This window comes from Schistocerca piceifrons, chromosome X (assembly GCF_021461385.2).
Source record: "Schistocerca piceifrons isolate TAMUIC-IGC-003096 chromosome X, iqSchPice1.1, whole genome shotgun sequence".
Lineage (NCBI taxonomy): Eukaryota > Metazoa > Arthropoda > Insecta > Orthoptera > Acrididae > Schistocerca > Schistocerca piceifrons.
Window position 1 is genome coordinate 27,051,062 of NC_060149.1, and position 144,179 is coordinate 27,195,240.

A 144,179-nucleotide genomic window follows, 5' to 3' on the forward strand; every position below is an offset into this window, starting at 1 on the left:
AACTCCTGAAAACGCTGCTGTCCCTCTTCAGGAACCACACTCTTTAAGAAAAGCTACATTAAAATCACCAGCAACCACTATTTATTTGATTTTTCTTTTTTCTGCAATTAAATAGGCCAATAGAGCTTCCAGGTTATTTACAAACAGATTAAAATTATCTGCGGGTGCTCGACATACACTTACCATTATGATATTTTCAGGAGTTGCAGGGGCAACAGTCTGGATGATTGACTGATCTGGCCTGGCACACGTTTGTCTGGCCTCTCAACAGATATCCCTCTGTTGTGGTTGCACCTACAGTACGGCCATCTGTATCGCTGAGACACGCAAGCCTCCCCACCAACGGCAAGGTGGAGCATTGGACTTGTTTTGCGATGAGATTGTGAATGATCGAACTGTGTCAAGTGGATATGCGCTCGAGTGTAATAGTAATTCTGATGTGGTTATCTTTTTCTTGTAACCCATTTGCTTTGATGCCCATATTATTATTTTTAATATTTTGGAGTATATATTGTAATGAGCTGTAACATCGTCGTCAGAGCTGTTTCTTGCTGACATAAACAGATTCCCTTTTGTCTTGCAAGATACCTTTACTGCGGAGTAGGCCATGGATTTGGTGTAGACTTTCATCTAATCTACATTAGTCTTGGGTGAAAACAGTTTTCAAACAAGGTAAGGACTTTTTAATAAAAGTATTGAATTTTTCATTCATGCAATGAGCACTACATACATCACTCTAGTTCATGTCTTTGTAGGATTTTCTAATAGAATTAATTTTCAGCTTACTGAGTACCCTCTTGAAGCTAGATTTAGTAGATTTTATATCCTGTTTAGTATTAATATTTAACAAAACGAACTGTATGTTATGGTCTGATGGGCTATTGACTAGTGGTTTTTTAATATAATATTGTTCCAAGGACGTTTCTATAAAGATATTATCAATGGCTGTATTTGAGCTATTAGCTATACTACTTGGGAAGTTTACAGTAAGAATTAAGTTGAATGATAGTGTAACTGACCGTAATAAATTCTTACTAGGAGATTTCTTTAAGAAAAGCTACATTAAAATCGCCAGCCACCACTATTTATTTGATTTTTCTTTTTTCTGCAATTAAATAGGCCAATAGAGCTTCCAGGTTATTTACAAACAGATTAAAATTATCTGCAGGTGCTCGACATACACTTACCATTATGATACATTCATTAGAAAATTCTGATTCTGTTGCATGTGCTTCCAAAAATCGCTCTAGGCAAATTTTATGAATGTATACGTTTTTAAATTTATGACAAATACTGATTAATGTGGCAAGTCCGTCCTTCTCCATTTCTGCTGCACAAAAATGAGATGCTAACCTACATCCTCAACACTTAACACATCTTTATGAGGGGTCACATGATGTTCAGAGAGGTAGATTATGCCAGCTAGGTTTGATGACTTTGATTCATCAATGCAGATAAGCAGTTCATTAATTTCTCTTCTTAGTCCTCGAATAGTTTGATGTAAAAACGAAATTTCACATTGACTGAGATAAAATTGGGTGAAATTAAAATTTCTGCTGATATCTGAAAATGTGTAACCAAGAGTTGTTTTTATTGGTGAAATACAGTAAAATTTCGTTGTTTACTTTTTCCTCAACCTGAAGCTTTGCTTCAGTTCTAATCTCTTTAAAACAATATATTTCTTTCTATCCTTCCTATTCTTAAATGTGTGCTACTCTGACACCTGTAACAACTGGTATTTTACCACTCATGACAGCGCCACCTCTGCCCTTAACTTTTCTGCCATCAGCCTAGCCAGATTACCCTTCTCTTTCTTGTTGAGGTGAAGGCCATCCTAGTATAATTCCATCTATTGACAGAATGAGTGTGAACTACAATAACATGTGATCCTGTACCCAACACAAACAGCCGTACCAGCTGCAAATTAATCCTTGTGACAGAAGGGCTCAAATGGGTCTCAGAATATATACAAACTCAACAATGGTATGTGTCGATGCTGATGCAGTCCTTACCAGGTAACACTATGTGGGACTCCCAGGATCTCTGTCAACACATCACTTACCACCTGGTTACAATACAGAGTGTGACCTGGTAAAGACTGCATCAGCTTCAACAAATGTGAGTGTTGGATTTGTATCTGTTCTCAGACACCATGACTGACCTCATGTTAGCTCTTCTATCACTAGGGTTAGATTAGAGTCGGAACAGCTGTTTACGTTTGTCCGATTTGGTGAACTTTTATGAGCTGGTGTCCTTACTGAATGGACATGGAAATTTCCTTTTTGTCTTATACCATGTTCGCAGACACTGCTTACAGACAGCGCAACATTACTAGCATATGGAGAAGGAAGGAAATGAGCGTTTTAATAGAGGTAATGTAGGAATTTTATCTGTAACCGTTTTCGTTAACAAGCTGTGGTGTTTGGCAGCCAGATAGAGCTCTATAGCTATCACTGGAGAGTGCTTCAGTCAGAAATCATTTTAACCAGTGGATCCGACATGATATGGGCACTGTGTCTCATGTAGTTGGACTTACTGTCTGCAACTTATTCCTGGTCCAGGATCAAATTTTAGTGAGGTTCTCATTGATTCTGTCAGTAAATGGGATTACACTGGGCATGACCTTCACCTTGGAATAAAAGGGAAGGGTTGAGTGACTTGGCTAATGACAGAAAACTTAAGGAGGGTTAGGGTGGGTATTGCCACAGGTAGCAATATAGAAAAGGTTGCAGGTCTCAAAGTAGCACCTTTTTCAAAATAGGAAGGACAGACAGATAAAAGTTTTAAGAGAAGTTAGGGTTGAAACAAATCTTCAGTCTGTGCCAAATCCATGTCAGGTGCCTCATTCAGTGTGAGGACAGTTAGCCAAGTACCAAATGGTTATGAGATACCACCTGTGAAACGAAAAGTCTGAATATAGTATGAGAATTAAGAAACTAGTAACAGTAGAGTTTATTAATGGCCACAGAAAACTTCATAATGGATGTTCTCGATCAATTTTATATGTTAAACTGTAGAGAAGTGAAACAACACTTCAAATCATCAACTTTTAGTTGCTAGCATAAAAATATATGTACAATCACATCAAACAAAATTTATAAGGAAATTCGAATGCCTGTTTATCTTGTCCATTCTGGTTTCTTTTCTATGTCGTGAATAACGTCAGAAAGACTGTGTTTTTTCCCTTCAGCAGTACTGATATTTCACTTAAAAAAGTTATTCAATGAAAATTTCTTCTCAAATTATCTTCTTATTTATACATAGTGTAGGGATCAGCTTTATTCAATTATTGTAGAACCTGAATCGTTGTTTGCTTTTAGATATCTGGCTTCTGTGGGAAGACGCTCAATGGAAATAGACATTCAAGTCATTAAGAGAAATTTAAAATGAGTCACAAAAAACGAAGGTGCCCAGTCGTAAACCATCTCGTAATCCTTTTCCATTGCTTGGTCGGTTTCCTTTAAATCCGTTCCGTGATCCGAGGCATGTTCCCTTTATTGTTTATTATTGTTATGGATGAAATCCTACAGCAAGTATCAGATGCAATTGGAGATCATAAAATGAAAGCAGTGCTTTTTGCCGATGACCTGATGTTATGGGGAAATTGCGAGAAGGAGGTGCAAGAGCAGTTAGATGTATGGGAGGCAACGGCAGCACAATATGGAATGCATTTCTCTGCAAAGAAAAGTGAAATAATTGTCACAACAAGGAAGAAGAATAGGCCAAATGTGGATATAACTTGTGGAGGGGAAAAACTACAAGTGGTAGAGAACTTCAAGTACCTGGGAAGCACGATTGAAAGTAAGGGGGGAAATGCAATGGAAATAAATGAAAGGTGCAGAAAAGCAGGGCAGTTCTACAAATGCATTAGGGGGCTTATTTGGAGCAAGGAGGTGCCACAGAAATCCAAGGGAATTATATACCGAACCTACTTTGTCCCCATATTGACATACGGAAGTGAGACATGGGTAATGCACAAAAGCGACAAAAGTAGAATACAGGCTAGAGAAATGAAGTTCCAGAGGAGCAGGTTGAGTGTAACAAGACGAGACAGATTGCGAAATGTGCATGTGAGGGAAAGACTAAAGGAGGAACCAGTACAGGACAGGATAGAAAAATCAAGACTGCAGTGGTATGGACACATGAAGAGAATGGATGAGAGAAGAATTCCAAAGAGGATGTTTGATCTGCAACTGGAGGGGAAGAGGCCCAGAGGAAGACCAGGAGATAGATGGGTGAAGGGAGTGAAGGAATGTGTGACGAGAAGAGGAGAGAACTGGACGAAGGTGGAAGAGGGGGAATGGTGGAAAGACAGAACACGATGGAGAGGCTTGTGTTCCCGACAGACCCAGCCAGTGGCTGGAAACTGTCCAAGATGATGATGATGATGATGACAAAAAACGAAGCAAAATAATAAAGACAAAAGGCATCCTAGGACAGGATGAGGCAGTTGCTTGAGACAAATTGCCCATGAATAACCTGATTTGCGATTGCAGAGATCTCCAGCAGCAGATGTCAGCTGCATCTAGCTTACACAGTTGTTTATGAAAAGAGTTACATATAAAATCCCTATATTTTCTCTATTGAAATTCATCTTTACTCCTCTGTCTTGACTAGCAGTCATGTTCTTCTACTGGTAGTCTATATAAATAAAACCTTAAATATCTGTGCACATGTTATAAGACAGAAAGGAAAGTTCCATGTCCAGTCAGTAAGGACATCAGCTTATAAAAGTTCACAAAATAAGACAAACTCACTCCTAAGAGAGAGTGCAGTTATATCTACATAACATTAAATATTACAAAAAATATTTCTATTAGATTAACAAGAATCATCCACAACCTTTTAGGAAATTTTAAGTTGAATTTAAAAAAAAGATACAGCAGGTCGGGAACCAACTACACAGTGCTTCAAAACCTGGCATCTCTACCCACTGTACTACGTTGTGTTTGTGTAACATACTATGTCTTATTATATATCACAATATTTTCAAAGCTTTAACTGCTGACATATTGTTAACTGACATTCAGCCAAATCAAATCATACCAACACGCTGCATTTTTGATGAATTTTCAATGCGTCATGGCCTTCAAATGCATTCCTTCATAACACACAAGTTATAATACAAAAATAACTAAATGAAAAAATTCTTTAACCACAAATATGACATTTGCATTATTTTATTACAATGCATCGTACCAATAACGACGCGTTTTCGACAGACCCTGAATGTGCTGGTGCTTCGAAGCAGCATACACTGAGGTGACAAAAGTTATGGGATACCTCCTAATACCGTGTCGGTCCTTCTTTTACCCCGTGTAGTGCAGCAGGTCGAAGTGGCACGGACTCAACAAGTCGCTAGAAGTTCCCTGCAGACATAATGAGCCATACTACCTCTGCAGTCATCTGTAACTGTGACAGTGTTGCTGGTGCAGGATTTTGTGCACGAATTGACCTCTGGATTATGTCCCATAAATGGTTAGTGGGGTTCATGTTGGGCAATCTGAGTGACCAAATCATAGCTCGAATTTCCAGAACGTTCGTCAAACCCATCTTTGTTTGAGAACATGAAATCCATACATGGCTTCAAATGGCCCCCAAGAAGCCGAACATAACTATTTCCTGTCTATAACCCAGTCAATTCCATGTGAACACAGTCCACACCATAATGGAGCCACCACCAGCTTGCAAAATCCCTTGTTTACAATCAGGTTCCATGGCATTTGGTGGCGTCTGCGTCGCACTCGAACACTACCATCAACTCATACTAACTGAAATCGGAACTCATCTGACCAGACCACGATTTTACAGTTATTTATGGTCCAACCGATGTGGTCATAAGCCCAGGAGAGGAGCCGCTGGCTCGCGTTGGTCGTCTACTGCCATAGCCTATTAATGCCAAATTTCGCCCCACTGTCCTAACGGGTACGTCGTCACATGTCCCACATTGATTTCTGCGGTTGTTTCACGCAGTTCAACTAGTCTGTTAGCACTGACAACTCTATGAAAACGCCGCTGCACTTGGTAGTTAAGTGGAGGCCGTCGGCCACAGCATTGTCTAAGTGCCTAATATTTGGTGTTCTCAGCACAGTCTTGACACTGTAGATCTCGGAATGTTAAATTCCCTAACTGTTTCCGAAATGTGCCATTGTGTTAGCTCCAGTTACCATTCCGCATTCAGAGTCTGTTAATTTGCGCTGTGGTGTCAGAATCATGTAGGAAACGACAGCTCCGCCAATGCTATATTGCGCCCTCTGTATGTGAGTGTATTCCTGTCCCATGACTTTTATCACCTTAGTGTATATTCGTAGGACGTAAGTTATAATGGAAAACCCCCAAAATATGGGCTTCAAGTGAAAAGACGAAATCCAGTATGGCATCTCCCTAATTCTGCTTGTGACATAGAAGGCATTCTTGCCTCTTATAGGTTCAACGTGTCTTAGCACTTCGCGGAAATATCGCCAGAACTTATTTTTTGTTCCACACATAGCAGTGCCTGCTCAACGTGAAATAATAGGAAGTGTCATCACAGAACTCGTCAGAAGAGGTATTACCTGAAAGTTCACTACGAATACGACGAGAAAAAGCCGATTAACAATTGACGGAAATGAACGTCATACCAAAAAATTTGCAGAATGCATATGAAGTGACAGCATTCGCATGGACGACATGGGGTGGTACATAACAGAATGGTACGTAACTGAGAAGGTTTCTCCAGAAGAAAGTTTTCACATCGATTTGTAAGTTTGGGGAGGGGGGGAATTTGTGTCGTTTGCTGTCATCGGAAGTTAATCTACACTCCTGGAAATTGAAATAAGAACACCGTGAATTCATTGTCCCAGGAAGGGGAAACTTTATTGACACATTCCTGGGGTCAGATACATCACATGATCACATTGACAGAACCACAGGCACATAGACACAGGCAACAGAGCATGCACAATGTCGGCACTAGTACAGTGTATATCCACCTTTCGCAGCAATGCAGGCTGCTATTCTCCCATGGAGACGATCGTAGAGATGCTGGATGTAGTCCTGTGGAACGGCTTGCCATGCCATTTCCACCTGGCGCCTCAGTTGGACCAGCGTTCGTGCTGGACGTGCAGACCGCGTGAGACGACGCTTCATCCGGTCCCAAACATGCTCAATGGGGGACAGATCCGGAGATCTTGCTGGCCAGGGTAGTTGACTTACACCTTCTAGAGCACGTTGGGTGGCACGGGATACATGCGGACGTGCATTGTCCTGTTGGAACAGCAAGTTCGCTTGCCGGTCTAGGAATGGTAGAACGATGGGTTCGATGACGGTTTGGATGTACCGTGCACTATTCAGTGTCCCCTCGACGATCACCAGTGGTGTACGGCCAGTGTAGGAGATCGCTCCCCACACCATGATGCCGGGTGTTGGCCCTGTGTGCCTCGGTCGTATGCAGTCCTGATTGTGGCGCTCACCTGCACGGCGCCAAACACGCATACGACCATCATTGGCACCAAGGCAGAAGCGACTCTCATCGCTGAAGACGACACGTCTCCATTCGTCCCTCCATTCTCGCCTGTCGCGACACCACTGGAGGCAGGCTGCACGATGTTGGGACGTGAGCAGAATACGGCCTAACGGTGTGCGGGACCGTAGCCCAGCTTCATGGAGACGGTTGCGAATGGTCCTCGCCGATACCCCAGGAGCAAGAGTGTCCCTAATTTGCTGGGAAGTGGCGGTGCGGTCCCCTACGGCACTGCGTAGGATCCTACGGTCTTGGCGTGCATCCGTGCGTCGCTGCGGTCCGGTCCCAGGTCGACGGGCACGTGCACCTTCCGCCGACCACTGGCGACAACATCGATGTACTGTGGAGACCTCACGCCCCACGTGTTGAGCAATTCGGCGGTACGTCCACTATACGCCCTCGCTCAAAGTCCGTCAACTGCACATACGGTTCACGTCCACGCTGTCGCGGCATGCTACCAGTGTTAAAGACCGCGATGGAGCTCCGTATGCCACGGCAAACTGGCTGACACTGACGGCGGCGGTGCACAAATGCTGCGCAGCTAGCGCCATTCGACGGCCAACACCGCGGTTCCTGGTGTGTCCGCTGTGCCGTGCGTGTGATCATTGCTTGTACAGCCCTCTCGCAGTGTCCGGAGCAAGTATGGTGGGTCTGACACACCGGTGTCAATGTGTTCTTTTTTTCCATTTCCAGGTGTGTATTTTCTTCACCTTTACAAATGTTACAGTTGTGGATTTTGCGGCCGGCCTGAGTGGACGAGCGGTTCTAGGCGCTACAGTCTAGAACCGCGCGACCGCTACGGTCGCAGGTTGGAATCCTGCCTCAGGCATGGATGTGTGTGATGTCCTTAGGTTAGTTAGGTTTAAGTAGTTCTAAGTTCTAGGGGACTGATGATCTCAGAAGTTAAGTCCCATAGTGCTCAGAGCCATTTGAACCATTTTTTGGATTTTGCGCTTTTGCGTCTTATTAGTGTTTATTTCGTAATTTTGCCTTGTTTTACGACAAACTGCAGATGTTCCACGTCGACTTGGATTTTTTTTCCATTGAGTGTTCTTATATAAGAGAAGCCAGACAGCCAAAAGTGAAACTGGTTTAGGTTTTACAATAACTGCATAGAGCTGATGCCTATTTTGTGTGTACAGTAAATAAGAGCATAAATTGATGACACACTTTTCATTACATAACATATTATTAACTGAAAAAGTCAGCTTTATTGAACAAGAAAAATACAGTTAATTATTATGTTATTTACTACATAGGGAAAAATACAGTTGATAAGATAATAATAATGTTTTACAGCTTATGACCTGTCACAAAAGATTACTTATAAATATTGTTTGATGTATTTATGAGTATATATTTTTGTTAGCAATGTCAGTGTTCTGAATTACTGTTTCTCTTCTTATCAATTCGCTAAACAAAATTGACTGAGAGCATCCATTGTGAAGTTTGCTTTGGCCATTAACCTTACAGTTACCAGTTCCTTAATTCCGATGCTATACTCGTACTTTTTATATCACAGATGGTGTCTCAAAACTTCACTTTCCCCATCTGGTATTGAATTAAGAGAATTGACATCGTGTTGACGTTCCTTCTAGTCTGGACACCCACCAACACCCACCACTTAATGCTGACATTATGTACCATTCCACTGATATCTAGTATGAATGCAAGTGCCGAAATAACATGAGGTTTGGAAATATCCCCATCACACCGTATCAGCTCTAACCAAGCGACCATTGAAAAGGCAGAATGGAAGACTAATCGAAAAGCATTGTGTTTCACATGCATGCAAGTTTATGTTCGTTTACTTACTAATGTTTTTTTTGTCACATTGAAGAATTATCACAAACATGTCACCTTTGGTAAGATTTCTTAAAATTAAATATCAGTTAACGACACATCAGCTGTAACAGTCTCTCAGAGGTCCTAACATGAAAGATAATGGTGGCCTTAGATGGTGGCCTTAGACCAGATGGCTGTGTGTGTGTGTTATGATGTTGAAGGATTAGGTTTGCGTCCTACTATAAGCTTTTTTTTTCGTCTTCGTGTTTGTAACAGATTCTGAGACCGGGAATGATATTTTTATTCATACTTGTTACAAATATTTGACCGCTTTTTTGCGACTGTGTCGCGATTTCGTAAACATAAACGTTTCTGTTCGCACTTGTGATCGACACTTCTTGGAGAAGGCATGCTACAAAATGTAAACTGAAGAGGTTCTGGATTATTCCTGACATGTACCACTTTCCTCATCAACATCAAGTTCTGTTTTACAAATTTTGATTATATGCATATGATGACAAGTTTGATGGGCTTCTCTCATTGATTTTGGTAAAACAAATTTTGTTACTGATTGACAATACATTGTGGATAATTAGTACCAACGTCTAGTAAATGCTCAATCATTACAAATGCTAGAAATTATCAGATTTGAAGAAAAATTATCGCTGCTGAGTAGTAAGGAGTGGCTGTAATGTGCCCAGTGGTTATGAATCTGCTATGCCGTTTAATTTCACTAATATATGTGTATCAGTATAGCATACATATTTCTATCTATGCCACCTTTTCCCTGGAGTGAGCCAAGTTAATGTGTGCTTGTCATTACAACAATGCATATAGTATGTAACCCACAATTATCAGCTCTTGTGATCCACTCCTTGTATGGAAGACAGAAAATTAATTTATTTGGAAGTGAAGGTAACAAAGGATAGTGAAATTCGAGTGATTTTTGTATCTCAGGATTAATACATGCGTATCCCTCAAGTAAATAAAATTACAATAAAGAAGGCTACAAGACTGAAGAAATAGTTATTCTGAATCTGATCTGTCTGAAACATGGTTATTAAACGCTTTGGATTCAGAAGAAATTCCTCTGGTCAGTAGAAACCAGTAGCAACCGTTCAGTTTGTCGCAACTCGAACAGCTTTCGCCCAGTCATAAACTATGGGAACATGAGAATGGCTGCGTCGACTGCATTTGTGTGGTTCAAACGGTTGCAACCGGATCTCGAAAGAACCTAGGCTGTTTAGACTTGATCTCACAACAGTTCAGGAAAATGCCGACCCAAGACACCAGGGGGTCTGCTTTTGGGGACAAATCCATTTTGGGGCAGCTTCCTCTATTCCTCGCTTGTCATAAATATTTACTGTTTATTTCAGAATATATTGCGATTTCAGAGAGTCTAGTTAGGCAGCAACCTATGACTACAGCTTAAATGACATTTATACTCTTCGTTGTCCTAAATATTTACCTGTTTTTTTGTGCGAATATATTGCGATTTCGAAGATCAACTCACTTAACTTATTTCAATCTTTTGTTCGTCCCCAATATTACCGCTGAAACTAATCATGCTGAATTTGCTGCGATCACAAAGTTGCAAAAACAAAGCGGCAATACATAGCTCGTGGAACTCAGTTTAAAATGTAAACCCACACCAGAATGAAACAGTGCTTTTCGATTCGTCTTCTAGTTCTGATTTTTCATTGATCGCTTGGTTTGAGCTCAAATGGCATGGTGGGAATGTTGTTAGACTTCGTGTTATTTTCATTCATGCGGTGTGAATGGGCCTTAGTTATAGTAAACAAAATTTTCATCTTGTTGTTTGCTCATTTTGTATTGCCATGAAGTGTCGTCATTAGGGAAATTAAATCAGAAAAATGAAAGCAAAAAAAAAAAAAAAAAATCTATTGCACAGAAATAAGATTTTTGAGAACTATCATTTGGGGCCCCATACTGAGCAGCGATACGAAAATTACAACTGTTAACAGCAGAGTAACTGCGAAATTGATCTTACAAGGAAGAACTGTATCAAGAAATCAATATTAACAGCGAACTACAAAACTAACCCTAGACAGCGTCGCATTGTATCCATTAATGGGTACCTGAATTTTTTAGTATAGCAGGTCATGCCCTGGGTTAATGTGGCGACTGTAACGTCTCGCGTCACGGCTGTACATCAAGTAGCAGACCAAAGATAATTTATTATTAATGGTCTGTGCCTCATATAGCATTCTCTCTAATGTAGTATTGAGTGCACAGGTGTGAAGTCTCCACTTCATAGTGACGTTGCCTAATGTTTCGTTCCGCTCCGCACCGTTGACTGTAGTGTGAACTGTCCATTATCCAACTTTTTTTTGTTTAAACGTTGTAACAAAATTTTCGTGTACTATGTAATGTATGACATATTACCATTAAAATTATAAAAATGTTTTCCAGCCCCTATTTTTATAATGCAGAAAAAGTTACAGACAAAATCATTCTTGCATAATGGGACTTATTTGAGGAAGTCGTGGAAGTTCGCTCGCGATTCGTTATTCTCATGTTATTCGTTGTTTTACTTGTTTGTAGTATAACTCTGGAAATACGATTTGCCGGTAGCATGGATGGATTACGTGTTCGAATTGTAGCAGACGACTGACGGTAAGTATGGAAATACAGTTTTATTTGTAGTGCGGGCAACGTATAGAGCTGATGACAGCCAAGAATTTGGGGTTAAATATTTTTTTGGTGATTCTATGTTATGCGATATCTATGCTTCTCGTAAATTCACAAAACAATCGTTTCACACGCGCAAAATAATAATAAACAAAATATTTTCCTCGCGATGTTCATATTAGCAAGATTACAAGTAGTTTAACAATTACTCGAAGTAATGGGCTTCAAGCAATTTTCAAGTGGGCGTTTATGTGATTTACAGATACGTCAGATATTTATAAGACGAACTTTCTTATTCCATTCATACACAAAATAGTATCATTTATAAACATATGGGCGTCCACTTGCACATTGGTGAAATAAAAACTTAAAGACTCTGGTAAAAGAAGTTTTGATAACACATTATTGGGGGGTAATTAGTTTACAAAAATGTTTGTGGGGGGGGGGGGGAAGTTCATCGTTGATGCTGCACCAGTGATACAAAAAGTGTAAATTTTCTTGCTACTAACTTGCAAATTGTATCCTAATTAATACAGTGCCAAATTGAAAGAGACTTCGTCAAAGCAAGAAAATAACTAACATAGAAACAATTTCTCTTTCTGATTATGACATAAAGTTAGGATAAATAACATTGTCCCTTATAGTATGGACACTCGTCACTGGAAATTGAAGTAGTTGACTCCAGAGCAAATGGTTTTTACGAATAGTTTACAAGGGATAGCGGGGAGTGAAATTTATAGTGAACCAAATGTTAACATGAAATGTACTCTGTTCAGCGACAGTTTCATATCAGTATTTGAAAATATCTTTCTACATAAGCTCATGAGAAACGACACTAAACACCCATGTAAAATAATTATAATCATATGAATCACTACAGGGATCAACATTTCTTGTGAAAGGAAAAGGGAAATATATCTGTTGGCAAGAAAGAGTAGAGGTCTTGCAACAGTTGCACTCTAGAAAGCCTAATCAAAATTAACGAGAAAGGTTATTAAAAAAATCAAGGAATATGCACATAATATCAGAAATATTTCCAACAACAGACTTTAGGCTATATGCAACGTAATGAAATGAGACAGGATAAACAGCCGCAGAACAGGAACTGAATGGAAAGCCTATAAATGAGTCAAAGATACTGATTTATTTAAAAATCATTTCTTAAATATAGCAGAAACTATAGGGACAAGCACTTGTACAGGGAAAGTACTGCAGTATATTAAAAAAGTAACTTCCAAGTTCCATCATATGAATTTGTCAGACTTCTCCATCTGAAATTAAGAGAATTATATATTCTGTCAAGAACAGAAGCTCACCAGGTTTTGATGGTTTTTACAATAGAGTGCTAAAGATTTGTTCCCATACAATAAGCACGGTATTATCTTAAATATGTAATGCTCGGAGGTGGTGGTGTTATGGTGTGGTTGTGTTTTTCATGGAGGCGGCTTGCATGCCTTGTTGTTTCACGTGGCACTATCACAGCACAGGCCTACACTGGTGTTTTAAGCACCTTACTGCTTCCCACTGTTGAAGAGCAATTTGGGTATGGCGATTGCATGTTTCAACACCATCGAACACACTATCACAAAGAAAAACAAACTATTGGAAAGAGTAACAAGGGGCATTTCACAAACTTGACAATACTCCATCAAAACATGCAATCAATAAAAACATAAAATACAACTGTTAGAAATTTAACTCCAATCTTTGAACTGCTGAACTGCACAGTAGTTTGTATTACTGAGCACTGGTGTAGAGACACACAAATCCAACATGTAGTATTATCATTGTATGAAAGGGCAAACTCGTACTGCAGAACTACAAGAGGTGGAGGATCATGCATTTATATCAGAAAAGGAAAACAGTTCAAATCAAGACATGACCTCAGTACACTAAGTGAAGAGAAACACTTTGAAATATCAGTTATTGAATTAAGAGGGCTTGATATCACCAAGAAGTTAATCATTTTGTTTGTGTTTGTGTTTGTGTGTGTGTGTGTGTGTGTGTGTGTGTGTGTGTGTGTGTGTGTGTGTGTGTGTGTGTGTGTGTGTGTGTGTGTGTGTGTAGATATCCCAGTGGTAGTGTGGACACTTTTTTCAATAAGTTAACAGAAGTTCTAGATAAAGTCTCAAGTACTAATATCAACATAATTATCTGTGGGGACACTAACATCATAAATGAATCCAGCAGCACCTTCATAAACATCCTTCAAAGTTTTGGCATCTCTCTATTGGTCAATAGTGCAACAAGGGTTACCATGAGGACTTCATCAGTAATTGACCATGTGGCCCCAAATACGGACAGGGAAAAACGTGATGTAGCTGTAAAAGATCTCAGACTATCAGACCATCTCTGTCAAATAACAACAGTAAAGTCAGGCATCGAATAATTCCCTAAACTACAAGCCTACAAAATACATCTATCAGAAACCAAAACAAAAGATTTTTATCAGTACTAGAAAAACATAACTGGGATGAAGTGTATAGGGAAACCAATGTGAATATGAAATTCTCTAAATTCTCAATATTGTTTAAATTGAACTTTGAAAAAGCATTCCCAAAAGTATGCATGTCTGTATCAACATCTCGCAAAAACAGATGGATAACAGCAAGTATTATAAAGTCCTCCCAAACACTTAAGCACCTCAGTTCCATGAAAAATATTTGCAATGATCCAGAATTCTTAAATTTCTGTCATAGATACTAAAAGATCTATAGAAAGGTGCTGGTTGGTGCAAAAAAGTCATTTAATGACAAATTAATATGCGGTATAATGCAGAGAATAAAAGCAAAGCAGTCTGGGATGTTATAAAAAAGGAAACGGGGAGAGGCAAACAAACGCAGACTAACATACTGCTAAGGGAGGGGGATAAAGTAATAAATGATCCACAGCACATAGCAAACTATGTACATGAGCATTTTTCATGTATTGCAGAGAAGTTACAGCAAAAATTCCCCCAAACAAATTTAACACCTGTAAATAATGTTGCACTAAATACAATGATGTTACTGCCAACCACAGAGAATGAACAATTCAAAAACTAAAAAATAAAAAGTCAGTAGGCTTAGATGAAGTTCCAATGTGTTTACTGAAACAATGCATAGGGATTATACAAGGCCCCTTAACAAATGTAATAAATGAATCCTTCGCGTCACAGACATTTCCAGAGCAGTTAAAACAGGCAAGAGTTGTACCTTTGCTTAAGAAAGGTAATGCAGAAGACATAGAAAATTACTGGCCCATTTCCCTGCTGTCAGCCTTCTCAAAAATAATAGAAGCAATTATGAAAGACAGATTAATGAATTACCTAAATAAGTACAATCTTTGAAGCGAATCACAGTTTGGTTTCCGAAGTACCAAAGATACGGAGTCAGCCATAGTAGAATTCACAAAAGTTGTACGTGATGATCTTGATAAAGATGAGTGTGTCACAGGCATATTTTTGGATCTATCTAAGGCGTTTGATACAGTTGACCAAAAGATTCTATTAAATAAATTAGAAGCATTAGGAATAAGAGGGGTAGCTAACGACTGGTTTCGATCATACCTAGCAGATTGGGTACAAAGAGTAGAGATAACACGTACTTCAAATAGATCCAAACATTTAGTGAAACACTTATCAGAACCAAAATACATTAATATAGGGATTCCGCGAGGTAGCATATTAGGACCAATGCTGTTCCTGATATACATCAATGACTTCCCCAGTAGTGTTACTCATGGTGAAAAATTCCTCTTTGCTGATGACAGCAATATTATAGTCACTGAGAAAACAAGAGGAGAACTTGCCGAGAAAGCAAAATGAAACTCTCAAGGAAGCTTTTGTTTGGTCAATAAGTAATAAAGTGACATTGAACATAAAGAAAACTAATGCCATGAATTTCAGTTTGAAGTGGAAAAATGGCAATATTAAATTGAATGTAGATGGCACCTGTATAGACTGTGTAACAAATGCAAAATTTCTAGGAATGAATATTGATTTTCAGTTGAAGTGGTGTGAACACACAAGGGTACTTGCAAACAGAATGTAATCAGCATGTTATGCCCTTAGAATCCTATCATCAGTGTGTAACATACAGTGTCTTTTAGTTACATATTATTCATATGTGCACTCAATTCGTAGGTATGGAATTCTTTTTTGGGGAACAAATGCACAAAATATGAACACAATTTTCAAACTCCACTAAATAGCCATAAGAATAATAACCAAAAATACTAGCCGAGCTCATTGTAAAGACCTGTTCAGAACACTGGGGATTTTAACTGCTCCATGTGAATACATTTACCTGTCAGTCGTACACATCAAAAATAACGTTGGTAATTACTGCACAACAGCTCTGTCCATAACCATGCAACAAGAGATAGACTCATCTTACATTTACCAAGAAAAAATTAACAAAAAACTCAAAACAGCATTTTCTACCAAGGAATAAAACTGTGTAATAAATTACCAAAAGAGATTAAAGAAATTGCAAAAATACACTTATTTAAAAAGGCAGCTAAAAAGTACCTGTTATGCAATACATTTTATACATTGAAGGGTTACTTAGTTAAAACAGAGTAGGGGGTTTGTTAAAAAATGTTATACAAATAATAAAATAATAATAATAAACCCCATGGAGGCCCTGGAAAAGAATAGGCCTCTGATATGTTCTGCCAGTTGTAAAAGGCGACGAAAAGAACAAACCACTAATAGGGCTAACCCCCCTTTTAGTGTGATTAGTTGGTTTAGGACAGAACTAATGAAGCCTCGGACAAGCGTTGTCATGGTCGGGGACGATGCTTGAACCCTATGCCCATCCACAATGGTAACAACACTGCTAGACACACAGAAAATGGTTTAAATCCGAATAGAGATGTTTTGCAGGATATGAATCCTGCAACCACTCTAGAAGGAAAACAAAGACAGAGGATGAGATGCTCAGATGAAGTTAGCTGACACCTCATGTTCTGTTATTACCAAGCAACAAATTTAGGAACCAACACAACTGGATACTGATCACAAGTATGCACAACATTGAAACTTCCTGGCAGATTAAAACTGTGTGCCGGACCGAGACTCGAACTTGGGACCTTTGCCTACCGCGGGCAAGCGCTCTACCGACTGAGCTACCCAAACACCACTCACGCCCCGTCCTCACAGCTTTAATTCCGCCAGTACCTCGTCTCCTACCTTCCAAACTTCACAGAAGCTCTCCTGCGAACCTTACAGAACTAGCACTCCTGGAAGAAAGGATATAGCGGAGACATGGCTTAGCCACAGCCTGGGGGATGTTTCTAGAATGAAATTTCTCTACAGCGGTGTGTGCGCTGATATGAAACTTCCTGGCAGATTAAAACTGTGTGCTGGACTGAGACTCGAACTCGGGACCTTTGCAACATGAAGTCACCCGAGCAATTAATTCTACGCACAATTGGAAAGCCCCTGGAAAAGATAAAATAGCAAATTTCTGTTCACCTGAACAAATTCACATCGAACTACATTATTTAACAGTTACATTGCAGACCCATACACAGTTCCTGATACACTTGCACAAGGAATAACTACCCAGCAAAATATCGCCCCATAACATGCCTACCACCAATATACAAAATTATAACTTCAGTCATTACACACAAATTAATGACACATACAACACAGAACAAAATTATAAATGAAGAACAAAAAGGCTGCTGTAAAGGGGCACGAGGATGTAAAGAGCAACTGATAATAGATGCAGAGGTGACATATCAAGCTAAAACTAAACGAAGGTCGCTACACTACGCATACATTGATTAACAAAAAGCTTTTGATAGTGTACCCCACTCATGATTACTACAAATATTGGAAATATACAAAGTAGATCCTAAATTGATACAGTTTCTAAACATAGTAATGAAAAATTGGAAAACCACACTTAATATCCAAACGAATTCAAATAATATCACATTACAGCCAATACAGATTAAGCGTGGAATATACCAAGGAGACTCATTAAGTCCTTTCTGGTTCTGCCTTGCTCTGAACCCACCATCCAACATGCCAAATAATACAAATTATGGATATAATATTACTGGAACATACCAACACAAAATCACACATTTGCTATACATGGATGATCTAAAACTACTGGCAGCAACAAATCAAGAACTCAGCCAATTACTAAAGATAAGAGAAGTATTCAGCAATGATATGAATATGGCTTTTGGAACAGACAAATGTAAGAAAAACAGCATAGTTAAGGGAAAACACACTAAACAAGAAGATTACATATTGGATAACCACAGCGACTGCATAGAAGCGATGGGAAAAACAGATGCCTATAAATATCTAGGATACAGACAAAAAATAGGAATAGATAATACAAATATTAGAGAAGAACTAAAAGAAAAATATAGACAAAGACTAACAGAAATACTGAAAACGGAATTGACAGCAAGAAACAAGACAAAAGCTATAAATACTTATGCTATACCAATATTTACCTTCTCATTTGGAGTAGTGAAATGGAGTAACACAGACCTAGAAGCACTCAATACACTTACACGATCACAATGCCACAAATGTAGAATACATCACATACATTCAGCAACAGAAAGATTCACATTAAGCAGAAAGGAAGGAGGAAGGGGATTTATCAACATAAAAAAACATACATTATGGACAGGTAGACAATTTAAGAAAATTCTTTATAGAACAAGAAGAAACTAGCAAAATACACAAGGGAGTCACTCATATAAATACATCGGCTACACCATTGCAATTTCATAACCACTTCTACAACCCTTTAGATCAAATAACATCAACAGATATGAAGAAAGTAAATTGGAAAAAGAAAACACTACATGGCAAGCACTCGTATCATCTAACACAGCCACACATCGATCAAGACGCATCCAACACATGGCTAAGAAAAGGCAATATAGACAGTGAGATGGAAGGATTCATGATTGCATTACAGGATCAAACAATAAACACCAGATATTACAGCAAGTATATTATTAAAGATCCCAATACCACAACAGATAAATGCAGACTTTGCAAACAACAAATAGAAACAGTAGATCACATCACAAGCGGATGTACAATACTAGCAAATACAGAATACACCAGAAGACATGACAATGTAGCAAAAATAATACATCAACAACTTGCCATACAACATAAACTAATAAAACAACACGTTCCCACATACAAGTATGCACCACAAAATGTACTGGAGAATGATGAATACAAATTATACTGGAACAGAAGCATTATAACAGATAAAACACCACCACATAACAAACCTGACATCATACTCACCAATAAAAAGAAGAAATTAACACAACTAATCGAAATATCCATAACCAATACAACAAACATACAGAAGATAACAGGAGAAGAAAATTGAAAAAATACATCCAACTGGCTGAGGAAGTCAAGGACATGTGGCATCAGGATAAAGTTTACATTATACCAATGATACTATCAACTACAGGAGTCATACCACACGATATCCACCAGTACATCAACGCAATACAGCTACAGCCAGACATATATATACAACTACAGAAATCTCTAATTATTGATACATATTCAATTACCTGAAAGTTCCTAAATGCAATGTAACATATACCGTACAGTTAAAAGGAAGTCACTCTTGCTCAAGGTCCGCGTCACTTTCCGTTTTTAACCGGACATAATGTCTGAGAAAGGAAAGAAATAATAATAATAATAATGATTATAAAATATCCAACATTCCACATAACACGTTCACTGTTTTTACCTTCTTTTTTTTCTTTTCTAGAAATACTTACCCCCAAGCTATGCATAGCACAATACTAACACCTCTTCCTCGTTCTGAGCTCAATATCTCACTCATTATGGAGGTATGCAGACTCAGTTTTTCAGGATAGCAAATGGAAAGTGGTGGTACAGAAAATGGCCCAGAGATCACATTCTCTCTCTCTCTCTCTCTCTCTCTCTCTCTCTCTCTCTCTCTCCTCTCTCTCTCTCTCTCGCTCAGAAGTCAGAACTGCTGTGTTAATGCATTGTAGTTGCCTGCCCTTGACCAAATACTCAGTGCTTAAATACTAGATGGCTTTACTATACGCGCAGCTGCTCACGCTAACCACAGGACCACGGAGGTCCTGAGCTCAGACTATCCTTGATGTTGCCTATCTTGCCCGTGGACTATTCAGTTTGTATATTTTGCTTATTTTTTTCATAGTTCCACACAACTTCTTCCTGTTTTCTTGATTGATCTGTGTTCAGTTTTTCAAGGCCTATCCACTGTGCCAACTTATAACTAAATCTGAGGGGGGTGCGATGGGGAGGTTCCCTTGTAAGTACCTGGTTTGCTTCTCTGCTGCTGCTACTACTTGGCTAATACAGATATGGCCTAAGAATAGAGACCTGTTTACAGTGAACACTGTTACTTTTCATGCTGCCAACAGGACTTTTAAGTCCTTGAAAATATTTGAACCTTGACATGTTTTTTGTGTATATAATATACAGCTCCAAGTTGGTCAGTAAATAGTCATTACCAAGAAGCAACATGCAAGGTGGATATGCTTGATGTTGAAATCATGAGGAGAGTGCTCAGCATTTCACACATTAGCAGGCATAGAAAGTGCGAAACTTAAAATTGTCAGTGACTGGAAAATTTGCAGTACATTAGTTTTGTTACACAACCAAGTCTTCAAAATGGGTCGTTAATTAGCAGTTAGAAGTTTTAGCAGAGAGATTTTGTACTCAGCCTTTTTTTATTCTGTGTCTTTATTTACTTTCTTGCAGTGAAGACTTAAATTGTGAACACGATAACAAGCTTTCTGAACATGCAGTGGAATAAAAAATTGTTTCCACATTAGTAAATTGTGATGTCAGGACAGTAGTTATATCCACAGTAGTAAATGTGAATATCATTGCTGTAGTTATTAAGGAAAGTGAAATTTAGGGCCTGTAATACAGATATTGTAGAAACAATGAGATTTCAGATGCAGGTGTAATAAATTGAGTATACTGTAACAGAAGAGGCATTGTTTACTGTATTTTTCTCGTTTCAGGTCAAGCAGAAATGTATCGCAAGGCAGTTTTATTAATGTTGGTAACCCACTTGTTGTATGCAGTATCAGATGACAAAGTTGACAAATTACATTCTCTAAAACTACCTCCATGCCAAGCATGCCGAGGTCTTGTTGCATCATTCAAGAAGGTAAATAGTGTAACACTACTTTGAAATAATTACATTATTTGTGTGCTTAATCTTCTGTTAGCTGTGAAGGTAATTTTATTTGCTTGGACTAGTTTTGAGATCTTGGTTTCTCCTCAGTCCACTATATTGAGACCTTAGATACTCTAAAAGTTGTGAAACTAAATTATGACAGCCACTAAATTAGGACACAGGCTCATAAGTAACTGGGTACAAGGTACTCTTTCTTAAAATACACAGTAATTTGCAATTTCTGTGTCATTTCATCCAGGGAAAGTTGACATGTGGAAATTCCCTCCATGCAACAAAATTTGAGGTTGGGAGAGTTATATTATTTCTCTATCTTGTGCTGCTATCAATTCACACACAGTGTCATGTGTTCAGTGTAGGCAAGGTGGTTAAGTAGCAGTAGGTTGCTGCATATGACACAGTTTAATGTGGAAAACTGTACCAAACTGAAGAGTGCTAAGCAAACAGCTCACAAATGACAGATGTGTTATAATACCCTTGTTCCATGGAAAATAAAATGAACTTAACTTAATTCTGATATTGAAGGGCAAGAAAATATTTTTGTGGCTTGTCTAAGAGGTGGCACCAATCCAGATTCCAAATGATTTTTTAGGTTTTCTGTTATATCAATTCTACAATATGCACTTTTGTGCACTACAGTGCTACTGTGGATGAGGTACAGGACCAGTAACTCACACAGAAGTTTAAAAGCTGGGGTGGAAGTCAGTGCCTCACCACCAGAGGAGGTGAGTTGATGTCATTTACCAGAAAGGTTATGGCCAGTCTTCACCAGGGTACTGGGTGAAAATATATGAGAGGAGGGATGAGTTGACCATCAAAGAAAAAAAAAGAATTGTCAGAACAAAGTATAGTCTTTATCATAGAGCCTATTTGCTGGCCGGGTGCCGCAGTGACTAAGTTGGAGTTGTTTGCTCAAGGCCTCAATAACTGACTGCCCCCAGAATTCTAAGTCCAGCCATATGTAAGATGTATCAACATTGTAGGGTGCTGAAGTTTCTGGAGGAACTATTGTCTTCAACCCAAGGTGTAGTAGTATTGTCTCTGCTCGTAGTCTAGTGATAAACATTGTGCACTGTAGAGGAAAGTCAAGAGCTAGAGTCAATGCCTTAGTTTTTTTTTTTTAAACTGCATGTAGTTTGTATGCTAAAAGCATCAGTCTGATGGAACCTAAAAGATAATTTGCTTCCCTTTCTAATTCATCAGTAATAGCAAACTGTTCCAGAAACATTACCACAAAAGACCTTATGGCTGACTCAAGATAGAACAATTTATGCCAGCGAGTTTCCTAGGCATGCAGTAGCCTCTGATCGGGGGCCTTCTAGCACTAGCCACAGGACACCACTGCTCGGATGATGAACGCGATGCAATGTGACACTTATGTGACGCACCTTGGCAATATTTCTGCTCATGCATTGGTAAGCATAAAACGGTTTAATTTCCGTGTGAAAGAACTTTGATAAACTGAGTAAACACTGTGTGGTAACACAGCAGGGGAGAGGGGAGGGGGGGGGGGCAGCAATGCTCACTCAGCTTATGATGTGAGGAATACTGATATGTACTCATCAGTTGTCATTTTTGACTTGAAGTTCTAGTATTTGCCTTACAGTTACATATTGGATTTTGCACACTTGATATTCTAAATGTTAATAGAATAAAATATCTGCTCCAGTTACCAATAATTTCTTATTTATTACACAACAGGTTTTGAAGCATAAAGCTTCATCTTCAAGTGCCACCAACTGTGAATAAGAGGAGGAGCTACTAGCATACAAGGAAGTATGGGTTTACATACCAAAATGAAAGAAGTAAAGTGGTGAGAAGAGGTGTACTCACATAATTACGGACACACAAATGTGTGGCGGTTGTTCCAGTCAGTTGTGTGGGGGTGGGCGGGGGGTCCACACCCACGTCTTATGCCCAGTATTGGGACAAATATGCTGACATAAATGGAGGGATCTGGAAAAAAATGAACTCGATAATAAATAAATAGCTGCACTCGCGCACAGGACCAGCAAGTGCAGGCATATGCCTCGATGGGACTTTGCACAAGTGACTAGTTCAGCTGGCCAGGGAGCTGGCTGACCGTTGTGGTGGAAACAACTGTTGTGGGAGCCAATGAAATGGGCTATCAAAATAGAGAGCCAAAGAAATGCAGGCAACGATGGCTGACTTGTCTGTCCGGTTACATAAGTGTCGTTTACAAGATTGATACAAAATAGAACTACAAATATAAGAATGAATGTAATTACAAAAGTAAGTGCATCACTCTGTTTTAGATACTTACATTGCAATTCCTGTTGTGTATATCAGTTCAATCGTGACTAAGTTTTTTATACTAAGACTGTTTTGGCTCTTTTAAAGACGAGTGTATACACGGTTACCAATCTTAATGGCTTGCACCATTCTCCTCGACACTTTGCCTGTCGTCTTATCGCTCAGTTATTGGATATATTTCTGTATGCTATATGTGCCTCATTTTAGTTGCATGTTTGTCTTTTATCTTATTATTCTGATGTACTCTGTCCAAGTTGACTTGTAGGCATTTTTTATGAACAATTTTGTTTATATGTTGTTATAATTATCCTCATATTTGTAGTTCTATTTTGTATGAATCTTGTGAATCACACTTATGTAAGCAGATGAACTGGTCAGCCTGTTCGTTGCACTTTTTTACGTTTCTATTTCATTTCCCCACCTCATTGACTCCTATGGCAGTCATTTCTGCTGTCACAGTCAGCCGGCACCCTGAACAGCTGCACTAATCACTTCTGTGGAGTGCTGTGGAGGCAGTTGCTGTGGTTGCTAGTCCTATGCATGAGTGCAGTTATTTATTTATTTAGTTATTATTGAGTTCGTTTTTGTCGATGCCCCTCCCTCTATGTTAGTCTTTTTCTCAGTCCAATGCATTGGTTTGATATGGGTGTGAGGACCCTCCTCTCATGACTGACTGGCCTGACCACCACACATTTCGGTTTCCATAATTATGAGCATGTCTTCTTTCACTGCTTTACCTTTGATTCTTGTATGTCAGTCCCATATTTCTTGTATGCTAGTGGCTTTTTCTCTTATTTACAGTTGGTGGCAACTAAAGATTAAACTTTAGGCTTTGAAACTGGTTGTGCAATAAATGAGAAATTACTGGAAACTGTTTTTGTTATTGATGTGTTAATTAGTTGTAGATGTTCCCCTGACCAAATATTTTAACTCCTAAAAGTTATTCAAGCATTACAGAATAGTCTCAACTGGGAGGTGGTCTAACATTTGTGAAATATTTGTTCGCTTTGTGTTCAATACAGGGGTGATGGCAGTGGTGGCCTTTCGAAATATTCGTGTTATGTGTGAGGGAATTTTTTTGGTTCAAGAAAGATTGTTATGGCATGACTGATTTTCCAGATTCATAAATTCTCACTAATCAACAAATGTGATGAGCACCTATAATTTAAAATAAGTGTGACATTTTCATTCAGTGGGCAAGGTCCAAAAGTAAGATGTAGGAATATTGCATGATCCAACTCAAAGAAACAAAATGCATAGGGGTGATTGAATCTGCACTTTTGGTTGAGCATCCTCAGTTCTCTTACACAGCATTCCTATGCAGTATTGTTAGCAGTAATGAGTTATAGCGCCTTTATGTTAACTTCACCAGAAGAAATTAATGCCTCCAAAACATTACTGCAATGAAATAATAGTGTGACATAATATTTTGTATCTGTTGGGGGGGGGGGGGGGGGGAAGAATGTTAAGTATTATGAAATGCTCCTCAGGGGTTGTCTATTGCATCTAGTATTTGGTGCCAACAACAGATGTGTTTTGGTCAGTATAAGAAAAGTAACAAAGTGAATTGCATCGAGTGATGCTACTGCACGACACCCCCTGTATTTCACTGATTTCACAAAACAAGCCAGCAAGACAATTCCTTTCAGCATGAAAATGCACTTTGAATCTTGCTTGACGACATAGGTAACAGTTAACTCTGAACCAGTAGGTTTTTTACAAACATGGAATACGTGAACTACCTGAGGACTGTAAGTTTTAAATAAGATAGCACAATAATTATTTTTTATGGTTCATTTCTTTTTAGTTTACTATTAGGTTTAATAAACCAATGGAATAATGCTATAAGATATATGCACTGCACTAAAAACTTCTTGCTGGGAATTCACTGTCCATTGTTGGCTTGGGCACACTTAGCTGACCCATGACCATCTTCTCCAACATGAGAATCCACCTTACTGCTGATGTGTTGCCCGCCTGACGGTGGCCCTTATCCTACTAGATTGCCAAAATTTGGCTGCTTTGTGGCAAAATCTTAAACTTCCTGACCAACTACTTCTAGTGCTAGCGGATGATGCCAAAATGTCTTACCTGGTTTTATATTTTAACTGTGATGGTTGGTTTCTGCTTGTCTCTGTGAGGTGGAGCACTTTTGCCTTATTGACTGGGGGGGGGGGGGGAGGGGGCATCCCTTGCCTGCTGTGGCCTGGAGTATGCACAGTGGCCCTTGCTTGGTGGTCTGGCCTGACCCCTACTGTTCCCATCTTTTTATTCTTTTATGTTTGGTGTTGTTTTTAATGTTTTGTCTTTCCTAAAATTTTATCACATTGTCTGTGCTGCTCCTTTCCGCGCAGTAACAGATTGCAAGATAGTGCTGGTCGGATGCAGAGGGTGCATCTCCCACTGTATCCCATGCCCTTGGGGCCACCAACTGCATTATGGGCAGAATGGCTCACCCACCCTACCCCCTCTCATTCTCCTCTTACTTCTCCTTGATTTTATTTGTGTCTTACTGTATCTTGATTACTGTTGAGCTACCCAAGTACTTCCCTTTGGCTCCTTCCTATGCGGACTATTCCTGGTTTGACACATATAGGATGAAAGGAATGATGACCTTGCAGTTTGGTCCCTTTAAACCACCCAACCAACCAATTAAGCTTAGAACAAATGTCTATTTTAATAAAACATATAGTATCTGTAAAATGGGTGTGTCTAAATCATCAAAAAGTAGTAAGATATTATGAACATTGGAGGTCAAAACAGTATGTGACTGTGTGCTGTCCTGTGTCCTACTCAAGTAATATGGAAATAAGGCAGTTGTAGTAGATGCATAAAGAAAACCAGTTAACAAATTATTCTGCCACAATTCTGTATTCACAAAAAAACTAATCAATAGCCTGGTGGAAGGAGAAAAACATGCATTATTAAGTGTAGAATATTACAAGTTTTCTGCCCTTTGGCTGCGGGATATTGAAAGTAGCAAGGAGGCGTATGATGGACAATTTTTCTTAAGTTTCTCCTTAGTGATTTTCAATCTAGCTGCATGTACCTCTGTCACAAAGGGGTCAGTCCATACCAAGTGGTCCAAGAAAAAAATAATTGGTTGCTTGACCATCTCAGAAAAAATTTATATTTTCTGGGTGAATTCCCCAATGTTTAGTTGTCACAAAAATATTTTAAAAAGATTATTGTTTATCATTTTGAAATGGTGGCCATATTTGTTCCAGGCCGCATGCGTTTTTTCGTATTTGCAAGCATCTACATTTTTTACAGTTATTCAGTAGTGGATTGTCCTAATCCTTTCAGATAAAATGCATTCAGTTCAGCACACTCTGGGCTACAAAATAACATCATTATCACTTAGCTGAATGTATTCTTTAATATATTCTTAATAGTTCAAATTTATCAGCCACAAATTAAAAAAAAAACTCAATTTTTGAACTGTAGTTTTCCAAAGAAAGATTAATTTCTCAGCTTTCATATTTGTTTCTGCTATTATACTGTATAGTATATTTACTTATCAATGGTGAGTAGCTTACACTTAAAGAAATACACATTTTAAATTTTTTTTTAATTTTTCCATTTTGTGGCGTGCAATATCTTTGTTGGGGGACCAGATAAAAATCTGGAAATTTCACATTTAACAGACTTTTATGATATGAAAATTCAGTATAAATTTCAACTTTGAGATTCAATTGAAAGTTATGGAAAAAAATTACAAGCACGAGTCAAAAATATGTTTCTTAACATCTGCGATATCTAGGCTTATTGAATAAAATATATCAGTTACAGTATATAGTTTAATCATATCTATGATTACTTACTTTTTTTATTGAAAATAAGCCTACTCATTACATTATATTGTTCTCTTGTTATTTGTTTTTAGTACATCACTCATTGAACATTTGAGAAATTTGTTCACTCAGTTTGGGTGTTTGATTATAAGTTCACCCAGTCACAGTTGTAAATTCCATGGGAGACAGCTTCCTTAGTACATTTTTAAGTGACGTCCAAACTTGATCCTTCTCAATTTTTTAAAAAGATGTCCTTGGTCCTGGAGGGTGATAAAATACAACATGTACATCTTGGTTTTGACAGTCAATATTATCAACTTCGCCAATCCACCACTGTTCATCGTAAACACAAGCCACTATGTCTTTATTTTCAAGAACCAGTTGTACAAGTTCCCCACACTGATGAAGTTCACTATCAGGCAAAGTTGATGTGATCTTACACCTCAGTAAGTTGTGTGAATGTGGTACAAAACAATGAAAAGATCGAGTGCCTTTAATCTTCTGACAATTGTTGTACCTTACCTTCAACACTGCCATAGACTTCCTGTATTTCCTTACATTTTTCAAAAACATTGGTAATTCCTTTGATATGTTTTTTTCAGAATTCAAACATTTCTTGAGGTGTTATGATATGATTGTCATCGATTCGCTGCAGACTTGCTTTTGTGAGAGCTCGCTTTGTTGTACCCCTGACACCATCACAAGCATTCTTCCTATGGCATGAAGCGAAAAAGTGTCATTGTACGTCAAACTCAAAATCTTCTTTATGAAAGGAGATCTTAATTTTCTTTTTTTTTTTTTGTATTGACTTGCTGCCCCATCTGAAAAGTAAATCAGTTTCTTTGTGGAAGGGTGGTGCTGTTTAATATAGTTTTTAATTTTAGTTGAAAAATGTGCACTTCTGTAGTTTTGTGTTCAAGGTAGTCACTTATGACACAAAAGCTGTGGCTCATTAGTTTATCTTCATTTTTATAATAGAATACAAATGGATGAACTGTGGCCTGTTGTTTACCCAGTGGTGCCCTTATACTTCATCTTGAACAACAAAGGAATAATTTTCCCTAAAAGTCAGCAAGAACTAAGCATTCATCAGCTGCCAAGGTTGGCTTTTTGTCTTTCAAAAATTTACTTTGAGCTTTTGCAATAAAATGATGCATTTTCTGATTTTCAAGGTTAGTCACCAACACTTCAAAAAACTCTTCTCGTGATTTTATGACTGTCACCATTTCAGTTCTGTCTTGTGTCACCCATTGTTCATATTTTAGATTGTCAGGCATCAAATCATATTCTTCGGATTCTTCAAACATGTCAAGTAAGGCTTGTTTGACTGGACTATCTTCACATTTTCCCCTGATCATACAATTGTAACTGTCAGTATTGCATACCATAACTTCCTAAAGGTCTTCATAGTCATCTCTAAGATTGGCCCCATCTATCATCAACTTTACACTCTGATGATACAAACAAACACAAACATTATGGGTGCCAGATGCCCCTGCAACAATACACCATTTGGTCTCAACTCGCAAAACTTTGACCTTCCAGTTTTAATGTCAGGATTTTCTTTTTTAAATTCAGTGAATAGTTCATTTAAATTACACAATATTAACCTTTTTTGTCTTTGAATCTTAGAACCATATTCTTTTACAGAAACACAGTCTTTTTTGCCAGACATCAAACGGCTGTTATTGTCATCATCATAATACTTAATAACTTTATTGATTGTGTTTTAATCTACCAAATTAGATGCACTTTTCTTTTGTAATGCTGGTAAAATTACGTGTTCTTTTACTAATTGCCTTGTTAACTTAACAAGACGTTCTGACACATTAAATTCATCACTAACTTTTGCTCAACTCCAAGAATTCAGCAGTAAACTGATAATCTTAATTTTATCCTCTTTCTTTGAAGTACTGCATTTAGTTTTTAGTTTTTCTATCAAATCATCATATTCTGTTGGTGAAGTTTTAGAACTTCCATCTGTTTTGGTACAAATTGTTTTTTGAAATGAAACTTCCAAATTATTTTTGACTGTAGCTGCCACCTTCTCAATTTTTGTATTTAAGGCACTTGGTCTTTTATCTTGACTTAGTTTTCCAATTTTACTAGCAGGCTATATACCCAGGATTTCACAAGCTTTATCTACGTTTTTAATGGTTGGTGATAAGTCACAAAATTCTGTATCTGAGGTTTCACTACCCTTTCTCTTGTGAATTACAAATATCTTAGAATAACATGTTGGACACAATGATTTTCCTGGTATGAGATTGACAAAAGGGCTTTTGCTTTTAGGATAATGATCAAATGTTATTTCTCGCAGACCTGTTGTTATAGGCTTCTTATGTTTCTCAAAAGGGTCCATGCAAGACTGACCAAGAAGGTGACAAAATTTTTTATAAATATTTCATTTCATTTCATTCATTTCATGGTACTTGCATGATGATTTGACCTCTGGGCCGACTCGTAAGTATAACAACACTTTTTCTTCTTCACTGTAATCTTCAATTAAAGTAATGTCTTTAGGATACGCTCCAGACACACTTTTGACATGCTTCAGTAATAAAAACACGAACACCAACAGAACACTGAGACACTATTTTTCAATTGCATACTTCAAGAACTTCTAGCTAAGTGTGAGTAGACACTTGTTGGTGTAAAGGGGGAGACAACAATCAGACTTGTATAGACTTGCAGGTGCAATTGTTAGCCTGCTGAAACAATTAGCACAGCATTGTTTTGACAAATAATCATTAGCTAGTGCAATGTGGTGTGTTACATTATGCAATCGGTATACTTTATTTGATGAGCCTACCAGATATCGCAGATGTTAAAAAAGGTATTTTTGACTTGTGTTTGTAATCTCTTTTCCAGAACTTCCAATTGAATCTCAAAGTTGGAATTTATGCTGAAGTTTGATATCATAAAGGTCTATTAACTGAGAAATTTCCAGATTTTTATTTGGTCCTTCAACACAGGTATTGTACAAACTGGAAAAAAAATTAAATAGTGTACTTTTTTAAGTGTAAGCTGCTCACCATTTATACTCTATAAAAAGTAAATATACTATACAGTATAATAGCAGAAACAAATATGAAAGCTGAGAAATTAATCTTTCTTTGGAAAACTACTGTTCAAAAAATTTTTTTTTTAATTTGTGGCTGAAAAATGTGAACTATTAAGAATATATTAAAGAATACATTTAGCTAAGTGATAATGATGTTAATTTGTATCCCAGATTGTGTTGAACTAAATGCATATTATCTGAAAGGCTTAGGACAATCCACTACTGAATAACTGTAAAAAATGTAGATGCTTGCAAATATGAAAACACACATGCAGCCTGGAACAAATATGGCCACCATTTCAAAATAATAAACAATAAATTTTTTAAAATTTTTTAAAAAATATTTTTGTGACTACTAAACATTGGGGAATTCACCCAGCAAATATAAAATTTTTCTGAGATGATCAGGCAACCAGTGCTGGACCACTTGGTATGGATTGACCCAAAGAGGTAAAAAGCTTGCCTCTCTCAAAATTGGAACAGATCCTAGACACAACTTTTGTGTTACAGTGTGACCATGTTACTTCACAGCTAGAGAACTGCAGCATTTATCTTTGTCCAGTTATCTCAGTAGTTGGGGCTAAAAAAGATAATTCACAATATGAAAGACAAAACTGGCTGTACTGTATCTGTGAAATGATTTTCCTGGATTCAAGGCCATAAATTGATAATCCAATGTCACACCGTAAGGAGATGCGGAATTGCCTATCCCTGCAATGTTAAAATATGCCTACTATAGGGAACATTTTCTGACAAACTACTGGAGACTAGAGAGATAAAATTTTTACTGTATGTGCATTGATATGTTATAACAATACTGACACAACAGTTTATTGTCAAAGTATTTTCTTAGAGAGATATTTCACATTTATTTTTACGTAAATGTTTTCCATCACTTTTTACTAGATTGTCACCCCTAAGTTTTTTGTAAATCAAGTAATTAAAAATCATTGTTTTAGTGTGTAAAAGAAGCCCATGTGGCTAAGTCATAAAAATTTCAGGCTTCACCAGTACCTGAGATAATGTTCCTAGGAGAAGTAAAAAGCAAACTTACGGGAAACGCAGAAAGAAAATTAAAACATTCCTGATCCATAGTTAATATCCCCTTCACAGTCTTTATAATCATCAAGTCTTCTTTTGGCACCCCTCTGCACCTGTCTTGCTTTTTTCATTAATGTCTTGATTATATTGTCAGCATGCTTAGTCTGTGCTGATCTAAAGTCAACATGGCACGTACTGTGTGGGAACCAACATGTGAACCCAACTTTTGAAGGATCTGGCATTTAGTTATATTCCCAAGATTGAAGGTTGCCACAGCAAGACTGAAGCCTTTTAACACCTGCCCAATGCGGTTTCCGAAACCATCGTTGTGCAGTTGACCATCTTGTTGCTCTCTCCACTTATATCATGCACAATTTTCTCAGGAAACGACAAACGGTAGCAATATTTTTTGATCTGGAGAGAGCATACGATACCTGCTGGAGGACTGGTATCCTCCACACACTGTTCTCTTGGGGCTTTTGAGATTGGCTGCCCCTTTTTATTTGTGAATTTATGGCAGAGCGCACATTTAAAGTGCGGGTGAACACTACTCTTTCTCGTACTTTCTCCCAAGAAAACAGGGTACCCCCAGGGCTCCGTGCTAAGTGTTGTACTGTTTGCCATCGCCATAAATCCAATTATGGATTGTCTCCTTCCCGATGTCTCGGGCTCCCTCTTTGTGGACGATTTTGCTATCTTCTACAGCTCTCAATGTACCAGCCTTCTTGAACGACGTCTTCAAGGATGTCTCAATCGCCTCCACTCTTGGAGTATCGAAACCGGCTTCCGCTTTTCTCCCAGTAAGACCATTTGTGTCACTCTTTGGTGTCCTTCTGCCTTCCCTACATCTAGGCCTTGTTAACCTTCCATTTGCAGATGTCGCTGAATTCTTGAGTCTTATGTTTGACAAAACTGTGCTGGTCCTCCCACGTTTCCTATCTTTCGGCTCGCTGTTTGCCATCCGTCAACACCCTTCGTGTTCTGAATGGTACCTCCTGGGGAGCGGACCGAGTAGCCCTTCTCCACCTCTATCGAGCCTTAGTGCGCTCGAAATTGGACTATGGAAGCGTAGTTTACTCCTCTGCTCAGCCGTCTATTCTTCGGCATCTCGACTCTGTCCACCACCGTGGATTGCGTTTAGCGTCTGGAGCTTTTTACACCAGCCCTGTGGAAAGCTTTTATGCTGAGACTGCTGACCCTCCGCTGTCCAGTTGGCGAGCTGTCCTTCTGAGTCGTTATGTTAGCCATCTGTCTTCTATGCCCGCTAATCCGGCCCATGACCTTTTTTTCCACGCCTCCTTGGATTTAGGGTATGCAGGCCGCCCTTCCTCTATAATACCACCGGGAGTCTGCTTCCATTAACTGCTATGTTATCTTTCCTTCCACTTTCCTAAAACTTTCTTGACGACTTTGGGTACAGCACCGCCTTGGCTCCGCCCCCCCGGACCTGCCTGCTCCGTGACCTTTGTCAGCTTCCCAAGGATGCTACCCCTTCTCTCGTTTATCGTCGGGCATTTTCTGCTTTGTGCGCACAAATGAAGGCTGCCACATTTATTTACACTGATGGCTCAAAAACATCATTTGGTGTTGGGAGTGCCTATATTGTTGGCGACACCCCTAATTGATTTCAGCTTCCCGACCAGTGTTCGGTTTTTACTGTGAAGCATTACGCTGTTCTCCAGACTGTCCAATACATCCGTCGCCATCAGCAGATACAGTGTATTATATGCTCAGATTCGCTCAGCTCTCTCCTCAGTCTCCAAGCTCTTTACCCTGTGTCAACCCTCTGGTCCTCTGGGTTCAGGACTGCTTCCACTTCCTCCACTTGGGGTGCATCTCTGTGGCATTCCTCTGGATCCCAGGACACATTGGTATCCGTGGAAACAAGGCAGCCGATATAGCGGCCAAGGCTGCAGTGTCTCTTCTCCAGTCTGCTGTTCGCATGGTTCCCTTCGCCGATCTACAGAGTGTTGCTCTTTTATGACACGCACATTGGTCTACACTTCCCAGTAATAAATTGCAGAATGTGAAAGCTCTTCCCTGTGCTTGGACCTCTTCCTCCCAAACTCGGCATTGGGAGGAGGTAATTTTAACTAGACTCCAGATAGGACACTGTCTTTTTAGCCATTGATATCTTTTAAGTGGCGATCCTCCCCTGCTTTGTCCCCACTGCTCTCAACTGTGGACGGTGAGACACCTTTTACTTCAGTACCCCTATCTTACTCCACTACGTGCCTGTCTACAGCTGTCACCTGATATAGCTTCCATTTTAGCAGATGATATGCGCTCAGCTGATCGTGTCCTTGAGTTTATTGGTGTCAGTGAGATGATGTCGGTCATTTGAAGCTCTTTTTGTGGAAAACAACCCCCTCCCCTTCTATAGTGGTTTTCTAAGCTTTCCTTCTGTTTTTAGTTTCCCCACTTTTTGAGTTTCACTCCCACTGCTGCTGATTTCCAATTTGTATCTTTCCCTAAGCCATAGACCAGGCGCTAATCAAACACATGGTGTTTGTGTGTAGAATGGGGAAGGCGCGTGATCTACACTCCTGGAAATTGAAATAAGAACACCGTGAATTCATTGTCCCAGGAAGGGGAAACTTTATTGACACATTCCTGGGGTCAGATACATCACATGATCACACTGACAGAACCACAGGCACATAGACACAGGCAACAGAGCATGCACAATGTCGGCACTAGTACAGTGTATATCCACCTTTCGCAGCAATGCAGGCTGCTATTCTCCCATGGACACGATCGTAGAGATGCTGGATGTAGTCCTGTGGAACGGCTTGCCATGCCATTTCCACCTGGCGCCTCAGTTGGACCAGCGTTCGTGCTGGACGTGCAGACCGCGTGAGACGACGCTTCATCCAGTCCCAAACATGCTCAATGGGGGACAGATCCGGAGATCTTGCTGGCCAGGGTAGTTGACTTACACCTTCTAGAGCACGTTGGGTGGCACGGGATACATGCGGACGTGCATTGTCCTGTTGGAACAGCAAGTTCCCTTGCCGGTCTAGGAATGGTAGAACGATGGGTTCGATGACGGTTTGGATGTACCGTGCACTATTCAGTGTCCCCTCGACGATCACCAGTGGTGTACGGCCAGTGTAGGAGATCGCTCCCCACACCATGATGCCGGGTGTTGGCCCTGTGTGCCTCGGTCGTATGCAGTCCTGATTGTGGCGCTCACCTGCACGGCGCCAAGCACGCATACGACCATCGTTGGCACCAAGGCAGAAGCGACTCTCATCGCTGAAGACGACACGTCTCCATTCGTCCCTCCATTCACGCCTGTCGCGACACCACTGGAGGCGGGCTGCACGATGTTGGGGCGTGAGCGGAAGACGGCCTAACGGTGTGCGGGACCGTAGCCCAGCTTCATGGAGATGGTTGTGAATGGTCCTCGCCGATACCCCAGGAGCAAGAGTGTCCCTATTTTGCTGGGAAGTGGCGGTGCGGTCCCCTACGGCACTGCGTAGGATCCTACGGTCTTGGCGTGCATCCGTGCGTCGCTGCGGTCCGGTCCCAGGTCGACGGGCACGTGCACCTCCCGCCGACCACTGGCGACAACATCGATGTACTGTGGAGACCTCACGCCCCACGTGTTGAGCAATTCGGCGGTACGTCCACCCGGCCTCCCGCATGCCCACTATACGCCCTCGCTCAAAGTCCGTCAACTGCACATACGGTTCACGTCCACGCTGTCGTGGCATGCTACCAGTGTTAAAGACTGCGATGGAGCTCCGTATGCCACGGCAAACTGGCTGACACTGACAGCGGCGGTGCACAAATGCTGCGCAGCTAGCGCCATTCGACGGCCAACACCGCGGTTCCTGGTGTGTCCGCTGTGCCGTGCGTGTGATCATTGCTTGTACAGCCCTCTCGCAGTGTCCGGAGCAAGTATGGTGGGTCTGACACACCGGTGTCAATGTGTTCTTTTTTCCATTTCCAGGAGTGTATTTGAGTTTGACCAAGGGTTCAGCACGATAGGCAGGAGGCTCAGCTCAAGCATTTTGGCAACTGCATGACTTGTTGGGTGTTCGAGGAGTGCTGGGGTGAGTGTCTTCAACACTTGGTGAATGCAAGCTGAAACCATTTCCAGACGTCATGGGGTTGGGTAGCCACACCCTACTTACGATGTCGGACATCGTAGGCTGGGCAGAGAGGTAAAACAGGACAGGTGGCAAACTGTGGCAGAACTAGCTTCAGACTGTAATGCTAGGCAGAGTAAAAGTATGTCTGAACATGCAGTGCACAGAACACTCCCAACGATATGTCCCTGCAGCTAACAACCCATGCATGTGCCAATGTTTACACAACGAAATCAGTAACTACAGGTGAAATGAGCATGTGACCATCACACATTGGCAGATCATTGCATGGTCTGATGAATCCCGATGCCGATTTGAGGGCATAAATCCATAATCTTCCAGGGGAACAGTTGCTTGATGCCTATACTACGGGATGGAGACAAGCTGGTGTGGCTCCATTATGCTCTGGGGAACATTGACATGGGCATCCATGTACACAGTGGAGCTCGTGCAAGACACCATCATGGCCAAGCAGTATTGTACACTGATTGCAGACCATGTATACCCCTCATGACGATCATATTTCATGTGACAGTGGCATTTTTCAACAAGATAGTGTGCCATGCCACAAGGCCAGCAATATGATTGAGTGGTTCAAGGAACACTGTGGTGAGTTCCAATTGATGTGCTGGCTCTCCAACTCGTCAGATCTGAACCCGATTGAACAATTGTGGGATATGATTGAACATGACATCAGAGCTCATTGCCCCCCCCCCCCCCCCCCCTTGGAATTTACAGGAATTAGGTTACTTGTGTCTGCAGATGTGGTGAAAACTCCCTCCATAGACCTACCATTGTTTCCACACCATGATGCGCCGCCACTGTTAGCATGCCAAAGATGGACACACTGGCCATTAGGTAGGTGGTCATAATATCCTGGCTGATCAGTGTATGTCACAAATGTTACACCTTCTTCCACTTGTCTGTATTTTGTAATGCTTAAATATTGATAAGAACAAAGCATGCAAAATCCAAATGTAACTGTAAGTCTACTACTAGAACCCCGAACTTATGTACAAAACTGATTTTGTTTTAGATGATTTTTGACTGTGGTTGTAGTTTATACTTGTAGATATTACACATGTCGTATGCTGCATGAGCAACAGTCGCACCATTTTGAGACTGCATGATGATCACTAAAAAAACAAACAATTTTATGCATGCCAATACGAGAGCAGAAATGTATCCAGGATGTATCGCATTGTAAACATCTAAGCAGATGGTGGGTGGCATGTGGTCAGTGGCTGCTGTATGACAAGGAAACTATCACACATAAATTGTTCTGATCATGACCCAGCCTGTAGATACTTCACAGAAATGTTTCTGAAAGTTTTTGCTATTACTGATGGGTTCAGAATGAAGCTAATTATCTTTGAGGTTCCATCTGACTGATACTTTTAGCAGACAAACAGAATGCAGGTTAAAAAATTAAGGGAGGGAATTTGCTTCATCTTGTGACTTTGCTGTGTGTATAGTGCACACAGTTTATCAGTCGACCATGAGCAAATGCACCATGACACCTTGGGTGGAAGACATCTCTTCCTCCAGAAACTTCTGCATCCTACAGTGTTGCCAGATCATGCAGATGACTGGAGTTAAAATTCTGAGGGGTAGCCAGTTTTATTGTTGCTGGAAGTGAACAATTCAGACTTTCTCTGCAGTGTCCAGCCAAATTTTGTGTCAAAAACTGTACCACCCCACAAAGGTGCATTGAAAAATATCCTCCCTATTCGTCTAGTCTGTCACGCTCTGATTTCCACTTGCTTCCATACATAAAGAGATTTGTTTCTGGAAAGCATTTGGAGTTCAATAATGTGGTTCAGGAGCTCAGTGAGCAGTGTTAGATTACAGATCCGAAGACATGAGGTTCAATGCCTGGTCAGTCCTAGGATTTATATGTAATTTATCACTTATTTCACCTCTGACAATGTTTATTAATGTGTAAAATGCCAAGTAGCACTGTGGTTCAGAGTCTACGTTGAACTGTAGGTCCCCTTATAACTATTTGAGTGAGTCAGTCCGTAGGTTGGAGGAAGGCGAGGACATAACACCTCCTATAGCACTGTGCGTACTAATACATTGTTGTCTTCAGACATTTGTGTTGATAACAGCTTTACCTTAAAGATGCTGTAATAATTGGGTATTTTGCAAACCTTTCGGAATTGTATTGTGAGTAAATTTTTTTTGTTCGATTCTCGGTCCAGTTAATGCTAACGGAATTTTGTTTTGTTTTGTAATGCATTGGGCTCTGAATTAAAGTGTCATATTGAGCAGGTGTACTGCCACTTAAGATCTGGTGTATTTTAGCTTTTATATTGAACTTAGTGAGTGTTAGCTTTAATGTGAAGACTCTAAAGCTGGTAATTTTGCTGTCATGATTTAGTTTCATCCTGATTCATAGCATTGGTAAACTATTAACTCAGGTTTGCAACACATCAAAATACTTAGCACCAAGCAATTTCTTTGCTTTTGTATGTATTGAGTCTGAACTTTCTGTATTTGATTTTACTTTTCATGGCTTTGATCTTGCCAGTGAAGGAAGAGTGAGAGAAAGAGACCAGGTATCAACACTGAGAAAGGTGAATATGATAACTTGCTTTCCAGCTGAACTATCACTCTCTATACTAACATCAGTGATTACAGATGTTAAATTGACACCCTCCTTTTTTATAGCAGTCTGTTTATTCACCCTCCTCTCATATTGCAATCCTTTTTATCACATCAAATAACTAAAACACTCACTTAAGTGTGGCTTTAAATTAGATCCAAGCAAAGACAACTTCTCAATTAGGTGATTGAGTTATACCTCACAATCACTAGCTAATTGAGCCTGCTCCCTCCCCACTTCCTCTTTTTGTGTCATAGTTCTTGTACGTCTGGTTGTGTATGGTGATGTCTCATGTAGTTACCAACTTCCTGTTATGGTTTACAAATTTCCACCAATGGGGTTAGAACATAAAAGGGACAGTCATGTTAAGATGTGCAATTGGAATAGGCTCCCTTCTGCATTCCTCTGATCTACCATCTTTTCTATTGCTTCAATTTTTCACAAGTGGTGGTTGAAGCACTGAAGATAGAATCATTCCATAGTTGTGACACTAATCTAGTTGGTTATGGAGTTAGACTAGACAGTATTATTATTAATGAATTCTTTCTTGTTCCAAATTGTGAATAAATGAGAATGCATGTGGTACGCAACCTGTTCCTACTAAATTTTATTTGTAAGACAGAAATTAATGGAATCACCCATGCAAGTACTCAAACATTACATAAACATTAATAGGAATTGTTGTTGATTAGAATGAAGGGAGGTGGTGGGACTTCAGCAGTTGCAAAGCTCCTGGGTTTGAAATGTCAGTGTGTCACAATTATGATGTTCAGTGAACACCATGTTTTGCAGCCAACAAACAATTATTGAATGACAAGCCGACCGGTGTGGCCGTGCGGTCTAGGCGCTTCAGTCTGGAACCGCGTGACCGCTCCTGCCTCGGGCATGGATGTGTGTAATGTCCTTAGGTTAGTTAGGTTTAAGTAGTTCTAAGTTCTAGGGGACTGATGACCACAGATGTTGAGTCCCATAGAGCTCAGAGCCATTTGAACCATTTATTGAATGACACCTTCACAAACACCATGTAGATTAACTGATATTTTGTGATAAATAAAATATTGGTGCTGCTGTATGGTGTTGGGAAGGTCATTCTCATTCAAGGAACAATTACTGTAAGTGGAAAGAGAGAGGATGTGCTTCTGAAGATACTGTAGCATGTGGACATGGCTGAAGGCCCCCACCCAATCTGTTTGGACTGTTCTCGCCATTGTACTATGCTTGGCGTTTCTCATACCTCACTGAAGTAAGAGATTCAGATGTTGGTGTTCTTACAACTTTTTTCAAAAGTATAGGATTTGAAGTTAGTGGCAAATCCTATGCACTTTAGTGTCTTCAACACTATGAACAACATTTGTGTGCCTGTAGAGATTAAAAAAAAGTGGTGAGCCATTGTGATTCTGCCAGACGTGTGGTGTTTACTTTGCTTTTTCCGTAGATTGGCTTCTAGAGCAATAGGCATTTGTCTGGTGCCCCCAGTGGGGTTCACTACTCTTTCGTGATTACGTGCATGGCGAGCACGAGGCCCCAAGCTATTGCAGCATACAAACGCCTACTTCCTGTTGGTATCATGTCCAGTTATGCAAAAGTCACAGCCGTCTCACTCCCACTACTCAGTTTTTTCGAGTTCTCCCACCTCTCCCCTCTTGTGGTACCCCCAGCACAGTCTTTCTCTCTCGATCCCCCTCCCTGGAAATGCACAGATCAGTGGCCCAACACCAGCCGGTGGCTGAAGGAACAGCAACCTCTGGGTCCTGGGACTGCTCACTCTTCGTCCATCCCACTGCAGATAGTACCTCACAAGAATCCAAGCCACCAAATGTTGCAGAGGAGGAGGAGGAGGAGGACGGTGGCGACGACGACGACAAACTGTAATGGATATTACCATCACCCGGTGGAACTGAAACACTTTTTCCTCCTCTAGTGCAATTTGCTTTTCTACAAGGAACTCACTTCACTGATTACCGATCTGCAACACTCCATGTTTATTGTACATTCTGTCAGAAATGTGCTGGCCCTGAGAGGCCGTCTGGAGGGGTCTGTACAGTTGTTCGCACAGGTGTGGTCAGTGAGTGATTTCTTCTTCGTACCATGCTGGAAGTAATTGTGGTACGAGTGCAAGTGACCTCAGAAATCACAATTTTCAAAGTTTACGTACCTCCAGGCAGGCCACTAATTTGCCTTGAGTTTGACCACCTTCATCCAGTAAGCACCGCCCCCTCCTTCCCCCTTTCCTCTTGGGGATTTTGGTGTGCATCACGCCTTGTGGGGGAGTACAACTTTGTGTGGTAGGGCCCTTCAGCTTGATGAGCTTCTTACTGACCACAATCTCTCTCCCCTCAGTGATGGTGCTCCTACCCATTTCAGTGGCACCTTGTCAGCTGTCAATCTAATGATCTCTTCCCCCAGGTTAGTGGCGTCTGTACATTCATCACTACATGATGATGTATGTGACAGTTACCACTTTCAAGCAGTCGTGTCACTTCGTTACCTCCACCAGATGGTCAGACTACCTCATTGGTGCTTCAAAGAGCCAACTGGCAGTTTTATGCATCTGCTGTTACCTTCACCCCTCTCTGTCAGATTGTTTTGACAAGGTAGTGTGAGACATCTCTGACACGATCACCCAAGCCACTGGAAGTGCTATTTCCCTTTCTACAGGTCCCCTCCAGTGCCAGCCGGTGCCATGGTGGACCAAAGACATTGCAATAGCTTTTCGGGATCTCTGACAATGTGTTGAGCAACATCCTTTCCCAGGTGTGGGTCAAGCTCTGTAGTGTGCTGTGCAACCAACGATCAGCAACTGTTCTGGGGCTTGTCCTTCATGGTGGTCTTTGTACTGATGAATTGGTTTTTGTTGAGCACTTTGCAACCCACTTTGTGACATCATCGGTGTCCTCTTCTTATCCAGCTACCATTCCACAGCAGAAATGACAAGTTGGTGATGTCCCCCCCTAGGTTCCCCTATGTTTCTCCCCACACCAATCCAAATTGTATAATGAACTTTTCAGTGACAGGGAGCAGCTTCAGGCTCTTGCCTCATCTCAGGATACAGACCTAGTGTTTGATTCAGTTCATGATCAGGTGAGCCAACACCTAAGCGTTACTAAAAAGACTATATCTACTTAGGGTCTTCTGCCATAGTTGACTCGAAAGTTTCTTCCCTTCACAATGGCGAGATAGTATTGTCATCCCAGTCCTTAACCAGAAAAAAACCCAATGTCTCTAGACAGCTACCAACTGATTAGCTTCACTGTGCTCTGCAAACCGCGTGAAATGATAGTTGCCCACAGGTTATGCTAAGTTCTCGAATGTCGAGGCCTTTTCTCTCTCTCTGTAAGTGTGGTTTCTGGAAGGGACAACAAACCATCTGGTGTGGTTAGAAACAGCAGTCCAACATACTTTTTCCAAATGTCAGCACCTCGGTGCAGTCTCTTTCGATCTGTATAAGTCATATGACACCGTTTTTACTTATCTTTCTTGATTGAGGCCTTTGTAGCTCCCAACTTACTTAATTTACCAGTTTTTATCACACTGGTTGTTCCGGTTTGTGTGGGTACTTTACTCAGTGCTCTGTGGATCCAAGACAACACCATTCCACAGGGCTCTGTCCTGAGTTTCACACTCTTCCACATTGCCATCAATGGGCAGTTGAGTTCTGTTGGGCTGCTGGTCACCCCTTCACCGTATGCCAAGGACTTTTGCATTTGGTGCAGCTCCCACTTGGTGGCCTCAGCTGAATGCTAGCTCTGAGGTGCCATCTGACAGACCTCTGCACAGATCCTATCCCATGGTTTCCAGTTCTCTCCTGGAAAAATGTGGGCCACGCATTTCTGTTGTTGTACCGTGGTCCATCCTGACCCAGAATTGCAATTGGGTACCCAGCACTTGGTATTTGTTGCACAGTTCTGTTTTTTAGGCCTCCGTTTTGATAAAAAGCTATCTTGGCCACCCCATATTCGCCAGCTAAAGACTAGTTGTATGGAGAAACTTGCGCTCTGCTTCCTTGCTCACACCTGTTGGGGTGCAAGTCTTGCTAATGATCTTGGTATTTACTGGGCACTTTAATCACCGAGTGGACTGCGGCAGTCAGGTGTAAGGCTCTGCAGCACCTTCAGCTTTGAAATTGTTAGACCCTTCATTGAGTGTGGGTACTGGTGTCTTCCAGACTAGGCCCATAGACAGTCTCATTGCCAAAGAGGGAACCTTACCTCTTCAGTTCTGATGGTACCAACTCTTGATCTCTGTAAATTCCATTCATCAGTTCTGTAATCATCCGATGTATCCCGTTTTTTTTTTTTTTTTTTTTTTCACATACAACGGACATTGTCCTCCTGATAACTGCCCTCAGGTGGGATTACCAGTTGGAGTACACATGATGGCTCTTTGCCAGGACCTCCCCCACTCCTCTGCGGAGTGTGCTCCGTATGGTTTCTTGTGCACTCTCATCTTTTTTGGTGCTCAAGTCATGAATTAGCACTGATCTATTTCAGTGTCCTAAAGTCAGTTGCTCCCTTGACCTTTTGATGTCTGTCACATACAGTTTTTCAGGAGTTTTAGGATGCTACCACCTTTTACACTTATGACTCTAAAACTGTCAACTAGACCTAGGCTTTTATGTATCCTGCTAGTCAGGGACACCATTCATTGACAGGAAAAAGTAGTGTTTTTACAGTGGAGCTCATAATTGTTAACAGAGCCCTCCACACACTGAGAAAAACAGCTCCTGTAAACATAATATCAATGTTGGTATTACAAATGTTATTTTTTCTCTCTGTGCGTAATAGCCGAAAATGAGGTGACAAGCAGCATAATAAATCTGCAATAATGCTATGATCAAAAACTACAAACAAAAGAATTTACCTTGTATGAGTAGGTATCTGGTGGCTTGATACTCGTCAGTACACGCGCACGCAGTGGCCATGCTGATTTTCTCTCTCTCTCTCTCTCTCTCTCTCTCTCTCTCTCTGCACTTTCTCATCTACACTTGCCACAAACATTCTGCTATGCTCTCTTCATCTCTCTCTCTCTCATTCCCAAACACCTCGAACTGCCTTGAAGGATTTCGTTGCTTTGCGATCTGTGCTTCACCGTCCGGGGCTATATAAACCTGTGTCATGCAGTGCAGGGTAAATTTCTTACTTGTTCCTATTCCTATTCTTTATTGACTAGAATTGTAAAATTAGATATCTTATGGCGATGATATTCTATATTTGTCTTGGTTTGCCGGAAGCTGCGGGATAAACCTCAAAAATTTCTTATCAAGGCTATGAGATTCAAGAAGGTGCTTCAGGCTCCCTGCTTTCAAGCGGTAAGATATATGATGACTCACGAAAGGTGAAAAAAAGGAAGTGTGATGAATCTTAAATCACTGTCAGATTGGTTTATTCTGTCGGTTCGCCTCTCTGCATGTTGTGTAGCAAGCTACTTCCAAATATTTCTAGGGTACCTGCTAAGATGCACCAACATTTAGGAACTTTACACCCCGACTGCAAAGATAAGAATGAAGAATTTTTTTTATACGTAAGAAAGAACAGTTATTAAGATGTCAAAAAACTGTGAATGAAAAAGCTGTGGAGGCACTGTATTTGGTCAGCTGCTGCATTGCACAAGTAGACAAAATGCGTGCTACTGCTGAGAATTTAACTAAACCATGTGTGGTAGAGGAACACAATATATGCTTGATGAAGAATCTGCAAAGCATCTTTTTACGGTACCGCTTTCGAATGACACTTCTTCATGTTAAATTGCCACTTTTGCAGGCTGTATCAAAAGAGAACTGGTTGGTCTCTTTCAACATAAAAAACTCATCTTGCAAATGGATGAGTCAGCTGATGTTTTTGGACTGGCTATCTTTTTAGTTCCAGCCTTTGTATCCCGAATAGACAAGCACTTGAAATAAAGAGGATGCTGCTAAGTCTAAAATGTGTTCTTGATGAAGCAGTAAAAATAATTGTTAAATTGTGCACTCTTGAGTGCTGATTGTTTTCAATATTGCCTGAGGATTATGGAAGCAGACATAAGATGCTATGGCTCCACATTGATGTTAGATGGTTATCTCAGGGCGAGAACTTAACAAGATTAGTCGAACTAACAGCTGAATTAAAATTTTTTATGACTGACAATACTTTTGGCAGACATATTTGCAAAAATTAATGAAGTAAATCTTTTGTTTGCAAGGGAAACAGACTACAGTTTCCAGTAGCAGTAACAAAATAACCACTTCAAAAAGAAATTGGTAAGAGAACTAGAAAGCTTTTAACACTGAGTGTATTTGTTGGTGAGATAGCAGAATTACCAAATGAAATATTGGAGAAATTGGTCCATTATCTCCATGATATGAGCACATCTTTTGAGACATATTTTCCTGAAAAGCAGGACACAAAACTGAAAATGAATTCATGGACTCAAAATTGTATTGTACTGAGTTTGCAGAAGCCAGAAAATATGTCAAATGAAACCTAAGAATCCTTTTTAGATATGACATCAGATTCAACTATTGGAATCATTGTTCAAAACAGTGTCACTAAATGACTTTTGGTGCAGCGTTAATGGTGAGTATCCACAACTTGCCATGGTGGCTTTGACTGTTCTCCCATTTCTAACAACATACTTGGGTGAAACAGATTCTTAGCGTATGCAGCCCTCCAGGGGGCTCACCACTCTTTGATGAGATTGTACTTCACTGCCATGGGGCCCCGGTGTTAGCAGCACCTTTTTGCTTTCCATGCTGCATGTCTATCCTCCTCCTGTTCTTCCCCTCCCTTGGGGAACATATCTGGGATATTTTTGGGACTGTGTTCTGAAGTTTCAGTAACCTACCATCAGAGCAGTCCTTCCACTGTTTTTTGTTTCTTTCTTTGTTCTCTATCTCGTATCCTTCCTCCGCTTCGGCATTTTAGGTTCGTCTTTGTTTCTTCTTCCTCCCTGTGCACTCTTAAAGGTTGGCACATGTCTGACACATAACAAGTGACTGGGTAAAGCATAATTCTCAGTCCAGCCTCAGGTCGACAGGTAGGGTTCGCATGTACCTCCTGGTACAGGCCAGGCCCAGGGAGGGGTGATTGCCTGAGCTGTTACTTTCCCAAGTTGCGAATTGGTCTATCTGTCAGAAGTTTGGCAGGTGTAGCTTGAGGTACGAAGAATCACCTAAGGAGGGTGAGCCCCCCCTCAGAGGGGCTCCAAGTTGGAAGGACTGTGCCACTGGAGACACTGGCAGTCATGGGTCATTTTCTTGCAATGAGCCAATCACCATCTCAGTCTACATCTTCTAAATGTAAACAGAATGAGGCTAAAGATTCCAAGACTCTCCCAGCTTCTCCTTGGTTCCTCATGGTATCACATACTGGAGGAGGTTAGTCCTTTGTTATGGTAAATCAATTTATTATTCAGAAAGGTGTTGAGGCAATTCTAGGCCCTGTGAAATCCTGCTCTCGTTTAAGTAATGGCACTTTGCTTTTGGAGATCAATTGTGATTCTCAAGTCCAACAACTGCTTGCAGCTTTACAACTCAACGGCTATCCTGTTCGTGTTGAGGCCCATTGAATGCTGAATTCTTTACGTGGTGTTATTTACACTAGGTTGCTTGATGGTCTGACTGAGGGAGAAATCCAAACTTACCTCTCTGATGAGGGCGTCACTGCAGTTCATTGGGTAGTGAAAAAGGTTGAGTCAAACTTAGTGCCTTCATGCACTCTTTTTCTTACGTTTGATAGAGTAGTGCGTCCATAAAAGATAAAAGCAGGCGATAAAGGCATCGTGGTTTGACCGTACATTCCAAACACGATGCCCTGCTACCAGTGTCAATGTTACAACCACACTCAAATGCCCTGTCGAAACACAGCCAAATTTGTTACTTCTGATAGGGATGCTCCCGAGGGTGATTGCCCGCCTCCTCCCCGCTGTCTCAGTTGCCGTGGCGACCGTGCAGCCTCATCCTGAAAATATTCCATGTATCTTGATGAGTGGGCCATCCAGGAGATCCGTGTGAAGGACGAAGTGCCTTACCCTCTCGCCTGCAAGTTGTTGGCTAGTTTTCAAGCCCTGTGTTTTACCATCAGGCACTTACAATACCATTATTACTGCGCCTCGCTCCACAAAGGACATGGCTGCGTAGTTGTCCAGTGTCACAGTAGTATCCCTGTCTCCTCCTCGTCCTTCTCCTCCTCCACCTCCAGCTGCGTAACAAGCCACCAGATCTTCGCCTCTAATGGTGAAATCACCTGCTACACAACCGGCAGGTCGGAAAGGACAGAAGGAGTACTCTTGTGAAGACTTCTTACGCCCCTCCATCCAGCAAACATCAGACTCTTCACCTGCCAATCGCAAAGGTGCTAAGAAATCAATCAAAGACACATGGTCTTCTTCTTTGCTGACTTGGAGATCCTCTTCCACAATGTCGCTGTGTGAGTCCCTCACCTGGCTGACCTCCGTTTCTCTGGTGCACACCACCAACCGTTTTTCTGCCCTGGAATCCGTAGATTAACCCAGAGAGACTGCCGTCACGTCTATAGATCTTGTGGAACAGGACCCTCCAGCCTCTGTGCCCTGTAGCAATGAATCTTTGAAGGCTGGCACTCAGCAGCCACTGAGTTGATAACCCTTCATTTTTTCCCTCCTCCACTTTCCCCATCGTGACTCTCCTCCAATGGAATGTGCGTGGCATTAGATCCAACAAGGAGGAATTACAGCTACTCTTGGCATCACGGTGTCCACATGTTTTGTGCCTCTGGGAAACAAAATTGCATCCTTGTGACTGCTTTGACCTCTCGCATTTCTTTCTGGTCCGCTTTGACCTTCTCCTGGGGATGGTATTCCATCTCGTGGAAGAGTAATGCTGCTCATCTGGGATGACATTAATAGTCAATCAATCTCAGCTGAACACCTGGCTGCAAGCTATTGCAGTCCGCATTTACCTTCCTTGCTTCACCTTTTCTCTTTGTAACATCTACATCCCTCCATCATTCTGTATCACCAGGGTGGACTTCCTCCAACTTATTGGTCAACTCTCACCCCTTTTTGCTGCTTGGTGACTTTAGTGCACACCTTCCCCTTTGGTGCTCTTCCAGAGCCTGTCCAAGAGGTGCCTTCTTGGCTGACCTTCTCAATCATCTCAACCTCATCTGCCTTAACACTGGAGCAACCACATTCCTTTCAGACTCCACGCGCACCTGTTCCCATTTGGACCTCTCGTTGTGCACTGCCCAAGCTTGCCTGTTGTCTAGTGTGGTCTGTTCTGTCTGACATGTACTTGAGTGACCATTTACCATGTGGTATCTGTTTGCTGACTCCTACCCCGCCTGCATGTAAACCCAATTGGCAGTTTTCTAAGGCCAACTGGAGCCTTTACTCCTTCCTGGCAGCCTTTGATGAACATTTCCCCAGTTGTGATGACCAGGTAGAGTACCTTACTGCCACAGGATGTTCCATTCCTCACACTTAGTCTTTACTGCGCCGTGTCTCATCCCTTGGTGCGCAGAGGCAGGCTGAGATGCAATCTGCACTTAGAGACATTCTCCCTGCGTTTTTTTAACTGTCATCCAACGACGGCGAACTTTACTCACTATAAGCTGTTGGGTGCGCAGTGTCTTTGTGTTCTTCAGGATAGCAAAAAAGCTTGCTGGATTTTATTTACTAGTTCGTTTAATAGTTCCACTCCCTCTTCTGTAGTGTGGCCCTCAAAGGATGAGCATTCCTTTACTGAGTACGGGCTTGGCAACCCTGGGGTTCCTGAGCTAGGGATTGGTAAGCGTCGTCAGTCTCCTGTTACCGTAAGCTCTAGGCATGCTTCAGCGGCCACTGTATGGCGTGTCAGTGGAATGTTGTGTGTTGCAGGGAATGGGGATCTTGACTGCCCAGATTGTGAGGATGGTAAAAATCTCTGTAAAAAACCTCTAAATCTCAATGTGTGCTGTGTGCTGATGAAATGCACAGCTGTTGATGTGGAACAGTGGTTAGTGGGTAACCTCTGGGGAACCTGCTGCACCTCAGTGGTGTAAGGCTTACTCAGGCATGCGGGGCTCTGTCTGAGTGGACCCTGTTTCCCTAGCCGCTTGTAGGACTCGGATGGAACCCTCGAAATCGTCATCTTCTCGTCCCAGTGTGAAGGGCGTACCGCTTGGGACTATTCACACCCAGTCCTCCAAATGAATGGGGGAGGCTAGTAGCCCTCCTGGTAATCTGAATTGATTGAATTATAGTAACAGGGCTCAAGGAGTCATAAATCAAAATGTGTTTTTGGTCATTAAGAGGAAGGAGGGGACATTTGAAAAAGTGTCCCCCTTCTATATCCATAAAGGCTTGGGAGGAAATGCTGGAAGTCTGAAGTCTATTAAGCAGCTGTGGAATGGTTTGCTACTGGTAAAGACTAACAGGCAAAGCAGGTGGAACAACTTAACAATGACTGAAAGTTTGGGTGAATATGATGCAACTGTTGAACCGCTCAACTCCCTTAACTCTAGCAGGGGTGTGGTCAAATGCTGTGACATTGTGGATATCGACATAGCTGAACTTAAACAGGAATGGGCATTACAGGGGATAGTGGACTTAGAGCAAAGGATGCGTATGAATAATGGAGAAATTGAGAAGACCGCCAACTTCATTGTGACCTTTAATTCTCCAACGTTGCCTGACCACATCACGGCAGGTTTCCTCCGACTTAGGGTTAGGCCTTACATACCTAACCCAGTGCGGTGCTACAAATGCTAGCATTTTGGTCATAATGCTGAGTTGCAGGGTGAAGCGACCTGTGGGAAATGTGGAAGGGAGCCTATGAACTGTTCATCTCCCGCAGTCTGGGTTAACTGCTCTGGGAGGCACCCAGTCTGGAGCCCAGAATGCCCTGTTTTTGCAGAGAAACGAAAAATTCAGGAACTAAGAGTCGCCAAGTGGATACCCTATGCTGAAGCCAAAAGGAATATAAGGTGGCGAAACCTCCTGTCTTTAGCACTTCTTATGCTTCCATGGCGCAGAAACCTGTTCCTAAGGTCGACACCTCGATGCAGACATCATCCAGTGTACAACCATCCACCACCAGCACCTGTACTTGCATGGGTACACGCCAAGGCAAAACGAGTAAGGATGAAGCAATCCAAGCAGCTGCCACAGCAACAGTTCTGTAGTGAGTGTCAAGAAGGCACGCAACAAGCAGAGTGCCTCTCAATTCCCCGTTTCCTCCTCATCCTCGAAGGACAGGGTGCAGGGAAAGGTTCACGATGTTAGACTCAAACACTGTCCCAAGCGCCATCAGATATCGTTCTTTCACATCTGATTGATGAAGAGGACATCATGGAGTTTGATGCCTTGGATCCAGGCGGCCCCTCGACACTCCCCCTCACTCTACAAGTGCTTCACATCCGCAGTGCCAAGATTAGGGGTAAATTAAAACCATATCACTGAAATGGCTCCCATCCTACAGTGGACCTTACAGGGGTTCAGGACACATGTGGAGGAACTTTGTCTCTTATCTCAGGTTAGACCAATGCATCTGTCTCCAGGAGACTCATTTTCATCGAGTGTATACCCCTGAGCTACGAGGCTATGTACTTCACAGAAAGGACAACTTGAGAACTTGAGTGGAGAGAGAGCTAGAGGCGGCGTAGGTATTTTCATCAGTACTGACAACCACTCCTTCTCTCTCTCACTTATGACAACTCTACAAGCAGTTGCTGTATCAGTGCAAGTGTATCATCTGTTGACAATATGTTCTCTTTACTTGAGCCCACATGATGCACTTATTACACAGTTCCCCCTCCCCTTCATCCTCTGTGGTGTTTCTAATGCATACAGTGTGCTTTGGGGCTCTGCAACTACCAGCCTCAGGGGTAGAGCAGAGCAATTAAGAGGCTTATCGTGTCATCATTCGCATACTTGTTAAATGTGGGAAAGAGCACACTTATCCACTGCAACTGGGTCTTTCTCTGCCATTGATCTATTGCTTTGCTCTCCAGATCTTGCTCATTTGTTCAGTGGGAAGCGGTCAGTGACTTGCACGGAAGTGATCACTTTGTAATCTGGATTCAACTGCCAGATGGAGTGGAACCCAAAAGGAAACTACCACTGTGAGTGCACAGTAGAGCTGACTGGGTGCGTTCAAACATAGTGCAAATGTCGAGGCATGGGTGGATCATATTACCAAAATGATCCACCACTCTGCTGCAGCATCCATTCCACAATCCACAGGACACCAGAAGAGGCAACCTGTCCCTTGGTGGAATACCGAATGTCGCTCTGCAATCAGGACCAAGCGTGCGGCCCTGCGTAGGTTCAAGTGTCAGCCAACTGCAGAGAATCTTGCAGCCTTTTGGGTGGCAAGGGCAAAGTGTCACTGAATTATTCGAGAGAGCAAGAAGAGGTCATGGCAACAATTCCTGAACCGCGTTAATCGTCCCACCAAAAGTTCCGTTGTGTGGGAGACCATCAGGAGAATTTCTGGGAGAGGAGGCAGATGCCCCATGGCTGCTGTGATGGGAAATGGCACACTCCAAACCAATCCATGAGACATTGCCCAGACTATGGTGGCATATTTTGCCACAGTTACGGCAACAGCCAGTCAGGATCCAGGTTTCGAGCACCGTACAGCAGTTGCTGAGAGGTATAGTGTGGACTTCTGGTCAGCCTTTGAAGAAGATTACAATTGCCCATTTTCCATGTGGGAGCTGAATTCTGCATTGTCGGCGGCTCGTGATGCAACCTCTGGTCATGACATGATCCATTACAATATGCTGCGGCACCTCACAAGGCGAAACAAAGATATCCACCTCACACTTTTTAATGCCATTTGGGCATAAAGTCACCTTCCCAACTCATGGTGTGAGGCAGTTTGCCCCATTTCTCTCACGAGCTGTGTTTCCAAGGTGATGGAATGTATGATTCATGCCCAGCTGGTATGGTGGCTTGTATCTCACAATTTACTAACCACTGCACAATGTGGATTTTGAACATGCCAGTCCGCAGTTGACCATCTCATCACTTTGTCAACCCATGTCATAAATGGTTTCCTGTGGAAATACCGGATTGTGGCTGTGTTTTTTGATTTGGAAAAAGCCTGCGACACGTGCTGGAGGGCTGGTATCCTCTGTACTCTCTACATGTGGGGCTTCTGAGGCTGCCCTCCCTGTTACCTTCAGGGATTTTTTAAAGACAAAGTTTTCAGTGTACATGCGGGTTCTGCCTTGTTGGACACCTTTATCCAGGAAGACGGGATGCCTCAGAGCTCTGTCCTGAGCTTCGTCGTCTTTGCTATAGCTATTAACCCTATTATGGCCTGTCTCCTGCTGGGCATCTCCGGCTCCCTTTTAGCCAACAATTTTGTGATCTATTGTAGTTCTCCATGGACTTGTCTTCCTGAGCAGCGTCTTCAGCGATTTTTCGATTGACTTTACTCGTGGAGTACTGACAATGGCTTTCGCTTTCCAGCTGACAAAACTGTTTATATGAATTTCTGGTGCTGCAATGGGTTTCTTCCACTGTCTTTACATCTTGGGCTTGTTGCTCTTTCGTTTGCTGAAACTACAAAATTCCTGGGGCTCAAGCTTGATACAAAACTTTCTTGGTCCTCCCACGTGTCGGCCGCCTGCTGCATGTGGTCCCTCAGCGTTCCACGTATCCTAAGCGATACTTCCTGAGGAGCAGATCGGACCATCCTCCTCCATTTGTACTGATCCCTTGCCCATTTGAAACTAGACTATGGTTACTAGACTATGGTTGTTTTGTTTATGCATCTGCATGTCCATCCATATTATGCTGTCTCAATACAATTCGTCTTGGAATCTGTTTGGCCACTGACGCCTTTTACACTAGCCCAGTTGAGTCTCTATGTAGAAGCTACTGAACTACCGTTGTCATATCGGCTTGATGTTCTCCTCAGCAGATACACATGCTGTTCATCTGCTGTGCCTGGCCGCCTATTCTATGCCTCCTCCCTCGATGACTCCTTTGACTGCCAATAGAGGTGCGCGTCCCTCTTCTCTGTTACCTCCAGGAGTTTGTTTTGGGTATTGCTCCGGCAGTTCAGCTTCACGCTATGTGCCATTTTCCCGATGAGTGTGAGATCTTCACCACCTTGGCTTTGTGCAGCAGACCATGTTCACCTTGGACTTCATTCACTTCTTAAGGAAACTACCCCACATTTGAACTATCACTGTTAGTTTCTTAACCTTTGGATGGAACTTCACGATAATACTGTTGTGTAGACTGATGGCTCTCAGACCGACCGTGATGTCGAGTGTGCCTTCGTCATTGGCACCGATGATTTTCAGTGTCAGCATCCAGATTAGTATTTACAGGAGAGCTCTTTCTCCTTTATGAGGCCACTCAGTACATCCAATGACATACACTTTTCAATTGTGTCATTTGCTCCAATTCTCTCAATGCCTCTGTGTACTGTACACAGTCTGTCCCTTAGTGCAACGGGTCCAAGGAAGCTTCCACTTGTTCACTCTTGAGGGAGTCCACAGCTCGTGGTCTAGTAGCTAGTGTTGCTACCTCTGGATCACAGGATCCCGGGTTCCATTCCCAGCCAGGTTGGTGATTTTCTCTGCCTGGGGACTGGGTGTTGGTGTTGTCCTCATTTCATCATCATCATTCTTTGAAAGTGGCAAGATCGGATTGTGTTCAGATTGGGAATGTGTACGGGTGCTGATTACCATGCAGTTGAGTGCCCCACAAACCAAACATCACCACCAAACTCTTGAGGGAGCCACTGTGATGTTTGAGTTCCTGGTCACGTCGGTCTGATGGTAAATGAGGCTGCTGCCAAGGCTGCAGTCATCCTACTTCGGCCTGCTAATTCTTCCATTCCTTTCGGTGATCTCCATGTTGCTGTGGTGTCCCTTTGGCACCACCACTCGTCTTCCCTTCATGGGAACAAGCTCTGGGGAATTAAACCTCTCCCAGCAGCTTGGCTGACCACCTCTCGGCCCTCTGCTGCAAGGAGATCATTTTAGCTAGGTTGCATATTGGGCACTTTGTTTTAGCCATCACCATTTGTTAAGCGGTGATCCCCCATGACTTTGAGCTAATTGTCATCAACCTTTAACGGTTTGCAATTTCCTGACTGAATGCCCTTTTTTAACCACTTGCATTCTAATGTATGTATGCTGTCTGGGTTATCTGCCATTTTAGTGAACGACATGTGGGCTGTTGACTGCGTTTTAGTTTTTATCCATTATTGCAATATGGTGAAGGATATTTAATCTTTAGTTCGGGACCTCTGTTGTCTCTACAGTGTATTTTGTGGACCTTTCTCAAAGAGGAAGTCCTTATTCTTAGCTCTCTTTCCTTCCGTCGATTGGGCTTAGCGTTTAGTCACTGTTAACTCCTTTTTCGTGTTGGTGTTCTAAGGTTCTGAAATGGGCGCGCAAGACCTTAGCTGTTCTTGTGCCACAAAACAAAACAAACAATCAGCATATGCAGCTACAAAGATGAAATACCGCAACAGACAGAATGCTGAAGCTGACTTGGGTCTTCAAATCTCTTCTGTCAGGCCTGAAACTAAACAGCTGGAAAGAAAAAAATTACTACTACTTCATACATACCCATTAAATGGAAACAATTTTATCAATTTACAGTGAAATCAATACAGTGTTATTTAGTGTATTGTCGTAGAAGTCAGCAGTATACAATGTATGTATTTTTGTGTGGTTTTTCACTAAATGATTATAATTCAACAATGGACACAAACCAGATTTTGCTTATTTTAGGGCTCTGTAAATTACTATTTAACAATATTATGAAAAGAATAGTTGCTACTCACCATATAGCGGAGATGGTGAGTCACAGATAGGCACAACAAAAAGACTGTTGTACCTATCTGTGACTCGGCATCTCTGCTATACGGCAAGTAGCAACTATCCTTTTCGTTATATTGTTACATTCCATCTACATCTACACCCATATCCATATCCATACCCATACTTTGCAAGCCACCTGACGGTGTGTGGCGGAGGGTACCTTGAGTACCTATTTCGGTTCTCCCTTCTATTCCAGTCTCGTATTGTTCGTGGAAAGAAAGATTGTCGGTATGCCTCTGTATGGGCTCTAATCTCTCTGATTTTATCCTCGTGATCTCTTCACGAGATATACGTAGGAGGGAGCAATATACTGCTTGACTCCTCGGTGAAGGTATGTTCTCGAAACTTCAGCAAAAGCCCGTACCGAGCTACTGAGTGTCTCTCTTGCAGAGTCTTCCACTGGAGTTTATCTATCATCTCCGTAACTCTTTCATGATTACTAAATGATTCTGTAACAATGCGCAACCCCATCTGGTATGGATCCCACACCGGTGAACAGTATTAAAGCAGTGGGCGATGCAGTGTATTGCTTACGGTTTGTCGAACTTTGTGCACAACTCGCCGGTAACACTTTTATTTACACTGATGGCTCCAAAACTGACGATGGTGTCGGCTGTGCCTTTGTCGTCGGGTACATCACCTTTAAATACCAGCTCCTCGACCAGTGTTCCAGCTTTACGGTCGAGCTTTTTGCTCTCTCTCAGGCTGTTCAGTATGTCCGCCGCCACCGCCATTCTCTGTATGTACTGTGCTCTGATTCACTCGGTGCTCTTCAGAGTCTTGAAGCTCCATATCTGATCCAGCCCTTGGTGCAATGGATCCAGCAATCTCTCCATTCTTTTGCTGATGATGGCTCTCCTGTTAGCTTTATGTGGGTTCTAGGCCATGTAGGAGTGCCTGGGAATGAGGCTGTTGATGCTGCGGCCAAGGCTGCAGTCCTCCTGCCTCGGCCAGCCTCCCTTTGTGTCCCATCGTCTGACATTAGTGGGGTTGTTTGTAAGAGGTTTGTGTCATTATGGTGGGACACTTGGTCGTCACTTCAAGACAATAAGCTCCGGGCCATAAAACCGTTCCCAACAGCTTGGACAACCTCCTCCCAACCCTCTCGGCAAGATGAGGTCAGTTTGGCCAGGTTGCGGATTGGGCATTGCCGGTTTAGCCACTGCTACCTGCCATCCGGTGACCCCGCCCCGCGGTGCCCTTGTGGTCACGCATTGACAGTGCGCCATGTTTTATTGTTGTGTCCCCGTTTTAATCAATCTCGTGTTGTCCTGTCTCTGCCATCTACCCTACAGGAAATTTTAGCTGATGACGCTCGAGCAGTTGCTCGTGTTCTTCGTTTTATTACTTTGATGGACTTGTCCAAAGACATCTAACTCTTTTAATTATTTTATCTACGTCTTTGTAAGAACTTTCTGGTGTCCCCCCCCCCCCCCCCCCCCTTGAGTTTTACCAGATGATATGTGCACTTACATTTGCGACTGGGCGCTAATGACCATAGTAGTTGAGCACCCTAAAACCCCACAAAGAAAAACAGCAGTGGGGAACCAAGTGTACTGTAACCTACTTCCTTTGTTTTCAGACTGCATTTCCTTAGGATTCTTCCAATGAGTCTGTCTGGCATCTGCTTTACCGACGATTAATTTGGTATGGTCATTCCATTTTAAATCACTCCTAATACCTACCCCAAGATAATTTATGGAATTAACTGCTTCCAGTTGCTGACCTGCTGTATTGTAGCTAAATGATAAAGGATCTTTCTTTCTATGTATTCGCAGCACATTACACTTGTCTACATTGAGATTCAATTGCCATTCCCTGCACCATGCATCAATTCATTGCAGATCCTCCTGCATTTCAGCACAATTTTCCATTGTTACAACCTCTCACTATACTACAGCATCATCCACAAAAAGCCTCAGTGAACTTCCAATGTTATCCACAAGGTCATTTATCTATATAGTGAATAGCAACGGTCCTACGACACCCCCTGCGGCACACCTGAAATCACTCTTACTTCGAAAGACTTTTCTCCATTGAGAATGACATGCTAGGAACTCTCCAATCCAATCACACAATTGGTCTGATAGTCCATATGCTCTTACTTTGTTCATTAAACGACTGTGGGGAACTGTATCAAATGCCTTGCGGAAGTTGAGAAACACGGCATCTACCTGGGAACCCGTGTCTATGGCCCTCTGAGTCTCATGGACGAATTGCGTGAGCTGGGTTCCACACGATCATCTTTTTCGAAACCCATGCTGATTCCTACAGAGTAGATTTCTAGTCTCCAGAAAAGTCATTATACTCTAACATAATACATGTTCCAAAATTCTACAACTGACCGACGTTAGAGATACAGGTCTATAGTTCTGCACATCTGTTCGACGTCCCTTCTTGAAAACGGGGATGACCTGTGCCCTTTTCCAATCCTTTGGAACACTACGCTCTTCTAGATACCTACGGTACACCGCTGCAAGAAGGGGGGCAAGTTCCTTCGCGTACTCTGTGTAAAATCGAACTGGTATCCCATCAGGTCCAGTGGCCTTTCCTCTTTTGAGCAATTTTAATTGTTTCTCTATCCCTCTGTCGTCTATTTCGATATCTACCATTTTGTCATCTGTGCGACAATCTAGAGAAGGAACTACAGTGCAGTCTTCCTCTGTGAAACAGCTTTGGAAAAAGACATTTAGTATTTCGGCCTTTAGTCTGTCATCCTCTGTTTTAGTACCATTTTGGTCACAGAGTGTCTGGACATTTTGTTTTGATCCACCTACAGCTTTGACATAAGAACAAAATTTCTTAGGATTTTCTGCCAAATCAGTACATAGAACTTTACTTTTGAATTCATTGAATGCCTCTCGCATAGCCCTCCTCACACTACATTTCGCTTGATGTAATTTTTGTTTGTCTGCAAGGCTTTGGCTAGGTTTGTGTTTGCTGTGAAGTTTCCTTTGCTTCTGTAGCAGTTTTCTAACTCAGTTGTTGTACCATGGTGGCTCTTTTCCATCTCTTATGATCTTGCTTGGCACATACTCATCTAATGCATATTGTACGACAGTTTTGAACTTTGTTCACTGATCCTTAGCACTCTCTGTACTTGAGATAAAACTTTACTGTTGAGCTGTCAAGTACTCTGAAATCTACTTTTTGTCACTTTTGCTAAACATAAAAATCTTCCTATCTTTTTTAATATTTCTATTTATGGCTGAAATCATCGATGCTGTAACTGCTTTATGATCGCCGAGTCCCTGTTCTGCGTTAACTGTTTCAAATAGTTCGGGTCTGTTTGTCACCAGAAGGTCTAATATGTTATCGCCATGAGTCGGTTCTCTGTTTAACAATGGATTTTCCATTGTTTGAAATAATATTTAGTACTTTAGAAGGCTTCCATCACCAAAAAAGTTTAAGAACCACTATGCTAGAGGAGTGATTACTCTCCCCCATTCACTTTTGCTGATCCGAAGTGCAGATTTGCAGGTGCATATAAGACCTCTGCTCAGTTTAGATGGAGTTACATCTGGTTGACTACTGCCTCCTCTAATAAATACCACACTATCAAGGAGACTACTACTGCATGGTGCTCTTCCTTCCATTACTCCCAGAAAGGATCCACCATTCTGTCGCCTTCGCAGTGATCATGTCAGGCTAACCCTTAGTTTTATTTTACCTAATGAGCCAACCTACATTGTAGTTGTCAAGCATTACAGACAATAGCTTTTAGCCTCGTGGAATGCCCTGTTCTTCTGACTCTCCATGCTAAGCCTGTCCTTGTGAATGCTTTGCCTCAGTATTGGCATATGATTCATGGATGGTTGAAGTGGTTCTCCTTTTTGTCCATGAAAGTGGTTTCTATTTTTAGATGTAAGGTTTTAATCTACCTTCAGGGCAGAGGTTAGGTAGTAGAGGTCAGGATGGCTCCCGCTACAGGTTGGGTCTGGGGGACTGCGGACACTACCTCCTTCAACGGCTCACTTTTTCTTCCCTCTCTTAATCTGTTTTAATTGCATTTAGCTGCGGTTTGTCTTCTTTTCTACCACACCGTACTTTCTGTTTCAGAGGTAGCACTCTGTTAAATAGTGGGTGCTCTTAAAGCCTCGATTGCACTGGAGAAGGGATGGGCAGCTGTGGGTAGGGTGACTCCTGTTGCTTGCAGAGCCCCGGGGATCCCCTCCTGCTACCTTACCTATTTCTTCGTTCACGTTTTCTTTATTGATGGTACAGCCTTTTTTTACTGTTCCGAATGTGCTGACTTGAAGCCATTCTTAGGTGTGTAACTGTCTTTGCCCTTTCTCTGCTGGTAGGGGTCGGATGCAGGGTGGGAATTTCCTCGCCATTGGATGAGCCCTGGGAGACCATCATCTGCTCTGACCTATATACTGGCCTGATCCATACACTTCTTCCTAAACTCTTTCTGAGCTCTGGCATCAGTATTGCCTTCAGTGCCTTTGTATTACTACTCCTATGTACTTTTGTGATCAGAACACATACTTCGCAGTCATCACTAATTCCGAGCAAACTGCCCCTGGATTGAGGGACTGATAACCTTGCTGTTCAGTCCCTTAACCAACCAACAAACCATTTGTCTAATGTTGCTAGGTCAGACAGTTTACTAATTCGTTCTGCTTTGTGTAGGGCTTGGAGTCTATATTCGAGATTGGTTCTAGAGGTTTGTGAGTAGGTAACTCGAGCATTAGAATTAACAGTATGTAAGAATATTTTCGTTGCATGTGGGTGTAGGGTTTCGATTTGGTTTGGAGATTGTGTGGCTCGCATTACCTCAGAAGAAACCTTTTAGTTAGTTTTCCAACCATTCTTATGCTTACATAGTATGGTGGAGGCCTGCTCTTTGGGAGCAACAAAACTATCATTTTAAGATTGTGTCCATAAGCTATTTTCTAACTGACTTATCTACATATTGTAGTTGTGTGGGTATTCAAGTGTTGATTATAGCAGTTTTGCTTCATGTGCGTTCTGTTGTTGCATGGTGAGTAGTACAAAAGTTTTTGTTATTGATTTTATGATAATTTCTTAAATTTTTACATTCCAGTTGTTTGTTGTTCAGTCTGCCTTTCTGATATTTTCTGTTATCTATTAATAAGCCCAGTGGTGCGTGTGAAATGTACATGGATTGAGTGTTTATTGGTTTTGATATCAATAGGTAACTACACTCCTGGAAATTGAAATAAGAACACCGTGAATTCATTGTCCCAGGAAGGGGAAACTTTATTGACACATTCCTGGGGTCAGATACATCACATGATCACACTGACAGAACCACAGGCACATAGACACAGGCAACAGAGCATGCACAATGTCGGCACTAGTACAGTGTATATCCACCTTTCGCAGCAATGCAGGCTGCTATTCTCCCATGGAGACGATCGTAGAGATGCTGGATGTAGTCCTGTGGAACGGCTTGCCATGCCATTTCCACCTGGTGCCTCAGTTGGACCAGCGTTCGTGCTGGACGTGCAGACCGCGTGAGACGACGCTTCATCCAGTCCCAAACATGCTCAATGGGGGACAGATCCGGAAATCTTGCTGGCCAGGGTAGTTGACTTACACCTTCTAGAGCACGTTGGGTGGCACGGGATACATGCGGACGTGCATTGTCCTGTTGGAACAGCAAGTTCCCTTGCCGGTCTAGGAATGGTAGAACGATGGGTTCGATGACGGTTTGGATGTACCGTGCACTATTCAGTGTCCCCTCGACGATCACCAGTGGTGTACGGCCAGTGTTGGAGATCGCTCCCCACACCATGATGCCGGGTGTTGGCCCTGTGTGCCTCGGTCGTATGCAGTCCTGATTGTGACGCTCACCTGTACGGCGCCAAACACGCATACGACCATCATTGGCACCAAGGCAGAAGCGACTCTCATCGCTGAAGACGACACGTCTCCATTCGTCCCTCCATTCATGCCTGTCGCGACACCACTGGAGGCGGGCTGCACGATGTTGGGGCGTGAGCGGAAGACGGCCTAACGGTGTGCGGGACCGTAGCCCAGCTTCATGGAGACGGTTGCGAATGGTCCTCGCCGATACCCCAGGAGCAAGTGTGTCCCTAATTTGCTGGGAAGTGGCGGTGCGGTCCCCTACGGCACTGCGTAGGATCCTACGGTCTTGGCGTGCATCCGTGCGTCGCTGCGGTCCGGTCCCAGGTCGACGGGCACGTGCACCTTCCGCCGACCACTGGCGACAACATCGATGTACTGTGGAGACCTCACGCCCCACGTGTTGAGCAATTCGGCGGTACGTCCACCCGGCCTCCCGCATGCCCACTATACGCCCTCGCTCAAAGTCCCTCAACTGCACATACGGTTCACGTCCACGCTGTCGCGGCATGCTACCAGTGTTAAAGACTGCGATGGAGCTCCGTATGCCACGGCAAACTGGCTGACACTGGCGGTGGCGGTGCACAAATGCTGCGCAGCTAGCGCCATTCGATGGCCAACACCGCGGTTCCTGGTGTGTCCGCTGTGCCGTACGTGTGATCATTGCTTGTACAGCCCTCTCGCAGTGTCCGGAGCAAGTATGGTGGGTCTGACACACCGGTGTCAATGTGTTTTTTTTTTCCATTTCCAGGAGTGTGTACCATATCATGTAAAGTGGTAGCTCACACTCTAAGCTAAACGTCTGAGCAGACAGAATGTAACTTGCCTCTTCAGCCCAGCATTTGGCAGATGACCACAGCTATAACCCGCATTGGAGGACACAGTGAAAGCAACAGGCCGCAGTGATGACCCCACATGGCGGAAGTGATATTCAGTGTATTGTTTTGAAGACTTCTGTTTACAGTATACAATAGTGTCCTCAGTGATAATGTTCTTCTTTTTGTTCTTTGATGAACCTTCATCACAGAATATTAGAACCAGCAAATAATTCCAGTTTTATTCCTGTTTACATTGTTGAAATAAAGTTTTGCCCAACAATACTTGTTAATGAACAGAGCTGTAGTAAATGATCAGCTCAAGTGTTACCAGTCAATGTTAAGTGCAAAGTAATGTGAATAATGACAAAAATATGTGATTGTAATTGTGCGTAAGAAAATTTGTAAGGATATCCAATCGATGTACATTTGTGTTTGCACAACATGACGAGAGCTCTTAACAGAGTGCCAAATCATGAATGTGGCTGGCACACTCATTGTTTTGGCATTACAGAGTATGTCCATTTTAGTCTTTTGTGGTGATGAACCTCTCATTTTTTCGTACACTACCAAACCGACTCATTGGAGGTTTTGCTATGATAAAAGAATATAAAGAATAAAACTGGCTGATGCGTATAAGTCAGAAATCACTACTTTTGTGCAAGTGTGGTTTGGGCATAAGGGGGATGCTGATAAGATTTTAATTTTGAGCCGAAGTCGTGTGCTGATCGGATCATCACAGTTCTAGTGACATCCTTTCCATCCTAGTCACACATTTTCTGTGCTTTAAAGTCAATAGCCTAGAACTAACCTTCATGTTTTCCTGTAGTGGTGTAATTGGTTATGATATTTCACAAATTAATGACTTGCTTCTTATCATTACACGTTAATCTTCTCCCATCATACTTTAAAATACCTGCACAGTTGTTGGAAAATGAGTTTTCTACCGATTCCTTTTCTCACTTTGAATCTCATACTATTACTAGAAGTTAGTACGAGCCCTGTTGCTCACTTGTGTTCACTGAGGCTGTTTTCTATTTTATCAGTATTTTTGCGAAATACTTAATACACACTGATTTACAAGCAGTTTCTTGAATAAATGAATGAATGAATGAATGAATAGAAAAAAACTAGTGGTAAGTGATTAGAACACAATCTGATAAGAAAGATGTGAGTTAAATGCTCAGGTGGATGAACTGTGCTATGATGGCTTATTGCCTCTTAAACTATGAAAGTGAGAAACTCTTCAATTTAGAAAATTATTACAGGGACTGGAGCGCACCGCTCGGGGTAAATTTGAAGGTGGTGATGCAGCATGGGAAGAGGAGAAATTGGGCAGTTATGCCAGCAGTGAACTGCGTCTTGTGGAGATACAGGAGGAGCTTTGCTCTGATGTTGAACGTGGCAAGAACCAGGCAAGTCAACATTATTATTTGCAAACTAAGTTTATTTCTTTGTGTTTTCTTGCATTACAGGGTGTTACAAAAAGGTACAGCCAAACTTTCGGGAAACATTCCTCACACACAAAGAAAGAAAATATGTTATGTGGACATGTGTCCGGAAACGCTTACTTTCCATGTTAGAGCTCATTTTATCACTTCTCTTCAAATCACATTAATCATGGAATGGAAACACACAGCAACAGAACGTACCAGCGTGACTTCAAACACTTTGTTACAGGAAATGTTCAAAATGTCCTCCGTTAGCGAGGATACATGCATCCACCCTCCGTCACATGGAATCCCTGATGCGCTGATGCAGTCCTGGAGAATGGCGTATTGTATCACAGCCGCCCACAATACGAGCACGAAGAGTCTCTACATTTGGTACCGGGGTTGCGTGGACAAGAGCTTTCAAATGCCCCCATAAATGAAAGTCAAGAGGGTTGAGGTCAGGAGAGCATGGAGGCCATGGAATTGGTCCGCCTCCACCAATCCATCGGTCACCGAATCTGTTGTTGAGAAGCGTACGAACATTTCGACTGAAATGTGCAGGAGTTCCATCGTGCATGAACCACATGTTGTGTCGTACTTGTAAAGGCACATGTTCTAGCAGCACAGGTAGAGTATCCCGTACGAAGTCATGATAACGTGCTCCATTGAGCGTAGGTGGAAGAACATGGGGCTCAATCAAGACATCACCAACAATGCCTGCAGAAACATTCACAGAAAATCTGTGTTGATGACGTGATTGCACAATTGCGTGCAGATTATCGTCAGCCCACATATGTTGATTGTGAAAATTTACAATTTGATCGCGTTGAAATGAAGCCTCATCCGTAAAGAGAACATTTGCACTGAAATGAGGATTGACACATTGATGGATGAACAATTCGCAGAAGTGTACCCGTGGATGCCAATCAGCTGCTGATAGTGCCTGCACACGCTGTACATGGTACGGAAACAACTGGTTCTCCCGTAGCACTCTCCATACAGTGACGTGGTTAACGTTACCTTGTACAGCAGCAACTTCTCTGACGCTGACATTGCCTCGTCCGTTGCAGGTGTCCTCGTCGTTCTAGGTCTTCCCCAGTCGCGAGTCATAGGCTAGAATGTTCCGTGCTTCCTAAGACGCCGATCAATTGCTTCGAACGGCTTCCTGTCGGGACACCTTCGCTCTGGAAATCTGTCTCGATACAAACGTACCGCGCCACGGCTATTGCCCCGTGCTAATCCATACATCAAATGGGCATCTGCCAACTCCGCATTTGTAAACATTGCACTGACTGCAAAACCACGTTCGTGATGAACGCTAACCTGTTGATGCTACGTACTGACGTGCTTGATGCTAGTACTGTAGAGCAATGAGTCGCATGTCAACACAAACACCAAAGTCAACATTATCTTCCTTCAATTGGGCTAACTGGCGGTGAATCGAGGAAGTACAGTACATACTGATGAAACTAAAATGAGCTCTAACATGGAAATTAAGTGTTTCCAGACACACTTCCACATAACATCTTTTCTTTATTTGTGTGTGAGGAATGTTTCCTGAAAGTTTGGCCGTACCTTTTTGTAACACCCTGTATAATAAGAAATAAGAGCAGCACACTGAAAAACCGAATTTTGTTGTATACTGATATAAATGTTTTTAGTAAGAAAATAGTTGTTTCCCTTAAGAAAACAGCAAGCATTAGTAAGAAGTGAGAGTATTATGATTTTTCTGCCTCTTGTAAAGTTTCTTTTGTCAATGTTCACATTTTTGAGCAGTTTTTCTTCTATTCAGAGAGAAATTTTTAATTCTAGTGTCATCTGCTTGCTGAAGATGCAGAGCAGTTAATTGAAGAATGGTGGTCTAGCGGACAAAAACAGGATTTATACAGCTGGCTGTGTATTGAGAAAATGGAGTTCTGCTGTCCAGAAAATCATTTTGGAAGTGACTGTACACCATGTCCTGGCTATCCAGATAATATTTGTGGTAAAAATGGAAAGTGTAAGGTAAAACAGTGTTCTCTGCTTTTCTCATAAAAGATTTCCATCTGGAAATTGTCTCTTGCTCTCTGAATTATTGAAAATAAATGTTTACCTTTCATTGAAAAGTGTGTGTGTGTGTGTGTGTGTGTGTGTGTGTGTGTGTGTGTGTGTTTTCATGTTCATATTGTCTTGGGAGAAATGCATTCAGTGAAGGTTAGTTAAAATAAAATGTATATGTAATTCTTGTAGTATTGTTATTAATAAATATGTACACACATGTCCGACAACCAGACTATAGTAGAGTTGGTGAAAGAAGATCCCTGAGAGTTGCAGCAGGCTTGCTGAAGCTACTTCACGCATCTGCCTCAACCAGTCACTTACCACAATTTTTTGTGTGTGTCTATAACAATGCCTCATTGTTGTCACAGCTGTATAGATAACCATTGTTTTTGTGTGCAACTACTTGGCCTCACAGTTAAAAGCTGACAATAGCACTATCATCTGTTTGGGATCTTCGTTCATTATTATAATGTTATTGCCCTTACAAGAATTCATTGGTATATTTTTCTATAAATGATTCTACAATTTTCTGTTTTGGGTCCATCTGGACCTCAAAATGGTAATCAAGAGAGTAAAAGTGTGTGGCATAGCAGAGACCGTTGAAATACCCACTGAATAAGTACACAGTACCTTGTACAAAAAGCTGTGAACGGGGGGAAAAAAAAAAATTATTGTGCCTGGCTGGCGCCAGTTTAGCTAATTTTGAAAATAATTTGTCTGGGATAAGGTTTCAGTGCAGTTTTTGGCTATGTTTAAAGTGTAATCTGTTGGATTTTCCCCAGTTTGTGATTGAGGATGATGTCCTGATCTGTCATAACCACCAGAACTTGAGTAGCAGTTGAAAAATGGGTAAGCCTTGTTAAAGATATGCTAGAGAGAGAAAAGACAATTTTTATCAGTTGTTTAGGTAATGGGTAGTATGTTTAGGTATTTCCAGAATATAATTCATATAGATCGCTGTAAAAAAAAGCAGAATATAACTGTGCCCTATTATGCTTCATTGTTGTTTTATATGAAATGTAAGTTTAGTGAAAAGCAAACAAGATTGACATCCAAAAATATTTTCTTTAACCGCCTTCATGCAATTCAGTAATCACAATAACAAAAGTGTATGGTGTAGGCTTTACACTAAGTCCTCGTCCATTCTGTTCTCTGCCTGTTATTTAAAATTATTTTTTGTCATGATTAATTTGCACTAAAGAGTAATGTTTAGAATTGTGTACCTTTGCTTTCCTATTTCACCGTTATTGTTGTTTTATCTGTGTTTAAAAAGGAATGCCATGCTAAAATTAGGCAAATGCCGGGATGGTTCCTTTCAAAGGGCACGGCCGACTTCCTTCCCTGTCCTTCCCTAATCCGATGAGACCGATGACCTCACTGTCTGGTCTCCTTCCCCAACACAACCAACCATGCTAAAATTATGTCGATCTCTCTCTCTCTCTCTCTCTCTCTCTCTCTCTCTCTCTCTCTCTCTCTCTCTCTCTCTCTCCCTCTCCCTCCCTCCCCCCCCCTCCATTACCCGACCCCTCTTCCCCATTCCTCTGTACCTGTTGCCTGTATCATTGTAATGTGTAATGGTGCTTACAGAAATGTTCCTTATTCCAGGGTGCAGGCACACGTAAAGGTAATGGTAAATGTTTGTGTGATTCTGGTTATGCTGGTGATAACTGTGATCGATGTAATGAAACTAGCTATGAAGCATACCGTGATGACACCAAACTACTTTGCTCTCCTTGCCATATGTCATGTGTTAATGGCTGTTCCGGAGCAGGTCCTAAAGGTAAAAAAAATTTTTTTTTTAATATTTTGATTTTATTTTATTTTGGAGTGTGGAATGATTGTGTGGTGGTTTCAGAAAGAACTTTTAAAACTAGTAAGACAAGGAAAGGTATTAATACAGAGAGATAGAGAAATTAGTATAATTTGAATATGATCTTACCATTACATGTGAAACCATCTCCTGCTTATTTAATGGTAATGTATCTTGTTCTTCCCACCAACTTGTGTATGGTAGTGTGTTTTTGCAGTTGAGACCTGTAGTCTGTACTTTACTTTGGTAAGTCAATTATTATTAATAAATTTTCTCTTGTCTTTGGTCTTAAATATGGGCATTTCTTCCCATAACTGTATGTATATTGTGTTGAAATTCCATTCGCGGTTAGTTTTGTGAAAACTTTTTATATGTCTGAATACTCTTACTGCTTGGACACTAGACGGTACAAAAGGATTGTTAGAGCTTGTGTCTCCATTATCCAAGTATTGTCTTATTGGTTATCACTGTGTGTGTGTGTGTGTGTGTGTGTGTGTGTGTGTGTGTGAGCGACAGTGCCAATTTGCTAGTGTCTGTGGGACTGCGGCTATCCTCCAGGCTGGAAGTAATGGGCTGGCTTCTCTTAGTCTGGAATGTTTCCAGTACTACATATCTGGGTACATTTTTTTTCAAGTCATGTACGTGTGACATGAAATAGTGACAATACACATCGTAGACAACCTGACAACATTGTTTCAGAAAAGGAATTATAGGATGTCAGTATGATATTATCACATTCTTGTGTTCTGTTGTACAGCTGTGAGCTCAGTAATAAATAGTAATCTGATAATGTAATGTCTATGTTTTACGAAATTAGCACCGTTTTGTGAATGATTAGACAAATTAATTTGAATTTGCCACACTATGAGCCAGAAGACAAAATTGATAGAAAAAGAATGTGATTGTTGCAAGATGTGGTGCTCGCAGCTGATGTAATGGTTAGCATCGCAGGCTGGCGTGGTGCAGGTCGCCATGTCAAACCCGACCACCAGCAGCTACTTGTTATTTATTAGTTACAATCTGGGCAGATAATTGGATGGCAGTGTCAGTGCTGCCAGCCAATGAATTTATCCACAGAATAGGCTGCACAACATGGGGCAGCAAACAACAGTGTCTCATGCCTGCAGCACAGGGCAGTGGATAGGGGTGTGGCATGGCCGCAGCACAGGGTGGTGGATGGGCGTGGTAAGCACAGTCTTGGTGTGCTGTGGCAGTATTGCGACTCTTCAGGAGCTCCGGCTGATAACTACAGCAATGTCAACATAGTCTGAATAAGGCTTTTTCCACAAGAACACCGACCACTAAGGTTTCTTCTCCCACTGACCAACAAGGTTCGATCAATCTGTCGTGGGTCCTTTCCTCTGTACTCAGCAGAGCTGTGGTTCACACACCTATCCTCTTTGGCAGAGCTGATCCACTATATCACAGACTGTTTCCCATTTAGATTTTCATTATTCTAATAGTGCTTGAGCCACAACCTTAATTGGCTATTTAAAAATACCTTCTTCCTAAGGTTGACCCACTCAGCAGGTAACTGGTGTAAAGGAGCTCAGATGGATGGGCAGTTTTTTACCATAGACACAGGCTGCACAACTTAAAGTGAAGACTATAATGATACTTCAAACACCAATAATCACGTCTCCGTGATACTGAGAACCGTGATACTGCTAAATATGCCGGAGCTGCTTTGCAAGTGTGTGTGCTTTTAGAGTTGTTACTAACACATTCAGTGTATGAAGATGGATGAATTCCATGGTATCATTGAGGGATGTTAGATTATGGGCTGGGAGTGCCTTCAGTGGTGTATCTAGCTGATTCAACAAAGGTTGCATCACATTCTCAATGGTAGTTCCAATTAGGATAACTGGAAGATGAAAAGTTTGTCCACTGATGTCAGAAGTTGTGCCACTAATTGGCAAATCACTGCCTTGCGGCCCTAAGTGTATTGTGTGCATATTTTGACCTTGCTGATAGGTTTATCTGGTGTACTGTCCTCCTCTGAAAATAAGGTTGTGATACCAGTGTGTCCCACGGGCATCCTTCTGCTCCTGTTCCCACTAGGAATAATTGCACCATGCATCCCCTTGAGTTGATCTGGATCACTTAGGTCGGGCGTTTTGTGACCCACTCTCTCTGACGATGTTCATCTGTTAACATTAATGCATAATTCTTCCATTCTTTAAAATTGGCATTACGTCTTTCATTCTAATTTGTATGTGCTTTCCCAGTGTGTTCCACCGTACCAGGTAGAGGTAGACTGTAAAATGTCCATACCAGACATTGGTTGTTGTTACTGGAAATCAGACCAGCACACAGTAGGGCACAGTCGGTGTTGATTCCTACTGTTGTGGCCTGGTAAAACAGTGATAATGTTTTCTCATCTGGTGTGGTGATTAGCTCTAATGCAGTTGTTAGTTACTTCTGGGCTTTCTTTAGGCCAACCAGGAATTATTCAGAAGGGAACAGTGTAGGGGTCAACTGCTCATGCACCACATGGTGTATGGCCTCCTGCAACTCTGTTACCTCTACTTGGGCACCCAGTGTATTTCCAGAATGAAACTTTCACCCTGCAATGGATTGTGCACTACTGATATGAAACTTCCTGGCATATTAAAAATGTGTGCTAGACTGAGACTCAAACTTGGAACTAGACAAGTTCTCTACTAACTGACCTACCCAAGCATGGCTCTCACACTGTTTAAAGTCTGAAAAGTAAAAGCTGAGGTACTGGTGGAAGTAAAGCGATGAGGATGAAGACAGGAGTGATGCTTGTGTAGCTCAATCGGCAGAGCACTTGCCCATGAATTGAAAAAGTCCCAGGCCTGAATCTTGGTCCAGCACACAGTCTTAATCTGCCAGGAACTTTCATCCAGTATATTGTTGGCCAGTGTTTGCAAGAGTCTTGCTGCGGCAGTCCTGGTGTCCAACAAATCTAGCTGGGTCTGTATAACATTCAGATCCTGATTCACCGTGTGAATGGAAATTTTCACATAACATGTCAGTTCTGCTTTTGGTTTCCATAGCATTTGAGTGTTGTTTAGCACAACCTGTTTTAATGCTCACCAACTGTATAGTGTGCCACTCAGTTATAGCTTTATTACTATCCACCATTCCTCTCACCTGCATCAGAGTATCATTGAGCTCCCATATATCATTGGTTTCTACAGTACAGGGCACTTTTTTCAACGACCAACCTCCCATGTCAAACCACCGTCTCTTATATTGCTGCAGTGTGTCCTATACCAAATCCACCACTTGGTGTAATTGTTTTCACACACATTTATAGGAGAGCTGTAACCTCAGTATTCTCCCTGCACTTCTCCCAACATTCCCAGCTTCTCAGCCTCCAGGTATAGTTAAAAAAGTTTCCTTCAGCATTCGTACTTTCTGGCTTCCCACATATTGTATGTTAATTTTAATGTCTAATGGTGGCTCGGTAAGATGTCTTCCTGTCTAGAGAACAATACGCCTCTTCCATTCATTGATCTCGCAATGCGCCTACCCCTTTCTTGCTGAAGAAGTACAGTACTGCCAGAAGTATTATTCACATTGTGGTCATCCTTGGTGGTGATGCTACCTGGTGAAAGGAAGCTGCAATTTCTCCCCATACCTGCTTTGAGAGATCTGTTGTCCATGCATGCATGCATGCATGCATGCATACATACATACATTATCAGTTATAAACAAAAGCCTACTTATGCCACCTGACATGAGTTGCTAGTGTAACTGCACGAATTCACTTAAAAATAAACCACCTTATTATACTCCCCCTATTTCCATGATGTATTCTATGCTGCTAAAACATATGGTAAGAAAACCTCACAGTCACTGTGAGGACTATTGATGTAATAACTAGGCACCTTAATTGTTGTGTGGTGAACATGTTCCACTTCTCCAGAATGAGATTTTCACTCTGCAGCGGAGCGTGCGCTGATATGAAACTTCCTGGCAGATTAAAACTGTGTGCCGGACCAAGACTCGAACTCTGGACCTTTGCCTTTCGCGGGCAAGTGCTCTACCGACTGAGCTACCCAAGCACGACTCACGCCCAGTCCTCACACCTTTACTTCTGCCAGTACCTCGTCTCCTACCTTCCAAACTTTACGGAAGCTCTCCTGCGAACCTTGCAGAACTAGCACTTCTGTTAGCCTGTGAAGGTAATGGGCTAGTTTGCCGTTTGTGAATACATAACAGTCAACACAACTGCTTCATCAGATCTAAGATGAAGTTGGTGCCCTGATCTGTGATTATTGTCTCTGGAACATGGAACTTCAATAGACAATTATTTATCATTGAATGTTCTACTGTGTTCACCTGTTGATTTGGAATAGCATCATTGACACATGTTAGGAGAATTGATCTATGATTGTCAGAATGTAGCAGCTTTTCACTGTTGTTTGGCTAAAAGGGCCTAAAATATCCATTCCAGTCATCTCAAAAGCTTAGTTGCCTCTGGCAACTTCCGTAGTGGTACATTTACATCTTATATAGATACTCTGCAAGCCACTGCATGGTGCGTGATGGAGGATATTTGTGGATGACTTAACTCTGAACATGGCACGCAGTTTCTTAGATGCCGTATTTACTCGAATCTAAGCCGCACTTTTTTCCCAGTTTTTGTAATCCAAAAATCCGCCTGCAGCTTAGAATCGAGTACAAAGTAAGCAAAGTTCTGAAAAATGTTGGTAGGTGCCGCCAAAACTAACTTCTGCCATCGAATATATGTAGTGCTACACAGGCATGTTTTGCAGGCATGAAGATAAATACTGACGTCAAAACCTCTGCGTCGGTAAATAAATTAAAAGAAAAGGTAGAAGAATGTAAACATTATGCCATGTATTCTTTCGTGTTTGCTGCTATCTCATTTAAATCCTGTCTGCCTAATAAACTATGAAACTAGAATGAGACAACAGCAAATGTGGAAGAATATACGTATGATGTCATGTTTATATTCGTATTATTCTTATACTGACTAGTGATACAGTAACGGAGCCATTGTTTCATTTATGAGACAATTCCTCTCTCTCTCTCTCTCTCTCTCTCTCTCTCTCTCTCTCTCTCTCTCTCTCTCTCTCTATATATATATATATATATATATATATGAAACCCACATCCTTTCGTCTTTCCCTCTCCTTCCCTCTTTCCTGATGAGGCAACAGTTTGTTGCGAAAGCTTGAATTTCATGTGTATGTTTGTGTTTGTTTGTGTGTCTATCGACCTGCCAGCACTTTCGTTCGGTAAAATATATATAAAAACACAGATGTGTGACTTACCGAACGAAAGTGCTGGCAGGTCGATAGACACACAAACACAAACATGAAATTCAAGCTTTCGCAACAAACTGTTGCCTCATCAGGAAAGAGGGAAGGAGAGGGAAAGACGAAAGGATGTGGGTTTCATATATATATATATATATATATATATATATATATATATATATAGAGAGAGAGAGAGAGAGAGAGAGAGAGAGGAATTGTCTCATAAATGAAACAATGGCAAGAGACTACTATTTGTTGTTACTTACACTGCTGCTTTCTTTGATAATGATCAACAAGAACCAAATAATAGACTGCATATGATAGAAGATGTTCCGAGCGAGAGTTTAGCAAAAATTTTTCTCCGTTTGAAAATCTTTGCAGGCACCTCTTTAGTACATTACATTCTGCACAGGAATTAGTATCATCTTAGATTTAAAAATTTAGTCAGTTGCCGTGCTTCATTTCTGACTGTATTATATATATATATGGAAACATTCCACGTGGGAAAAATATATCTAAAAACAAAGGTGATGTGACTTACCAAAAGAAAGCACTGGCAGGTCGATAGACACACAAATAAACACAAACATACACACAAAATTCTAGCTTTCGCAACCAACGGCTGCTTCGTCAGGAAAGAGGGAAGGAGAGGGAAAGACGAAAGGATGTGGGTTTTAAGACACACACACACACACACACACACACACACACATATATCCATCCACACATATACAGACCATATGTGTGTATGTGTGGATGGATATATGTGTGTGTGTGTGTGTGTGTGTGTGTGTGTGTGTGTGTGTGTGTGTGTGTACCCATCCTTTTTCCCCCTAAGGTAAGTCTTTCTGCTCCCGGGATTGGAATGACTCCTTACCCTCTCCCTTAAAACCCACATCCTTTCGTCTTTCCCTCTCCTTCCCTCTTTCCTGACGAAGCAGCCGTTGGTTGCGAAAGCTAGAATTTTGTGTGTATGTTTGTGTTTATTTGTGTGTCTATCGACCTGCCAGCGCTTTCTTTTGGTAAGTCACATCACCTTTGGTTTATATATATATATATATATATATATATATATATGCCGCAGTAGCGTGCACAAAAGCAAGCCATGCCGTATGCATTTTCAGCTTAGAGTGATGTAAACACTTATAACAAAGAGAACGGCACTTATCAGATCAAAGCAATATAAGCAATCGATTCAAACCAGATGAAGCCCATGAAAAAGGAAGGGTACCCGTACGAATACAGACGGAGCGCCTGACACATAGCAATGGCTACTTGGTAAAGCTCAACTGTTAAGCTTACGACTTGAACCAAACTACTGTAGCTGTATCTTCATCCATTTGACCTAAATTGTCTCTCATGTTGCAATGGACCAACTTTGTTTCGATTTGGCGGTGCGGTCTTAAACTTTTCTCTCCCCTTGAATTTTGAGTCTCAAATTTCAGGCGTCCCTTAGATTCGGGAAAATTTTTTTTCCCTTGATTTAGAGTCTCATTTTTCAAGTGCAGCTTAGATTCGAGTGCGGCTTAGATTCGAGTAAATACGGTACTTATCTACATCTTCTTTCTTAGTTCTCCACCAATAATGCTCATCTACTCTCTGGTCTGTAGTTCTATGACCGCTGTGCATAGATAATGTGATCATGTGCCTCCATTAGTACTTCCTGTAGTGCAGCAGGCATAAACTCATGTGGCCAAAGTTTCATTTCCTACATAACATACCATTGTCAACAGCAAACTGTGGCTGCAATGCAAATAACGTAATCAGCAGCAGCAGTAGCAGCTTGTTCTCTTTGTCATTCCGCTAGGCTACAACCCATTGCTTGTATTATGTCGGTCTTTCTGCTAAGCCCACCTGTGTTACCATGTGTCTCGGCCAGTTTGTGAATCACTTCAAAGTCAAACTCGCTCAATTTTAATGACCACCAGGAGAGTCTACTTGAAGGATCCTTGCAACCAAACAACCACTTCAGTGCTGTATAAATTTATTCCAATACATGTAACATCACCTTCTAAGTGGTGGAGTAATTTTTTTCAGCCATATTAAATTGTGAAGCATAAGCTGGTGGCTGCTCCTAACCTTGCACTTCCTGATGTAGAACACAACACATTGCACGGGTGCTAGCATCACATGATAAAATAAATTGTATGGTATCACAAAATGTGATAAATAACACACACACACACACACACACACACACACACACACACACACACACACACACACACACACAGTGTCCGAGGCTGCTTGCTCTGTAACATTTTTTTATATTTAATTTTGTTTGTTTGCTAAAAGTATGCACGTTTAAGGAAACAGTCATAATTAGCTCAAGATTCAAGTTGCAATAAACAGCTGCTAAAAGGAGTGTAAGATCCTTCATAGTCTACATAGAATCATACCCATAGCTCATCAGGTCAAGTCACCTACCATTTTATTGAGTGATTTTAGTTGATGTATTTTGTGATCATTTGTGCCATTATATTTCATTTTAATATTTGTGCAGCTTTTGAAAGGGGGCACCCTAGTGCAGTCATCTGTGAAACATTATGGCTGCTTGCATCTCTTAAAGTAATTTAATCTACAGAGAGTTCAACCACCATTATCTTGGCTAAATTAATATTAGTGAAATAATTTGGGAAGAGGCAATTCAGTATTACACCCTTTTCTTCCGTATCACACACTTTTCTGTCATTCTCCAGTGCAGTACCAGTGTTACTATTGATTGATAAATTATTTTGTTCCATGTACTAATTTTTTGAAAGACCAAAACCAGTTAAGACTTTTTGGTCACATCATTAGACAGAATTTTACTTTTAAATTTATTGAATGATTGTTGCGTTGCCCTCCTTACATGCAATTGGCTTAATCCAGCTTTTGTTTGTCAACAAGACTTGGGCTTCATTTAAGTCTGTGGTTAAGCTCATGTTGCTTTCATAGCAACTTTCTAAGACTTGTAACAAATGTAGAGTGTTCCCATCCCTCTTGGCACTGCTTAGCACATTCTTATCTAAAATGAACTAAACTCTTGAATGCTCATATATGTGTAGTTAGGGGAGGGAAATAACACCAAATAAGCACATACAGGAACCTAATGCACAAAGTACGAGGTGAGGTGAAAAAGTATTGGCAATTTTTCTTTTTCTTAGATAATCTTTATTCATCACCACCAACTGCTACTACTTTGTACCCTTTGAAGTAGTCCCTCTCAAATATAATACACTTTGTCTGTGATTTCTCCAATCTTGAACGCGCTTGTGCAACTCACTTTTACTTAGTGTTCAGCTTCTTCAGCAATTCTGGTGACAAAATGACATCCTCCTATTGTTCTCTTCAGCCTCGGGACTAGAAAGAAGTTGCAGGGCACCCAGTGTGTACTACTTGAAGGAAAATACTTAGAGGAAAAAAAAAAAAAAACTGAAATTTTGGTTATTTCCTCAAATTCTTGCATGGTGTTCGTATGTCAATCAAGAACAGCTGTCAACATGAGTAACTTACAAGCAGATATCATTGGAGTAGTGAAGCAACTTAAAACACTTAATAAAAGCAAGTCTTCCAGTTCGTATTGTATACCAGTTGGGCTCCTTTCAGAGTATGCTGATCTAATAGCTCCATACTTAACAATCATATACGACGGCTCACTCGCGCAGTTCACACCAAAGTAATCCACTAAATTACAGGCTAATATCATTAATGTCAATATGCAGCAGGAGTAAATAACATGTATTCTGTTCAAATGTTATGAATTACCTCAAAGAGAACAGGCTATTGACACAGTCAACATGGATTCAGAAAACATCATTCTTGTGAAACACAATTAACTCTTTACTCACATGAAGTGTTCAGTGTTATTGACGAAGTATTTCACATTGATTTCATATTTTTAGATTTCCAGAAGGCATTTGACACCGTACCTCAAAAATGGTTTTAATCAAATTGCGTGCTTATGATATATGCGACTGGATTAGTGATTTCCTGTCAGAGGTCACAGTTTGTAGTAACAGGTCGAAAGTCATTGAATAAAACATAAGTGATTTCTGGCATTCTTCAAGGTAGTGTTGTAGGCCCCCTGTTGTTCCTTATCTATACAAACGATTTAGGTGACAATCTGAGGAGCCAACTTAGGTTGTTTGCAGATGATGCCGTCATTTATCCTCTAGTAAAGTCATCAGAAAATGAAAACCAATGGGAAAAAGATTTAGATAAGATATCTGTATAGTGTGAAATTGGCAATTGACCCTAAATAATGAAAAGTGTGTGGTCATCCACATGAGTGCTAAAAGGGATATGTTAAACTATAGTTACACAAAAAATCAGTCAAATCTAAAAGTCATAAATTCAACTAAATACCTATGAATTACAATTCTGAACAACTTGAATTGGAAAGAACATGCTGAAAATGTTGTGGGGAACGCGAACCAAAGACTGGATTTTATTGGCTGAACACTTAGAAGATCCAACAGATCTGCTAAAGACACTACCTACACTACACTTGTCCATCCTCTTTTGGAGTACTGCCGTGCAGTGTGGGATCATTACCAAATAGGATTAATGGAATGCACCGAGAAAGTTCAAAGGAAGGGCAGCACATTTTGTATTATCGAGAAATAGGGGAGAGTATCACAGACATGATACAGATTTTGGGATGGACATCATCAAAATAAAGGCATTTTTCATTGCAGCAGGATCCTCTCACTAAATTTCAATCACCAGCTTTCACCTCTGAATGTGAAAATGTTTTATTGATGCCCACCTACATAGCAAGAAAGGATCATCATTAAAAAAAAAAAAAAAATAAAGGAAATCAGAGCTCACATGGAAAGATTTAAGTGTTAATTTTTCCGTGCACTTTTAGAGTGTGGAATAACAAAGAATTATTTTGAAGGTGGTTCTATGAGCCCTTTCCCAGGCATTTAAGTACGATTTGCATAGTAGCAATGTAGATATAGATATGTCCAGTCTGTGTTCTTTGTGTGTGGAAAGTATTAAAACATTCTCCATCCATTTCGCCATTGCAACTACACTGTCATCTGTTAAATCTAAAACCATTGTGGATTCTGGGAGAGAATTAAGCTTTTCTGTTCCCATTGGTATTGCTTTTTCCAAAAACATTTGAACACTGCTTTGAATGTGAAATATTTATTCCACGTCATCTTGTGCCTTAAATTGAAGCTTCCTGTATATAGTAAAGATTACTTGAAGAAAGAATGTCTCACTCTGCCAAGTGTGCAATGACCTCGGCGTTCCTAATACTGATGCAAAGATTCAAATGCAGTCCTGGTGGATTAAGTCTGTTACATAAGGAAAGTTGGAGTTTCTTCCCAACCCTCTTTAAGAGTATGTTGTTTACGCGACATTTCTATTTTTTAATAGTGGCCTTTTTTTCCTCTGTCACTGTTTTGGTTTTGTTGACTTTTGTTGTTGAATTTTCCATTTCTTACCTCCCTGTGTTTTCTTCCTTTGATTTTGTCATTAATGAAATATCTCCAGAATTAATGATCTTAACATTGACATTGCTACTGTAAAGTACCCCATTATTTTTGTTTAATGTAATGGGAATAGAAAAACTTTAATCTTAGTGGTTACAATAAATGCTTATACAAATTTTAAAATATAGGTACCGGTATGACAGGAGTTTATATTCTCATGTACAGGTAAAATTCTTGTAACTGCTTCCAAAGTGTGTACATATATAATCAGTCAAAACAATTTTTAGTACAATGAAAAACCAGTAAAAATTTGCAAATTTCACTTTTTTATTCACTCAGTGACTAGTTTCGGGGTGTATCCATTTTCAAATCATTGTAACATAGTCAAAAATGGTATTTCCAAACATTCATTTCTTGGAAATACCACTTTTGACTATGTTGCAATGATTTGAAAGTGGGTCTCGACCTGAAAATAGTCATAAAATGAATAAAAAAAAGTGAAATTTGTAACTCTGGAGTGGTTTGTTGTACTGAGTAACAGAAGTTACTGATCCACAGCTGTTCCAGCGTGCTGGAAGTTCATAAAACAATTTTTGAATAAATTATGCTACCTTCATTAACTGCTATAATAGGTAGTGTTGTTCCTTATTTTGTGTATAGTGCAGAACAATTCTCATGTCCACAAATGCTACTTATAAGTTTGCGAAATGAGGGCTGATTGGACCCACTTGAGGAGACCGATGACCTTTGTATCAGATTAGATTATACAACTCAGTGTCCTGGTTATATGGATGAAAAGTGCATACTGGTTTGTACATTTGCCATACATTCCTGCTTTTAAGTTAAATGTGCTGGAATCTTGCTTCGAATTCCAAATGAACTTCTCTCACATGCTCTTTACAAAAGTTGGAGCAAAAACAAAGGGTTCTTGAAGGAACACTTTTATAGCTATTAGAGCGTTTTTGTTTGCATGCTACATTTCATTGCAATGGTTTAAACCCATGTCCTACCTTTCTGATTTAGGTTTTCCATGATTTCTCTAAATCGCTTCGGGCAAACACTGGGATGGTTCCTTTGAAAGAGCATGACTGACTTCGTTCTCCATCCTTCACTAATCAGATGGGGCCGATGACTTTAGTCCCCTGCCCCAAATCAACCAACCAGCCAATCAATCATACAGTTCTGTGTTGGAAAGTGACAAATTGATAAAGTCACAAATCTGTCATGATTTTAGTCTCTTTTGATGTGTTACTTACAACTGTTGCCATCATCAGCAACAGCATAGATAATTTTGCAACAGTTGTTAGATTTTATATACTGAATCCATTGTAAATTACTGAACGCAGCATTACTCTCTCCTATCTCAATTAACCAATATTCACAAAGGCCCATGTCTACTGGTCTTCTCTGATTTAATCCAGATTTATGATACACTCCTGGAAATGGAAAAAAGAACACATTGACACCGGTGTGTCAGACCCACCATACTTGCTCTGGACACTGCGAGAGGGCTGTACAAGCAATGATCACACGCACGGCACAGCGGACACACCAGGAACCGCGGTGTTGGCCGTCGAATGGCGCTAGCTGCGCAGCATTTGTGCACCGCCGCCGTCAGTGTCAGCCAGTTTGCCGTGGCATACGGAGCTCCATCGCAGTCTTTAACACTGGTAGCATGCCGCGACAGCGTGGACTTGAACCGTATGTGCAGTTGACGGACTTTGAGCGAGGGCGTATAGTGGGCATGCGGGAGGCCGGGTGGACGTACCGCCGAATTGCTCAACACGTGGGGCGTGAGGTCTCCACAGTACATCGATGTTGTTGCCAGTGGTTGGCGGAAGATGCACGTGCCCGTCGACCTGGGACCGGACCGCAGCGACGCACGGATGCACGCCAAGACCTTAGGATCCTACGCAGTGCCGTAGGGGACCGCACCGCCACTTCCCAGCAAATTAGGGACACTGTTGCTCCTGGGGTATCAGCGAGGACCATTCGCAACCGTCTCCATGAAGCTGGGCTACGGTCCCGCACACCGTTAGGCCGTCTTCCGCTCACGCCCCAACATCGTGCAGCCCGCCTCCAGTGGTGTCGCGACAGGCGTGAATGGAGGGACGAATGGAGACGTGTCGTCTTCAGCGATGAGAGTCGCTTCTGCCTTGGTGCCAATGATGGTCGTATGCGTGTTTGGCGCCGTGCAGGTGAGCGCCACAATCAGGACTGCATACGACCGAGGCACACAGGGCCAACACCCGGCATCATGGTGTGGGGAGCGATCTCCTACACTGGCCGTACACCACTGGTGATCGTCGAGGGGACACTGAATAGTGCACGGTACATCCAAACCGCCATCGAACCCATCGTTCTACCATTCCTAGACCGGCAAGGGAACTTGCTGTTCCAACAGGACAATGCACGTCTGCATGTATCCCGTGCCACCCAACGTTCTCTAGAAGGTGTAAGTCAACTACCCTGGCCAGCAAGATCTCCGGATCTGTCCCCCATTTAGCATGTTTGGGACTGGATGAAGCGGCGTCTCATGCGGTCTGCACGTCCAGCACGAACGCTGGTCCAACTGAGGCGCCAGGTGGAAATGGCATGGCAAGCCGTTCCACAGGACTACATCCAGCATCTGTACGATCGTCTCCATGGGAGAATAGCAGCCTGCATTGCTGCGAAAGGTGGATATACACTGTACTAGTGCCGACATTGTGCATGCTCTGTTGCCTGTGTCTATGTGCCTGTGGTTCTGTCAGTGTGATCATGTGATGTATCTGACCCCAGGAATGTGTCAATAAAGTTTCCCCTTCCTGGGACAATGAATTCACGGTGTTCTTATTTCAGTTTCCAGGAGTGTATATGCAGGGCGTGACCAGAAACGAAGGTGGTGGAAGTGGCAGCTCCAGATAGCAAAGCTTCTAGAAAAAATAGCATTTTTGGCATGGGTCAGCAAATTGTGCACCATTTATCTTGGTGTAATTTCCAGGCAGTAGAATGGTTATCTGAGGGTCATGGCATTGAGTTCTTATCCAGAAGCAGCTGCTTTTTATATTAAATTTTTACGTAACTTCCACTGCAAATAACCGGAAATAATGTTAATTACATTTATTGATATTATAATAAAGGCATGAAAAGGAAGGCAAACACTCGCGCGCACACTCACTCACTCACACACACACACACACACACACACACATACATACACAGACACAAACAGACATTTCTAAAGGCCTTTACAAATGTCTGCTTGTGTCTGTGTGTGTGCGGATGGATATGTGTGTGTGTGTGTGTTTTGAGAATGTTTTGAGAGTATTGTTTCTCTATAGAAACTTTAAGACAACCATTTAGTTGTAAAAACCTGTCCTTTTTTTCCCCCTAAGGTAAGTCTTTCCGCTCCCGGGATTGGAATGACTCCTTACCCTCTCCCTTAAAACCCACATCCTTTTGTCTTTCCCTCTCCTTCCCTCTTTCCTGATGAAGCAACCGTTGGTTGCGAAAGCTTGAATTTTGTGTGTGTGTTTGTGTTTGTTTGTGTGTCTATCAACATGCCAGCGCTTTCGTTTGGTAAGTCACATCATCTTTGTTTTTAGATATATTTTTCCGATGTGGAATGTTTCCCTCTATTATATTCATAATATAAAATACATTTGATAGGGGGATCATGCTTACTTGTCATCACCAATTTCATCCATATTTATGGTGTATGCAGGACTTGGCCAGAAATTAAAAGTGACAGGAGCAGAAACTCCAGATGGCCAAGTCTTTTGAATAAAATTGCATTTTTGCGTGTCAGGCGAGACATGAGCCATTTTTCTTAAAATAGTTTCCACACAGAAGATAGGGTACAGACTGACAATCTATGGTTTGTGGGGTCAAGTCCCTACAAATACACCGAAATAGTGGTCAACAAATTGTATTTATTAATTGCTCAAGAGAGGTATTAAAAAGGAAAGGCAAAGGAAAATTTTGGATTGCCAGTAAATTTCCAGAAAGGGATTGTAAGGTGTACAGAAGAACTTTGTATATAAAATTAGATACATTTATTATTTTACAGTAGATGATTAGCATCTCCTGGGATGATATTCATCATTCATCATAAAAACAGGAGAAGCAGCCATTTTATTCGCATCTTTCACACATTATAAATGCTGCATTTTTACAACTAAATGGTTGTCTTAAAGTTTCCATAGAGAAACAATACTCTCAAAACATTCTCAAAAAATTCAGTAGGTTGATGGCTAGCAAGTGAATGAACTCTGTAGGTGTAGCTAGCATTGCCGCCAACGGCCTATGGGCCAATATTACCTACACTGGGAACCTATTATTCATGTGCAGCTGCTGAGGGCAGCTCAAAGTCAAAGTGAAACTAATGGAATACAAAGTCCTGTATGCATTAATTATAATACCTTCTTGGATTGTCTGCACGGGCACTGTAGGTACAATTCTCTCTAGTAAATTTATTTGCAATCCCAAATTTTCGTTTGCCTTTCCTTTTCATGCCTTTATTATAATATCAATAAATGTAATTAACATTATTTCCGGTTATTTGCAGTGGAAGTTACGTAAAAATTTAATATAAAAAGCAGCTGCTTCTGGATAAGAACTCAATGCCATGACCTTCAGATAACCATTCTACTGCCTGGAAATTACACCAAGATAAATGGTGCATGATTTGCTGACCCATGCCAAAAATGCTATTTTTTCTAGAAGCTTTGCTATCTGGAGCTGCCACTTCCACCACCTTCGTTTCTGGTCACGCCCTGCATATATCATAAATCTGGATGAAATCAGAGAAGACCAGTAGACATGGGCCTTTGTGAATATTGGTTAATTGAGATAGGAGAGAGTAATGCTGGGTTCAGTAATTTACAATGGATTCAGTATATAAAATCTAACAACTGTTGCAAAATTATCTACGCTGTTGCTGATGGTAGCAACAGTTGTAAGTAACCCATTGCTGATGAAGCAACCGTGTATTCTATATTATCATTTACATAAAACATTTCATTAATGACTTATAATTTCAGTTGGCTTGGAACTTACTGAGTTCAGTAGCAATACAGTAATAAACTCACTGGACAAAATGCTAATCAAACGTCATGTCAAAGCTTCTAGTAAAGTCAGATATCCACAGATGATGTGAAGTGGGAGACAAGTAATTTCGGGGTGTACACTAGTGTTACACTGTGTCCATGTAGGTCGCAAAGGGCAGTCCCTATCGAGTTCACTGTGTACAATATGGGACATTAGGCTTATCCTATTGAGCTCAAAAAGGCAATGGCCCTGTAGGTTAGTGAAGACCATTCTACAAAGGCAGCAGCAGTTCTCTGTTTCATTGCCTCACATTTTGCTGTGGTAGAAGTAAAGACGTATCTATGATGAATTCCCTTCAGAACTGCAGCCAAAGGAGGGTTCTGATTAAAGGGGTCCAAACAGATTTTTTCCTTACTTGGTGCTAAAGCTCATCTTGGAAGTAAGCAGGAATTGTTGTAAGATCTCAGTGCACCTGTTTTTGATTGAGTACTACTTAGTAGAAAATATTGTTGACTGAACAGAGGTGCATGCAGCACCCTTTCTCATTCCTAACTGGTTACAATCGGTTAAGAGCTATGACCAGCAGGATGTGGTGTACAATACATGTTGTCTTGTCAAACATTACTTTTTGACCTGCATGTGACTGATATGTAACATAACGTTGGTTATAGACCTTGGGCAGCCATGCAAAGTTACCGTGTGCTAGGGATTTGCAATATAGACAAGATTCGGTGCTGTTCAGGGGATATTTTAACTGTGCTGAAAGTGTATGCTGTAATTTATTTGGTTTAAGGCTCAGTGCTTATGGGTGTGTTACATGCTGTTTGGATCAGTGTGACCATGTTTGGATCAGTGTGACCTTCTTTTTTTGTATAGTAGGCTTATTTTCATGGATTTTAAGTTTTCTAAATTGGCTCCAGTTCTGGAGGTCTGCACACAGATATGCTGATCATATCTAAAATGTAGAAAAAAGTTCAGGTGTTATCAACTCGAAGATTGGTTTTGGACCACAAGCATTTGCTGGGCACGTTGAATGTAGATGGCATTTGGCATTATCCCCCCCCCCCCCACCCCATCCAATGGTGAACTAGCCTGCTTCACCATTTTTAGGGCTATTTGTAGACATCATGGAATTCAATCAATGATAGAACAAATTTTTTCTACTAACACAAAGCATTGCCAGAGATGAACAATCACAGTACAGACTGGTAAGTGGACTACAGACCTTCAATTATGTGACCTGACATTTGTATTGCTTCAATTAAGAGTGCCCAAATTAGAATAATCTTTATATAGATATCACTAAGAAACAAATGGGATGGTGCAGTTCTCAGAACAACTGACAAAGCCCGCATCTCGTGGTCGTGCGGTAGCGTTCTCGCTTCCCACGCACGGGTTCCCGTGTTCGATTCCCGGCGGGGTCAGGGATTTTCTCTGCCTCGTGATGGCTGGGTGTTGTGTGATGTCCTTAGGTTAGTTAGGTTTAAGTAGTTCTAAGTTCTAGGGGACTGATGACCTAAGATGTTAAGTCCCATAGTGCTCAGAGCCATTTGAACAACTGACAAACATACATTTGCTTCTTTGTGAATAGAATTTTCCACTTTACTCTGTATGTGAATTATGCCAGTACTAATACAATGCAAATCACAAAATGAAAAGGCTTTAAATAAGAAATTTCACTGTCTCTGTTTTTTAGGATGTTCTTCATGTAGAGAAGGGTGGCTGAAGGATGAAAAAATGGGCTGCATTGATGTAGATGAGTGTTTGTCCTTAGACAGAGCATGCCGTAAAAACCAGTTTTGTGTCAACAATGAGGGATCCTTTTCCTGTTTAGGTAAGGACACTTCTGTTCATGTGATACTGAGCATTCAAACATTGAGCTTATAATTAATCAGTGTATGGTATTCTGTAGATTCTACCATGCAGGAGAACTTTCAGGGATGTGGAATAAGCCAATGTATTCATTAATTGACATAATATAGTCTACAGAAATTGTTTCTGACTGCTGCCTAACAATTAACCAATAATTTGCAGACTATATATACTGTTTGAGCTTCAAATCAACATTGTATACAACTAACAGAAGGGCTAATACTTTGAAAACAGACGATTTTACAGTCATATTAAATAAGTGTTCAATTCTTCATCTACTTAAGATTTAGTTTGATAATTGTAAAAGGATAATTTATTTACAGACTATGAGAATGGAGATAAATTGAAAATTATCATGGCTACTTATGTTACTTAAGTTGACTGCGGACGCTCAGCTTTATGTAATCTGATTTCTTAGAGGTGGAATGGCTTACAGTACCCACTATTAATTCTATTTTTAGTTTGTAATGAGGTCCCCATTTCTTGTTTTCTCTGCAGGCAGCTTGTCGAAGAGTGTTACTCCAAACGGGGAAATCTATTTTCACCCCTAAACTTGGTAGCAAAGTTTACAACAGTATAATTTTTTATTTGTGTATAATGTTTGTGAATGTTGCTATTGATCTAAAATTATTATTGCTGTCCCCAAACATTTTAAAAAATAAACTTGATAAGTGAGTGAGTGTGTGTAATAAGCCAAATGTTTTTCCACAGGCATTTCCAAGAATGGTAGCTATTGTACATGCTATTCTTATTGCTAACTTTTACAGAACACAGGAACAGTATCCCATAAGACAAAAGGCATTAAAATATGGAACATAAATTAAAATTTTATTTGCAGATTGACAAATTGAGAAATGCTGGTTGGTAATAATTAACAAGTAACAAGTAGTAAGAAAGTGAGGGTTTAGAAAGTAACAATTTTCACAGAATTCAGTTAAATTTCTTCACCAAGAGTCAATAAAATGACAGTCAGTACTTAATGAAGTTATATGCATTTCCACTTCCAACAAGTAAGAAGTGTATCTTACTTGTTCACATGATATTTAATAGCTAGTCAACAGTATTTTCTGATTGTACACACCAAAAAACTTAATTATGATGGACAGCAGCTACAAGACAGTAGTGCATTGGACATAAATTCAGGACGACAACTAGATAAGATTTATTGTGGTTTCTCTAAATCAGTTAAGATGAATGCAAGGATGGTTACTTTGAAAAGAACATAACCAACTTACTTTCACATCTTAGTGCCGACAGAACTTGTGCGCCATATCTAATGGCCTTCTCATCAACAGAATGTCGGGCCCCAGTCTTCCTTGTTTATATTTCATTAATCGCTTGGTCATGTCTTAGAAAGGCGGGAGTAATGATTTGGTGCGTGAATGTTCAGTGAATATGGCAATGTTTAGGACAATGTTTTTACTACAGTGTATTATGGTCAGCTGACAATACTCCAAGAAATTTTGTATTAGCTATGTGTCAGTTTTACAACCCCCTGATTCCAAAATTATATTATTTATTACTATCTGCCTTAAATCTCTAAAGTGCATTAACTGTACTATCTAGTCATATGCAACCAAAAAATTACCACTATGTGATCTTTTTGCTTCTGCTGTTGTCCAATTTTTTCCCTATAAATTGTTACCATTTCCTGTAATAAAAAGACTGGCATCACATACAAAAAGTGTTGCTGACTGCCTCAGTATACTGTTTAATATTCTTACATTCTGAAAAGTAATCTCTTTATGACTTTTTTCTACCCTCTGTTTGCCAGTGAAACAGGATTCAACCCAGGTTTTAGGAAGCCATACAAACACCATAACAGTATAATCTCATTGCCAACAGTTTATGGTAGATCAGATCTAAGGGTTGAGGTAAATCACATGTAAAAATTTCAAAGGTGTATGTCATTCGCCTCTGTATTATTTTACAGAATGTGACAGAGCGTGTGATGGGTGCTATGGTGATGGCCCTGATCTGTGTATTAAATGTGCCAAAGGTTACAAAAAGGAAGACAACATCTGTGTAGGTAAGCAATGAAAATTGTCAATATTGTTGAATACTAAATTTGGTAGCTGTTGTATTTGAATTTTTGTCCTCTGTAATGATCACAGTATTATAGTTACACAAGTGCAAAAAGTCAATAAACAAAGTTTCAGATATAGACAGACTCAAATAGAAAAATAGTTGGCACAGAGAAGTGAATATTGCGCTAAGAGGTTCACACATTTTCAACTCAGCGGTTTCAGTGCTGCAGAGCAAGACATTCCTTCTCTTGGCAGAAGATAGGCAAGCTAATTGATGATGATGATGATGATGATGATGATGATGATGTGGTGGTGGCGGGAGAGAATGAAGGAGGTGTGTGTTAATGGGAGAGTGAGGTTTGAGAACTCTGATCAGTTGAGGTATACTGGGCGTAGGAAAGCTTATGTCATTCTGCAAGCTGTGGTTTTGGTATTTCAACTCCTCTTGCTCGCTTGAATGTGTCTTATTATTTTTTGTCTTTTCCATTCATTGAATGTTGGCCATGGGAACCTATCCATCACATACCATGTCTTCTTCCTTCCATCTCAGCATCTTCTCATAATGTTCAGAAACACACTTTCCACATACTGTAAAATTAGTCTGTACTTAACTGTTAAACTGGCTGAATAAATTCCAGATAGCTTCTCCATCAGTGAAAAATTGCTCCCATCGCCCACCTAGCTGTGTGACAGTTGCACAGAGGATGGACGAATTACAGATGTAAGCACTCTGTGCTTGCTTAGTTAGTTATTTAGATAGTTAGTTTGATGTTCCAGGATCATTTTGCATGATAAATTGTAGTGATGTGGAACAAATCATTTTACATTTACATCCCAAATTAATTTGTAAGTATGGCTACATGCTGAACATCCACAAGTTAAAAGAAAAGAAAGAAGAAGGAAAAAAAAGTATTAGCACTCCCTGTCCACCATATTTTACATATTATAGTAATGTAAATTCTTCTATGGAATAAAAGGAGGTGTTAATGAGAGAACTTTTAAATATATAAATATTTCAGTTTGCTGTCTGACACTTTTTATATCCCTGGGTAAGTGATCAAAAATTTTAGTGGCAGCCTTGCACACCCATTTTTGTGCTAAAGTCAACCCAATGTGGTATAATGACTGTCTTTTTTCCTTCTGATATTGGAATTATGTACATCATTGTTCCTTATGAACTGCAGTAGATTATTTACAACAAAGTTTATGAGGCAATAAATATACTGTGAAGCAGTAATGAGAATTCCCAAATCCTTAAACAGATGTCTACAAGATTATTGTGGATGAGAACCACATATTATTCTTACAGCACATTTTTGCGCATGAAGACTTTCTTCCTTAAAGAACAGATACCCCAAAACATTATTCCATCCGACATTAGTGAATGAAAATAAGCTAAATAGTCAACTTACTGTTTTGTCTCTCCCCAAGATTTGCAATGACTATAAGTGCAAATGTGGTAGAGCTAAGTCATTTTCGAAGTTCCAAAGTGTGCTTTTTCCAATTTTAATTCTCATGATTATGGACACCTAAGAATTTTGAAGTTTCCACCCTATTTATTATTTCCTCACAACATGTTACTCACATCACTGAACTAGTACCCCTAGATGTGCAGAACTGAATATGTTGTGTCTTTTTTACAACTCAGCATAAGACCATTCACAGAAAACAAGTCAATGATACTCTTAAGAACACTGCTTACCATTTCTCCTGTTTCTGCATGTACACTTGGACTGATTATAGTACTAGTGTCATCTGCGAAAAGAACTAATTCTGCTTGTTTTATTAGATGGAAGATCATTTACATGTGTGAAGACCCATAGTTGATCTAAGATTGAGCCTTAGGGAACCCCATGTGTGATTTCTCCTCAGTGAGAATAACATCCCCAGACTATAGTTGTTGAATTACTAAGTACAACTTTTTGCATTCTTTTTGTTAGATATAACATTATCCATTGGTTGGTGATACAGCCAATCCCATAAAACTTCAATTTATCTTAGGAGAACACTGTGATTCACAGACCAATTTCACTTGTGCCTATTCTCTCAAAAATAATAGAATATTGCATACTGCAGCAAATATGCAGACACCTATCGGACAATAACATATTAAACGATTCTCAGTATGGATTTGGGTCAAACTTATCAACAGTCAAAGCAGTTGAAAACCGTATCTCTTTTGTACTAAGCTCATTCGAGTCAGAATTATCTGTTTAAGCCATTCAGATTGATTTGAGTAAGGCTTTTGACTCAGTTAACCACAAATTATTATTAGATAAACTTTGTTGCTATGGAATGAAACACTTGGAACTCTCACTATTTGAATCATACCTCAGCAATAGAAAACAAATTGTAAAGCATAATGGCCAAAAGTCACAGACTCTTAAGTATAAAACAAGGTGTTCCTCAGGGCTCAGTGCTTGACCCTCTACTATTTATATTATTTGTAAATGACTTTCCGAGTAACTTACCCTGTAAATCTATCCTCTATGCTGATGACACAACATTAGCTAATTCCAGAAAGGATATAAACAAATTGAAGGAGGAAAGTGAAGAATGTCTCAAGATATCTAATATCTGGTTTAAAGCTAATGAGTTAACTATGAGCCATGAAAAGACTGTCAAGATAATCTTCAGTCTATCAAACAGTAACACTGAGTTATCATCTGTTGAACTACTAGGAATACACATTGGCTCGAAATTAATGTGGGACTCTCATACAGATTACGTATGTCGAAAGTTATCACGAGTTATCTGCCTACTAGCCAAACTACACACGTGTTACACAAGATTTATTACTTCATAGATACTACGCCTTCTTTCACTGCCCTCTACAATATGGCATTCTTTTATGGGGTAACTCCCCAGGAGCCAAAAAAATTTTCACTTGGCAGAAAAAAGCAATTAGACATCTCCACTGACAAAAGGCCTCATGTAGACCTTATTTTAAAGGCTTTAAAATTCTCACAGTCCCATTTCTTTACATATATTGTTGCCTATTAAACATAAAAGAAAACTTATACCACCTACACTATAAGGAAATCTGTTCATCAACACAATACTCGACAAACAAATATGATTGATACACCCACAACCAGGCTTAAGAATACACAATCCAGCTATGAATACATAGGCATAAAATTATTCAACACTTTACTTGTACAGGCTCAATTTGTTTCACTGGATATTTTCAAAACTAAAACCAAAGTGTGGATCAAGGAAAATACTTTCTATAGTGTACAAGAATTTCAGAATAGTTGTAAAGATGATCTAATTTATTGATAAATTAAGGCTTACTTCTATGTATAGATATGGGTGTAGAGGCAGCTATAAGCTAATAGGGTACAACACTGCTATATTTTACCATGTAATAATTTGTTATGTAAAACATAATGTACAAATAGCTGTAATTCTTCTGACATCGATTGCATGTTAATGCTGAAAGATGGATAAAATAAATAAATAAATCTAGTAGAGTGTCTTAGATAGATTGCAAAAAATACCAGCTGGTACTATTTTATTATTTAGTGCTTGTAAAATTTGGTAAGTGAACATGCATTCTCAGCAGGGCAGCTCTTTTGAAATCCAAATTATGATTTGCTGAGGATGTTATTGTTGCTCAGATGAGATACTGTTTTGGAACACATGAACTTCTCAAAAATTTGGAGAATGTCAGCAATGAAACAGGTCGGCAGTTATTGACATTTCTTTTGTCACTGTTCTGGAATAGGGTTTTTACAATTTCAGCCCCTCTGGAAAAATTTGTCAAGTTAGTGATGCACTACATTTTTCAGATAAGACAGGGTTCATTGTATGGCAACAAATATTTTGTACTCTGTTGGAAACACCATCAAAACTAGATGAGCTTTTATTTTTGAGAGACTAAATTTTCTTAATTTCAGAAGAAGTTTGTGATACATTTATATGCTGGAATTTGCTAGGTACTTTTTTAACACACTGCTGTAATTTTTCACTTGAACTGTTTGTCCCGATACTTTCTACTTACTTAAGAAATGCTTATTAAATAGATTTGTTACCTGTTACTCACCATTTATAGCCCTTTCATTCGGTTCAATAGTGATGACGATCTGATTTGTGGCTGCTTGTCTGTCTCTCATTTCACTACATTCCTCTTAGACTAAAGTCTGTTCTTGGAATTACTGATTTCTGAAATTATGTACATTTTCCTCAATTTGTAATAAACTTTCTTAGTAATTTTGAGAAGGTGTGTTGTGTGCAACTGCTGCAGGACCTCTACTTGTTCTTGGCAACAGAGACATTTCCCTTTTCCTTTCACGAGGTACTTCCCTTTTCCTTTCACGAGATACTTCCCTTTTCCTTTCACGAGATACTTCCCTTTTCCTTTCACGAGATACTTTAATCCCTCTAGTGATTCAGGTTTATTTATTTATTTATTTATTTTTTACATGGGTGTTTTTCATTTGTAATTATCTTTTGTGGAAAGCTTTTTTCAAATGCTGATATGAATTTATCATGAAATAGATTAAATTATATGTCTGCATTTGGTTCATTATAAATTTCATCCCAGGTTATCTTTTGTAAACAATTGTTAAAAACATGTGTCCTGGAGTCATTAACTATTCAGATTTGTACTGAGAAGTATCCATACTGTAAGGCACTATGTTGTTCATCCTAACTAACTGTGCATACTAATCAGAGAGAGCATTTGTTACTGTGTAAATGGTTTATTTTCTTGCTTTGAGCTTCGGTAAAGAAAACATTATCATTTGGGATCCCACTGTCTCTCTCCATTTCTGGCCATCGAGTTGTTCCATGAGAATCTGTTTCCATTACACTGAGTAGTAAGGTTGATCTCTTGAAACTCAGTATAGATTAGGCAGCCATTTTCTCCGTTTAATTACCATGTCGAGGGAAGAGCATGTTCTTGGGCAAAAGGCAGGACTACCATTATTGTCCCAGTTACTGTAAACATAGAATGATTGTGGAGAGATCACAGATTTGGAACGGTTAGTATGCATTTTTCAGTACTGTATATAGAGAAAAGCATTGCTCCTACATTTTCATTGATCTTCAGGTAAAAACAGAGTGCCTTAACTGTGGTCCAAAGTTGACATTAGTAAATTGCAATTAACAAACATAATGTATAGGTTCACCAAACCTGAAAAATTAGGGTGAGGATCTTACATGGAGTATGTGAAGTAATGCATTAATTTTGCCAGTAGTGTCCAGTTCAGGCCAGTGGTGGTATGGGACGGTTTACGTATATCTGTATAACAACATGTACATAAGAAGGGTACAAGAACGGACCTACAAAATTACAGACCATTATCAGAATCCTTGAACATATTCACATTTCAAATATAATAAATTTCTTTGAGGGGTGGGGGGGAAGCTTCTGTTCACAAATTGGCACAGTTTTAGAAAGTATCAATCGTGATAAACTCAGCTTACCCTTTCCTCACATGAGATCCTCTGGACCAAGGATGAAGGGCAACATGCAGATTCCATATTCTTAGATTTCTGTAAAGCATGTGACATGATGCCACATTGCTGACTGTTACCAAAGGTACAAACATACAGAATAGGTTCCCAGGTATGTGAGGATTCAAAGATTTCTTAAGTAACAGAACTCACTACGTTGTCCCTGATGGCAAATGTTTGTCAGAGACTAGGGTATTATCAGGAATGCCTCGAGGAAGTGTGATACGACCACTGTATATTTTCTATATACACAAATGATCTGGCAGCAGTCTGAGGCTGTTTGCTGACGATGCTATGGAGTATGGGAAAGTGTCATTGTTGAGTCACTTTAGGAGGATACGAGATGATTTGGACAAAATTTCTAGGTGGTGTGATGAATGGCAGCTAGCTCTAAATGTAGAAAAATGTAAGTTAATGCAAATGAATAGGAAAAACAAACCCTATAAGGTTCAGATGCAGTATTAGCAGTGTCCTGCTTGACACAGTCACTTTGATTAAATATCTAGATGTAATGTTGCAGAGCAGTATGAAAAGGAATGAGCATGTAAGGACTGTAATAGGAAAGACAAATGGTGGACTTGGTTTATTGGGGGAATTTCGGGAAAGTGTGGTTCATCTGCAAAGGAGACCACTTATAAGATGCTGGTGCATCTTATTCTTGAGTACTGCTCAAGTGTTGGGAATCCACACCAAGTTAGATTTGTTACCAGTAGATTTGAACAACATGCAAGTATTATGGAGATGCTTTGGGAACTTAAGTGGGAATCACTAGAGGGAAGACGACATTCTTTTCTAGGAGCACTATTGAAAAAATTTAGAGAACCCACATTTGACGCTGACTGCAGGATGATTATATTGCTGCCAATGTACATATCGCATAAGGAACATGAAGATAAGATTTGAGAGATTAGGACTTGTACAGAGGCGTATAGACAGTAGTTTCTACATTGCCCTGTTTGAGAGTGGAACAGAAAAGGGAATGGCTAGTAGTGGTATGGTTTATTCTCCGCCACGCACCATACGATGGCTTGCGGAGTATTATGTAGATGTACGAGGCGTTAAATGAGGTCCGTTTGAACATAAGTACACAACGAAAGGTTATTTCAAAAAAGTAAATTTATTTTTAGAAAGTACATGCTTCACTCTATTTTTTGACATAGTTGCTAAGTTTGTTCAAACATGTATCATACCTTCAACCAATTTTAAAATACCCTCTTCATAAAAACTTGCTGCCTGCTCCGATAACCAAGAGTTCACTGCCATTTTCACATCATTGTAACGGTTGCCACTGAGGTGTTGTTTGAGGTGGAGAAACAGATGGTAATCGCTTGGCGCAAGATCAGGACTGTAGGGTGGGTGGTCCAAAACTTCCCAGCCAAAACTGTCCAATAAATCATGGGTCTGACCTGTAGTATGAGGTCTTGCATTGTCATGGAGAAGAAAAATTCCCTTTGGCAGCATGTTTCTGTTTTGAATCGCTCTGTCTAGCTTTCTCAGGGTTTGGCAGTATGCTTCTGCATCGATAGTGGTTCCTCATTGCATGAAGTTGACCAACAAAACACCATGCCTATCCCAAAACACCGAAGCCATGATTTTGCGCTTGGACAGAGTCTGTTTGGCCTTCACCTTTACAGGCAAGTGTGTGTGTGTGTGTGTGTGTGTGTGTGTGTGTGTGTGTGTGTGTGTGTGTGTGTGTGTGTCCATTCTGTGCTTTGTTGCTTCGATTCAGGTGTGATATGTAAAACCCATGTTTTGTCTCCAGTTACAATCTGACTCGAGAAGCTGTCACCTTCGTGATAATGAGTCAAGAACTTCATTGCACACTCAAATCTTTGGTTCTTGTGGTCCTCTGTTAGGAGCTTTGGGGCCCAGTGGGAGCACAGTTTCCTAAACTTTAGGTGTTCAGAAACAATGTTGTAAAGCACTGATCTCGACACATCAGGAAATTCATTTGAGAGACCTGTTGTTGTGAAGCACCTGTTCTCACGAATCCTCACTTCAACTGAAGCCACCAAATCGTCTGTAATCAAAGAAGGGTGACCGGAGCGGTCCTCATCTTGGATGTTGTCATGGCGACCTTATCACCGTACACTTCACAAATCTGTCGATGAATTTCTGCAGCAGACAGGTTTCTTGCTGACAAAAACCATATCACTTAGCGAACCTCACATGCGATGGGTGAGTTGATAGTCTTAAACACTTTGAAAGCACAGAACAGAACCGTACAGGTTAGCTACAGAGCTTGAGCTGAGCAAAGTTGTCCCCGAGGCATGCCGGTACACAATACACGCGCTCGTTATGGTATGCGTGCGAACTACTAGTGTCTACAACATAATGTTCCTTACTTAAAAAACACTCCTCATAGAATAACAGTGATAGACAACTTGTTGTTTATAGAACAAATAACACAGCAAAAACCAGTCAGAAAATGTTCTTGGTCACCCCTTCTATTCGGTTCAACGTTGTCCTATCACTCTGCAAACCTCAGAACCAGTTGCCACAGTTAGTTGCAAATGACACTTACAGAAGAATGCAGAAAAGTAGTGAGACCATTACTACACTGATATACAAACCCAATACTGCACATTAACACATTCAAGGCACCTCACTCACCCTGCATGCAACAGCTGTACTGCTGTTTCTAACACTTTTTATTATTATTATTATTATTATCATCTTCTTTCCTTTCTCAGACCTTAGGTCTGGTTAAAAATGGAAAGTGACGCGGTCCTTGATCAAGTGTGACTTCCTTTTAACTGTACAGTATATGTTACATTGCATTTAGGAACTTTCGGGTAATTGAACATGTATCAATAATTACAGATTTCTGTAGTTGTATATATAAGTTTGGATGTAGCTGTATTGCGTTGATGTACTGGTGGGTATTGTGTGGTATGACTCCTGTAGTTGATAGTATAATTGGTAGAATGTCAACTTTATCCTGATGCCACATGTCCTTGACTTCCTCAGCCAGTTGGATGTATTTTTCAATTTTTTCTCCTGTTATCTTCTGTATATTTGTTGTATTGGGTATGGATATTTCGATTAGTTGTGTTGATTTCTTCTTTTAATCGGTGAGTATGATGTCAGGTTTGTTATGTGGTGTTGTTTTATCTGTTATAATGCTTCTGTTCCAGTATAATTTGTATTCATCATTCTCCAGTACATTTTGTGGTGCATACTTGTATGTGGGAACGTGTTGTTTTATTAGTTTATGTTGTATGGCAAGTTGTTGATGTATTATTTTTGCTACATTGTCATGTCTTCTGGGGTATTCTGTATTTGCTAGTATTGTACATCCGCCTGTGATGTGATCTGCTGTTTCTATTTGTTGTTGCAAAGTCTGCATTTATCTGTTGTGGTATTGGGATCTTTAATAATATGCTTGCTGTAATATCTGGTGTTTATTGTTTAATCCTGTATTGCAATCATGAATCCTTCTGTCTCACTGTATATATTGCCTTTTCTTAGTCATGTGTTGGATGCGTCTTGATCGATGTGTGGCTGTGTTAGATGATACAGGTGCTTGCCATGTAGTGTTTTCTTTTTCCAATTTACTTTCTTTGTATCTGTTGATGTAATGTGATCTAAAGGGTTGTAGAAGTGGTTATGAAATTGCAGTGGTGTAGCCGATGTATTTATATGAGTGAATACTTTGTGCATTTTGCTAGTTTCTGCTTGTTCTATAAAGAATTTTCTTAAATTGTCTACCTGTCCATAATGTAGGTTTTTTATGTTGATAAATCCCCTTCCTCCTTCCTTTCTGCTTAATGTGAATCTTTCTGTTGCTGAATGTAAGTGATGTATTCTATATTTGTGGCATTGTGGTCGTGTTATTATTATTATTATTATTATTAAATCATAGCTTTGTTACTGTGAAAGCAATAAATTGGAGAGATTAATTTGAAATCTGTTTTATTTATTTTTGAAACTCTTGTTATGGATGTCGTGAAGGCTCTGGTGTTTCATTCTAAGGGTGTCCTACCAACCTACACACGATTTTCACATTCCGTTGCTTACATCAAAAGGCAATGAACAGAGTTGCTGAAACTTCACTGTCAAATCCCTGTCTCTGTATATCTCTATGCTCTGATGCACGTTATACCAACATTTAGTGTTATTCTTTTGATAGTGGTTTGTGCTGTTTTGTTTTGTTTTTGCCATTCCTATTCTATCCACCATTGGAATAAGTTTACAGATGTCTCACCAAAGCACAGTAGATTATGGTATTGTATCACCATCTAGTGAGTGTTTCATGAATGATTAGAGGAAAAAGTGTGCAAAATATATATCGCACATGAAATATGTCCCAGTACTTAGGTTCCTTGCTTGGTGACTGCAGGTAACGTGTGTTATTAGCAAGTTCCTTTTTGTGTGTGTGTTGTGCGTGAGGTTAGTGAGTTTTATTGTCTTGCGAATAATGAGAGCATACCATGAGTTTGGAAACAACACAATGTGAATTCAGTGTGCAATTTATCAGGTAAAATTTTGGAACATGTGGTTAAGATGAAAGTGAAGGAACTTGGTGCACCCATATCTGATGCAAACGTGAATCAGAAACAAAGCAGCATAAATCCAGGCAAGAGTATACAAGCAATTTTAATAGAGAAATGTACAATGCAGCAGAATTATCGTTGTGCGTTATCACTTAAAATGCATATTTTTGTAATTCACATGCATAAGTATGACAAACACAGTGGGTAAATTACCAGGGCAATTGCTAGAGTTGATCATGTCAGCCATTCGCAGCACAAGAAGCACAAGATCCATGATGTCTTGGAAACATCAATGTTTTGTCATGCAAACTCATAAATGCCACAGTTTGAGCCTACAAAAACGTTAAACATCTGAAGTTTAGAAATGAAACTACCGAAAACATTAAGCATACAGTGAAGCTAACATACACTATATTAATGATCTCTCTGAAATGCATCTGTAGTGTAGCTCGAGTTCTAGGTTAGTTCAGATTGAAAACTCTCACAGCCTTCCCCAATATGGAAATCATGAGCCGCACTTGTGTGATTGTGCCTGCCAGTCTGGATCAGAATTGAATAAAGGAACAGGAAGAAGGAGAGGTGGAGCTTCACATTCAAATGTGCTGGTGGCCGGCTATGTGTGAAAAATACTGAGTTAGATAGAGAAGCTGTCTGCTTGGTCTGAAAGCTCAAACCAGAGAGAGAGAGAGAGAGAGAGAGAGAGAGAGAGAGAGAGAGAGAGAGAGAGAGAGAGAGTTCCCTGTCCTTTGCTCTCCAAGACATGGCCAGCAACAACATATAACCCCTTTTCACATGTCTCCTATTGTTTGGCTATAGACACATGTAGCTGGTTTTGTCAGCAAAGTACAGGAAATGATTGCGTGATGGTGATGGTCCAGTTCTGCCAAGCACAAAGACCACAGTGACGTTATCCTGTGAGAGTGTTAGAAAGACGTGGCAGAAAGATTTTGAAACAAAATTTTTAATCTGTAAAATGTTCCCAGACAGGCTTGGCATCCTGTAATTTACTTATTTGTATGACAACAGAGAATTAATTTTGAAATGTACAAAATTGACACAAATTACCAAATTAAGCATAACAAAGCCATTAAGTAGCGCATAATAGTGATGTGACATCAAGCAATTTCAAACTCATCATATTGAAATTTCTTTATTGTGTGTAAACATAGATCAGTTTTTTGTTGTTCGTTGAGACATTACTTCAGAGTACTACATTTTGGAATGTAGTGCTAGCAAGATACACGTACAAAAACTAACAGTTAATTCAGCTGTTTGTTAGATCAGTATAGCTGAGCTGCTGACAAAGTAAACCATCACATGCCAAATCCTGCTTGTGTCGGAAACTGAACAGCACACTATACTTCTTTCCCTTACATGTACTGCACATATTACTATAGTTGAAAATACTGTATTTCCTACAAAATTTCACTGTATGTACTTTGCTTGCAGTTAGATATAACACAGTTAATCAGAGAAAGTCTAATTTTTTTATTAATAAGGTGCCATGCTGCCACCATTTTATGTTACATGTCAGATAAGCTCACCAGACAAAAAATTAGGCACCCCTACAGAAGTCATTAGACGTCATGTAATACCATGTAATTTCACCCTTGTACTTGATAACCACCTGGATCCAGTTAGGAGGTGAGTCCACAAGGCTGTGCAGGTATGCTGTACCCAGGTTAAGCCACTTGGTGAGATCTGATCATGCAATTCAACCAAATTCCATGTATGTGGATGTTGGTATTTTACCTGCTTTTCCAACATGGCCACAGGTTTTGCAACTAATTTTGCAGACCATTCGTGGTGTAGTAGGGTGAGGGAGTGTTCAGAAAATGTCTCGCATTTTTCCAGCCAGATGAACTTAACTGTTGTCTTTATGTGCCTGTGCAAGCCGTGGCCTCTTGTGAGGTGATGGACTCCTATTGTTCATTACATGCCAATTCCATTGCAATGTTTTCTCACCAACAGGTTGAGATGGATCTTCATTCACTGCCTGAAGCAATTCCTGTAGGGTGTGGAAAAGATTTTGGTTAACAACCCATGAAACACGCCTCCGAACCCTCTCTGTCGTACCCTTTATTGGACTACAATTCTGACGTAGTGTTCTGTGGCCGTGTGTGTTACGCCATTGCCTGTAGACTCATTGAACAGTCTGCTGTGAATCATCAATAAATCCAGCAACGTCACCCACAGTATGGCCATGGGCACAGCCAGACAAGATTGGTCCCCTTTTACCACTGTTACACTTGAAACATAAATGTCTCCCAGGTTCTTACTGTCTTATGCTCATGAAGAGGCAGTGCATGTGTGGTTGTGCACATGACTAACTCAGAGCATTGTTTGTAAAGGGTTAACGATTCATGTGTGCGTGTGCACCAGGATAACGTAATTTTTTGTACATTGAGCTTATAATTACCATAACTAATGAACGGTATGCTAATCTTGAAATGGGCATGGTGAGCAGAGATGAATTCAGTTAATTGCTTAATAGATTTTGCTATTATTGAACTCCTCATCAAAGTGCAAGTAACAGATTTTTTCTAAGAGAATTTGTTTCTGTTTTCTTCCAGATGAAATGGAGGCACGGCAAAACTTCCACGCTAAACTGACTCGCTACCTGACATACTTCGGTCTGTGTGTTGCAACCTGCATTGTACTTCAGAAGAATACTTTGGTTGCTGGAGCTATAGGCTTGTCTGTAGCATTATATATTTCAGTGTCAGAGTACACCCTACGTTCAGCTCCAGCATCTAGTCCAATACTCAACAAAGTGTGATGATAAGACTGGTATATCAGTCAGTGGAGGTTACGTTGGCGGCTTTATTGTTCAGTTTTATCAGCACTTTTGGGTGAATATTTCTAATAGTCACATTCTTGGTGATATACTTTTCATCTTCCTGGACATGACAAAGTGGAAAATACTATGTATATCTTCCCAGGGCACATAAGGGCATTCACACAATGATTCAGTCATGTTTAAGTTATTTCATTATAGTTCCTTCAGCACAAGTATTCAATGGCTTTGTGTGTGTGTGTGTGTGTGTGTGTGTGTGTGAGAGAGAGAGATGGGTTCCCAATGCAAGTTTGTGTTTTGCACAGGGATATTTTTTTAAATAGTTAGACATGTAAGAAATTTTTGTGCAAATATTAATGTTATATATGTTGTTTGTTAGTTTCAGTTTATTTTCTTAATTTATTATGTTTACGGACCACTGGCAAAGACACTTGTATTTTAATAATTATATTATTATGTGACCATTAAAATGAGTGCTGTAATAAACTCTTTTCTGTGATAGTTGCAGTGTAACCTTCTATTTAAAACTGGAAAAAATGTTAAATATTTTAACATTAACTAAAGTACCTATGTTTCTTTTTCTGTATATTGCAGTTATACTGTTAAAGTTGTTGGAAGATTTTTATGTTGATTCTTAAGTAATATGAATTTGCATGGAAGAATGGTCCCATGGATTGCACATTTTTCTACATCTGCCTTTGTACTTTACAAGCTGATTTTCTATGGCAGAACAGAAAGAAAGTGGTAAATATGTCTTACTGCAACTGAAATATCAGTGTAATCCAGATTCAAAACATTCATAACTAATTTAGTTGCTATTACTTCAGTACTCGCTGTGAAATTGTTGTGGCAGTATGTGGCTCTTAATGAGTATTGTGTTGTGTGTTTCATTGTTGAGAAGTGATTTCTTTTTGCCTTTTTGCTGTAAATGTAAAAAGAGAGTATTATTCACTGGCACAAAATAGTATGTTTAAAACTTCAGAAATTCTCACGGGAGAATGTGCTGTTTACTTTCAGAATAGCTTTTTTACAACATTTATTAAATTTCTAATACAAACTATTACTTTCTCAATTACAAATCTCTACAGCTTTTTTGAACCTATAGCTGATGTGACTGCTTTCACTTAATCTATTTGTAACACTGCTGTTTGTGATTGCTGTAATCTGTGTATGGCAAACGATACTTCATAAACAATAGTATAATGAATGCATGACAGTGATAATTCATTATTTCATCAATTAACCTGGGTTTTTCTGTGCTGGAACAGAGTGAATAAATTCTTTTCAATGAGTAAACCAGATAGGAAGGGAAAATAAAATATTAATTAGCATTATTTCTCTCACACAAGAAAACTTTTTACTTTATGATTTAATTGGAACTAGAAAAAGCAAGCTGTCTAATCAGTTGATGTACATAACAGGACATATGGGGCAAAACTAATGCATGAGCCCTACCGTTTTGTGTGAAAGGAGAATAGTGGACAAATAGTTTTCTCATCTGTATGTTGTCTGATTTTCTTAAAGCCTGTACCAAGAGATATACAGGTATGTTTCTTTAGGTAGTAAGTGAGGTTCTTGCAGTCAGCTCAGTGTTTCCTAAGGATTTAATTGAACATTACTGATTTTCTGTAGGAAATATTTTATTTTACACACTTTGATGCAGGTAAAGGCAGCTCAAGGGCAACATGATGAAAATTTAAATGTGCTAATAAAAGCTTCAAGATATCATAGTATCTGAAAATAGAGAATCACCAGAGTTATTCATCTGTTTTTGAATATTGTGAACAATGCAGGAATGTTTGGACATTAAGAGGTCTCAAAGTGATGAAGTTGTGAAGTGAAAAATATGATATTATGAAGAAAAATTAAATACAAAAACATGTGAGTAATACTGAAGATGTTTCACGTCACTGTGAAAAGTTGCAGTCATAAAATTTATTCCATCTATAGTAATGCATAGAATAATCAATACTTGAATAGTCAGCCGCTAAAAGAGCATCTTTTGCCATCAATGAGAACTTAATAAAAATTTTAGCACATTTCTTCTGAGTGTTTCTGGATTATAATTACAAAAGAACATTTTTGTAGAATGTATGGATTTATACAATCACTGTAACTTTACATCTTGTTCTTAGCACTAATTCCGTCAAGTATGGGGTATGCTGTACTCAAAATTTGACAAATTTGTTTTATTTATTTAACACTTTGAGGACTGAGGGCGAGTGTGGATGCTCAACCGGCTGGTACTGAGTGATTTTACAGCTTTTCTGAATTTTCTACAGCAGATTCTATACCACAGAAAATAGATTGCTCTTTTGCATTTAAAAACTACGTCCATTCCCTTCAGAGTACTGCAAAGAAATAAACATTTACGTTAGTGACAAGGGTTGTATATGAATTTGAGAGTATGCTGTTTTCACAGTGAAAAAAAAAAATTTTTTTTAGGTTTTAGGACCTCTAAGGGACATAGGATTGAAGTTGTTAGTTTTAAATGAATAACTGTTGAAATATGAACTTTTATTTTATTAATAATCACACAGTTACATTGGCTTTTGTATGAAATATTTCGAAACATTTTGGAAAACAAAGCCCTACGTCACAGGTTTCACAATAATATCGCGTGTCTTTCCTTGAAACATTACCATATCTGGCCTTGCTTGTTTCTGTGCATACTTTGCACCTTCTCTGAGGCCACTTAGACAATTTTGTGGGTGGAATTAATTTTGGAAAATGTCTTCCGCTTAGTCTGTTGATGGGAAGTGCATGAGTGTAAGAGGCCATCTTTGTAAACCAAGTTCTCTGCTAACTCTGTAATGTGTTCAACCAGGTGTTTGCTTGTATTTCGCAACGTTTTGTACAAAATGTGTGAATTTACAGTCATGAGCATGAAAATGTGAAAGAAAACTTTTTTCCACCACTTTATTTGTTTTCGTTCAAAAGGATAGTACGCCAGTAGCTGGTCGCTGTGATTCACACCAGCTTTTTTACTATTGTAGTCCAAAACAAAACTAAAAGGTATCAGATAGATTATATAATGGTAAGACAGAGATTTAGGAACCAGGTTTTAAATTGTAAGACATTTCCAGGGGCAGATGTGGACTCTGACCACAATCTATTGGTTATGACCTGTAGATTAAAACTGAAGAAACTGCAAAAAGGTGGGAATTTAAGGAGATGGGACCTGGATAAACTAAAAGAACCAGAGGTTGTACAGAGATTCAGGGAGAGCATAAGGGAGCAATTGACAGGAATGGGGGAAATAAATACAGTAGAAGAAGAATGGGTAGCTTTGAGGGATGAAGTAGTGAAGGCAGCAGAGGATCAAGTAGGTAAAAAGATGAGGGCTAGTAGAAATCCTTGGGTAACAGAAGAAATATTGAATTTAATTGATGAAAGGAGAAAATATAAAAATGCAGTAAGTGAAACAGGCAAAAAGGAATACAAACGTCTCAAAAATGAGATCGACAGGAAGTGCAAAATGGCTAAGCAGGGATGGCTAGAGGACAAATGTAAGGATGTAGAGGCTTGTCTCACTAGGGGTAAGATAGATACTGCCTACAGGAAAATTAAAGAGACCTTTGGAGATAAGAGAACGACTTGTATGAATATCAAGAGCTCGGATGGAAACCCAGTTCTAAGCAAAGAAGGGAAAGCAGAAAGGTGGAAGGAGTATATAGAGGGTCTATACAAGGGCGATGTACTTGAGGACAATATTATGGAAATGGAAGAGGATGTAGATGAAGATGAAATGGGAGATACGATACTGCGTGAAGAGTTTGACAGAGCACTGAAAGACCTGAGTCGAAACAAGGCCCCCGGAGTAGACAATATTCCATTGGAACTACTGACGGCCGTGGGAGAGCCAGTCCTGACAAAACTCTACCAGCTGGTGAGCAAGATGTATGAAACAGGCGAAATACCCTCAGACTTCAAGAAGAATATAATAATTCCAATCCCAAAGAAAGCAGGTGTTGACAGATGTGAAAATTACCGAACTATCAGCTTAATAAGTCACAGCTGCAAAATACTAACACGAATTCTCTACAGACGAATGGAAAAACTAGTAGAAGCCAACCTCGGGGAAGATCAGTTTGGATTCCGTAGAAACACTGGAACACGTGAGGCAATACTGACCTTACGACTTATCTTAGAAGAAAGATTAAGGAAAGGCAAACCTACGTTTCTAGCATTTGTAGACTTAGAGAAAGCTTTTGACAATGTTGACTGGAATACTCTCTTTCAAATTCTAAAGGTGGCAGGGGTAAAATACAGGGAGCGAAAGGCTATTTACAATTTGTACAGAAACCAGATGGCAGTTATAAGAGTCGAGGGACATGAAAGGGAAGCAGTGGTTGGGAAGGGAGTAAGACAGGGTTGTAGCCTCTCCCCGATGTTGTTCAATCTGTATATTGAGCAAGCAGTAAAGGAAACAAAAGAAAAATTCGGAGTAGGTATTAAAATTCATGGAGAAGAAATAAAAACTTTGAGGTTCGCCGATGACATTGTAATTCTGTCAGAGACAGCAAAGGACTTGGAAGAGCAGTTGAATGGAATGGACAGTGTCTTGAAAGGAGGATATAAGATGAACGTCAACAAAAGCAAAACAAGGATAATGGAATGTAGTCTAATTAAGTCGGGTGATGCTGAGGGAATTAGATTAGGAAATGAGGCACTTAAAGTAGTTAAGGAGTTTTGCTATTTGGGGAGCAAAATAACTGATGATGGTCGAAGTAGAGAGGATATAAAATGTAGGCTGGCAATGGCAAGGAAAGTGTTTCTGAAGAAGAGAAATTTGTTAACATCCAGTATTGGTTTAAGTGTCAGGAAGTCATTTCTGAAAGTATTCGTATGGAGTGTAGCCATGTATGGAAGTGAAACATGGACGATAAATAGTTTGGACAAGAAGAGAATAGAAGCTTTCGAAATGTGGTGCTATAGAAGAATGCTGAAGATTAGATGGGTAGATCACATAACTAATGAGGAAGTATTGAATAGGATTGGGGAGAAGAGAAGTTTGTGGCACAACTTGACCAGAAGAAGGGATCGGTTGGTAGGACATGTTCTGAGGCATCAAGGGATCACCAATTTAGTATTGGAGGGCAGCGTGGAGGGTAAAAATCGTAGAGGGAGACCAAGAGATGTATACACCAAGCAGATTCAGAAGGATGTAGGTTGCAGTAGGTACTGGGAGATGAAAAAGCTTGCACAGGATAGAGTAGCATGGAGAGCTGCATCAAACCAGTCTCAGGACTGAAGACCACAACAACAACAACAACAGTCCAAAACACAGTCTGGCTTCATTTTTTCCACCATTCCAAATTTAGTTCTACACTGACATTTGTTGCCGTCATTTTATGCTTTGTTGTCAAAAGAAAAACGTCTCTGTTGTCCTTCCATTTTACAAACGGTATTTTTTTTTTTTTTTTCAATTTCTGGCCAACAAGATCCCTTGGTAGTCCTTTTCTATTTTTCTACACAGTACCAACTGCCTTAGTTCTTTTCCCCCACAAATAATCCAGTAAATCAGGGCTGGTGTAAAATCGGTCCATGTATAATGTGTGACCTTTATTATGAAACGAACGACACAATCTGTCTACAATGTGTAAAATGCTATTATCGGCATTAGACTGTTTCCCAGAATAAATTTCACAGTTCAGGATGTACCCACTTTCACATAGCATTAAAAATTTTACGCCATATTTATTAGGCTTATTTTTCATATGCACTGTAAAACCATCTATCACAAAAAGGGCAAATTCCTTCATCTACAGTAATATTTTCGCCTGGCTTGTAAGCCTTTCCACTTTGGGTCACGCATCTGTCGAATATAGGTCTTACCTTATGAATAGAATCTTGACCTACCTGGTTTTTAGGAATATATGTTGTGTTATCTAAGAGATGTAACATTCGTAGAATTGACAAAAATCTCTCTCTTGGCAGACACTTTGCCGCAAATGAGGACTGCGACATGGGATTTGTTGACCAGTAGTCAGACAGTTTTGGTTTCTTGACTAGGCACATATGCAAAATAATACCAAAAAATTTATACAGTTCACTGAGTTTCACTGTTGTCCACTTACGCCACACTGACTGAGGCTTCAGTTTTCCTGTAGCACTTAGTGTCTCTATTGTCATTCTAGCGTAGCGGTTTGTCTCTCGTTTGATCAGTCCCACCAGTTCTTCATCGAAAAAGTACTTGAAACAATCAGACACTGAAGAATGTTGGTCAATCCCATCTTGAATTCCACAGGATTCAGAAAAAAACAGAAGCTGGGGAGTGATTGTATCGTTATCTGTCCACTGGCCAGAAGAATATGGCAAGTTGCAATGACCAGTTGTGTTTGTTGTGACAACGATGTCAACAGCCTCATCTTCAGATCACTGACGGTTCACGGGATCGTTTTCATCTATAAGAAAATTTGTAAAAATTATCTTTTTTCTGACCAGGAATCAAACCACAGAATTACGGAAAATTCGGACAAAAAATAGCTTACCATCACTAATGTCAAAATCTGCAATTTCTTCATCTAATTCTGAACCACTATTGTTCAATAAAAACTCTATTTCTTCATCTCGCAAGGCCATGACGAAAATAAAGCGCAAAGCTATCAGCCAACAACAATCTAAAGTTTCAAACTGCCGTGCGCCTGTTGTAAGTCAAGCGTGAGCGCGGCAAAGCAAATGACTCAAAATATACTCCTGTACCACCTCCAACAGTGACATATGCTGCCATCTATAATTTTTTTCTTGGTACTAGGATAACCAGAGAGTACTTTTAAACCTACAGAATATGAAAGTCATGTGCTGGGAGTGATTAACATCGCTGATAATCGGCCGATGTAGGAGCTACGTTGATCGTCTTTTTGGGGTACTGTCAGACCGACGTAGGAGCTACGTCACTCGTCTCGAAAGTGTTAACTTTGTGGTGAGATGTTCTCCCTGTTGCCACAGTCACGAGTTACATAATTGGGGGGGGAGTAGTTTTCAATGCCACCTGTCAGTGAATTGTGTAAACTTTGTGGTGTTTGTGATCATATTTTAACCATTTGTATATCATATTTCGTGGGGCAGAAATTGAGGACTGGCCGAGCATTTGCATAAAGAGTGTGGCAAACTGTGTAAAGACTTTACTCAGTCTGGTCTTGTCTTAAAAAAACTGCTTTAATACTTATACTGCCATATGCTTGTTCATTGCCGCTCTGTAATTCATTAGCTTGTCTGACTGTGGTAACATGTGGAACTTTTAACCCCCCAATGTATTGCTACCAGCACAGTGATTATCTAATGATGCTCGATTCCGATGAATGAAACCAGTAATAATGAATAAAATTGAGACACCCGATTGCTTATTTGAAAATTAGCAGGCCAATATCTGCCCATGATTATCTTTATCATTAACTTTGTTGTAGCATGGTAAATTGACCGTAAGCACCATGTTCCACTTCTTTAGCATTTAACAGTGTTTTATCAGCCTCTGGTATGGTTTGGTGTGGAGGTTTTATCCCACATCACTTACACAACACAAAGTCTAGGCTGTGTATCAATTTCAAATGTAACTTTACTCAGCAGTTTAAAGGCTGATCCACTAAACTGTTCCTCTTCTGGGATGTTTCTAAGTAGAACAAACACATTGTTTATTTACATTTTGTTTGCATAGTGCCATCAAAATGATGGCTTTTGCAAACGTAAAAAATAACTGTATTAGCTTCGCCCACCCCACACACCCGGGAGGATCCTCTCTACGTCTAGTGTACTTTATGGTAAATTGTTTCAGCTAAGAAGCCACATTATGGAGCAGAGGGCTGCACCTTTTAGCATGATTGCAATCAATAGTTAACTTTGTGTTTCAGAAAGGGTGTAAATTATACCACAAAAGTCAATAGATACAAATAAAATAATAGAAGTTTTACTCAGTTTATTTATTTTGCCAATTTCCTACACTCTACCTCTGCAAGCACGTTTAATTTTAGAAGCAGTTTAATGAGACATATGTATCTTATTACACTTTCTACATTTTTTAAAAATCTGGAGTAAGATTGCTTGTTAAGATTCTCACCGCAATCTGCAAGTTAATTTCTGTCAAAGAACATCAATATTTACTCACGTTGATCGTCAAGCAAGAAAAACATTCTTCACAAATACATATACCTAAATGTGGAGAACATTTTTCCCAGAAAATTTCTTCAAATGTGGATTTTTTTCAGCTGACAAATATTTGTAAAAGTCAGCTAATGTCACAGCATTAAACATTTCTTTGACAGTGTGATCTGCCTGCATGTCAATAAGTTCAAGCAGCAGCTCCTCAGATGCTGTGTCAATATCAGCAGTGATGGTATAAGGTAACAAATTGAACTGATGTTCAGTTAATTTAAAATCCTGAAATCTTCTTGTAATCTTGTCCTCCAAACTCTGCAGATGATATATGATCTTAGCAGAAACACTATCCGGCACTTTCTGTTTGCATGTTAAAGATAAATGCCAAAAATTCCCTTCACCTGTTTACCTTGCAAATAGACCTAGTTTTGCTTTGAATAATTTTATATGCATCCACATTTCATATGCAAACAACCCATTTATCTGCAGTGTCACATTCAGTTTATTCAATTTCTCAAATACTTCAGCTGCAAAAATTATCTCATGTCTCCTCTCCTCACATTCTTCTTTTGTAACAAAATCATGAGATATAGCCTTCATGTCTAGAAATAAGAGGATTTCATTCTGTAATGCCCAGACATTTTTAAAACTTTTCCCAGGCTCGACCACCTTCCACTGTTGTAAATTATGTCTTCATAATCTGCATACTACATCCTCAAGAAGAGATTTGAACTCTCGATGGTGGAGCACCCTTGCTTTGATTGTGTTCACAACACAAACAACAATATCTACCTTATGCTCTAAGTGCAGTGCAGCTTTACAAAGGCTCTTCTGGTGAAAAATGCAATGAAAAGATAAGATATCACTGCCTGTGTCTTGTGCCTGTAACACCCATTTTATCCCCTACCTACATTTTTCCCACTGAAAGCTCTGGCCCCATCTGTTGTAATGCTTATTATGTTTTTCCAGGACAAGCCACTTTTCTCCACACAATCTTCAGCACACTCGAGCAAGTTTTTACCGGTGGTTGTATCTTTAATTGATTCTAGGACAAGTAAATTTCCATTAGTTCCATGGATAAAGATGAGTAATTGTGCACTGTCTTAATTATCTGTGCCCTAAACTACTGCCAAGGAAAACCCAAGAAAAGTCTTGGTGTGCAGTCTCCAATGTTCTCAGAGTTCATCACCAATTAAGTCAGTGTGCCGCACTACAGTCCCTGCCAATGAAGTGATTTCAAATTTGCCTCTAACATCAGGGCACAATATGCTTGTACACTCTACCATTCACTGCTGAATAAACTTGCCATCTGAAAAAGGCCTGTTGCATTTGGCAAGGTTATAGATATCCTTAAACTTAATTCTGTAGTGCTATTTTGAAATAGTGATTGCTTTGTAAGTAATGTTTGTTGCTTCTTCAACCTTTTCACGTACTCCACAGTTTTATGTAGCATTTTTCTTTGCAAAGTTTGCAGCCAGATTCGTATGTTTCATTTTGTGATGTTGTTTCACACTGGAATCATTTCATGATTCAATAAAAAACCCTACCTTATTTCTTGTATCTACAAAAAAATATTTATTTCTCCATTATTCACGAAGCACAATGTTCATCACCAATTTTATGTTTTCTTTCTGAGGGTTTATGGTTCCACTAAAGTTGGAAGTTCAAATATTTAGTGTTGCACAGACAAAACGGAAATAAACCAGGTCAACCAGAGGAGCACTGCGTGTCATAGTATTCGTGCAAACCAAATTAACACTTAGTGCAGCAGCTGATCCTCTCTTTAGCCGCTGCACTGAGTGTCAACTTGGTTTGAACGAATAGTATCCACACTGTGCATGCATAATTAATTGGCTGTTTTAATGGGTATATTCGGTCGCACACAGGAAGGAAATCTTGATTCATGGTAGATTTCACTCGCTGTCGTGGTGGACCACACAAAAACCATTAGCAATCCACTTGTGGCCCACTATTTGCCCATGCCTGATCTAGAGGGATGAGGACAAGAGCATAAAAACCGTGTGCACACTTGCCACGCTGGCCGGCACACCGGCCTCCATTAATCCATGTGGCAGATTTGATCCACAGCTGGTATGCTTCCTCATGTCCGAGAAGCACTTAAAAAATTTACTACTTGATGAAAAGTATCAGGGCTCTGCTATGTAATGTGGAATTGCCCACTATGTGTCAAGAGAAGTGTGTTCAGTAGTATAAAAGGAGAGGTATTGGGGGGGGGGGGGGGGGGGGGGGGGAGGAGTATTGTGTTCTCAGTAGAGAAACAGTAACAGCAGAATGAGTTGGTCAGGAGAGCTCACTGACATCAAATGTGGACTAATCATTGCATGTCACTGAGTAACAAAACCATTGTGAACATTTCAAACCTTCTAAAGCTGCCAAAGTGGTGATGTAAAGGGGAAATACAAAGGAAAAACCACAGCTATACCAAGACCAGGAGGACCTCATGTACTGAAAGATAGGGATTGTCAAGCATTGCAGAGTGTGGTTATGAAAAAAATAGTGTGGTTATAAAAAAAAATAGTGTGGTTATAAAAAAAATAGTGTGGTTATAAAAAAAATAGTGTGGTTATAAAAAAAATAGTGTGGTTATAAAAAAAATAGTGTGGTTATAAAAAAAATAGTGTGGTTATAAAAAAAATAGTGTGGATATAAAAAAAATAGTGTGGATATTAAAAAAAATAGTGTGGATATTAAAAAAAATAGTGTGGATATTAAAAAAATAGTGTGGATATTAAAAAAATAGTGTGGATATTAAAAAAAATAGTGTGGATATTAAAAAAAATAGTGTGGATATTAAAAAAAATAGTGTGGATATTAAAAAAAATAGTGTGGATATTAAAAAAAATAGTGTGGATATTAAAAAAAATAGTGTGGATATTAAAAAAAATAGTGTGGATATTAAAAAAAATAGTGTGGCTATTAAAAAAGAATAGTGTGGCTACTAAAAGAATAGTGTGGCTATTAAAAAAATAGTGTGGTTATAAAAAATTGCATGGTGTCAGTGAAAGGAAAAGTTCCAAAGTGCTATCGGCAGTCTCATTTTACAGCAGTGTGTGGTATGTGCAGTAGGGAACAGTTAGTTGTTTGTGTGAACATGACGCTGCGCCGTGCCTTAAAAGCAGCATATATGAGGCAATGGTTTGTGAGCAATAACAGCCTGAGATTGATACTGATAGCTCTCATAGCAGAAGCAGTAGCAGTGCATCAGAGTTGACACAGCTTCTCATAAGAAGCAATATACTTCACATTTCATCAGTGTTCATTAGCTTCATTTCCTATATTTTGTTTGTGTCTGCCTGTTTATCAAGCCATCTTTATTATGGTTAGGAAATGTGATTGCTGTATTCCGATATGAGTCAAGTTGGGGACCCTTCTCTTTCAGCTCCAGATGGTGTTGGCTTTGGTTATGCAGCTTGAGGCTGTTGCCAAATGCATCACTGGCAGGTGGGGGTGGGGGGGGGGGGGGGTGCAGGGTGATCCGAGGGACATCCAGCATAACCCATGTGTCCCATTATCAGTCCACTACTGTGATTGTCCTGGGTAATGCCTGCACTGATGTTGATCCCTCACCCGTGGCCGAGTGGGAGGTCACTCCAAGATGTGATTGGCAGTGAGAGACTTTCAAAGGGCCAATCGTCCCAGTTGGTCTGACAAACAGGTTTTGAGTGCTGTCTGTGGCTGAAATAGTCCAAAAAGAACAAAGAGCACAGGGTTTAACCAATTGCAAGTAATGAGTCACATTGCTACTAACAATGTGTGTCACTTTTGATCAGAAGAGATTCTCTCTGGTTTCGGGCGGCTAGCTAAAGTAGTAAAGGCTGCCAGTTTTGCTTGCGAGCTGAAGGCAGAGCTCACCATCTGTAGCATCGTTGTCAGAACCAACTGTGGTCAGTACAGAGGTGAGTGGAGGGTCTGAACCAGAGGCACTGAGGTTCTGTGACACTGTAGGTCACAGATTCCTCAACTTGCGCCATAGGGTGATGGGTTTGCGGATTCCGCTAAATAGATCAGGAGGCCACTACACGCAAAGTGACTACACAGGTAGAGGGGGCTTTGTGGAGGGGAACTGGGTGGTTTCTTAGGTTAGGAGGGTCTCGGGTTAGAGCAGAAAGGGCTTCAGTTTCAAAGGGTGCAGGATGAACGCAGGAAGAGGGTGACATAGCAACAATTAGTATTGTAGATGTTAACTGTCGTAACTGTGTTGGAAAAGAATGAGAACTCCAAGTGCTAATAGAAAGCACTGAATCTCAAATAATTACAGGTAAATAAAGCTGGCTAAAGCCAGAAATAGGTTCAGCCAAAATATTTACAAAGGACCTAACCATGTCCAGAAAGGACAGGTTAAATACATATGGTGGTGGAGTTTTTATTGCTGTCAGAAGTAGTCTACCTGGTAGTGAAATTGAAGTAGATGGTTTCTGAGAGTTAATGCGGGTAGAGACTTTACTTGACAACTGTAATAAATTAATATGTTGATTTTACCTAAACCCCCACCCCCTTCGAATCAGATGATACAGTTGCTGAACAGTTCAAAGAAAACTTTTCTTATTTCAATTAGGGATCCCACTTAAACAATTATAGGTGGTGGTAACTTCAATGTTCCCTCCATATGTTGATGAAAATACATGTTCAAAGTAGGTGACAGGCATAAAAGTTATCCAAAATCATAGTGAGTGCCTTATCAGTACATTATTTTGAACAACTAGTTCAGGAGCGCGCTTGAAATGCAAATGGTTGCGAATACATACTTGACCTCTTAGCAACAGATAATCCTGACCAAATAGGCAGCATCATGACCAATACAGGGATTAGTGAACACAAGGTTATTATAGCTAGACTGAGTACTGTAATATCCAAACCCACCAAAAATAAACACAAAATACATCTATCCAAAAATTATAAAAAATTCACTTGATACCTGCCTAAGAGTTAGTCTCCATGTCTTCCAATATGGATATGTAAGCACAGACCAGATGTGGTTTAAATCAAAGAAATAATATCAACAACAAATTAGAGATGTATACCAAATAAATTAATAAGAGATGGTACTGATCTGGACATGGTACACAAAACAGGTCAGAACACTGTTTCAGAAGCAATGAAAAAAGCATGCCAAATTTAAAAGAAAACACAATCCCAAAAATTGACGATGTTTTACAGATGCTCAAAATTTAGCATGAACTTCAGTGCAAGATGCTTTTAATAGTTTCCACCATGAAACTGTCTCGAAATCTGGCCGAAAACCCAAAGAGATTATGGGCATATGTAAAGTACACCAGTGGCAAGATGCAGTCAATACCTTCAGTGCCCAATTACAACAGTGATGTTATTAATGACAATGCCACTAAAGCTGTGTTACTAAACACGATTTTCAGAAATTCCTTCACAAAAAAATATTAAGTAAGTATTCCAGAAATGGAATTGGGGACAACTGCCAATATGAGTAACTTAGAAGTAGATATCCTAGAAGTACTGAAGTAGCTTGAAACACTTAAGAAACACAATGTCTCCAATCCAGTTTGTATCCCGGTCAGGTTCCGTTCTGTGTGTGTGCTGATATGATAGCTCCATACTTGGCAATCATATATAACCACTTGCTCGTTGAAAGATCTATACATGAAGACTGGAGAGTTGCACAAGTCACACCAGTATCCAAGAAAGGAAACAGGAGTAATCCGCTGAATTACAGCCCATGTCACTAACATCAATTTGCAGTAGGATTTTTGGAACGTATACTGTGCTCAAACATTACAAATCACCTTGAAAAGAAAATTTGTTGACAAATAGCCACCATGGATTCACAAAATGCTGTTCTTGGAAACATGACTAGCCCTTTATTGTCACGAAGTAATGAGTGCTATCAACAGGGTACAATACATTGATTTCATATTTTTAGAGTTCCAGAAGGCTTTTGACACTATTTCTCACAAGTTACGTCTAGTTAAATTGTGCGCCTATAGAGTGTCATCTCAGATGTATGACTGCGATTTGTGATTTTGTATCAGAAAGGACACAGTTCGTAACAACTGATGGAAAGTCATCAAGTAAAATGGAAATAATATCTGGCATCGCCCAAGTAAGTGTTATAGGCCCTCTGTTGTTCCTGATCTACATAAATGATTTTTGAGACAAACTGAGCAGCTCTCTTAGATTGTTTGCAGATGATGCTATCATTTACCATCTTGTAAAGTCATCAGATGATCAAAATTAATTGTAAAATGATTTAGACAAAATATCTGTATGGTGCAAAAAGAGGCTACTTACTGTAAATAATGAAAAGCATGAAATCATTCACATGAGGACTAAAAGGAATCTGCTAAATTTCAGTTACACAATAAATCACACAAATCTAAAGATTGTCAACTGAACTAAATACTTAAGGATTGCAATTATGATTAATTGAAATTGGAATGATCACATAGACAATGATGTGGGGAAAGTAAACGAAAGACTGTGATTTATTAGTGTAACACTTAGAAAACGTAACAGATCTACTGAGGAGACTGTTTACACTACACTTGTCCACCCTTTTCTGGAGTATTGCTGTATGGTATGGGATTCACATCAGATAAGATTGATAGAAGACATAAAAAATGACAGCTTGTTCCTTATTATCAGGAAATAAGGGAGAGAATACCATGTATATGATACATGAGTTGGGATGGCAGTCATTAAAAGAAAGGCATTTTTCATTGTGGCAGGACCTTCTCATGAAATTTCAATCACCAATGAAAATATTTTGATGGTGCCCACCTACTTAGGGTGAAATGATCATCATAATAAAATAACAGAAATTAGAGCTCGCACAGAAAGAGTTAAGTGTTTGTTTTACCCACGTGCTGTTAGATAGTAGAGCAGTAGGGAAGTAGCTTAAAAGTGGTTCAATGAACCATCTGCGAGGCACTTGATTGTGACTTGCAGAGTAATCTTGTAGATGTAGATGTCGACTGGCTTGCCCAGAATCTTTGCCTGAACTTAGTGGGACTGCTGTGGGATGAATTAGAATGTCGACTAAGCTCCAGACTCCAGCTTCCAAAACCAATACCTTCACTTATTCAGCTCTTGAGGAAGAATGGGGTGCCTTCCTTCCACAGACATTCAGACACCTTGTTGAAAGTGTCCCCAGCAAGGTTCAAGCAATCAAAAGGCAAAGTGTGGATGCACTCCAAATTAATACTCACTAATAGGTGTTCAGATACTTATGGTTGGATATTGTGTTACAGACAAAAATTATTGTGTCTTATATCTATATTAAACATTTATTACATTACAGAATGATATGCTACATGTGTCTTAAAATTCATTGAATGAGTATACATTTTTCTGGTATATAATTAAAATATTTTCTTTTATAGTCACTCCCCTTATACACTGACAGAAAAAAAATCACTAGTCTAAAAAATAATAAATGTAGATTAATGAAATTTTGGGAATACATTTGTCTAGGTAATATAGTTAAGTGATAAAAATTGGAAGATCACATGTTAATGTGAGAGATAAGCCATTGGAAATGTGAAATGCTGGTAGATTAATATGCAATGTAACCACCAGTGTGGTGAATGCAAGTATGCAAATGTGCATCCATTGTGTTGTGTGAGCAGTGGATGTCAGCTTCTGGGATCGAATTCCATGCCTGTTGCATTTGAGTCGGTCAGTACGGGGAAGGCTAATGCTGTTGTGAGTTGTCTTATTGATGTCAACCCTTTGTAGAGCATGTTGGGTTACAACAGTGGTTTGTGGGTGAGAGTTACCCTGTCTGAAAGCACCCTCTGGGATGCTGTTCATGAACGGCAGCACAACAGATTGAATGAGTTTGCAGGTAGGGTGCATGGCATAACTGAGTGTGGTGCTGCTGCTGTACGAAATTGCACCCAAGACCATAAAACCAAGTGTGCGTCCAGTGTGTCTAGCATGCAGACAGGTTGGTTGCAGGCCATCATCAACTGGCCTCCTCCTAACCAACACGAATCCATCACTGGCACCGAGGCAGAACCTACTTTCATCAGAAAACACAACAGACCTCCACGCTGTCCTCAAGTGAGCTCTTGCTTGACACCACTGAAGTCACAAATGGTGGTGGTTTGGGGTCAGTGGAATGCATGCTGCAGGGTATCTGGTTGAGAGCTCTCTGTGAAGTACTACATTTATAACAATTCATTGTCACTGTGGTGCCAATTGCTGCTCAAACTGCTACTTTATTTGCAGTACAGTGCACTAGAGCTATACACCGAACATGGTGGTGGTCCCTCTTGGTAGCACCACATGGCCATTCAGAGCCCATTTTTCTTGCAACAGTATGTTCTAGTGACCAATGCTGCCAGCAATCCTGTACAGTGGCTATATTCTTGCCAAATCTTTCTGCAGTATCACAGAAGGAACATCCATCTTCTCATAGGCCTATTACACAACCTTGTTTTATTTCGTCCAGCTACATCGTCAATCATGTTGTGTCCATGAAGCTTGCATACTTGGTTCGCTAGACAATCAGTCAAACTAGTTGTGTTAATGAGTTTTATTACAATAAGAAAATTACATATAATTATTACACAGACTTGTCGCAAGCAAAAGGCGACATACGAAATAATCAGTCTTTGTAGTGACTGCTGATCTAACTGACAAGTCTTTCCTAACGTTGACACTACTATTCTAGTCGCTGTCATTGATGCTGCTTTCTAACTGGGCCGTCAGGTCATGGCACTAATTTCCTCTTCACATAGGGGTCACTGCTGTTGCATTGTTGTCCTTAAGGGAGGTCCGGTGAGCATGCGATTGGCTGACTTCTTCCCACAGCCATCAGCCATCTGTTCTCTATTGGCGTGCTGGTGGGTGACTTTGTGCCGTAACATGTTCAAACTCTGTGAAGTGGTGTTAATGGCGTCCTCTCCCCCCCCCCCCCCCCATTCTTAAATGCATTCCTGACTAACATCAGCTCATCAAGTTCAGTCTCAAAGGTAGATAATGATCATGACCATTACAGTGTATATTTAAAGCAAACCTGATTTGCATCCTCATAGTGGTGCTAGTGGTGCCACTCTTGTACGACTGACGCAAAATCTGGATGGACGTCATTTTCAGATGTAGAAACACACCTACCAAATTTGTTTGTCACACAACTCCTCTTTGGTATTGTGTTTTTTTTCTCCATCTGCGTATGTTTGTAAAGAGCCTGGTAATTTGTTGAGCCTAATCAAACCATTGACATATGGGCTAAGATCTGCCGGTTTTAATTTGGCTCTTTGCTGAAAGTAGTTATACTTTTTCCTGGAGTTGTGGATGTGTATGTCGCTGCATATAGTAACTCTGATTGGTTGACTCATAGAGAAGTTAGTAATTTAAGGGTATGTAAAGAATACACTATCAGGTATTTGAATCTCGTGAACACTTCATGATATGACACACTGGGGCCTAACCTGTGAGTCTTATTGCCCATTCCATAACAATAATATTCTTTTTAAATCAACATCAATTGCACAGCTTCATAATTCAGTACCACAGTTGATAGAAAGGTAAATCATTCCATGGTTTGCTGTGTTTAATGTTTTGCTAACTTTTCCACACACAAAATTAATGTGATTTCATCCGCATCAGATTTTCATCCACATACATGCTCAGAAATATACATCTGCCAGATTCTGTTGTCAAGATGTTACATATATTATTTAGGTACTTTGGTGTGATGAGAACTATGTTTTTTAAATGCCAATAAATGAGATTTTATAACATTCTCCTTGAAGACCTGATCATGGAATTATTTAATTCTAGTAGTAGTGAAAGATTCTAGCTCCTTACGGTCTCTATGATTGAATGAGTTTGGGGTGTGATCTGCAGAGCTTATTTTTATAGGAATTAATGAGTTCTGCTGTGCCGTTTAATATATATTAAGGCTATGGCTACATGAGTGTTTTCCATGCAATGGCCAGCATTTGTTTGGTGCAACATGTGCAGCACAGTCAGTGCTGACCACACAGGCACTTTTCTCACACATTGTGAAGCCCAGGCAAATCCCATCAGTAGTGCGCCAGTACAAGCTGCAGCTGTGGTGATATTTACTATGCACAGTTACTATCTGCTATGAGCAGAATTTCATTAAAATACGAATGTAGTCCTTGCTTCATGTGCTTCGATAGTTGCCCATTGGTATGAAAAAATGATGCTGGATTCATCTGATATTAAGTGAGAGATCAGCAAAGTGAAAGTTTGTGATTCTACACAGCAAAGTAAAAGCAAATCCAGACAAGTTTTTTAAATACTAAAGGTTATATGTTAACGCACTTGAAATGCTTTTGAGCAAGGTTCTAAAAGGAACACAACTGAGAGACTGTATCAGTGAAGAAGAAAAAAATTCACAGTATTTTTAAGGTATATTTTATTTCTCTATTCTTTGTGACATTTTATGCAGAAATATTAATTTATCTTGATATTCTTGGCAGTCAAATAATTTACAAAATTTATAATCACAAATCAAAAAGTGTGACAAAAGATTCTTCACTATCTCTCTCACTTTGTTCCATGCACTGTGACAAGCTGCTTTCATAGTGTTTGCAGAAAGCTGATTAACTGTGGAAATGCTGCCACTTGGAGAAGATGGTGAAGATGAAGTTTTGAGTATTATATATATGACTATAAAAGGTAACAGAGTTTCAATTGAAAATTGAGTTTGTCCTGCGGTTTGTTTTCTAATCACAGGCAGTTGCGTCTTGAGAAACGTGTCATTCACATCAGGCATGTGATGCATAGATTATGCCAATTGTCCTTTCAAAACCTGTACTGTTTCCTCTTCAAATGAATCCTGTTTTTTCTTCTTAGATTCTGGTCTTAGTTTACTTTCTGTGGATCAATGCTTAGGTGCAAGTACACTTTCTGCGCTCTGAATACTTCCCACTAGTTTTTAGGAAACAACATTTTTATTTAATTTTACAAAGTTTTCTTTCACATTAAACCAATTAAAACAGGTACTACAGATCAACCAGTGAACTTACTGTCCACTGGCAGCAATAGCTCTCACTCATGACATTTGTTGGAACACTACTTCAAGGATTTTTATGTATTTCATATATGAACCATTCATGCTTTTCCATCTTTCCTGTATTTCTATCCATAAAACATGTTGAATAAAAGTGTTACAGATTTATATAATTAGATGCTGCTTATTTAATAGTCACAACTTAAAAAGAAATAATTTGACACATTTTTGCTTATGAAATGTTCTTGCTACCGGTCAAGATTTTCTTTTTATTTGTATTTTGCATGGCTCATTTTGGGAAATGATTCCCTTCTGCAAGTGCATTTTCTGTGTTCTGTGCCATTTATTTGTGATGTTTTCTATGTGTGAGGTGCTGGATTATTCTGTTGTCTTAACTGTAATGTATAAAAACAGAGTTTTTTAATTAATGATTCATCTTTTATATTACAATTAATTAGTTGTGAAATTTGGAAATAAGTTCTATTTAAGTTTTTTTTGCTGTCCACTTGTGCAGAAACATTTGCATGTTCATATGGCTGTGGCTAAAAGAAATGACTGACTGATGTTCGGTTTGTGGGTCACTCAACTGCGCGGTCATCAGCGGCCGTACAAAGTACCAATTTTTACACAATCCAATTTTTACACAATCCAATCTAGCCAATGTAACAGATGATGATGACACAAACACCCAGTCCCTGGGCAGAGAAAATCCCCAACCCGACAGGGAATCAAACCCGGGACCCCGTGATCCGCAGGCAGCAACACTAGACCACGAGCTGCGAACAATGGCTGAAAGAGTAATATATGAAACCATCAACAACAAAATAGTGGAAGAGAGCTAACTTCCCTCACAGAGAGATCCATAGATGGAAAGAGGTAAGAATTGTTAAACCATGGAGATCAGGCAACAAATACTAAAATTACAAAAACTGATTTTGTATTGTACTAAATGCCATAGCTGGCAGCAATTATTGTTTCAGACTTATAGGCGTAGGGGCAGCTGGTCATGAAGGAGACATGTACTGGAAGCAACTGAATTAGATAAAAAAAAAATACAATCAAACTTTGAATCTACCAGATGCAGCACCACTTCTGAATGATACTTGTGGACTGAAAATCCCTTTTGTGTTTGTGGCTGATGAGGCTTTTGCAATGAGTGGCAACCTTGAGACCATGTCCCACAAAAAGCCTGACTAATAAACAAGAAACTCTTTAACTGCAGCCTATAACAAGAACATCATTATGTAGAATGTGCATTTGATGTTCTATGTAATAAATGGAGAACTTTCCAGTGTTCAGCTGATGTTAATATGGATGTGAGAGATATTGTTACTTAGGCATTTTGCGCGCTTCACAATTTCACGAGACGTATAAATGGTTTTGATGACCCAGTGCCATACAAAATATGCAGTATTTCTGCACGTGTGACAAATGGAACTAATAGTGGCAAAAGTATCAGAGGTCATTTTGCTCATTAGTTCAGTTACCTTCCTGCCTCTCTGCCCCCCCCCACCCCTCCCCCCATTTTTAGTCTAAAAATTGGCTTGTTGACTTCATATGTGAAAACATTTCTGTGTACTTTCTTTATACATACTAATAAAATATTTACTGTCAGTACTCATAAAGATCTGATTTCTGTAGAAATGTATATAGTCACCTGTCATTTTTGAAAACTTTATTTAGGTTACTAGTTTCAATGCCTCAGTAGTGTCTTCAGACCCCAGTACATCGAATGTCCAGAGTATTCCAGTCATATGTGTATTATGTACATATACAAATGGAACATTGCAGACATTTGATGTATTTGGGCCTGAAGACACTTCTGAGGTGTTGAAACTAGTAGTGTAAATAAAGTTTCCAGAAATAAAGACTGATGGTATATTTTTCTACAACAGGTCAACTGGTCACTGATGGCACTCCACATTTTTATGATGAATTGATGATGATTTCTGTTTGTCATTCAAGCCATCCCACTTTTCACTCAGAATGGCTGCTGTTATTGCCAGCCGTGATCCTCTCTTTTTATCTCTGCTTTTCTAGTCTTTGTCCTATGTATTGTAAAACCATGAGGGTTTGTGCACTTTTGTGATGATTAATTCACTGCCCAGACACTCCATTTCACATTTATTAAGATATGAGAAGATGGCTACAATGACAATAGTATGAAGGTGGTGTAGTTTGTCTGCGAACTGAACAGTGAAGAGCAGAGTCCCCAGTCACTCTACCCAGCTATGTCACAAGAAGCACCTACATACGGGCACTTGCACAAAGTTACACCAACCCTTCCGCAGTGCGCTTGTCAAATCAGTGATGACACATTGTACAGACGTGTCTGGAGAGTGTTAGTTAGTAACTAATGTAAATAATGCAAGAAATGCACATGGACAGGAATAGGTAAGCTACCAGTCATTGCACTGCACTGCTAGACAAATAAAAGGTTCATAGTCGTCTTGTACTGTGGTATTGCTTGCTCATAAATTTACATACAGATCTTAAAAATGCGGCACGTTTCCTATATATGTGGCCAGTGCCAACTGGCCCACAGAATAAAAAAAAAGTAGAACAGATGTACTTCAGTGTATTCATGCTGCATGAATGGAGAAGTACACTGGTGCACAGTGCGCGAAAATGTTTCAGGTTGCCATTCAACAAGCAGGCCTGTATTGTTGGAACCAATTCAAACACCAATGCATCTGAAAAAAATGCTCATTGGGCTGTAGCCTAAGAGGAAGAGAGAGGGCCAAGAATTGATCCCTGTTTCACTGGTGGACTGAAAGTTATCATCTAATTTGTATGACAGTTTATTACATTGCTTACAATTCAGTGGATTTGTGGCTAGATGGATCCTCAATATAAGATGACTTCAGCCCCTGTGTTTTTAAGAAAATGTCGATTGTTTTAGAAATTTCGATTGTTTACTGAGCCTAAAGCTTTTGACAGAATTGGTTTTGAAATTGTCGATTGTTTACTGAGCCCAAAGCTTTTGATAGAATATACATGCAGTCAGTATCCTCTGGTCCAACACACAGTACACTTCATGAAAGAATCTGTAAGCAATTTTTATTTTTGGCAGAATTCACTAGGCTTGGACAGGATAATATTTTCAGATATCTTACTAAAGATAGATGAGAAGCGATTATAGTGTTCTATAGTTGGAGACATATTCCTTAGTTTCCATTTAATACACTGGTTCCTCAAGACACACTTTTAGGGAAGTGGGATACATATTTTCTCTCATGCTGAAGTTAATTAGGTAGATAAGAGGTTTGGAGATCACTTTTAACCACATGTTAGTGTGTGCACGGATACCTTTCTGTCAAGATATTTTTTTTTTTTTCTTTAGCAAATGTATTCCCTTGCATTCTGTGTGCTCATTCAGCTCCCTAAATTCGAACTTTGTATACTGAGGTGACATCAGGTCCTTACTTGTGCATCTATGATATGATTTGTTTGGCCAGCTGCAGTGAAATAGTTATTAAGATATTGCACATGATTTGGGTTTCTCGCAATGTTACCATTATGTCTAATGCTGAATGGTTCTGTGTTTGTGTTCTTGGGACCCTTGGAATATTTGTCAATTAGTTCTCAGGATGCTTTACTTCTATCATCAGGCTGCTCTGTTGGTTTGCCATTACTCTGTTTCTGAACGTTAACAAATCTCAGACTTATTATCTGCTTGTAACAAGTAGTTTTACATCCACAGGCAGTGTCAATGAAGTTTAAATTACAGTTTTATTCTTTACAGTGTGCTAAAACTAAATAATTCAATTGTTACAACAATAATTCATTCCCTAGTGAACATTTAGCTTTATATGCAGTTTACTACTGTACTTACTTCTAGAATACTACTGTTTCTTACATTATTATTTATGTTAAATTCTAGTAATACTGACATTTACGCATTAGTTACTGTTTGAATTGCTTTTTAAAAGTATCTGCTGTCAACATCTTAATATCATTTGGTAACAAATTTTTAAAAACAGCTTTGACGTATCGGCTTTTTGTGGATCTTCTGCTCTTTTATGCTCTGTACCAGGATTGTGAATTTCATGTTGCTATTTGTAATCTTAGTGTATCTTTCACTAGAATAATGGTTTGTGGCATAAAATGTGAAAATATTGTAACTAATGAATAGGCTTTTACAATATGTTCTTTATTTTACTTTCTCTGCAGTCCTCAAGGCCCTCTTCTGCAGCATATTAGTGTGACAGGTCCTGTCCGACATTACTCCGAGGTGACAAAAGTAATGAGATAGCAATATGCACATATACAGATGGTGGTAGTATTGCATACACAAGGTGTAAAAGGACAGTGCATTGGCAGAGCTGTCATGTGAATAGGTATCCAGTGTGGCTATGCCCACACACTGGGAATTAAGACTTTGAACGCAGAATGGTATTTGTAGTTAGATTCATAGGACATTCCAGTTTGGAAATCATTAGGAAATAAAATATTCAGAGATCCACAGTACCAAGAGTGTTCTGAGAATACCAAATTTCATGTATTACCTCTCACCAGACAAAACAGTGAGCGATGGCCTTCACGTAACGACCGAGAGCAGCAGCATTTGTTTAGAGCTGGTAGTGCTAACAGACAAGCAACACTGTGTGAAATAACCACACTAATCAATGTGGGACATACAATAAACGCATCTGGTAGGACAGTGTGGCAAAAATGGACTATGGAAGCTCACTACCGAAGCGAGTGCCTTTGCTAACGGCACATCATCACCAGCATCGCTTCTCCTGGGCTGGCGACCATATTGAATAGACCCTAGATGACTGGAAAACCATCGCCTGATCAGATGAGTTAGTGTTCTGCGAATACCCCACAAAGCCATGGACCCAAGTTGTAAACAAGGCATGGTGTAAGCTGATGGTGGCTCTGTAATGATACGGGCTGTGTTTACATGGAATGGACTGGGTCCTCTGGTCCAACTGAACCAACTGTTGACTGGAAATGGTTAAGTTTGGCTACTTACAGATCATTTGTAGCCATTCATGGACTTCATGTTCCCAAACGACAATGGAACTTTTATGGATGACCTTGCACCGTATCATTGGACCTCAGTTGTTCGCAATTGGTTTTAAGAACATTCTGGACAGTTTGAACAACATTCTGGACAGTTTGAACAAATGATTTATCCCCAGGTCACCCGACATGAATCCCATCGAACATTTATGGAACGTAATCGAGAGGGCAGATAAGCTCAAAATTCTGGGCTGGCATCGCTTTCACAATTATGGACGGCTATAGACGTGGTGTGGCTCGGTATTTCTGCAGAGGACTTCTGTTGACTCGTTGAGTCTTTACAACATTGAGTTGCTACACTACGCCATTCAAAAGGAGGTCTGATAGATATTAGGAGGTATCCCATGATTTTTGTCACCTAACATAGTATTTTGTAAGACAAGAAAGGGATTTTTATTTGTTACAGAGTTCCTAAAGCTGTTTCTGCGTCTCACATCTGTTGCCAAACACCTCAGTCTTACCATTATTCCTCATCCTCTTTTATTTCTCTTCTCTCCATCACTTTTTCGATACACCTTGGCCATATTGCCTTCCCGCATTCTTTTGACATGTCCTAACCATCCTAGCTGTCTTTCTTGTAGTATAACTGCAGTACAATGGTAGATGTTCTTCCTTTATCTTCATTTTTAATTTTTACATGTTAAATTCAGAGAAATTATACATACTCTTTTCCTGTGGTCAATTTCTAAAGCTCTAAATCTTGCTTTCTTTTTGTGATTTCTTGGCCCTCACCCCCATAACTTGTAACTGGTTTCATAATGGATTTTTATAATGGCATTTAAACTCATTTTTGAGGACTAAAGCACAGGATTTAATATTTGGACAGAAACCATTTTCTGCATGATCCATTGTTAGATATCCGTCACATCCGCCATCAAGTGACAGGGTACTACACAGATATGTGAGACTCGTTACACATTTCAGTTTGATGTTCACCAATCTGGAAGTTACTTCCGTCCTTTCTGTAACGTAGGTATAATCTTTTCAAAATTTATTTCAGACTCCCCCCCCCCCCCCCATGTGTCACATTCTTCCAACAACTTCCTAAGAATTTAAGATGTATCCTTTTCACCATTTTACGCAATCCATGATAATAAGATTGCAGCGTTGGATTGATACCAATGGTCATCACTTCGAACACCTTCTGTAAATGGACGTTCATGCCACCTTTGTGACCTTCGTTGACCTTCAGAGGCTGTACTGTTACATGTCATTGGATTCGTCTCAATAGCCACTATCAGAAAATAAATACCAAACTATAGTATCCCAGTTAAAAATATGAATTTGACCTTCATATCTCTGACACAACCCCAACTAGCTACAAAAAACCAGCGTCATATTGAGGCCCCTGTTGTCCCACAAAGTTTTCAGCTCCTATCGTACTTTCAGAGTTATTCTTGGTGGCAGTAGTTAGTAACTCACCCTGTATATTTATTAAACAATTTGCTTAGAAAAAGTGTGTACTAATCCAAAATATACTCTCCTTAGATTTTCAGTTCACGGTATTGTAATAATCTACTTAATACATATAGACTGGACACTTGGCTTTATATGAAGTTTACTACTATACTTACTTCTAGGACATAATCATTGCTTACATTGCTATTTATGTGAAATCCAGGTTATACTGGCACTTATGGATAAGCCATCATCAAATTGGTCATCTGTGTATAAATCCTAAAATTTACATTCCAAACATGTTTTTGACAGAATCTCATCACTCACAATATTATGTATGTTTGGACCACTTTATTTAAAGTGGGTACCATTAGTTTGTTTCTATATTAACTCTTAAGTTATCTCTTTGAAAGTGAGCTATTGCATTTTCAGTAAATTTTTGCATCTCTTCAACAAGGCTGGGCACAGCAGACACCACATGTCATCGACATACATAGTGATCAAATGCTTATAATCTTGCGATCATGGGAAATCATTTATGTAACTTATGAATGGTACTGGACATGAAATTGTGTCCCAAGGAATATAAAATTGTATATTTCTTAGTCTTGGCTGTCTCCTCTCCAGTACTTCTCCATTATCACAAATAATTTCTGTACACTGTTGTCAAACTTTTAAAAAATGTTTCTATCAATTGCAGAAGTTTTCCATTGACACAAACTTGTCACAATTTTTGATAAGAGTGTATTATGATGTACTCTACTGAAAATGTTTGGGAAGCCTAGGAATAATACTGCTGCTTGGGACTTTTCATTTTTTGTTTCAAGTACAGAATGGACAAGCTGTACTGCTGTTGTCATTGTACTTTGACCTTTTTTGCAATTATGCTGGAAGTTACATAACATGACAATTTTTATAATGTTCCAAGATTCTTTTTAACATTTTCTCAATCTGTTTGCTGATTGTTAGGGCAATAGCTTTGTAGTTCTGAACATGCCTAATGACCCCTTTTTGTCTATGGGTTTGACTACAGCCAGTTTCAACTTCTTGGGGAATATCTTGTCTGCAAGAACACAGTTTATTTCATGTGCTAATGGTATCACTAGCTCATGTTTCTATTTCTGCAATAGATAAGGAAAATTTTCATCTAGCCGTGCTTTTTTTTCCTGAGGCTATCAATAAGATGCAGAATGTCATCCACGCATACTGGGGTAGTGTACTGCAGTTTCATTTGTTAGTGGAATGAAAAGTGCGATGTGCATCCAGTTTAATGCAGACACCACTTTAGGCAGTATCCAGAAAGTAATTATTAAAAATTTGGGAACTAGAAGGGGATCAGAAATGTCACTATTTACAGTTACTTCTACATTATTAATTTCAGTTTCTGTTGCATTGTTTCTGATTTTATTTAAAATTGTCCACCAAGGCCTTGAAACATTATCTCAGCTTCCTATCTGTTGGCTAATTCTTTGTGCCTTTAATCTCCTTACTTCTTTGTGGATGTGATATTTCTACTGTTTGCCAAGTTCTTTATATAACTTAGAGTTAACTAGTTTGCAGGGTATACATGTTTTCTATTTTTCCTTTCATTTCTTTCAGCATCTAGGTGAATAGGTTTTGATTTGAAAGGAGGATTTTTATGAATACTCACTTTTTATTTTTTTTAAATGGGATGGTACTGCTGATGTGCGCCCCCCCCCCCCCCCTCTTCCCCAAAGGACTTGTAAGACCATGTTCTGTTTCTTGTTGACAATGGTAGTAATAATTGATTATCAGTTTGTTTTAAGTTTTGTTTTCCTGATGGTATTTATCCTTCAAATCTGCTTAGTAATAGCTGTATAAAGTGGGTTTTGATCTTGAATGCTCTGCTAATCAGACTTGTTGAAGGCTTTAGTGAATTAAAATTTGTCTCTCTCTCTCTCTCTCTCTCTCTCTCTCTCTCTCTCTCTCTCTCTCTCTCTCTCTCTCTCTCACTCACACCACACACACACACACACACACACGCACACACACACACTCCAAAAGCCACCATGTGATGCATGGCAGAGGATATCTTGTACCACTAATAGCCATTTCCTTTCCTGTCCCACTCACAAATAGAGTGAAGGAAAATCGACTGCCAATATGCCTAAGTACGAGCCCTAAATTCAGTTTATATTCATGGTATGTATGTGAAATGTATGTTGGTGCTAGTAGAATTGTTCAGCAGTTAGCTCAAGTGCCTGTTTTCTATGTTTCCTCAGTAGTTTTCTGCAAAAAGAATGTCGTCCTTCCTTCAGGAATTCCTGTTTGAGTTCCTGAAGTATCTCTGTAACACAAATGTGATGATCAAAGCTACCAGTAACAAACTTAGCAGTATGCTCTTGAATTGCTTTGATATCTTCATTTACTATACCCTGGTGGGGATCCCAAACACTCGAGCAGTATTCAGCACTGGGTCACACCAGTTTACTATATGGCTGTCTCTTTTACAAATGAAGTGCACTTCCCTAAAATTCTTCCAGCAAACTGAAGTCGACCATTTGCCTTCCCTATTTCACATCACGTTGCAGCGTTATGCCTAGATATTTAATCAGCATGACTGTGTCAAGTGGCACACTAGTAATGCTGTATTTCCTCATTACGGGATTGTTTTCCCTACTGATCTGCATTAAATTATATTTTTCTACACTTAGAGCTAGTGGCCATTCAACACACCAACTAGAATTTTTTTTCTAAATTATCTTGTAGCCTCGTACAGTCACCCAAAAGCGACACCTTCCCATGCACTGCAGCATAAGCAAAGAGCCGCAGATTGCTACTCACCCTGTCTGTCATATCATTTATGTATATGGAGAATAAGAGTGACCATGTTACACTTCCCTGGGGCACTCCTGACAATACTGTTGCCTTTAAAACACATTTGACATTGAGGATAACATACTACGTTCTGTTACTTAAGAAGTCTTTGAGTCACTCACATATTTGAGAACCTATTCCACATGCTCATATCTTTGTTAGCAGTATGCAGTGGGACACTACCAAACACTTCCCGGAAATCTAGGAATATGATTTCTGCCTGTCGCTCTTCATCTGTGGTTCACAGGATGCCATGCGAGAAAAGGGCAAGGCGAATTTCGAATGAGTGATGCTATGTAAATTCATGCTGATTTGTGGACAGAAGCTTTTGTGTCACAAGGAGATTTATTGTATTCAAACTCAGAATGTGTCCAAGAATTCAGCAGCAAACCCATCTTGAGGATATTGGTCTGTAGTTACGCACGTCCGTTCTCTTAAGCTTCTTACATATGGTAGTCATTTGCGTTTTTTTCCGCAGTTGCTTGGGAGACAGACTCGCTATAAGTGCGAGCTAAAGTAAGGGGCCAATGCCGCAGCGTAGGCTCACTCTCTGTAAAACAGAGCTGGTATTCCACCCAAACGTGGACCGTCCCGAACGACCTCAGTGTTGCAGGACGTTAAACTCAATCTTCCTTCCGACCCTGGTGACATATTTGTTGTCAGATCCTTGTTGCTTCTATGTGCCATCTACATACACCTAAGAAGCTACTCTGCCAATCACACTTTAAGTGCCTGGCAGAGGGTTCATCGAACCACCTTCACAATAATTCTCTGTTATTCCACTCTCGAAAAGTGCGCTGAAAAAACGAATATCTACATCTTTTGGCGTGAGCTCTGATATCCCTTATTTTATGATGATGATCATTTCTCCTTATGCAGGTCGCCGTCAACAAAATACTTTCGCATTCAGACGAGAAAGTTGGTGAACGAAATTTTGTGAGAAGATCCCCGTCACAACTAGAAACGCCTTTGTTTTAATGATGTCCACCTCAAATCCTGTATCATGTCCGCGACATTCTGCCCCCTATTTCTCGATAATGCAAAACGTGCCCCCCTTCTTTGAATTCTGTCGATGTACTCCGTTGATCCTATCTGGTAAGGATCCCATACCGCACTGGAGCACTCCAAAACAGGACTGACAAGCGTCGTCTCTTATGTAGATCTGGTGCGTCTTGCAAGTGTTGTGCCAATAAAATGTAGTCTTTGGTTCGCCTTCTGCACATTTTCAGTGTGTTCTTTTCAATTTAAGGTGTTTGTAATTGTAATTCATAGGCATTTAATTTACGGTCTTCTGATTTGATTGATTTATGTGTAACCGAAGTTCAACGGATTCCTTTCAGCATTCACGTGAATGACCTCACACTTTTCATTATATAGGGTCAATTGCCAATTTTCGCACCATTTCGTATCTTATCTAAGCCGTTTTGCAGTTGGTTTTGATTTTCTGATAACTTTCTAGACGATAAACGAGAGCTTCATCTTCAAACAACGTAAGACGGCTGCTTAAGTTGTCTCCTAAATCATTTGTATGGATAAGGAACAACAGAGGGGCTATAACACTACCTTGGGGAACGCCAGAAATTCTGTTTTGCTCCATGGCTTTCCGTCAGTTACTGCGAACTGTGACCTCTCTTACAGGAAATCAAGAATAAGTAACGTAAATGAGATGATATTCCATGAACATGCAATTCGATTGCAAGCTATTTATGAGGTACGGTCCCAAAGCCTTCCAGAAATCTAGAAATACGGAATCAATTTGAAGTCCTTTGTCAATAGCACTCAGCACTTCGAGAGGGTCAAGAGCTAGTTGTTTCACAAGAACGATGCTTTATAAATCCGTGTTGACTGTGTTTCAATAGACCATTCTCTTGGATATGATTCATAATGTTCGAACACAATATATGTTCCAAAATCCTGCTACATACCGACTTCAATGATATGAGCCTGTAATTTAGTCGATTACTCTTCTTCCCTTTCTTGACTATTGGGGCGACCTGTGTGACTGACATGGATACCTTCTACTTATGTCTTCCATATGGGCGTCTGTGTGGTGATCCAATGATGATATATTTGTACGAACCTCCTGCATGAATTATTTTTTTAAACACGAAATTTAAAGCTTCACCTTTACTTTTTCTGTCTTCTATTGCCACACACTTGGTCGACGAGTAGATGGGTAGAAGCTTTCGACCCGTTTAACGATTTTACGTAGACCAGAGTTTTCATGGGTTCTCGGCAAGATCTTTGACTAAGATATGACTGGAAGCTGTGTGTGATCCTTTTACAGACGTTCTATTTTGAACTGAGATAACTCCCTCTCCCTTCCTCATCACTTTCCGAATTTTGTTATTAAACCCCACAATGGATATTTTCCGTCGTTAATTCTCATATTTGGCACATACTTAATCAAAGCAAGATTTATAATCCATAATTCCTCTACGTCCGTTATATCGAAAGTAAATGATGTCCATTCAATGCTTAGATGAGATGCTAACAGTTTCTTATCTACTGTTTCAGCAAAAATACTGTCCTAGCCTTCTTGCCTTCAGTAACCATCATCGTTATAATATCATCACTAATATCTGTTTCTATACTGACACCAACGATAAGGTCAGGCCTGTTGGTAGCTATAAGTTCCAAAATATTTCCATTCTGTGTGGGATGTCGAACTACACATATCAAAAAAAGTTTTGCATCACCCCAGTTCCCAGAATTCCTGAATATAGACGTTGACTGTGGATATTCTATCACAGACACAGTCCCTTTGACTGTTCAGAGATGACACTAAAACCACCCAAAGATGTAAACAACCATGCATGAGCAGCGCCTATGAGACAGAGGGGTCCGACAGCCGATCAGTTCCAGTCATTCCACTAGGAAGGAGGTACACGGCTCATGTAGTCTGTAGTTCAACCATGCCTAGACGGACAATACCGCGGTTCGATAGCGTCTGCATTGTTACTTTGTGCCAGGAAGGGCTCTCAACAAGGGAAGTGTCCAGGCGTCTGGGAGTGAACCAAAGCGACGTTGTTCGGACATGGAGAAGATACAGAGAGACGTGAACTGTCGATGACATGCCTCGCTCAGGCCGCCCAAGGGCAACTACTGCAGTGGATGACCGCTACCTACGGATTATGGCTCCGAGGAACCCTGACAGCAATGCCACCACGTTGAATAATGCTTTTCTTTCAGCCACAGGATGTTGTGTTACGACTCAAAATGTGCTCAGTAGGCTGCATGATGCACAACTTCACTTCTGACGTCCATGTCGAGTTCCATCTTTGCAACCACGACACCATGCAGTACGGTACAGATGGGCCCAGCAACATGCCGAATGGACCGCTGTAGATTGGCATCACATTCTGTTCACCGATGAGTGTTGCATATGCCTTCAACCAGACAATCGTCGGACACCTTTGGAGGCAATCTGGTCAGGCTGAATGCCTTAGAAACACTGTCCAGAGAGTGCAGCAAGGTGGAGGTTCCCTGATGTTTTGGGGTGGCATTATGTGAGGCTAACGTATGTCACTGGTGGTCATGGAAGCAATCGTAACGGCTGTACAAAACGCGATTGCCATCCTCCGACCGATAGTGCAACCGTATTGGCGAGGCATTCGTCTTCATGGACGACAATTCGCGCTCCCATCGTTCACATCTTGTGAATGGCTTCCTCCAGGATGACGACATCGCTCGACTAGAGTGGCCAGCATGTTCTCCAGACATGAACCCTATGGATCATGCCTGGGATAGATTGAAAAGGGCTGTTTATGGACGACGTGACCCACCAACCACTCTGAGGGATCTACGCCGAATCGTCTTTGAGTTGTGGGACAATTTGGACCAACAGTGTCTTGATGAACTTGTGGATAGTATGCCACGACGAGCACAGGCATGCATCAATGCAAGAGGACGTGCTACTGGGTGTTAGAGGTACCGGTGTGTACAATAGTCTGGACCACCACCTCTGAAGGTCTCGCTGTATGGTGGTACAATTGTAATGTGTGGTTTTCATGAGCAATAAAAAGGGCGGAATTAATGTTTATGTTGATCTCTATTCCAATTTTCTGTGCAGGTTTCGGAACTCTCGGAACCGAGGTGATGCAAAACTTTTTTTGATGTGTGTAGTTATTCAAGACGGTTTTCAGAAAATGTGTTCAAAATTACTTCACAAGACTGTCTGTCCGTACAACGTGCAATTAATCCATACATCTCCCAGTATAATGCTACTGCATTTCCGTGCCACTGAGCGTAGGGCTTCTTTGAATTATTCTGAAACTGTCACGGCGGAATCGGATGGTCAATAAAAAAATCAAGTATTGAGTGCACCTAGATCTGTGACTCGTGTCCAGGTAAGTTCACAGACAGATCAAATTTCGGCCTTGATAGACGCAATATTGTTGTCGACTGCAATGAGCACAATTCCTGTTTTGGCATTTAATCTGCCTTTTCGATATATGTTTCATGACTCGCTGAATATTTCAATGCTTTATACCCCAGGTTTTCGCGAGCTGTAGGTTCTGAGAATAATTTGAGGGTGATACCTTTCCTGGAGCGCAGTATATTCAGGAACTTTCTTCCGAATACTTCTACAATTTACTGTTACTTTGTGTGTGTTATGCTTTCACTCACTGCGTAGCGACTGGCGAGCATTCTACAAAGGACCTCAAACTACTATCTAGCCTTAGAGGGAGGGAAAAAAGTGCACTTTTAAAATACTCTGCTACCTGAGGAGCTGTTTCCTTTGTGCAGTGCGCCCGTGACCTATAAAGGAGATTCCTACAGTTCTCCACCACGTAACACAAGTTTAGAAATCTGCAGTCAGCACCATCACAGAAATTGGAGTCCTTGGGCACACCACACACACATCCCTTGCATCCTACCAATACCTTCTTAGGAATTAACTATAAAAGCTCAGAGACAAGCCATGTAACTTGCTATCTTCCTGATGTGGCAACAATAGAGGCTGATGCATTACTGAGCTGAGAAGCTGACTGTTCAAAATAAATGGCAAGTGTGCTACAGATTGCACGAATGTACACTTTACATTTACTAAAATGTGAAATTACACTTCTTAAATACAAAATCATACAAGGAACTTAGGAACTAACACTAGAAGCACCATGTGGGTGAGTTTTGACCCATGAGTTTTTTCCGAGACCTTACCTCCATCCATAATCATCGCAGGACCAAACGATGCTGACTTAATAATTTATGGAGTTGTACCACTCACCGAAATTTCATCATCCTAGCGCACCTAGAAGTATGAAAAATTTACCTATTATAACAGTTGTATCATGTGGGTAAGTTTTGACCCTTATGCGTTTTAACAGCAATTCGTTATCAGTAACACCGGTTTTCGTAACACCAGTTTTCATACACTAAATATTTTCTGGGTGTGCCTCGACGTTATTCACGAGATTTTGAAGTTATTACTACATTTTGGACCAAAAAGATCGTGAAATACGAAGAATTTGGAGCTCGGGCGATACTTTGTCAGCGTGGCTGTCCGTTTTTTACGGACTGGCGACATGCAGACCTACGAAGTGACACTGGGAATCCACAGAGTAACATATTATGCAATGGGTAAGGCCCCCCTCCTATTCCTACTGCACTGTCTGGGCCACTGCTAATAGTTCCCTTACATTACGGCAAATAACAGGCGTGTCAACCTTACGGAGGTTTTCTTTCTGTGTATTTTTATCTGTGGTCAGACCAAGTGGGCTGAGGCAGTCTTGATGCCAACAACGTGAGCTTGCAGTTTATTTTCGCGAGTAACGTCACTGAGGCTACGATGGCAAGGCGACGTGGCCTTACACAGGCTGAGATTATGCACTATCTGGAGAACGTTTCACCGACATATGTGAGGAAGAGTAAGCGTTGTGTGGCATCCACTCACTTGCGAGGAAGCGGAGGATTCCAGTGGCACCAAGTGGACACTGTTGGAGCCAGGCGACATACACTATGTGATCAAAAGTATCAGGCCACACCCAAAAACATAAGTTTTTCATATTAGGAGCAGTGTGCTGCCACCTACTGCCAGGTTCTCCATATCCGCGACCTCAGCAGTCACTAGACATCATGAGAGCAAAATGGGGCACTCCGCAGAATTCACAGACTTCGAAGATGGTCAGGTGATTGGATGTCACTTGTGTCATATGTCTGTACGCGAGATTTCCACGCTCTTAAACATCCCTAGTCCACTGTTTGCGATGTGATAATGAAATGGAAACGTGAAAGGTCTTGTACAGCACAAAAGTGTACAGACCGGCCTTGTCTGTTGAATGACAGAAACCACTGACAGTTGAAGAGGGTCGTACTGTGTAATAGGCAGACATCTATTCAAACCATCACACAGCAATTCCAAACTGCATCAGGAGCTACTGCAAGTACTATGACAGTTAGGGGGAAAGTGAGAATTGGATTTCATGGTCGAGCGGCTGCTCATAAGCCACACACACGCCAGTAAATGCCAAACGACGCCTCACTTGGTGTAAGGAGCGTAAACATAGGACGATTGGAGAGTGGAATAACGTGTGGAGCCACGAATCACGGTACACAATGTGGTATTCCGATGGCAGGGTGTGGATATGACGCATGCACGGTGAACTTCAGGTGCCAGCACTAAAATTCGGAGTTGGTTTTAGGTGTAGTCGTGTTTTTCATGGAGGGGGCTTGCATCCCTTGTTGTTTAGCGTGCCACTATCACAGCACAGGCTTACACTGATGCTTTAAGCACCTTCGTGCTTCCCACTGTTGAAGAGCAAATCGGGGGGTGGGGGGCGATTGCATCTTTCAACACGATCGAGCACTTGTTCATAATGCTGGGCCTGTAGTGGAGTGGTTACACGACAATAACATCTCTGTAATGGACTGGCCTACACAGTCCTGACATGAATCCTACAGAACATCTTTGGGATGTTTCGGAAGGCCGACTTTGTGCCAGTCCTCACTGACCAACATTGGTACTTATCCTCAGTGTAGCACTCCGTGAAGAATGGGCTGCCATTCCCCAAGAAACCTTCCAGCTCCTGATTGAACGTGTGCCTGTGAGAGTGGAAACTGTCATCAAGGCTAAGGGTGGACCAACACAGTATTGAATTCCAACATTACGGATGGAAGGCGCCACAAACTTGTAAGTCATTTTCAGCCAGGTGTCCAGATACTTTTGATCACATAGTGCAGCAGGTAGGCACAGCACCCAGAACGTTTTGCGGGAGATACCTGGGCTGGGCCAAAGGGACACACAAAAGCGATATGTTGTAGACGACTCGCCATTCTCTGTGTTGTGACTATATGTCAGCGACCTGATCCTGAAACTGATAAAAAGGACACTGAAGAAAAGGCTCACGTACAGTTGGTAATAATGAGTGGCCCCTGAGCCTAGAAGAAGTAGATGATTTCGCTTGATAACTCTACGCTCGTGGTGCATATGGCGCTTGGCGTATTTCATTCAAAGAGTCATTGAGCAGTAAGTGGAGACGTCCACTCTTTCAAAGCCCATGTCAAGAAACAGATTTTCAGAAATATGCGATCATCTTAGATTTGATTCTATATCATCAGCAAGACAATGTAAGGAAGGAGACGTCCACTCTTTCAAAGCCCATGTCAAGAAACAGATTTTCAGAAATATGCGATCATCTTAGATTTGATTCTATATCATCAGCAAGACAATGTAAGGAACCTGACAAATGTTGCCTTGCTTCAGAAATACGGAATCTATTTACTGACAATTGCATTGCCTGCTACAAGCCAGGTGGGAACTTGACTGTCAGTGAGCAACTGTATCCTCACATGTGCCGGTGCCCATTTGTGCAGTACATGCGGAGTAAACCTGATAAGTATGGGATAAAATTATGTCTTTTATGCGATGCTGTCCAGAGCTGCATTTTGAATGGATTCCATTGCTGTGGCGAACATGAATCTCGTGATCCAAGCAGGGGTCTTAGTCACCATGTCGTCGTGAAGCTAATGCAGCTATTCCTCAGCTGTGGTCGTAACATCACGACTGACAACTTCTTCACCTCCATGAAACTGGTGAATGAGCTGAAACAAAAAGGAACAAGTTTAGTTGGCACTCTCTGGGAATCACTCACAGGTCCCTCTGCAGCACAAAGTGGAGTGTATGCAACACACTTGTACAAGTCAGGCGACAATCTTCTCACAGTATACCAAGGAAAATGGAAACAAAGGTCCTTATTCTGAGTAACATACATGGTGGATGTCAGGTGAATGAGAAAACTGAAAAGAAACTTCCAGAAACTGAAGTTTTATAGTGAAACTGAGGGTGGAGTCAATACAGTTGACCAAATGGCTAGACACTACCGTGTTCGAGCTGGTACCCACCGATGGCCAGTGCATGTCTTTTACAGTGTTCTTGCCCTTTCCACGATCAGTTCTTTCTCAATTTTTAAGTCACTTACCTCTTTGAAGATTTTGTGGTGTCACCGCCAGACACCACACTTGCTAGGTGGTAGCCTTTAAATCGGCCGCGGTCCGTTAGTATACGTCGGACCCGCGTGTCGCCACTATCAGTGATTGCAGACCGAGCGCCGCCACACGGCAGGTCAAGTCTAGAGAGACTCCCTAGCACTCGCCCCAGTTGTACAGCCGACTTTGCTAGCGATGGTTCACTGTCTACATACGCTCTCATTTGCAGAGACGACAGTTTAGTATAGCCTTCAGCTACGTCATTTGCTACGACCTAGCAAGGCGCCATATTCAGTTACTATAATTACTTCAAGAATGTATTCTGAACAGATAATATTGTGAATCATGTACCGTCAAGAGCGACGTTCATCATTAATGGATTAAAGTTAAGTATCAAACTAATTACGTCCGCTTTCTGAATTCTCATTCCTTGTCATGTTCCAGACCTGACGTCAGTATAGTTCTTCCCTCCTCACGCCAGCCTGCGTGAGCTAAAACGCGTGCATTTCGGCCTCCACTCGTAACACGGTGTTGGCTCTTCTGCTAACACAAAAGATTTCATGCCAAGACTTTATCCTCAGAGTAGCAGATGAGCTTGCTGGCCTCTACAAAAGCTGCCAAGCAAAAACTCGTGTCGAAACTCTGAACTGTGAGCCCATCCCAGCCTTAGACATTTCGGGCAACTCGTTTTTTTCAAAATATTTCCAAATATTTATAATTATCGACCGAAGTTGTTTATTCTTATGTTTTAGTTCCTTGATTACAATAAGCGAGAAAACACACAGAGCATTTTAGCCACCTGTGTTTTAGAATCTTTCACAAATACACTCCTGGAAATTGAAATAAGAACACCGTGAATTCATTGTCCCAGGAAGGGGAAACTCTATTGACACATTCGTGGGGTCAGATACATCACATGATCACACTGACAGAACCACAGGCACATAGACACAGGCAACAGAGCATGCACAATGTCGGCACTAGTACAGTGTATATCCACCTTTCGCAGCAATGCAGGCTGCTATTCTCCCATGGAGACGATCGTAGAGATGCTGGATGTAGTCCTGTGGAACGGCTTGCCATGCTATTTCCACCTGGCGCCTCAGTTGGACCAGCGTTCGTGCTGGACGTGCAGACCGCGTGAGACAACGCTTCATCCAGTCTCAAACATGCTCAATGGGGGACAGATCCGGATATCTTGCTGGCCAGGGTAGTTGACTTACACCTTCTAGAGCACGTTGGGTGGCACGGGATACATGCGGACGTGCATTGTCCTGTTGGAACAGCAAGTTCCCTTGCCGGTCTAGGAATGGTAGAACGATGGGTTCGATGACGGTTTGGATGTACCGTGCACTATTCAGTGTCCCCTCGACGATCACCAGTGGTGTACGGCCAGTGTAGGAGATCGCTCCCCATACCATGATGCCGGGTGTTGGCCCTGTGTGCCTCGGTCGTATGCAGTCCTGATTGTGGCGCTCACCTGCACGGCGCCAAACACGCATACGACCATCATTGGCACCAAGGCAGAAGCGACTCTCATCGCTGAAGACGACACGTCTCCATTCGTCCCTCCATTCACGCCTGTCGCGACACCACTGGAGGCGGGCCGCACGATGTTGGGGCGTGAGCGGAAGACGGCCTAACGGTGTGCGGGACCGTAGCCCAGCTTCATGGAGACGGTTGCGAATGGTCCTCGCCGATACCCCAGGAGCAACAGTGTCCCTAATTTGCTGGGAAGTGGCGATGCGGTCCCCTACGGCACTGCGTAGGATCCTACGGTCTTGGCGTGCATCCGTGCGTCGCTGCGGTCCGGTCCCAGGTCGACGGGCACGTGCACCTTCCGCCGACCACTGGTGACAACATCGATGTACTGTGGAGACCTCACGCCCCACGTGTTGAGCAATTCGGCGGTACGTCCACCCGGCCTCCCGCATGCCCACTATACGCCCTCGCTCAAAGTCCGTCAACTGCACATACGGTTCACGTCCACGCTGTCGCGGCATGCTACCAGTGTTAAAGACTGCGATGGAGCTCCGTATGCCACGGCAAACTGGCTGACACTGACGGCGGCGGTGCACAAATGCTGCGCAGCTAGCGCCACTCGACGGCCAACACCGCGGTTCCTGGTGTGTCCGCTGTGCCGTGCGTGTGATCATTGCTTGTACAGCCCTCTCGCAGTGTCCGGAGCAAGTATGGTGGGTCTGACACACCGGTGTCAATGTGTTCTTTTTTCCATTTCCAGGAGTGTACTTGGTACTTACCTTACTCGTCTTCAAAAGTAAAAATATTTAAGTACTCACCTAACAGCATGTTTTGAGTCTGTTTCAATCTTTCTTTATAAAGATAAACGTTGTAACATTGTTTTACTTACTTGTTTTAACGATGGTCGATGAAAGACTGTGGATTTCTTCTGTAAAATTTAAAATAAGAAAGTTTATTTCTGAAAATTTATGTTGACTGTGTAATATGCATTTTAGATACCAAATTACCCTTTGGTTAACTTTAGAGTCTTCGGAACGTATTGTTAACATGGTGACACTGAAAACACCGTACAAGTACGAATGAAACGGTGGGTTCCTGCTGAGGGTAAAAAAAAAAAAAAACCCCACATGGTAGTACCAGGGGTATGGCGAAGTCTGGTACTTCTAGTGTTAAACTATGAAAAACGCAGAAAAAGCTAAATATGTAACCTGCTGGTCTATTGCAGGTGACAGCCGCAGATTACCTACCTTCTGGATTTCTCTGACAGGGCAGCAGTAGTTATATCTCCACTGGGTTGAGTAGAACGTGTTCCATTTGTAGCACAAGTCTTTCAACTGGCACACAAAATCCTATTTTTCTCCTGCTAGTCTGTATTTAAAAGACGGCAATATTTGAGCTATTTAGTGTTCATTCCTGCAGAACTGCATTTTCTATTTTTGGCACAGTTGAATTTATGTACTCTGCTATAGTGGAAATTGTATCCATTACTCTGACTGACCTTACTATATTTAAAACGTTATAAGAGCTTAATAAATCATAGATTTTTATGTTTGCTATACTGTTTGAATTTGCATCTTATTAGTGACCGATTGTGGTAAGGTCAGTAGGGCCAATCTGACCCAGCTACACTGTCTATGAAGGACAGAACATCAGCATTTTGTGGGTGATATGTCCGAATTACTTTATACTCAACTAACTTAAAATTTTTACTGTGGAGTACACCACCAGTCACTTCAATTTGTCCTTCTTTGGTATGGTGTTGAAGAAATTTTTTACACTATTACATGTTTATTACATAAATTCCACCACCACCATTATGGCATTGCTTGCAATAATTATTTGCAATAAAGTAGCCTTCTAAATTATAATATATTGTTTCATTGGACTTTCGTCCTTTTTCTATTATTACCAACTCATGGCGAGTGTTTGTCTATGAATATTTGCTATAAGTAGAGTTTGTTTCTGAGATATTGTACATTCCAGTGCATCAAATTTAAAGCTGCTGACCCTTCCTGTTGATTTATCATTTTTATGGGAGTCACGTTCATTTAAGTTACAGTTTTACAATAGCCTATTGCATTAACTGGGGCCTTAAGACTGTGTTGCAATGTTTGGTTACTTATTTCACAGCCTGGCTGTTCACCAAATGTGCAGGGCTCAGGAACATCCCAACTATCTACCTGAACACTAGTATAATGGCCCAATGTCCCAAAAAAAGTTCTCATGGTCGTAGTCTAGGGCAATTTAATCTTCTTCCTTATTGGCTTTGTTGCATAGATCAGATTATTTGTGCAACTAGCTTGGCCTTTTGTTTTTGCATGTATACATGTATACAGTTCATGGCTTGTGTGTTCATCACATTTAATGTTGGTTCTTGTGTAGTGTTATATCTCATAAACAAGATAATAGCATCCATGAAAAAGTATGGAATGACCAGAGTACTATGACAAAGAGTGCCTGTGATAAACATAGTGCGTCAAGAAGCTGTCGAGCAACATGTCTGAAATCATAGTTAGGAGAAAAACAGAACTAAAAGAGCATGACAGCATGAAGAATTAAAAACACAAATGCAAGCGATTATAAACTAAGTGAACAAGAATCTGGGCTAATGCTAACATGCCACTGGCAAGTCCAGACAGTTGCACCAGGAAAACTATGATTCTGTTGGTACAGCCCAATGTATGTGACACTCACACCACTTACAATGCAGTCATGGGTCACTGTGACTGTAGACTGTGAACACCTCCTTGTCTATTTTGCCCCCAGTAACTGAATGGTCAGCGTGATGGATTGTCAATCCTCTGGGCCCGGGTTCGATTCCCAGCTGGGTCGGGGAATTTTATCTGTCCAGGGACTAGGTGTTGTGCTGTCCTCATGATCCTCATATCATCCTCATCAACTGCAGGTCGCTGAAGTGGCATCAAATTGAAAGACCAGCACCCGGCGAACGGCCTGCCCGGTGGGGGGCCCTAGCCATACGATTAAATAAATACCTCCTTGTCCAACATACAGGAGTCTGGTAAGGATACAAAATCTCTCCCCCTTTCAGTAGTACATAGGGTGAAAAGTGCTCTGGCCTGTGCCAGAGGTGCCAAGTTAAGGGATGAGAGGTAATGGGGATCTCTGCCAGAGGTTCTGCCTATGACACCTTTGCGAGGATGTAAGGGATAACACCTTGGGTGGTGACGGGTTGACACTCCACCAGAGACTGGTGGTCAAGAATGCTAAAGGACTGGAGGTGAGGGAGGAGCACATTCTGCTAGTCACAGCCAAGATGAGCAATGTACTCCACCTCCATCAGTCCCCCTCAACTTTCCTCTCCCCTTCCCCTGGCAAACAGGTCTCCTGGAAGGTAAGCTTTTCCACATGAGGGTGTAAATTAGATGGCAACTGGCACACACATGGTGGCATGGTGGGAATATGTGCATGTGCCACTTGGTGCACAGAGTGAGGGATTATGGGTCCCTCCTTTCTGCTAAGGGCACTGTGTGTCTGATTTGTGGCACCCTCTGCTGGTCCATGGAGTGTGTCAGACACTGCTGCAGTTATATAAAGTTGCCATGTTCCATGACAATGCCTGGTATCTTCCCGAATATGCATGCCCAGATGGCAGAGCCATGCTGATACCGTAGCATGGCCTGCAAGTACAGAGTGCTGTAACATAGGAAACTATGGGGCAAAGTGTCATGTAGTCTCCAATGTATGATAGTTTAAGTTAGCATTAGCAACAAATGATCACAAACTTTTTGTAGTGCAAGGTAAGGTTTTTTTACCTTATCATGGAGTTGCTGTAACGTTTGGCTGAGTTTGAAAGTGGGTAGTTGGAAGCTTAGAAACATTCATTTCTTAGCTGTATGAATGTGTATTACTATTGTTCAGTATGCTATTTCATCAAAGTGTCATGTAGTTTGCATTATGTGACAACATAACTCAGTCCTGACCAAGTGTACTTTAACATGTAAATTAGATCACTAGTGTCATATGTGGTTTTTGATACTCTGAGAAAATCTGTACATGTTTTGATAAATAATGCAATTTTATTTTGGTGAAAAGATACAACTTTCGCTCACATTCAGAGATTTGTAGTTATACTTGCATATTATAACAAGTGAGACGCACGTTTTTGTCTTCTAGATCTCTATGTATTTTGAGAAATAATTTTATTTTGGTGCGGAGAACACATTTTCATGATAGCAAACGTTCTTTTCTGTTTGCAACCTTGTCCATCATGCTTTGACTATGTTGTGTTTAGATTTTGTATTTGGTACACTACAAAGCTACACTTTCGTATTGCACTTTGTGATACAACACAGTAAAGATTTTGTCAAAATATACCATTTGTATTATGTCTCATTGTGGTAAAGTGTTGAAAAATGTGACACTTGTGGATAAACATGCTACCCCAGGTACTTTCAAGATCAGAAATAATTAAAACTCCATATTAGACAGTGTTGCTAGTTAAATATTTTTCTTGATGCATTATCCCCCCCCCCCAAAAAAAACTGTGGTTGATCAGTTTGTTTTTGTAACATAGCCTCATTTAGTCAGCTATTATTACTGTATCATGTTATCAGTTAGCAATTTAGACACAGAAATATCATAGTGGCAGTTAATTTGAGAGTTCAGTCATGTTTTGTACATTAAGAGCAACTTTCACAATAATTACTCTCTTCTAGTAGCTTACATATTTTACATCTGTTATTAATATTTCGGTAAACATAGTGTATTCTTACCCTGTTTTGCAATATAGACATTTTAGACGTGGAAATATTGTATGTTGTACACTTTATCTATTTTTGATAGACATTTCAGATGTGAAAATAGCATTGTCATCAACATTTTGTTGCTGTTGAAGCTTACATATTCTGGAAAAGACATGTTCTTTAAGTAGACGGTGATCAGCTTACTATAAAATTTATTTTTTTGACACAATCACTTTTTAATGACACAATCATAACTGGTTTTAGCCACAATGGCCATCTTCAGATGCTACAAAAAATAATAAAAAGCTTATATTGAAAACTTACAGTAAGTAACAATATTTTTACTGGATGTGCGTAAGAGCCAAGTAGAGTGCTATTGAAATACAGGTGGATCATGCCGAAAAGCAGCATTTGGTTAGCACTTTCATGCATTGTCAAACTGAATGTGAAACGAAAAATCAGGGAGTCATATAGGTGGGCGTACAAATAAGTGTACTATTCTTTCCTCACACTCTACCCCCCCCCCCCCCCCCCAGGGGGCTCGTCACACTTTGGTGGGTTTGTGCTTGGCTACTATGGGGCCCCAGCCTTTGCAGCACTTTTTTCCTTCTGTGCTGCATGTCTATTCTCTTGATATTCTTCTTCCCCCTCCCTTGGGGAACATGTCTGGGGTATTATTGGGAATGTTCTGCATTCTGTTGCTGACCTGCAAACAGTCTCAACTTTCTTTTTGTGTCCTTTGCCCTATTTTTGTTTCCCTTCTCCTCTCAGTACTCTGCTTCAGTGTTTGAGGATCCTCTTTTTTTTCTTCTTCCTCCCTTTGCGCTCCTGAAGGCCAGCCCATGTGTCTGACACGTGAAAGGTGACTGGATAACGCGTAATTCCCAGCCCCTGGAAGACAGCTAGGGTTTTTACATACCCCCGGTACAGGCCAAACCCAGGCAGGGGTGATTGCCTGAGCTGTAACCTTCCCAGATTGCCCATTGGTCTCTCCGTAAGGTGTTTGGGAGGTGTGACCTGAGGCGTGAACAATCACCTAAGGCTGGTGCGCCCCCTTGTGTAGGCCCCCCCCCCTCCCCCCCCAGTTGGAAGGACCGTGCCATCAGAGATGCTGGCAATCATGGTGGATTTCCTTGCAATGAGTCACTCATCCTCTCCATTGATGTCGATGAAACGAAAATGTAATGAGGCTACTGATTTAAAGACCCTTCCCACTGCACCGCAGTTCCTTGTTGGTTCATGTACTGCTGGCCGGTGTGGCCGAGCGGTTCTAGGCGCTACAGTCTGGAACTGCGCGACCGCTACGGCCGCAGGTTCGAATCCTGCCTCGGGCATGGATGTGTGTGATGTCCTGAGGTTAGTTAGGTTTAAGTAGTTCTAAGTTCTAGGGGACTGATGGCCGCAGAAGTTAAGTCCCATAGTGCTCAGAGCCATTTGAACCATTTTATCATGTACTGAAGATGGTCAGTCCTTCGCCACAGTCAATCCGTTTATTATTCAAAAAGGTGCTGATGCCATTGCTGGCCCTGTGAAATCCTGCTCTCGTTTACGGAATGGCACTTTGCTTTTGGAGATGGCTGCTGATGCTCAGGCACAACAACTTCTTGCTGCCTTGCTTCTCCATGGCGATCCTGTTCGTTTCGAGGCACATAGAACTTGGTGTAGTTTACAGCAGGCTGCTTGACCGTCTGACCGAAATACAATCTTACCTTTCCAATCAGGGTGTCATTGCCGTACATCCTATCATGAAAAAGGTCGATTCTTCCTTTGTACCCATCCGTACTCTTTTCCTCACCTTTGATAGGGTGGTCCTGCCATCCAAAATTAAAACAGGCTACGAAATCATCATAGTTCGGCCATACATTCCGAATCCGTTGCGTTGTTACCAGTTCAATCAAACTAGACCATCTTGTCAACATCCAGACAAATGTGTAACCTGTGGCAGGGATGCACACAAGGGTGAATGCCTGCCTGCTTCTGCCCACTGTATCAACTGCAATGGCGGGCATGCCGCCTCCTCCCGGGATTGTCCCATGTATCTCGACAAGCCGGCCGTTCACGAAATTCAGGTACAGGAAAAACTGCCTTACCCAGTAGCTCGCAAGTTACTGGCTAGCCGCAAACCCAGTGTTCTCCTGTCTGGCACTTATTGTTCAGTTCTTGTAACCCCTCGCTCCATGAAGGACATGGCTACACAGACATGCGACCTCAAATTTGGCTCTGAGGTTGTGAAGTCGCCCAGTGTCAAGGTATCACCACTGTCCCCCACCCTGCTGTGCAACAAACTGTCAAACTCTCACCTCATGAGGTGAAGCTACCCACTACTGGCAGGCAGGAAAGGCCAGAAGGAGTACTCCCGGGGAGACTTCCTCCATCCCTCCAGCCAACCAACACCCAAGTCTTCCTCTAAGCAGAAGGGCTCAAAGAAGTCCGCTAATGACAAACGGTCTTCCCCTTCACCAATTCGAAGATCCTGCTTGACAGTGTCGCCATGTGGTCGCTTAGCCCGGCCAGCCTCTGTCTCGCCGGTGCACACCACCAACCGTTTTTCGGCGGTGGACTCCACCGACTGACCGCACAAGCATGCTGATGCTTGTGTGGACCCCATGGAGCAGGATCCTCCTGCTTCTGTGCCGTGTAGTAGCGACTCTCCACTGGCTATCCCTCGGCAGACACTGAGTGGGCACCCCTGCATCTCTTCCTCCTCATGACTGTCCTCCAATGGAACTTTCGCAGCCTTCAGTCCCACAAAGAGGATTTACGGTTGCTTCTAGCATTGCAGCATGCCCTTGTACTTTGCTTTCAAGAAACGAAATTGCACCTTCAAGACCGCTTTGAGCTTCCACATTACTTATCGATTCGTTTTGACCTTTCCCCTGAGGTCGGCATCCCATCTCATGAGGGCATGATGCTGCTTATATGGGATGACCTTCATAGTGAACCCATCTCCCTGACTACCCATCTTCAAGCTGTTGCCGTTCACCTCTTCCTTCCCCACCTGAATTTCTCCCTCTGTACCAGTTATGTACCTCCATCCTTCGATGTCACCAGGGCTGACTTCTTCCAGCTTATTGGGCAGCTAGCCGGCCAGAGTGGCCATGCGGTTCTGGGCGCC

At 40.7% G+C, this 144,179-nt stretch overlaps 1 protein-coding gene across 2 annotated transcripts; it reads left to right on the forward strand.

Annotated features, from left to right (window-relative positions):
* Window positions 1-11,588: 11,588 nt before the first annotated feature.
* Window positions 11,589-99,714, forward strand: LOC124721641 (cysteine-rich with EGF-like domain protein 2). Of its 2 annotated transcripts, XM_047246703.1 has the most exons (8): window positions 11,589-11,923; window positions 20,966-21,114; window positions 61,726-61,872; window positions 63,703-63,894; window positions 65,536-65,710; window positions 83,152-83,289; window positions 85,261-85,356; window positions 97,887-99,710. In XM_047246703.1, the coding sequence occupies exons 2-8, from the start codon at window positions 20,977-20,979 to the stop codon at window positions 98,090-98,092; spliced, it is 1,092 nt and encodes a 363-aa protein (XP_047102659.1). In that variant the 5' UTR covers window positions 11,589-11,923; window positions 20,966-20,976; the 3' UTR covers window positions 98,093-99,710. The 2 variants fall into 2 exon arrangements, with proteins under 2 accessions (XP_047102659.1, XP_047102660.1); XM_047246704.1 differs by lacking the exons at window positions 11,589-11,923; window positions 20,966-21,114 and adding an exon at window positions 22,419-22,556 and having other exon boundaries at window positions 97,887-99,714.
* The last annotated feature ends 44,465 nt before the right edge of the window (window positions 99,715-144,179 follow it).

Excerpts from the sequence above, each read along its gene's own strand:
- LOC124721641 (XM_047246703.1), top strand. The coding sequence starts at position 20,977 with ATGTATCGCAAGGCAGTTTTATTAATGTTGGTAACCCACTTGTTGTAT. Across the intron at positions 21,115-61,725 it reads TTGTTGCATCATTCAAGAAG|GGACTGGAGCGCACCGCTCG; the intron begins GTAAATAGTGTA and ends AAATTATTACAG. Across the intron at positions 65,711-83,151 it reads TTCCGGAGCAGGTCCTAAAG|GATGTTCTTCATGTAGAGAA; the intron begins GTAAAAAAAATT and ends TCTGTTTTTTAG.